The 144179-nt window shown below is 40.6% G+C and overlaps 1 protein-coding gene across 1 annotated transcript; it reads right to left on the reverse strand.

The window, feature by feature from the left end:
- Positions 1-21588: 21588 nt before the first annotated feature.
- LOC126469759 (protein ERGIC-53) lies at positions 21589-113370 on the reverse strand. Its single transcript, XM_050096985.1, has 11 exons — positions 113166-113370; positions 110570-110626; positions 110398-110495; positions 110055-110227; positions 109478-109577; positions 107689-107812; positions 78603-78759; positions 59855-60060; positions 59517-59631; positions 38986-39246; positions 21589-24406 (listed from the first exon to the last, which is right to left on the reverse strand). Exons 1-11 carry the CDS (start codon positions 113329-113331, stop codon positions 24370-24372), a joined length of 1494 nt encoding a protein of 497 aa, XP_049952942.1. The 5' UTR covers positions 113332-113370; the 3' UTR covers positions 21589-24369.
- Between the last annotated feature and the right edge of the window lie 30809 nt (positions 113371-144179).

Genomic DNA, 144179 nt, shown 5'->3' on the forward strand with positions numbered 1-144179 from the left:
GCTATCTGTGTAACCAGTCATTTATCAGTGGAATATTTCCTGAATGGTTGAAATATGCTGAAGTTAAGCCACTGTTTAAGAAGGTAGATAAAGAAATAGCATCAAATTTCCGTCCAATTTCACTGTTGCCAGCATTCTCAAAAAATTTAGAAAAAGTAATGTGCAATCGGCTTTATAACCATCTTATATCAGAAAACATACTGTCAAAGTCACAGTTTGGATTTCTAAAGGGTTCTGATATTGAGAAGGCTATCTACACTTACAGCGAAATTGTGCTTAATCCATTAGACAAAAAATTGCAGGCAACTGGTATATTTTGTGATCTGTCAAAGGCATTTGACTGTGTAAATCACAATATCCTTTTAAATAAATTAGAATATTATAGTGTAACAGGAAATGCTGCAAGATGGTTCAAATCTTATATCTCTGGCAGGAAACAAAGGGTGTTATTAGGAAAGAGACATGTTTCATGCTATCCGGCATCATCCAACTGGGAACTAATTACATGTGGGGTCCCACAACGTTCCGTTTTGGGGCCCTTACTTTTTCTAGTGTATATATAAATTGTGCTTAATTCATTAGACAAAAAATTGCAGGCAACTGGTATATTTTGTGATCTGTCAAAGGCATTTGACTGTGTAAATCACAATATCCTTTTAAATAAATTAGAATATTATAGTGTAACAGGAAATGCTGCAAGATGGTTCAAATCTTATATCTCTGGCAGGAAACAAAGGGTGTTATTAGGAAAGAGACATGTATCATGCTATCAGGCATCATCCAACTGGGAACTAATTACATGTGGGGTCCCACAACGTTCCGTTTTGGGGCCCTTACTTTTTCTAGTGCATATAAATGACCTTTCATCAGTAAGAGAAGGCTATCTACACTTACAGCGAAATTGTGCTTAATTCATTAGACAAAAAATTGCAGGCAACTGGTATATTTTGTGATCTGTCAAAGGCATTTGACTGTGTAAATCACAATATCCTTTTAAATAAATTAGAATATTATAGTGTAACAGGAAATGCTGCAAGATGGTTCAAATCTTATATCTCTGGCAGGAAACAAAGGGTGTTATTAGGAAAGGGACATGTATCATGCTATCAGGCATCATCCAACTGGGAACTAATTACATGTGGGGTCCCACAACGTTCCGTTTTGGGGCCCTTACTTTTTCTAGTGTATATAAATGACCTTTCATCAGTAACATTAACAAATGCCAAGTTCGTTTTCTTGCCGATAATACAAACATTGCAATAAATAGCAAATCAAGTGTAGTCTTAGAAAGATCAGCTAAAAAAATATTTGTGGACATAAATACTGGTCACTAAACTTTGAAAAAACACACTACATGCAGTTCAGAACTTGCAAGGGGTGTCCCACGAGTATATGCCTAACATACGGTGACAAACAGATAGAAGAAGTGGACAGTGTTAAGTTCTTGGGATTACAGCTTGATAATAAATTCAACTGGGAGGAGCACACCACAGAACTGCTGAAGCGTCTTAACAAATCTCTATTTGCAATGCGAATTGTGTCAGACATAGGGGATATAAAAATGAAAAAGCTGGCATACTATGCTTACTTTCATTCCATAATGTCATATGGGATTATTTTTTGGGGTAATTCATCAAGCCAAGCTGAAGTTTTCCGGGCACAAAAACGTGCAGTAAAAGTTATATGTGGTGTGAACTCAAGAACATCCTGCAGAAGCCTGTTTAGGGAACTAGGGATACTAACTACTGCTTCCCAATATATTTATTCCTTAATGAAAGTTGTCATTAAAACGTATCACTTTTTCAAACCAACAGCTCAATTCATGGAATCAATACTAGAAATAAGAATAATCTTCACAAGGATTTAAAGTCACTTAGTCTTGTACAAAAAGGTGTGCATTATGCAGGAACACACATTTTCAATAACTTGCCATATATATCAAAAATGCTGTAACTTACCAAATGAAAGCATTGGTATGTTGATAGATACAACAAACACACACACAAATTTCAAGCTTTCGCAACCCAAGGTTGCTTCTCAGGAAAGAGGGAAGGAGAGGGAAAGATGAAAGGATGTGGGTTTTAAGGGAGAGGGTGGTGGTGGTGGTGGTGGTGTGGTGGTGGTGGTGGTGGTGGTTAGTGTTTAACTTCTCGTCGAGAATGAGGTCATTAGAGACGGAGAGCAAGCTCGGGTTAGGGAACGATTGGGAAGGAAATCGGCCGTGCCCTTTCAAAGGAACCATCCCGGCATTTGCCTGAAACGATTTAGGGAAATCACGGAAAACCTAAATCAGGATGGCCGGAGACGGGATTGAACCATCGTCCTCCCGAATGTGAGTCCAGTGTGCTAACCACTGCGCCACCTCGCTCGGTTAAGGGAGAGGGTGTGTTCATTGTAAAAAAGTATTATAGTAGTTGTATTACACATTTATTACCTCATAAATAAATAAAAAAACTTTTTTATTTTAAATTCAGTGCATTAGTACTTGTAAAATGACTCTTTCATATAATATTCATCAAAAAATAACGATCATTCCATTTGGAACCTGTGAAATGGTACATTAACTTATTTGTTTTAGTTGTAAATATTTGTCATGTATTGTTGTTTTTCTGACATGTTCTACATCCTGGAGTACCTCCTCACTATGGATCAATTGGAATGAAAGTAAATCTAATCTAATCTAATCTGACAACAGGTTTTTGAATGGTCAATAGCACTCACATAAAAACATTGACAGTTGCTCAGAGGGACAACAGTTAAATTGACAAAGAAGCACTTGCCATTATTTTTGCTGTTAAGAAAGTTCGTGAACATATTTATGGCCATAGATTCATCCTGCTTGTGAAACACAAGCCTTTGGTGGCTGTCTTTGGACCAAATAATACTGATCCTTCCAGGACAGCTCAACAATTGCGACACTTGATGCTGCTCTTGTCCGATTATGACTATGAAAAAATTTTCAGTTCCACAGCAAAACATATGAACCCAGATTTGTTTTCACGACTGCCAACAGGGTACAATAAATATTTTGAGTCTTCAGCAGATAGATGTTTTTCTTCAATGATGACACTGTGGAAAATTTCTCACTGAACTGTAATTTAACTTCAAAGCATGTGCCAAAGGAACCAGTTTTATCTAAGATTAAACACTACATTCAGATGGAGTAGTCTAGAGATAAGAAGTTAATTCAGCAACCAGAAATTAGTTCTTGCCATTCTGGTACATTCAACATCAGGAAAGACGTGAGCAGTTATTCCCAGGGTACTTCAAGCCAAAGTACTTCCAGCGCTAGATCAATGCCGCTGAGGCATAGTGAGTACCAAAGCCACTGCCAGAAAACATTGCTACTAGAAAAATTTAGATAAAGACATAGAAGTGATGCTGGCCAAATGCCAATTATGTCAAAAATACACAGGAATCACAATCTTGGTCACATTTGCACATCAACTTTGCTGGACCATTTTTTGGAAGCTACTGGTTCATTGTCATCAATGCATTTTTAATATTTCCTTTTGCGATCCAAATGTCATCAATTACCTTTGTGAAAACAAATAGGTTTTGCCAAGGATCTTCTCCAATGAAGAACTGCCAAAAACAATAGTTACTGACAACAATTCTCAATTTTCTTCTCACGAATTCAAACTTCTTTGTGAAAGGAATGGCATTTCACACTTTAAAACTGCACATTACATCCAGAAGCCTGTGGATTTGCAGAGCAATATATGTGGCTGTTCAAGTCACATAGCGATGCAGCCAGCAGCAGTCTCTGACTTTGGTCCCACCAGTGGGGTCCAGCTGCAGCCAACCAGCAGTAATCAGATGGATATGAATGTTCCACATCATCCTACAGATGAGCCTTTGAACCTGGACTTGGCCAACTTTTAACCAAAAACTCCCCCACTGTGGTTCTAACTGTGGTCTTCCATGGTGTCATGTGCAAATGCCAGATGGAGCAACATGTGTGCACCCATGACATTCACACATTGGCAAGTTGCTTGGTTGGTTTAAAGATGGGGGAAGGGACCAAACTGCTAGGTCATCAGTCCCTTCCCCCTATTAAAATAATTCCACAAGAGAAAGAATAATAATAATAAAAAAATAAAAAAAATGACACTCACAGCACAAAACTGGGAGACAGGAAAAAACCACAAGAATGACAGAAGGGCAACAAACACTACAGTGAACAAAATAGGGCAGGAAAAACAGAGAGAGGTGTAAGAAACAGGTATAAGGAATTAAAACAAGAGAGCAGATGACCACGGCTGGCTGATAATGAGAACAAGTGAGGCAAGTGAGGAAGCATGCAGCTAATAAAGCCAACTTCATTGGCTTCCCTCCCCCCCCCCCCCCCCCTGCCTTCCAACCACAGGGAGAAATGGTGGCTGAGGAGAGATGTGTGTCTCCATCAACCATGGCACACAGTGGTAGAATCTGGGGCGACACATTAAAGGCAGTCTCAGCTTGGTGACATAGTACAGTCACCTCCTAGACGGTGCGCAGACCAGAAAATGCGATCCTGCTCAAGACATTCAGATAGGCCATTCATCCACCAAGATTTACAACTGCTACCAAAAAGAGTGGTGAAACCAGGAACTATTTGATGAATCCAGAATGAGATTTTCACTCTGCAGCAGAGTGTGCACTGATATGAAACTTCCTGGTAGATTAAAACTGTGTGCCGAACCGAGACTCAAACTCTGGACCTTTGCCTTTCGCGGGCAAGTGCTTGACCATCTTAGCTACCCAAGCACGACTCACGCCCCGTCCTCACAGCTTCACTTCTGCCAGTACCTCACCTCCCACCTTCCAAACTTTACAGAAGCTGTGAGGACAGGGTGTGAGTCGTGCTTGGGTAGCTCAGATGGTAGAGCACTTGTCCGCGAAAGGCAAAGGTCCAGAGTTTGAGTCTCGGTTGGGCACACAGTTTTAATCTGCCAGGAAGCTTCTTATTTGATGAATCCACCAAATAGTCACTGGATAACATTCGTAAGCTGAGAGCATGATTTAGGTGACCGCATGCTGATACTTAGTCAGTTCCACAGCAGTTACTGGTCAGTTCCAGCATTAATCACCCAGCTCCAGCTGTTCTTCAGTTTTACATTTCCCTACAGTGCCAACCAGTGTAGTCATTGTGGGCTGTTTACACTAAGTGTATAACATTATTCAAAGGGTAGTGAAGGTGTTTGCCTATTGAGAGACTTAACTTAAGCTCAATCCATATTGAACTTCAATTAGATTAAATAGTTATAGTGTTAGGTTATCTTACTTGCAGAACTTTCAACTGATTTTGTTATAGAAATATTGCTCTGTAAAGAGACTGTAGCTAGTGTACAGGAAGGCCACTTTCATTTAGCTATGGATATCTGCGGCATGGGGGTTCACTTCGTGATACCTTTATGATGGGCACCTACCTGTGGTGAACATAACAGAAGTTAAAAGCTGTGAATGAATGTTTAGTTTTTTGTTGACAAACAACTAACAGCTTATTGCAACAACATGAGCTCACACCAACTGTTCAGTGGGTACAACACAAACTATAGGAAGCTTGGTAATGCAGTTTTGTGCAGAGTAACCCAGTGACAGAAATGAACTTACGGTTCAAAATCATTTCACCCCGTAGATTGCACACATTGTTTGTGATAATGGTGTAATTGCAGCTCTGCCAGAACTCTCCAAAAGTGTATTCATCAAAGTATTCATTTTGTGCTCTTATAGATAAATCTTCTCCCACATGATCCAACAACACCACCTCAAATTCCACAATGTGAACAATTCTTTGTCAAGGACTTTGGTCAGCTCCCCGTTGCTTGAATGGCCCACTTTCTTGCAAGTAACCACACTCAGCATGAAATTTCTTCCATCACATGTGATTTTGTATCTTTTGTAAAGAGAGCAGCAGCAACATCAATATGGCAAGTGGTGTTTGTTATGAAGCATATGCATTGTACAAATACACGTCTCACATGCATTGCTAATTCAAGACCTTGCACTGCACAAAACATTCATTTCAGACCACTGGTTCTTATCTCAAAATACTCTATTTAGGATCACCTATCATCAGTAAAATTTCAACACCAAAGTTTTGGGACAACCTATATCTCTGTAAGGCCAAGTGTAGCTGGACAATGATCAAGGAAGGATACCATATCACTGGATTCTTCGTGGAATGTTCTGCCAAAGCCACATAATTTGCTAATGCTGTTTCAGACTTGGGGAGATACGTAATCTCTGTTCCCAATAGGTGGTGATTGATTCACACTCAACAAATGATGGCAGCTCCTAGTCGCAGTGTGACTGTCTGCAAACTTATTCAAATAAACAAGAAATAAAAATGAAGTTATCTGTGCACTCCCAGTAACAGACCATACTGAGTTTTGTTATTTTACTGTTGAGGGAGAGTACGAATGGACTGAGATTCAGTACAAAGTTCTCTTCATTTTCTGTACAGTTCTTTATAGGTGATATTTACATTTTTAGAAAAAGTTCAAGTTTTTTTAAAAATCCAGATTATTTGATGTTATCCTTTAAAGAAAGGAAGTTATGCCTACTGCCTCCTTGAAAAATATGTATTTGGGACAAAGCGTAAATCATACTGCATATACTTGCTTGCATCTGTAAGTTAACTGTAATCGAGAAGGAGACCACATTTTTGAAATGGATGTCTGAAGGGTTACAGAAGGACAACCAGCATACAACAGCATCCAAAATATGAAATTGTGAAAATACTGGAACAGAAAACACACAATTAGAAAAAGTAACGAAACTGTATATTCTCCTCCAGAATGAAATATTCAATGGTGTATATGGTTACGGATTGAAGTGGGAATTAGTGAAGTCTGGTGGCAGAAGGAACAGGACTTCTAATCATGCAAACACAGGGTTATAAATATGAAGTCAAATAAGGGTAATGCAAGAATGGTTTTAATAATGAATAAGAATATAGGAATGTGGGTAAGCTACTACGAACAGCACAGTGAATGCATTATCATAGCCAAGATAGACACACCACAGTAGCAGACGTTTATAAGCCAACTAGCTCTGCAGTTGATGAAGAGACTAAAGGAATGTATGATGAGCTGAAAGAAATTATTCAGATAGTTAAGGGAGATGAAAATATAATTGTGATGGAGGACTGGAATTCAATAGCAGGAAAAGAAAGAGAAGGAAAAGTAGTAGATGAACATGCATTGCAGGAAAAGAATGAAAGACGAAGCCACCTGGTAGTATTTTGCACAGAGCATAATTTAATCATCAATAACACTTTTTGTAAGAGTCATGAAAGAAGGGAAAATACCTGGAGGCACCATAAGGTTTCAAACTGATTACATAAAATTTTAAACTGTAAGACATTTCCAGAGGCAGATGTGGACACTGACCACAATTTATTGGCTATGAACTGAAGGTTAAAGCTAAAGAAATTGCAAAAAGATACGAAATTAAGAAGATGAGACCTGGATAAGTTGAAAGAAGCAGACATTGCTGAGAGTTTCAGAGGGAGCGTTAGGCACTGGATGACTAGCACAGGGGAAAGGAATGCAATATAAGATGAATGAACAGTTTTAACAGATGAAATAATGATGGCAGGAGAGGATCAAATAGATAAACAAGACAAGGCCTAATTGAAATCCTTGGGTAACACAGGAGATACTTAATTTAACTGATGAAAGGAGAAAATATAAGAATGCAACAAATGAAGCAGGCAAAAGGGAATATAAAGACCAAAAAAATGAGACTGACAGAAAGAGCAAAATGGCTAAGCAGGAATGGCTAGAGGAAAAATGTAAGGATTTAGAGGCATAGTTCACTAGGGGAAAGATAGATACTGCCTACAGGAAAACTAAAAAGGCCTTAGCAGAAAAGGGAAGCAGCTTTATGAATATCAAGAGTTCAGATTGAAAACCAGCCCTAAGCAAAGAAGGGAAAGCTGAAAGGTAGAAGGAGTATATAGAGAGTCTATACAAGAGAGATGAACTTGAATGCAATTTTATAGAAATGGAAGAGGACATAGATGAACATGAGATTCTGTGAGACGAATGTGATAGAGCACTGAGAGACCTAAGTTGAAACAAGATCCTGGGAGCAGAAGACATTCTGTAAGAACTGCAGATAGCCTTGTGAGAGCCAGCGAAGACAAAACTCTTCCATCTGATGTGCAAGATTTATGAGACAAGCAAAATGCCCTCAGACTTCAAGAAGAATGTAGTAATTTCAACCTGAAAGAGAGCAGTTGCTGACAGAAGTGAAAATTAATGAACTATCAGTTTAAAAGTCATGGTTGCAAAATATTAACACAAATTCTTTACATAAGAATGAAGAAACTGACAGAAGCTGACCTTGGGGAAGATCAGTTTGGATTCCAGAGAAATTTAGGAACTTGCAAGGCAATACTGACACTGTGATTTGTCTTAGAAGATAAGTTAAGGAAAGGCAAACATATGTTTATGGCATTTTTAAACTTAGAGAAAGCTTTTGACAATGCTGAATGGAACACTCTCTTTGAAATTCTGAAGATAGTAGGGGTAAAAACAGGGAGCAAAAAACAATTTACAACTTGTACAGAAACCAGACAGTGGATATAAGAATCAAGGGGCATGAAATGGAAGCCGTGGTTGAGAAGGGATAAGAGACGGGGTTGTAGCCTATCCCCGATGTTACTCAGTCTCTATACTGAGCAAGCAGTAAAGGAAACCAAACAAAAATCTGTAGTATAATTCTCTCTGAGACAGCAAAGGACGTGGAAGAGCAGTTGAATGGAATGGACAGCTACTTGAAAGGAGGATATAGGATGAACATTAACAGAAGCAAAACAAGGATAATGGAATGTAGTCAAATGAAATAAGGTGATGCTGAGGGAACTAGATTAGGAAACAAGACATTTGCAGTAGCAGATGAGTTATCACCTCAGTGTAAATGTATGTATAAGCAGAATAATATTCACTGCTAACCAATCAGTTGTTATATTGGAAAATAATTGGCTTCTGTCAATTAGGCATGTCAGCCATTTTGTGACATTTCGACTTGTGATGGCTATAAAGCTGAAATCAAGACTGTGTAAAATAAATGAATAGTAATTTAGAGTTTAATGATAGAAATTTCTATCAAAATGCTTGCATATGTAGCACGAATGCTGCAAGTCTGTTGTCATACTTGTGAATTTGTGTGCTCGCTCCCCTTTCAAGTCCACTTGTACCCAGCAACATGGTGACAAGTGGGCTTTGGCAAAAACTCACGAGATGAGTCTGCAGGTACATTGAGATGCTGAGATTCGAGACGACATCACAGGGGTCACTGGTGAGTTTAAAGTGAGTATACAGAGGTCATTTCTCATCTCTAGTATATGGTATCTCAGTGCCCTTCACAGTGCTCACTCAACATCTGACACTGTTCGCATCCCTCATACAACCCATCAAGCCAAGTAACAGCACTAAACATAAGCAATACTAATGCACTCTGGTGGCCACTCTGCTTGTCACAGAGGATTGCTGCTGATACAGTGTATGTGCAGAAAATTACATTGACATCTGATCATGTCTACTGGCCACTTCACGTTTTTTTTGTCAGGTCACGTATGTAGATTATGTATTTATTGAGACTTTCTTCGATACAAACATCTCTCTGCAGTACGTTGATCTTGCATCTTCTGCCAAACCATCATCTTGTCATCTGCAGATTTTGGAGCCAAGTCGTCGTTGTCATCATCATCATCATCATCTTCTTCTTCTTCTTCCCTCAATGTCCTTTCTCCCCCAGTACCAGTTTTGGTAATTTTGTTCCCACTGTTTTTCTTACATGTCTGTATCACTGTAATTTTCTTCAATCCATCAACATCACATATTCCTCCTTCCACTTCCATTATCCTTGTCACTTCAGTGTTCCTTAGGTTGCCTTTCCTTTGTATTCTTGCTGATCTAGAAATCCATCTCTAATACTTTCAGCTTGTTTATATGTCTTATCCAGATTTCTGCTCCATACAGGACTGTACGTTCTAATATTGACTATAATAGGTGTCTTTTTCTTCTATCCATCATTCTACTGTTCCATAAGATTGAACTGAAAATCAAAATGACCTTGCTGCAACCACTAAAAATTCTTTTATTAATTTCCAAATTTGTATTTCCCCCTTTGTTGACTTTTTGATCTCACCCTCATGTGCAGTTCAATAGTAAGATATTCTGCTTTTTGATAATTAATCTGCAAACTTCAGTTTTTATATTCCATTGCTAGCATATATAATTTGAATCCCCCCATCTTGCACTGTGATAACTTTTTCATCAGCTAATAGTAAATGGTGCAGATATATTCAATCTTCAATCTCTAACCCCATTCTCTTACATTTACAAGCCCATTTCCCAAGACTAATATCAATACACATTTTGAATGGCGCTGGTGACGTGACTGTCTTATAACAGACCCCTGCTTGCTCTAAACTTTTGTAAAAGTATATTACCAGTTTTAATTTGGCATAAATTATCTTTACACATTTCTTGTGTTATTTTAAGAGATCCTATGTCTGCCATACATAACACTTTTCAAACCAATTTCCTTGGAATGGTTATAATATGCTATTTTGAAATCTATGAAAATTAATCCCACAATTTTGATTTTTCTTTATGTTTTTTCAAAAACATAATCTAGACATGATCTACCAGATGTGAAACTGCATTGTTCTTCTCGGGTCCTAAAATTAGTTTCCACTCTGTTTTTTATTACTTTCCTTAAAATTCTTATTAATGAGTTTGTAACACAAATTTCTCAATCGTTTGAACAAATTTTGTGGTCTAGTAATATAACAAAGCTTCATTTCCTAGTGTACGTAGATGTAGATTTATTTTCTGAAAGTATTTTCTGCACACAGCATGTTCAATTGCTTTCAAATAATAGAAGTGCTTCAATTGTAATCTTTCTCTTATATCCGAGATATTCTGCAATGCTGTAAAGGCATCTTGTGATAAAAACTGCTCAAAAAATGTTTTGCACTGCAATTATGACTTATACAGTTTTCCAATCTATTTCTCAGTACTCTTCTGACCACAGCAAGTTATTACATTTGGCACATCTAATAATCACTACCTAAAAATTATGGCTGAGCTGTCTGTCTGGATGCAACTACAAGGGCCAAGTTGACCGTGGTATTAAAAAAATATGTCCATGTGGTCAATTTAACCTATACAAATCCATTAAGATTAAAAACAGTAGTACACATTCTCCAGCAGTGTGGTATGGAAAGAAGGCAAGCGAGTGAACACCTGGAATTAAATTTGGAGTTATGGGATCATACTTTCTTCACTGACGAGTGCAGGATTTTTCTGATGCCTGATCACAGGAGAATGTGGAGATAGCCAGACACCAATGCATGTCTCCGGCACACAGTCTCACAAGTTTAGCAGTGATGTGTGTCACTCGCATTTTGGGCCAGTATCACTTACATTCGTCAAAAGCCTCTCTTCACTACCAATGGTAATTTGAGGGTTGTAGAGTACTTAGGCAGAATCTTCCAACTTACTGTCTAGTCCTACAGTCAACAATTTGATTATGGGTCCATCTTTCAAGACAATAATGTACACGTACATTGAATTTACCTCATAAACACCAACCTCCAGGAGGAAAGAGTCAACCGAATGGAATGGCCTGTGGTGTCTGATGTTATGAACATGGCTGAGCATGTATGAGACCAGTTGAAAATTATAGGGGATCAGCACAAGAAACCTGCTCACACATTGAATGATCTCTGGAGTGAAACAGTCAAAGAGTGACAGGCTTGAGCAGCAAAATCTTGACACACTTGTGGACAGCATTCCTAGGAGGATATAATCATGTTGCAGTACACGAGACTGAGTAATGCAGAACTCATATGTTACCCAACAGCAGATTTTGCTTTCACAGATGAGCACTTTTTAACAAACTACCTTTAATTTGGAAGTTGTTTGTTTTTATTTCACATAAATCACTTTCGTAATTTCACAAGGCTTCTTTTCTCTTTTCCTGTTCACCTTGTGGCGTTCAGTTTTTTTACTCACTCTCGGCTTACAACAACATTCACTGCAAGCCAGAGTACAGTATATGTTGGAGGGTACACTGTGTTTATAATCTACTTTGTCCTATTCCACTAACATATCAAACATGGGAAAATCTAACATCCTTCATGCTTCTGTATGTACCTTGAAGCATAGCAAGTTGAAACTATTCCAAGTGCTATTGTTCTACTCCCTTTATCAACATTTTTTTCCTTGTCTTTCAGCTTTATAAGTAGGATACATGCTAAATATATACTCAAACTGATTGGTTTTTTATTTATGTAGCATTTTCGTAATTTGTTTCAGGATGTACTAACTAACTTAATTTCATTGGCAACCTTGTTAATTAAGAGAAATTACTAATCAAAGTCATTACAACAACTTGCTATATGAATATCACTGGGAATGGATCAGTAGTTCTAAGAGAATTGACACCAGTCATTAGAAAGTCCTCATGTCATTCTTTCCAGTAATCTGTTTTTTTTCCATGAAATTAATTAACTTAAAAGGTATTTGTAATTAAATATTGGTCACACACAAATTAACTTTTGCTAATTGAGCCATTATGCTTCCAGGATTTGACTTTATATTTTTGTTGCCCTGTAACATCATTATCGATTGTGAGTAATTGGTACGGTGTAATTTTATTATGATGTGTTTATTCTGTATGAGTTAAGATCTTTGAATTGTTGGAGGAAAGTGGAAATTTGTGATGTATACTTTGTAAATATTTAATGGTGCATTTAAATAATGAAATTTGATAAAAATATGGCTGTTTGTAAAACCAAAATTGTATGTAGAAAACTGGTTCATACTTAGGGATCTTGTATTGTGAAATAGAAAAGACATAGGGAGCCCCCTCCACTATGGAAGGGGCTTGGCACACAAGAAAAGGTGAAAGTGGCAGTCAATCTGGGCAGCAAGAGAGAGAGCACGTTAGGCAGTCAGTGGCCAGCAGTCACATAGTCAACACCGCAGGTGCCAAGTGAGGCATTCTGAAACCAAATCTATGATGGAATGACCTCGGATGTGGTTCTGGTTGTAAAATGATGCTCTCAAATTTGGAAAGGCTCTAAAGATGATGAGTACTTTGCCAAAAGGAATTACATAGAGCTTGAAACTGCCAGGAGGAGACCTGATAGCCACCACGAGCTTGCCACCGCTATTGCACCACTGCTTCACCTAATTTGGAAAACAGATATTTATGCCAGTATGAACCATTGCTCTTGTGTGTGCTTCTGCAATAATAAATCAAGCGTTGAAAAATTTGTGTTTGAACTTTGAAACTGTCCTCTTCATGATACCAAGCAGGGTCCTATCCTAAAAGTGCTAAAGACCGAGTATCCTGTTTATGAAGAAATGCAAATTTGTTTCTATTTAAATGTGCCTAAGTTTCAGTTTTAAAGAATATAAAAGTTGCTAGTTAAATCATTTGTTTTATAGATAAAGAGAGAGGCACATTATTTTAAACTTGTTAAAAAGATTTTTTTTCTTGAATTGCCACTACTTTGATTGTGTCAAAGGTTAGTGCTAAAGGGTATAATGTTGTTAGTTAAAACTACTTGCTTAACAAGTAGTAAAAGAGGCACATAATCTTGAACCTACTGAAAACTTAACTTGAACTTGAATTTATTTCCGAAACTAAATGAGAATATTGCTAGCGTAAATTGTTCTGCAGAATTGTGGGCTAAATAATCTTAAGTGGGGTTGTAGTTCAGCATTTATGTGATACAATTTGTTTCTGAAATGCGTGCATAGTTGCTTATAAAGGAAGGGACAGTTTAAGGGCCACCACTTATCTCTTGGGGCCTTTGAGAACATTTGGTGCTGATTTAATTAATGGTTGAGGTAGTAATTACAGTTAACAGGAGTAAAGTCTCTTTTTACATTTCTGTGATTGTTAATCTATGCTATTAATAGCTACTGTTATTCAGTGTGCATTTAACCTGGTGTGTGTTCATTGTGCTTCACTAAGACAGAATTTATTGAAGTCCCTATTGCAAAAGTACATTTAAATCCACTAAAAGTAATGTTTTCACATTATTATGCCTAATTAGGCTTGCAACCGTTTATTGCTTCATTTAAGAGAACTTTAATTTTGTAAGCAAATAAAGCAATAAAGTCCTTCAGCTTTCTACTAATTGCCATAGTACGAAATTCAGGTTCGATTCCCTCTGTCCATTACATTAATACATGGTCAATTTCAAAACTGCTCCCAGAGGGTAACACTATACTGTAGGTTTATGTCATATTTGGCATTTAACAGTCCGTGATTATGTTACAGCCCTAATTTTTCTGAACTGGATAACACTCTTAATTATTCAACATAGTCTTTAATTCATAATTTATGTAAATTAACAAAATTTCAAACATGGCAACTTTACTTTTAAGTAGATAATAAACAATGTAGGCATACAGTATGGCAGTCAAATAGAACTGTGAACTTTTATAGTTTTCTAACAAGCTAAATTTTAGTTAAACCAAATCATTCCTGGAACCTATAGATCACCTACTCTATTTAATTTCCCCCTTGCAGTTTCAGAAACTATAATGTGGTTATTAAGGTTACAAAATATCATTATATCAGTCTTTATATCCTACCACACCCCAAAAAAATTCATTCCACAGCCCAAGGGCAGATGAGTCAACACCTTTGTCAAAGTTCAGTTCACATTATGCCATAAAATGTAGTGAAGTCTGCCACCAGGAGTCATACAATCAACATATGTGAGTTAAAAAGGCCGCACCTAGCTACTACCGTCACCATCTTTCTGTGAAATCACTTGTAGAAGTCGAGCTTAGTGAACATCTTCATAAACTCTCCTTTGGCACTACTCATGTATGTGAACTGTATCTGCCAATCTGCACCTTATATTTGTGTTTTTACAGTTGCCATATGGAAAGTCTGATAGCTTATTCTAAGAACTATGCATTATTACGTATTGTCTGATGAACTGTAATCTGTCAGATTGATGTTGACAAAATTTTTTGCCACTGAAATTATGAAGAAAACTGCAAGTGTGGTGTTAACAGAATATAAACAGAAGTGAAGATAAACTGGTCATCACTCATACGAAAAGGTCTAATTTGAATAACTCTGGCATCAAGAAAAATTTCAGTCAAATATGTTTTGTTCATCACTGAGCTGTATGACTATCAACAAAACGAATTTCTGATGATGAGACTTCAAATCAGGGTGCACTGCTGAGGAAATTTAATCTACAACCAGGTTAATACACTTACAATTTGTACCTGTTATTTTATTATAATGATCTCTAGATGAGAAGTAGAATGGAGAGACCAAAACTATTAAACTGCATAGCTCAGACACTAGGTGTTTAAATTTAGAATTATGTGTGAGAATGCCACATTTCTTCCAGAGATCCCCATTTCAGTTCCCTGAGAATCTCCACGAAGCTTTAGTACTCTTTGTCTATTGCTAATTTCACACATCTGTACCGTTTCATATTGCTTATTATCATTAAAATTACATATTTAGACAACATTACAGGCTACAAAAGTTGAGCACTAACATTCTAGTCAGGTACCAATTGGTTATTTCTGTATACTATAAACATTATCTTCCATTTATCCAAATAAGTGAGCTGCATTCAGTCACACTCATTCTGCATGTCCTAATCATCTCTCAGTACTGCCCTGAATACATTGTGATTACAAAAAAGTCCTCTTCCCCACGGGGATTCCCGTTCAAGTTCACATAAATTTTCTATAATACTTGCATGTTAGCTGAATCTACCATTAAAAAAATCTAACAAAACACCTCTGGATTGCTTTTATGTCTTCTTTTAATTTGAGCTGTCGGGGATACCAAGTACTTGAGCACAAGAATGGATCGACAAGTGTCCTGTACATTGTGTTCCATATAGATGAGCTGCACTTTGCTAAAATTCTCTCAATAAAATGAAGTTAATCATTTGTCTTTCCTGTAACTGATCTCATATGCTTGTTCCCATTCGATTTACAACGTTATCCCTATATATTTAATTGATGTGACTGTGTCAAGTAGCAAACCACTAATATTGTATTTGAACTTCATAGGATTATTTTTCCTACTGTTCTGGATTAATTTAAATTTTCCCCACATTTAGAGCACTTTGCCATTCATCATGATGCATAGAAATTCTGTCCAAATCACCCTGTATACTCTCACAGTCACTTAAAGATGACAGAATTCTGTATGTTACAGCATCATCCGTTAATATGTGTATATTCCTGCGCATCCTATCCATCAGACCATTCATGAAAGCAGGGACCAAGGGTGGTCCTAGAACACTTCCCTGGGGCACTCCTGATTATCCCTTTGTCTCTAATAAACATTCGTCAGTGACAATGGTGTGCTGGGTTTGATTACATAAAAAGTCTTCGAGTTACATATCTGAGAACCTATTCCATATGCCTGGACTTTTCTTAACAGTCTGCAGTGTGGCACAGTGTTAAACACTTCCCAGAAATCGAGGAATGTGGAATTTGTCTGTTGCCCTCCATCCATGGTTCACAGGGTATTGTTCAATGAACAGGCAAGTCGAGTTTTGCACAAGTGATTTTTTTTTTCCTTCCTATATCTGCATTGATTTGTGGATAGAAAACTTTCTCCACCGCAGAAACTTATAAAAATTACATACTCAAGAATTCTGCAGCAAACTGACATTAAGGATACTGGTCTGTAATTGTATTAATTGAATCATATTATTAAACTACACTGTATCTTTTCCAATCCCAATCTCCTTACTTGGCACACACTTCTCCAGAGGGCAATTTATTCAGTTTATACTTTGCCCGTAATTAGTCTACATCCATCTCACTGAAACTAAATTATGTCCATTCATTGTCTATGTAGAATACTAACAACCGCTTATCTGTTCTTTCATCTACATCTACGTGATTACTCTGCCTGGCAGAGGGTTCAATGAACCACCTACATGCTGTCTCTCTACCGTTCCTCTCTCTAATGGCACGCGGGAAAAACGAGCATTTAAATTTTTCTGTGCGAGCCCTGATTTTTCTTATTTTATCGTGATGATCATTTCTCCCTAAGTAGGTGGGTGACAAAAGAAGGTTTTCGCAATCAGAGGAGAAAACTGGTGATTGAAATTTCATGAGAAGATCCCAGCGCGATGAAAAATGCCTTTGCTTTAATGATTGCCACTCCAATTCACGTATCATGTCTGTGACACTCTCCCCCCTATTTTTCGTTAATACAAAACGAGCTGCCCTTCTTTGTACTTTTTCGATGTCATCTGTCAGTCCCACCTGATGCGGATCCCACACCGCACAACAATATTCCAGAATAGGGCAGACGAGCGTGGTGTAAGCAGTCTCTTTGGTAGACCTGTTGCACCTTCTAAGTGTTCTGCCAATGAAACACAGTCTTTAGCTTGCTCTACCCACAATATTATCTACGTGATCGCTTCAATTTAGGTTATTTGTAATTGTAATCCCTAAGTATTTAGTTGAAGTTACAGCCCTCAGATTTGTGCGACTTATCGTGTAATCAAAATTTATCTGATTTCTTTTAGTACTCATGTGAATAACTTCACACTTTTCTTTATTCAGGGTCAGTTGCCACTTTTTGCAGCATACAGATATTGTATCTAAATCATTTTGCAAGTCATTTGGATCATCTGATGACTTTACAAGACAGTAAATGACAGCATCATCTGCAAACAATCTAAGACGGCTACTCAGATTGTTTGCTATGTCACTAATATAGATCAGGAACAATAGAGGGCCTATAACACTTCCTTGGGGAACACAGGATATTACTTCGATGACTTTCCATCTATTACTACGAACTGTGACCTATCTGACAGGAAATCACGAATCCCGTCGTACAACTGAGGCAATACTCAGTAGGCACGCAGTCTGGTTAGAAGACGCTTGTGAGGAACGGTGTCGAAAGCCTTCTGGAAATCTAAAAACATGGAATCAATTTGACATCTCCTGTCGATAGCACTTATTACTTCATGAGTATAAAGAGCTGTGCTGACTGTATGTCAATAAATCATTTTCTTCGAGGTACTTCATAATGTTCAAATACAGTATATGTTCTAAAACCCTACTGCAAATCGACGTTAGTGATATAGGCCTGTAATTCAGTGGATTACTCCTACTTCCCTTTTTGGGTATTGGTGTGAATTGAGCAATTTTCCAGTCTTTAGGTGCGGATCTTTCTGTAAGCGAGCAGTTGTATATAATTGCTAAATATGGAGCTATTTTATCAGCATACTGTACAATCTGGACTGGAGGCCTTGCTCTTACTAAGTGATTTAAGCTGCTTTGATACACCGAGGATATCTACTTCTATGTTTCTCATCTTGGCAGTTGCTCTTGATTGGAATTCAGGAATATTTACTTCATCTTTGGTGAAGGAGTTTCAGAAAACCGTGTTTAATAACTCTGCTTTAGTGGCACTGTCATCAGTGTCTTCACCGTTGTTCCAGTACGAAATCACTCTTAACCATCTTGAAAGATTTATTAACGTTCATAACCATTGCAGCTACGGTAACATCATGATCGCTGATTCCTGTCTCCATACTGACATTGTTAATAAGGTCAGGCCTGTCTGTAGCTTTGAGGTCTAAAATATTTCCATCACATGTTGGTTGTCCCACTAGTTGTTGAAGACAGGTTTCAGATAAAGTGTTCAGAATTTCTTTGCAAGACTGTCCACAACCTCTGCAGCAAATTGACAGACATCCCAGTCTATACTGGATAGGTTAAAAGTCATGTCCAACTGATAGTGTATGATCTGGGTACTTCTACTCGACAAAGTGTAGGCTGTTTCAATGATTCCTCAATTGATACAGTGGAATTGGCTGGATGATAAAAACATTTGTTGTTTAATTTAAGTTTACTTATACTAGTTATATGTATCAGGTTAGTTTACATTCAGATTAAATTTTGGCCTTGATGGACATAATACTTTTGTAGATTGCAATTTTGACCTGTCTCTGTGATATACATTTCATGCCTTCTTAAATATTCTGGAGCTTTCTAATTGGGGTTCAACCACCTCTCAGCTCAGAGTATAATTTAAGGTATCCACTTTCCTGTAGGGCAGTAAATTAGATGAGTTTGTTACAAACGCTTTGGCAATTTACCATTAAAATCATGATGACTTGAGTGCCTCTACTTCCTACATGATCAGATTTTACTCTCTGCTGACTGGTGAGCGTTTATCAAATAATCAGTATTACGTCGTATCACCTAAAAATTCTCCGAGAGAATCGCGTCTTTATGAAGATACTTCACATAACAAAAGTCTTCCAGAAATACAAGAATACTGAATCTGCATGTTCATCCAGGTACTTTTTGCAATATGTTGGGTGTGAGGAAAATCATGTGTGTTTCACACAGTTTGTTTTTCCTGAACCTGTACTGCTCCACGGCCTGTAGCTTGACAATATTAAACACCTCTGTGATACTGTATAGGAAAACCAAAGTAAAATGCTGAAACACTGTACGAACCCAAAGTGAGAAAAAGAGTGTGTCAGGACTTAAGCATACAGCAAGTTTAATATGGCGCAAGGCTTTTTTTTAACCTCTAGATTTGATTCATCTTTTGTAATTGTGCACTCCTTTTCAAGCTCATTTAGCACAATCTGAGCTTTTTTCAAGAGTACCACAACCAGCACACTTCAAATATTATTTATGTTTACAATGTTCAATTAAGTGGCATCACCATCTTCCTTCTCTCTCATGGTCCGTTTAGAGAGATGAATTCATATGTAGTCTCTAAAAATCATTGAAGTATAAGCCTGATTTACTCAACTTTCAAGAGGAAGGGCAGAGGAAACCTCTCTCTATATGCCAACAATAGTTTTGTTTAATGAAGCAACCACAGCCAGCAACATTACCTGAATTTCGTAAATGTGTTCACAAGTAGGGATATCACTGGCACATTGGTACAGAACAGTGAAATGAGTTGGCAACAGACTACGATGGAGAGGTGCTCAATAGAATTAGTACCAGATGGTCAGCCACAGGACGTCCATTGAACATGCTATGAAGATTAAGTGAAACATGAGTGTGGAAAGTGTTATGGCAACAAAATCGATAGGGGACATCACCTCCATAATGTGCTAGTACTGTGGTTCAAAATCTTTTTACTTAATATTACGCAATCAGACTCAGAGTGTACAGGCTGACTGAATCTCTACACTAATTTAAGCTACCATGTTCAGTGTTTTGACCCCTAAAACTGCGGGTACAAGTATGTGTGCTACAAGCTGTACAAACTGTAACCCACACATTACTTGCCAAATAGTCTGAGAAAAGTATTCCTGCCTTATAAGTTGGCTATTACTGGCAATATTTCATAAACCTGAAGTGTGAATATCTGTGTTTACACACAGTGAATATAGGTCTCAGGAAGATTTGAAGTTACAAGAAAACAGATGCTACATATTGCAGTCTGAATGACTATCCAACTACAAAAGCTACTGTGTGGTGCTTCATGTTGGAGTATTTATAAATATTCTATATTCTTTACTATTCCAGTATGTGTGACAGTGGTGGCTACACAAAGATTACGACACTCAGGTTTACTGTGAGGAGCAATAGAAATAAAGAGAAAAAGAAAGAATGGATAGCAAGAATGAGAAATCTGTCCCAAGGATGAAACATCCAAGAGTTGATGTGAAGCAAAACTGATCAGAAGTGGAAAGATGTTAACTGCTCATCATCTAAATTTGACTGTGGGAATGTGGACATCCAAAAACTATTAAATTCCACAGTAGAAACATTCCAAAGATGTTTCAATGGCACACTCTTAGCACCAAATGTATGCAAGAACAATGGATCATCATCCTGCTCAACACTTCACTTCATAACAAAAAGGATGTCGTTACAGATTATTACATAACTCCAAGACGTTTAACAATTCAGACTGTTTGAATTAAGAGAGAGAGAGAGAGAGAGAGAGAGAGAGAGAGAGAGAGAGAGAGAGAGAGAGAGAGAGAGAGGGGGGGGGGGGGGTGTTGCAGAATCTGGTGTCCCAAAGAATTGATCCATCCTGGACAACAAGACATTCATAAAGCTTATTTTGCATTGGGAAGGAAGCATCTGAAACTTGGTGATTTGTGTATACTCCTTGAAAGGTATCAAATAGAGGAAACTATTTTTCTAAGCAGTATATTACATTTACATGTGTGTTTCCCAACATGTGGACTGCTGCCTAAGTGAGTAAATTTAAGACTACGAACCTGAAGCTTTGAATTAAAAATTGTCGTCAACAACATTTGTTTTGTCATTTATCACTTCTTTCACCTCTTGTAATGGTTTGTTATGCGAAGGATACCAAGTTCCACCAATGTTAAGAATTCCTGTTAAATGGTACATTTTTCTATAACTAGCTGGGTAAATCACTTCAATGGTCACATCAAAGCAAGAGCATACCACCCTTAATAGGACAATACCTAGTCAAGTACTGTGGTGTTCAAATTTATCTTCTGGTTGAAGGCAGCTTTATCTTTAGCAGAAATTTATTAATTGGGAAGTATCTACATGCACAAGTCTTGGAATGGAAGAAGGTGAGCATAAATAAAAAAAGTCCTTTAACAAATATTGCACGCCAATTTTATTTGACTGTTCACTTCTGTTTACAACAGTCTACCTGAGACTCAATGAACAAATGGTGAGGTTCCAATGCCTACAGCACGGTTTACATAACATCACTTAATTTTTACTTTCATCTGTCTGATAGAAAAACTGCATTTACTGGAAATTTCTCTTTGTGGAAAGTAGCTACCTGCGATGTATTTTGCCGTAAGTAAAAGAGACACAATAAATGAGATATAAAATGAATACCACAAAATGAATTTTGTTAGACATGGTACTACTAAAAAAATTAAGATGTAATAACCCACAACACATTCATTTACAAACCACATTTGCTAATTTTGTGCAATACACAGCAGTCTTCATCAAACAATAATAAATACACATTTTTGACTATGTGGCAGTGTATGAATGGGTATGCCAGATGCTACCATCTTAATTTTTCTTTGGGTTAAAATAGTGTTCAGAAAATATAGTAATTCTGAATAAGTACAAAAATTTTAGATCCTTACACACCAAAGGTCATCATTTACCCCATAACTTTGTGACAACTATTCTAACACCCTTTGAAAACAAATTCACACTGTAGTAGTAACTCTGAACAAGGGCTACATTATAGATACACAACAAGTTTCTAGAATTGCCATGCATGTTAATGTGTGTAAATTTCATGTTTTATTCATTTTTAGCTGCAGGATGAATAAATGGTCTTCAATGTGACAAGTAAATTATAACTAACAAAAAATTAGTATGAAATAATTTTCTAGCAGGAACAATCTGGTCCATACGAGAGTAACACCCAAAGCATTGCACTTTATCTCTCACTGTACAATAACCTAATTAACAGTGTTTATATATAACTCCTTACAAGAAAATAAGAAGGAACAGAGACAGCATTTTAAAGATTGCCAAACAGAAAAAAATTCATGCACAACATAACAGGGTAGGAGAGGATAACAGGTTGGAAATTGTTTAAGACAAAAGCTTCACTAAGATTGCTGTGTATGTCACAAATTTGAAACACAAATTTCTTTACATGTATTGCTGCTTTCACATTTTCACATAACTTGCTGTGGAAAAAATGTTCAAAAACAAACTGCCACAAATCACAATCATCAATTAAACTCAGAAAACATTAAAGTTTTGGAAAATTATCATAGGACTTACATACAAGACAACTAAATATCAGAAACATGAAGAGACAACCACAAGAAAAATGCAAAGAAAATTGTCACAACAAACAAATTCTACAACAGAAAAAACTAAGAACAAACAGAAAACGCAAAATGGATGGAAACAAATTCAAATGCATGTAATGGCACAGGAAGCAAACAATTTTGGTCAGAGGAAAAGACACTTTTGAACCACAGAACACAAACTTACAGTAATGACAAAAGTAAGTTTCAAAAATAAATTACTGACCATACAGTTGCTGCTACCACTAATACCAAGACAATGTTCAAATGGTAACACACTGTTACCTTAAATTCGTTTAGCCCTAATTAAGTGAAAAACAGACCAACTGTGCTCCAGTGCTTCCTCACCAAATAATGAGAAAAACCAACAAATTACTTTATGAACACACACACACACACACACACACACACACACACACACACACAAATTTTTTTCAAACTGGAGAACAATATCCACTAACATACAATTCTGTTACACCTTTTAATACTTAAATTTATGTACACCAGGCCCTATGAAATGCATCCGTTAAAATATAATCACTCAGTACTACAACAGCATTACAAAATTTGCCACAGCTCAGAAAAATGCAAAAATATATGCATTTATTTATGTTGGAATGTCTGCAAAAACTTAAGGACTGCCCAAAGCAATGAAAGAATCTTATGATTACTCCCACTGATTACCTCTTTCCAATTCCAAAGCTTCTCTCAGTGGGCTATTACATGTCAATCATAAACACACACTGGTTCTTGAATTAAAAGTTCACACTCATTTATAATTCTTTTCCAGAACAACTATGTCAGAAGAGCACAAGTTTTCTTTGAAACACTAGAGCATCACAACCACATAACTTAAGAGAGGTATGTCTTCCTGAATGTGAAGACCATGCACAAATCTGCGTATACTGCCTGAAAATTGGCACCTTTTCTTGAATGTCCACATACTTAAAACTAAAAACTGTGATAATTGTGTCTTTTTCAGAAGCTTCCTCTGAGTGAGAAACATGGCCTTGGATTCTGTACTGTAACACACTTATGTTTTACAGCTCAAAACATCTCTTTACAATGTGAACTTCGAAGAGTGCGCGCGCGCACATACACGATTATCTATGATGACTACAGTCAGCCAATAATGTAAGTTTAATTTTGTCATGTAGAAGGCCTAAAGTAAATTTTACACACATTTACAGGGCTCATTCCATATTGCTCTGAGCAGTCTCAGTAACAGGTACAGTGTTCAGAGAACAAAGAATTCTTTATTACCAATGGTGTTTGAAATATTGATCTTATTTTGTCTCTTACGATATGGGAATTAAGATGAATATGGGTATAAAAAAACACAGCGGAAACAGAACTGTCTATTGTCTGTCATGGGATGAATTACAATCATTTAAAAAAAAGCTTCTGTCAATAATGGAACAAATGTAATACCCTAGATACTATTTAGTGTTCAAACTTAACAGCCTTTTACTCTTTATTATCACAGGTCCCATCCTCAGTTACTTCATGAACACAACATTGCCATTACTACAGTTTCTCCACTTCTTTGGAAGCCTTCTGTCGAGCACAAATCACAGAAGTTAAAAGAACTTCTTTGCCTGTGCTTCTTTGTTGTCCCTGAAAATAAATTTACAGAATCAAAGCAGGGAAATACATCAATTTAAACAATAAAGTCGTAACAGCTCTGATCATATGGACATCGTCATTTAACAGAAATAATTAGTTACCACAAGAAACAAGATGTAGGGCAATTTAACTGACACGAGAAAGGGGCAGATAACACATGGCAGTGTGGGAAATAAAAATATTCTAGCTGAGTACCTAGTGTTGCCCACGAATGTATTTATTCCAATCTTCTATTAGTCTGTCCTCTATGACCTCTTCCTCCTTCCTTTGTCCATCCCCTCCTCCCCCTGCTCCTCTCTGCCCATCTCCTCCTCTTTCCTTTCTCTGTATTTTCTCCTCTCCCCATTTCCTCCTCACCCTCTCTCTGTTTACCTCTCCCCTACACCCACGTCCTCCTCCACACTCCCTGTCTGTCCATCTCCTCCTCCCCTCTTCTTTCTCCATGTTATCACATTTACCCCAATAGGAGGTTTTACAAAGGTTTAGAATGGGTGTTTTACCTGAGGCTTCACCTGTGTATGCACATGACAAGTACATTTCACATATATCTATCAAATTTCACCTGTACTTGTAGGAAAGTTCGCCCTTCAGTTTTCATTTTCATGCTGTTCAATATTTATGACTTATCTCCTGAACTGTGTGCTGTAGAGTGATTCAACTTTTCTAGTACATTCAATGGTATTTGTGAATACTGTCTGCAATGTGTATCATGAATACATTTAGTAGTAAAGAAGTAATAACAAATTAAAACGTTGTGCTTTACACGGCAGTTTTACTGCATGAACAGTGGAAATGCAGTATGTAATAACCTTTCTTCCTTCCATCATTTTGTTGGGGCTGACAGTGAGAAAAAGTTTCACAAAGGTTTGAAATTATGTGTAAAATTTGTTGCAAGTCACTAAGTGCTCTGATTCTCAAATACTGGGTGACTAAATTATGGATATTTGCACGTTGTGGGCTACACTGCTCTATCACCTCCTCCCTTTTGATACATAGGTGTTTCTTAACCCTACAGCGATCCTTTCCAAAAAGTAAATGATAGGTGAACTAAGTTCGGCTGAAATCGGTAAAGTGGTTTAGGAGGAGATGTAGAACATACATACATATTTACATGTACATCAATTTTTGTAAGATGTATGGATTCTTCTGAGAAATTGTTTACCAAGACACTTTATGCATGTTTGCTAAATATTACTGATGAACACCACAACCACATGGAAACAGGAAAAACGTTTATTCGCACGACAGTATCAGTTCATCTGTCACCAAAATAAAGTTAACTGTTGCACGAAATGATTCTTTCTTAGGAAAGTAAAGAAAGCAGGAAACATTAAGATAAAAGTTGTAATGAAATGCCAACAGCAGATGAGAACTGCAGAAGCCGCAAATTACAGGTAGCAGAATGGACAATCAACAAATGGCTACCACATTCAATAAATAAAAGACAGGAATTATTGAACATATACAATGACACTGCCTTTAAGTCATAATTAAGATGGAACGTGGGAAGTTTTACTTCACAAGACAGTAATAATCAAACAGCACTTGCAATTACAGCACCACAAGCGAACCCAGCAATGCTTTGCAACTGTTAAAAATATATGGGAACTGAATATATGTCCTAAACTACACTTCCCTCCCAATGTCTATTCACCACCTCCTCCCCCCATCTCTGTCCACACAACCCCCACCCCCCAATCTGTACGCGAGAGTTCCACACTCCTCAACATCCCTAGGTCCACTGTTTCCGGTGTGATCGTGAAGTGGAAGAGTGAAGGGACACGTACAGTACAAAAGCCTACAGGCCGACCTCGTCTGTTGACTGACAGTCTGCAGACAGTTGAAGAGGGTCGTAATGTGTAATAGCCAGGCATCTATCCAGACCATCACACAGGAACTCCAAACTGCATCAGGATCCATTGCCAGTACTATGACAGTTAGGCGAGAGGTGAAAAAACTTTGATTTCATGGTCGAGCGACTGCTCATAAGCCACACATCACGCCAGTAAATGCCAAATGACGCCTCACTTGGTGTCAGGAGTGTAAACATTGGATGATTGAACAGTGGGAAAATGTTCTGTGGAGTGACGAATCATGGTACGCAATGTGGCGATCCGTTGGCAGGGTGTGGGTATGGCAAATGCGTAGTGAAAGTCATCTGCCAGCATGTGTAGTGCCAACAGTAAAATTCGGAGGCGGTGATGTTATGGTGTGGTTATGTTTTTCATGGAGTGGGCTTGCATCCCTTGTTCTTTTGCATGGCACTGTCACAGCACAGGCCTACATTGATGTTTTAAGCACCTTCTTGCTTCCCACTGTTTAAGAGCGATTCGGGGATGGTGACTGCATCTCTCAACACGATCGATCACCAGTTCATAAAGCACGGGCTTCGTCGGAGTGGTTACACAACAATAACATCCCTGTAATGGACTGGCCTGCAGAATCTTAACCTGAATCCTACAGAACACCTCTGGGGTGTTTTCGAACACAGACTTCGTGCCAGGCCTCACGGACCGACATCAATACCTCTCCTCAGTGCAGCACTCCATGAAGAAAGGGCTGACATTCCCCAAGAAACCTTCCAGCACCTGACTGAACGTATGCCAGTGAGAGAGGAAGCTGTCATCAATGCTAAGGGTGGGCCAACACCATACTGAATTCCAGCATTACCAATGGAGGGCGCCACAAACTTTGTCATTTTCAGCCAGGTGTCCAGATACTTTTTATCACATAGTGTAGTTGGAGACATTTGAAAGCGGAAACGCTGAGATGCATTTGATGGGCTTGTGCCACAATTTAGCGAACCATACTCATTTTCATTAATCACAGTTTTCTAACTGGTAGGATGATACTGTGAAGCCGTACACTAACTCTGAAGTTTGTCAAGGTTAATTTGATTGACTACTACAGCCCACATATGGAGACTTATCAAGCGTATTCTGGAACTAACACTAATAAATATCCAAAAGAATATATCTTCTGGTAAACCTTCCGGGATGTAAGGTCGTGGTCCATGAAACTCTTCAGCTCCTAACGTTTCGTCCAGAGCTGCGCTGGACATCTTCAGAGGGGTGTTTCTCCTCCGGTGAGTCTTGCCGACTGACGGGTCGGACGTCTGAGAGCGACTTATGTATCGTAGAAAGTGGGCGTGACCAGAGTTACACGTGATATGCAGAGATAACCTTTGTCAGAGATAAAACTTAACTATCGATCGTAATCTCATCACGGATAAAACTGTCTAGCAATTCTGTAGTGCTACTGTCCAAATATCACTAAGTTTCATGGTCTCTTCTTTCCGATTAAAATTATCCCTATGTTTATATATTTCAATTGCTTCTCTACAAAGCCGTGGGTAATAGTTCGTCGTTGTAGATAAAATTTTTGTTTCGGAAAACTTCACTTGATGATTTCCTGGCTGAAAAGCGTGTTCTGCTACTGCCGATTTTATCTATGACGACGAACTATTTCCCACGGCTTTGTAGAGAAGCAATTGAAATATATAAACGTAGGGATAATTTTAATCGGAAAGAAGAGACCATGAAACTTAGTGATATTTGGACAGTAGCACTACAGAATTGCTAGACAGTTTTATCCATGACGAGATTACGATCGATAGTTAAGTTTTATCTCTGACAAAGGTTATCTCTGCATATCACGTGTAACTCTGGTCACGCCCACTTTCTACGATACATAAGTCGCTCTCAGACGTCCAACCCGTCAGTCGGCAAGACTCACCGGAGGAGAAACACCCCTCTGAAGATGTCCAGCGCAGCTCTGGACGAAACGTTAGGAGCTGAAGAGTTTCATGGACCACGACCTTACATCCCGGAAGGTTTACCAGAAGATATGTCATCCGGTCGTGAAAGCCTTCATACTATGATCCAAAAGAATAGCTGATAATTGTCGTAAAAATCAATATAAGGTACTTAAAAATGGTTTCGATTTGGTGAAATAAACAATGTTCTGCAATGATAAAAAGGAAACACAGGAGTATGTCTATAAATTGCTATGTGCTAAAGAGAGAAGCCTGTAGATGACGCAGAATGGACTCTCAAGACCCTACTAACGCTCTCCTGAAACAGGTCCCACTACAGAAGAAACAGGGCCTCGTTTACACAAACACAGTACTTGTGATTTCTGAACCATGAGGGACTTCAAAATGATCAACTGAGAAATATAAGGAAGGGAAAGCTATACTTAAACAATGGATTGTTCACATGCGAAAGGGTCATGGTAGAATGTGTGTATTAAATACTTGTGCAGAATTTAGAATGGAGGTGATGATCGTGTTACTCACTCATGGAGTTAATGTTATGGACTCTGGTGTCACAGTATACTTTCTGACAACTGGCAAGTGTAAAAAGTTAACTGTATTCATTGCAGAAGCATTTGAATAGAGTAGTGTAGCGAAGGCAACTAGTGACGGATATTGTAAGAACAATTACAGGCCATTAATGAAAAAAACCTCACATATTGTATGAAGGTTGTGAAAGTGGGAGTTTAAGGCAAAGAGCTGTTCAGCAAAGCAGTTCCTTTTCCTTGTTACTGTTCATTACACTGATGGACACAGTCGAGAAAGACATCAAGGAAGTAGAAATTTTAGATCTCAATGCTTTTGCTTTTGCGGATGACATCACCATTTGGGGAGAGACAGAAATGGAGGTTCAGAGAGACTGGATTATGTTGTAGCGCCATACAGCGAGACCTTCAGAGATGGTGGTCCAGGTTGCTGTACACACCGGTACCTCTAATACCTAGTAACACATCCTCTTGCATTGATGCATGCCTGTATTCGTAATGGCATACTATCCTCAAGTTCATCAAGGTACTGCTGGTCCAGATTGTCCCACTCCTCAACAGCCATTCGGTGTATATCCCTCAGAGTGGTCGGGTCACGTCGTTCATGAACAGCCATTTTCAATCTCTCCCAGGCATGTTCGATAGGGTTCATGTCTGAAAACATGCTGGCCACTAGTCGAGCGATGTCATTATCCTGAAGGAAGTCATTCACAAGAAGTGCACGATGGGGCCTTGAATTGTCGTCCATGAAGACGAATGCCTCACCAATATGCTGCCAATATGGTTGCACTATCGGTCGGAGGATGGCATTCACGTATCTACAGCCTTTACGACGCCTTCTATGACCGCCAGTAGCATACGTGGGCCCCACATAATGCCATCCCGAAACAGCAGGGAACCCCCACCTTGCTACACTCGCTGGACAGTGCGTCTAAGATGTTCAGCCTGACCGGGTTGCCTCCAAACAAGTCTCTGACGATTGTCTGGTTGAAGGCATATGCAACACTCATCAGTGAAGAGAACGTGATGTCGACCCTGAACGGTCCATTTGGCATGTTGTTGCACCCATCTGTACCACGCTGCGTGGTGTGGTTGCAAAGATGGACCTCGCCATAGAAGTTTGGAGTGAAGTTGTGCATCATGCAGCCTATTGCGCACAGTTTGTGTCACAACACGACCTCCTGTGGCTGCACGCAAAGCATTATTCAACATGGTGAGGTGGTTGTCAGGGTTCCTCCGAGCCATAATCCACAGGTAGCAGTCATTCACTGCAGTAGTAGCCCTTCGGCAGCCTGAGCGAGACATGTCATCGACAGTTGCTGTCTCTCTGTATCTCCTCCATGTTCAAACAACATCGCTTTGGTTCACTCTGAGACACCAGGACACTTCCCTTGTTGAGAACCCTTCCTGGCACAAAGTAACAACACAGACATGATCAAACCATGGTACTGACCGTCTAGGTATGGTTGAACATACACGAGCCGTGTACCTCCTTCCTAGTGGAATGACGAACTGGTCGGTTGTCTGACCTGCTCCGTCTAACAGGTGCTGCTCATGCATAATTGTTTATATCTTTGTGTGGGTTTAGTGACATTTCTGAACAGTCAAAGGGACTGTGTCTGTGGTATAATATCCATAGTCAACGTCTATCTTCAGGAGTTCTGGGAACTGGGGTGATGCAAAACTTTTTTTATGTAAGGAGATATCTATAGGTAACCTTAATCATGGAGGAAAGAATAAGTGCTGCAAGATTGAAGTGGTTAGGTCATGTGAAGCACATGCACCTGCCTAACTCCATGGCAGTATTTGGTGATGGAAGTACCAGGAGGAAGACTGACTGGGTGGCCCAGGAAGGGATGGGCAGATGAGGTTAATGAAGATTTCAGTAGGAGAGGAGTAACATGGAATGCAGCTGAGAGAAAAATCAATGACGACGACGACGACTACACCACGGAGTTGTTAGCCATGTTGTAGAAGAACTGTAAAACTAACTATAGAGAAAAATATGTTTCATGGCTTGTCACGTCACCCACTTCCACTTTCTGTTTCTCTTTATTCCTCCCTCTGGCACTGTCTTCTTCACTATTTTCCGTGCGCTGTTCTGTCACTGTCCAATAAGCTCCACTGCCAGTGTGTCCCTCTCTTAATCTCTACCACTGTGTTCCTCTCTTTCTCTCACATTGCCACTGTCTTCTTCATTCTTTCTATAACACAACCACTGTCTACCATCTTCCAGTACTTGCTGCTTTTTCATCTCTTTTCCACTGCCACAGTGTCTTCTCTCTCTGCATAAAAAAGTGTCAATATGTTGGCATGCCAAAATTATTGGGAGAATTTTTGAAAGTGCTGAGGAAGGTAGAATGTGGTAGCTGGTACCCCACTGTTCACTCAGAGTATTTTAAATAAACAGGAACACATTCGCATTTCTTCGGCATGTAACTCATACACAAAGAAATGTATTTGTCAGTAAAATTTATATAGTTTACTGAAGTGAAACTGAAATAATACAAAATTAATTTCGCAGCTCAAACCAGATTTTATGTTCAAAGCAATATTGCATGTGCTTCAGTACTACAACATGGGAGGCCCAGGACTCCTCTTATGATAACAGTTACACTTAACAGCACATTTCTCTGTGCTATGTCACTTTATAAACTACATTTCTGCCTCACACTGGGTTTTATGTGCGTATTTTACAAATACAAGTGGGGTAATTTTGAACCTCTGTATCCCGAAAAGGGATAAAGAAATCTTACAAGATAGTTCGAGATTGGGGTCTTTGGAACACACAATAAAACTTACAGCCATTTGCTATGCATAGCCATCTCAGAATCCAGGCTGGGTTTTGACCTGCTGGTGATGGTGAAAATATAGTAAAAAAGTAATGTGTGGGGTTTTCCAAGGAACTTTCAATGAACTAATGGTGCCTCTGTAAGTCCCACCAAGTCCACCATAGACCATACCAAATGCAAAAAGAACCATCCGCTTTGCTCCACTTGCCTAAGGAGGAGGAAGTGTGTAATATTCATACTTTGACCAAATATGTAGGATACTGAAACTACAATGATCATTCTGTTGGTTATATGAATGATCCCTCGTCGAAGGGCTACCCAGAACACTTGACCCCTTCCTTTGTATCACAACGAACCTGTGGTATAACCACCAGGCAATCCTGTTTTTACACATGGTGTTTTGGAACATTAAGTATGTAAGCTGTCGCAAGTATGCCAATTTTTACACCAGGATACCATCACATTCATTTCAGTTACCAGCATTTCGATACTGCTGTGTGTGTGATATTGTCAGTAAACATAAAGCTGTATGTCTGACTCTTTGAACTCTCCATAAGAGACATTTAGCCACCACTTTGACAAGGTATTTGAATGGTTTATGGCAGGGATATTACGCAGCATAATTCCACTGCCTCCTGAAACAACATGTATACTTGAAGAAAGAAGACACTTTTTTCAATTGTTTGTGTACTTAAAACACAACAATACAGGTGTCAATAATTACTGCCAGTTTCCCTTTACAAATCACATTCAAAATTACAGTAAGACTTTTTAGTGTGTTTCCTTCGAAAGGAACCATTTTGGCATCACCTTACAAAATTTAGGGAAACCTTGGAAAACCTAAAGCTGGATGGCCAAATGGGAATTTGAACCCTCATCCTCCTCCTCCTCAACAGGAGTTTAGTGTGTTGCCACTGCCCATCACAATAAGTGTAGGCCTACAGAATGTACCCCACTGCATATTAAGTTTTTCTTAAACTATTCACTGAACAGTATGCACCTGCCAAAAGAATGTTCTTCACTTCGTTCACTTCTCACTGGCCCCACCCTTCTCACTTAGCATGTCCATTGGGAAGAGCCACAGTATCAAAACTCCTGAAAACAATGTTCCAAAGGGTATTTTTCACATGGGGAAACTTAAGCAGTACTTCTGAACCTTAAATTGAATGTATCATACCTGTGTATAAGACAGGTAGGTGAGCAAGAGCCCTGACACTCAGTCATTTGCCTACTTGGAAGTGAGCGCCTGCTGTAAAACGGGGTTGGCAGATGTCATTACGTAGCTGTGGGGATGTGCAAACAATACGCTGAACATAACTGTGGTCATTCTTACACAGGAGAGCCTTAGACACAAGTGTATACACATATGTTGCAGCTCTTTTAAAACTGATACAAAGTACAATGATGGCCAGGTTAAGAATTTTAAAGCAAAGGTCATATGCACCAACATCATTCTACAATATGTCAGTGCACAATGCCTGTGTGTTTATGGTACGTGTAGTGTCTTGGTATGCTTAGTGTAGGCCTATTTCAAAGTTCTGAAAACAACAACAAAAATTCAGTTTGTAAAATATCTTTCATGCAAAAGATTATGGACACTTGGAAGGCAAAGAGTGAGAATTGGGGGTGCAAAAATAAAAGGAACTGTTAAAGTGATTTGACTGAAAAAGTATTCATCATATGGGAGCAGAGAAATAAATGCCTGAATAATTTTCCCCAGAACATTTTCAATATGAAAGTAAGTTTTTTGATTTCAGGAGGAAAACTCAGCAAATGCATCCACAATTTCTTACAAGTTACTATATTGTTTTTCAGACTGCCAAAGCATTATGCTGTTTCATTGAAGGAGAGTTTATGAAGCCATGTTTAATACCTGCAGCTGAGTATATAGCTCCTGAGAGAATAAGTGTTTCAAGCAGTCTGCCTCATTCTACAGTTCAGCACACAATAAAAAAGCTAACAACATTTTAGATGAGCTAATGGTTCTTGCAAAACATGTTACTGCATTTTTTTTGGCACTTGTGAGTGTACAGATGTTTCCGACATTGCTCAGATGGTGATTTACATTAGATAGTAGGTCTGATGTTCATAGGAGGACTTGGTTCCATTGAACGACACTGCAACAGGAACACAGATTCTGTGTATGTGCACGAAAGTGTTGACAGTATGGTTCTGCAATGAGGTGTGTCACTTCTTTGGCTACAGGTAGTGCAGTGGCTATGGCTGGTCAAAATCTCAGTTTTATGGCACTTTTATGAGAAATGCGAAAATCATTGCCTGCTCCACATGAGATTTTTTCAACACACTGTATTCTCACTGCATTCTCCACCACAAGAACTTATGTTCTAAGGAACTTGAATGTGAAGGAAGTGCTGAATGAGGTGACTCTTACAACTAATTTCATCTGCCATCGTGCTCTCAGACATCACTAGTTCAAAGCCTTTTTGGAAAACTTGGAAAGCAGTTATGAGGAATCATATGTGACAGCAAAATATGGTGGTTGAGTCAAGGTAAAGTCCTTGAGAAATTTTTGAACTTCACAATGAAATACATATATTGTTGGAAACCAGTCTTAAGCCTGTTGCAGAACTGAAAAATTAATGGCAGATAGCAGATTTAGCATTCCTCTGTGATATTACGCACCATATAAATACAGTACTGTGCGGTAAAAACATGTTAATTCCAGAGATGTGTGACTGCATCGAGGGCTTTAAGATAAAACACACTGTGGTAGAGACAGCTGGGAAATGGGAACACAGCTCATTTCTCCAAGTTGTTATCTTTAAGTATGGGAGCACAGCCGAATTTTGAACACTATCAAAATATACTCATTGATCTCCTCCACATATCTGAGATTTGTTACCAGGATTTTGAAAAGTCTGGTACTTAGCTGCCATACGTTATTTGTTTCATAGATAGATGTAAATTTCATTTCACTGGCGTTTTCATTAATGTAATAGTCTTAGAAAATACTGTTTGTCACAAAATGCGTAAATGAGCCACTGTGAAGAGATACCTTTATGTATGTAACACATCATAATCTACTATGGAGAAACTATTATGTTCTGATTCCTCACACCTACCCCCACCCCCTTTCCCCACAATTTGTCACCATGAGCCAGCTGGTAGCTCACTGCTGTAGCACGAGCGTGAGCCAGCCGAAATAAGAAGGCCTTGTTATACAAACATAGACACATATTGTGACAGCGAACTCTGTGTTTAAAATACTTCTTATATTCCAGTGCAACATAAGTGCATGAAGGAGGTAAAGTCCATAGTCCCACCCTCCATGCATATACTGTGCTTACCAAATTATGAAGTTTTTTCCCAAAGTCTAAAAATAAGGGGTCATCTTGTATTCACTGATTAAATTAATATAGGGGTTGTCTTACATCTACAAAAGAAGCTTTGGCTATTGAGGTTCCGTATAAATTTACCTTTTAGAATTCTGAAGGGTAGGGATTAGCAGACAGTAACTTTCGTTAGAATAGGCAGGAGATTTCCCAATGCACTAAAGCGCTCAATACAGTATCAATCTTGCTTGAACAATCATGTGGTATTTGACTTGCGGCACTAACGCAATGGATACGCGAGAAACTATGAACTAGCTGCTACAACATCCTAATGCTCTGCTAAAAAAGACTGACAATTTTGTGAAACACAAGAGGGAGCAGCATCATATTTGATCAACTTACAGACATCTGTTGTCTTTGAACAGGTTTGCAATAAAAGTTCTCATACATGTATGGATACTGCATACATAGAGTTTATGCTGCTTTTTAAGTAAAGGTAACATTCAAAGGTTAAAATCTTGTCCTTCAAAAACCATTAATTGATTTTGAACCCAAGACATCATTTTATTTGGTTATGAGAAACTAAAGATTTGTGAAGTGGGTTGCAGCTGAGAAATTTTGTCACTGTTCACATATTAGAATACCGGAGAAAGACTTTACCATCTCTTAATCAGCTTTAAAATCTGATGGTGACATTCAGATGAAACGAGAAAGAAAATAGATCCAGAATTAAATGTCTAACGAATGAAACAAATCACATTAAACTGACTGCAATTTTTGTTGCAAAAATAAATTACAGCAGAAGGACGGCTGTGGAGATAGTACCAGCAGACGTCACTAGATCATGGGACAAGCTAAAGTTCGAGAATTGGACCGATTGGTCAGTGTGATCATTTATTTCTGTATTAGTCGCTGTTGTTACATATGACCTCCACTTTAGAAGATATTGCAGTCCATGTTTCACAGTTGCTCCAGCACAGCATTAAAGAAGGCTTAGTGGGGACCTATGACAACAGCTTGGCTGAGAACTATATTGTGCGTGGGGTGGGGAGTGGTGAGCGGGCAGCAAATTAAGTCTTGCTGCCAACCATGAGACTATATACTGCATACTCTGGCCTTTTACAAACAACTATGATGTTTTAACTGCAGTTTTTCTCAATCCATTTGTACTCTGAATCAAACTTACTATAAAATTGGGCAAATACTCAACATTACATGTTTCTGCTGGAGATGCTGAAAGTCTACACTGGGGCCAGTAGCATACTTACATGTTTCATGCAGCAATGTTGCCGATGGAGGGTGAAGTCTCAACTTTTCAGATGAAAAAGAAAAATATTTGTGGCAACTAATATATTAGTTTCACAGCTGTCCTGTTAGGATGATGGTGATGATTAAAAATAGTGGTAACACAGATGACAGGCTAAACAAAGAAGGCAGTGAAGATAAATATTAATGTAGACAATTTCTTATTGTTTACACTATTTCTTGTTGTATTATCAACGCAGGCAATCAATAAATGGTGTAAGTTGAGAATAGGTGTAGTGTTAACTTTTTAGGCAGATACCTTACATCAACAAAAGTTTGTAACTTTGATCAGTCAGCATATATGAAGTGGATATTACACGATGATCAGCCGTGAACGGTACTGGTCTAGTGCGATAGCCATCTAGCAGTAGAACGAGCGAAACTACAAAAATTAGCAGACACATTATCCGCGCGACAGAATAGACAGCAGTTCTTTAACTCCCATCAATCCCCGCATGCACACCAGGTACCAATAACTTGCGCATGCGCAGAAGGGGGTACCTCAGTGCTTTCTGCTTGTTATTTGCTTATTGTTCAGTGGCTAGTAGCTAATTTCAGTTTTCGCATTGGGGATTCTCCACGTTTTTCTCAGTACATAGGTTTTTGTAAATGTAGAAAAAAAAAGTTTTTCTGCCAACTGACTTTCTTTTATACTAGGTGTTTGTGAAAGCATTTTTTCTTTTGATTATTTCATATTACAGAAATAGAATGGAGCAGAGAGGCGTTAACTGTGTTAATTCAGGCATACAGTGACGAAAGGTGTCTATATGACCCGCTGTATCATTATATGGTATGTCAGCAATCGTTTCTTTCTGAGTAATATGTGTATAACATTACATGGCGACTTTTGATTTGTATCTTAATGCCTCAGCTTACGAAAGTTAATGTTTGATTTGACTGCATCTCTTGCTTTATTTCATCATGTCAGAAAAGACAAACTGGCAGTGATGAGAGTCCGCGCAGTTTCGCCTTGTGTGACAGACGATGACTGCAAAAGACTGAGTAGCACATAGCATTCCATTTTCCAAACTTGGAGAAACAACGCAAGTACACCTTTAAGTATTGGTCCTTTAAAGTGTTGCAAATTGCAGTGCATACACGCACAACAACTTTTGAAATGGTGGGCTGTGCTGTTCTGTGGCTAAAAACCAGGCTCTTAAAAGATTCCCCAGTTGTCAGGAAACGTAATGTTACAACCAGCCTGCAACATAACAGGGCATGTACTGGTATTTTATCAGTGATCCAGGTTGGTACGATTACAAAACATATGTATATACGATTTAATTCTTATTTTTGAGATGGTGAGATAGTGTCCCCTCCAGGATATGTCCACCCTCACAAAGTTCCTAAACTCTTGCAGATCTTCGGGCCTCAGTTCTTTCATAAGCAACATAATGCCCTGCCTTTGTTCCTTCTTTCCAGCCAGGGTCGAACTCAACAATGTCTGGCTTTCCATTTTCATCGTCATTCTGCCCTAATCCAAAGATTTACTGTCAGTGCCAGGGCAATAGCTCCAAAGACAAGTGGGTCCCCCCATGTGCAAAATTTAAATTTAAATATACATGTACCTGTGTAACCAAGTGTCATAATATAAAACTAACTGTTGAGTTTGTAATTCAGGCGAGTAGTAACCTACATGATAGAATAACAATTACTTGATACATGACAATAAAAAACAATTTCTTATTAAATAGAAACCTTGAGCTGACATAAATAATTTGAACGAATAACATTCCAATATGTTAGAATGAACTGTTAGGATGAACGACTTTACAAGAGATCAGATGGTTCTATCTGCATTTCGCGTGTTATAACAGTCTATTGCACATATGCACTGGGTATATGCCGCATGGATGGTGTAATAGGTCTATGTGAACCAGCCTGTAGTTACAGATATGCATGCTCGGGGCGCTGATGCATAGGTGTACGGTTTAAGCACATCGTGTAATAGGGGCTTTAAAAATAAATTTTTCTCCAACAGCTTCTTAAAAAAAATAGGGGTCGTCTTATACTGCGCTAAATATAGTATCCGTGGCAGTCTGATTCCAAGTTGAGAGGATTTGGGACCATCCTACAGGGAATGGAATGAGGAAAATTCCCTGCTGCTCTGACCTGGGACTGAACCCAGGAACTCCAGGGCCGGGGTCCAGCACTTTACCCACCAGTCCACCACAAAAATGAACTGCAGGAAGTTTAATATTATGTGTAACATAGAGGTTTAACAGTGTTGTAGCAGATGTTAAGAATTTAATTTCTATTTTCAATACACACGCTATTTAAACAAATAAAATAATTACTTTCAATAATATGAATAGTAAACAATACTTTTGTGTGCAGGAAACTGTGTACTCACTGTTAATAAAAAAATGTCTATCAACACAGGTTTGATATATCTGTAATGAAAGTCAATTTCTGAGAATAGATTAAGGAATAAGTGATTACTGATTAAACTGTTATTAGGTGTCTGTGGATGTAGCAGTAACAAATTTAACATTTTGATTATAGGGTAAAAATTACCATTATTTTGTTAGCTTTAATTAACTGTTTGTGGACAGATTAATATTTAAGTGATGACAGCAGATAATGATGTAAGGAATACATAGTAGGACTTGTGACTTGTGTAATTCAAATTCCCAGTTTCATTGATAACGAAAAGTACTACTCCAATTCATCTAATGGGAGCACAAATGATTAGTAGAAATCAATACATGCACTTTGCCCCAAAAGAATAGGCAAGAAAATATGACTTTTTGCAGTTGACTCATCCCGCTAAATTAAGAAGCATTACCAAACATCTTAAAAAAAGTTGAGTTAATACTTATACACAATAAATTATGACTACCCATATGATCAAATGTATGAAAGTATTTACACTGCTTACCTGTAGTAAACATACAGGAGTAGGACAAGCATCTGCCCAGCAACAATGACCAGCACCATGGTCAATGAAACACATGATACACTTGGACAAGATGGCACAACTTTCTGTGCCATTTCACGCTTGAGTGAATTAAGTGCATCACGCACTTCATTTCCTAAGCCAACAGCCTCATAGCTGACAGATGCAACTTGTCCAGTTGACTGCTTTGATTGAGTTTGCAAAATAGTGTCTGCTCGTGAATGGACCTCGTGTAAAGTAGATCTGAAAAAAATTGTTGCATCAAACACCTAGCAAAAATTATACTACAGCTTTAAGAATACGAACACAAAACTTGTCTGAAAAATAATATTTAAAAGTGGTGCAGCAGCCTCACACTTTTATCTGTATCAAAGCAATACTAAAAGTACACTCATGGTTCGTTGCTGAAAATCAGAAGTATGTTCCCGTACATTAAGTCTTTCCTTCCAGGAAAGCTACGACAAACAGAATACTAACAGAACTGCAAGTATTACATCAGCCAATAAAGATAGAACTGCACTTAACATTTGTTGATTCAAATGATATCTGTAGACAGATGAGAGCAATAAAGTCACTAATCCTACAACTCACATGAAGTGGAAATAAGCTACAAGCATTAAAAAAGGTTTTCTATTAATACATGCTGAACTTGACAGTATAACTATGATTCAGATCCTAGGCCCACAATCTGAAGTGTTATAAATAACCATGCATTAAATTGATGAGTTACACCAGCTCACAACGTGTGCTTATCATCCACATATCTCATACAGTATTCAATTCTAAAGCTGAGGAGCTCGTTATGTATGAATAACTGTTCAATGTTGTTTGTGACAATTACACAGAGTAAGGGACTGAGAGCAAGTACTTCTTATGAGCCACATATGGCAGTATTTTCTGTAACTGATCCTGTGAGCCAGTCATGCTAAACGCTCAGTTAACAGAGGGGGACTGATAACACTAGCCATTTTTCAATTGAGATGTATCAAATGTTTTTGTGAAATGTCATCTCTTAGTTTGAAACACATTGGACATGAAGCAGTACCAGCATACAACTGACAATAATGGCAATAGCTCCTAATCTTTCTGGACATTATATTTCCTCAAGAAGTATTACTGGATGAACAAAAGAAATTGAAAGTTCCATATTCTACATCAGTCATGACCAAACAAAGTAAGTCATTTCTAAACTATTAGATTACTCATGATTAAGATGAGTATAAACACAGAAAAGATTGGTTATCTTCTGCTCAAAAGGAAGACCTGTACTCAGTCTGTTTACAGAAACAAGGTGAAGATTTTGCCCTAAGGATTTGAGTTCAATATACATCTGCATAATCAGTGATGTCAATGAGATTCTGCAACCACAAAACATATTTGCATACATTGCCTTAGACAAAAATGAAAGAAAAAATGACACAGAGAGAACGACATAATTGATAAAGCTGCATACATATCATACAATAGGCAGTTTCAACTTGCACTTCATACAGTGAAACCTATTTGCACATGGGAACACCTGAATTCCTGTCAAACAAACAACTGCTATTAATGCCATTTACAAACTGTGCTCCGAACAATAACATCCCCTGTCGCAAATAAATTCAAGTCATTCAACATGCTACAAATCAATGCTGGTGTTTTTACTGTGGAGGATTTTCTTGTACTATTCTACAATTGAGTTACCACAGGTAGATTTACCGAACGGAATAAAGATCCCTGTGCGCTAGATCAACATACTTCCGGAAGAGTTTTGGTCAACAAGGGTAAAAAAAAATATATTTTCCAATCATTCATAATTTCTGGAAGCACAGTGAATTAAAGCAGCCCACTTCTGATTTGTTTTTATGTCTTCCTTTAATCTGACTTGGTGGGGATCCTTAACACTCAAGAAGTACTCAGAAATAGATTGCACTAGTATTCTATAGGCAGTCTCTTTTACAGATGAACTACGCTTCCCCAAAATTCTCCTAATTAAACCAGGTCAATCATTTGCCTTCCCTACCACAATCCTCACACGCTAGTTCCATTTCATATTGCTTTACAGTATTATGACCAGATATTTAAATGATAACACTGTGTCAAGCAGGACACAACTAATGCTGTATCTGAACATTACAGGTTTGTTTTTCCTACTCATGTGCATTAGCTTACATTTTTCTACATGTACAGCTACCTTCCATTCATCACACCAACTAGAAATTTTGTCGGAATGATCTCTTATCCTTCTAGTCACTCAATGATGACACCTTCCCATACACAACAGCATAATCATCAAACACCACAGATTGCTGCTGACCCTGGTTGCCAAGTAATTTATGTACACGGAAAATAATAGTGCCTATCACACTTCCCTGGGGCACTCCTGATGTACCCCTGTCTCTGATGAACACTTGCCATGGAAGACAATGTAATGAGATCTATTACTTAAGAAGTCTTCAAGCCACTAACATATCTGGGAATCTATTCTTATGTGCTTGTACCTTTGTTAAGGGTCTGCAGTGGGTCACTGTATCAAATGCTTTTCAGAAATCTAGAAATATGGAATCTGCCTATTGTATTTCATCTATAGTTTGCAGTGTATCATGTGAGAAAACAGCACGCCGAGTTTCACATGAGAGATGCTTTCTATAACTGTGGTGATTTGTAGATGCAAGCTTCTCGGTCTCAAGAAAATTTATTATATTCGGACTGAGAATATGTTCCAGAACTCAGCAGCAAACTGATGTTAAGGATATTAGACTGTAATCTTGCAGATCCATTCCTTCACTCTTATACACAGGAGTCACCTGCACTTTTTTTCCCACTTGATTGGGATTTTGCACTGCGCAAGAGATTCATGATAAATGCAAGCTAAGTAAGGGGGCCAATGCCATAGAGTACTCTTTAGAAAACTGAATTGGGATTCCATCTAGACCTGGCAACTTATTTGTTTTCAACTCTTCCAGTTGTTCCTCTACACCAAGGATGTTTGTTACTATGACATCCTTATGGGAGTCAGTTCAATGGACAAATGATGGAATACTACTGTGATTCTCCTGCATGATCATCATCTTAACTGCAAAATTTAAAATTTCAGCTTTCATTCTGCTGTCACACTGGATGGGTCCACGAGTGACTGTATTAGCAATTTCACATAGGACCTGAATTTCCTCGGGTTCTTGGCCAGATCTTTTGCTGTAATATGACTGGTAACTGGTGTATGCTTTGCGCATCTTTTTTACACACGCACAAATCTCTACTGATGTTTGCCTGCCGCCATTTGCATGTTCTCTTATGAACCGAGAGTGCAACAGCCTCTGCTTCCTCAGAATTTTCCCAATTTTGTTGTTTAACCATGGTTGCTATTTTCCGACCTTAATCCACTTACTAGGCACGTACTTCTCCAGACCACGATTTAAACTTTCCCCATAATTCTTCTACGTCAATCTTACTAAAACTATATGTCAATTTACTATATGTTAGATGCTAACAACTATATTTGTTCTTCCTAGTTTTCTTGATCAATTTGTTAACTTTCATTATAGTACTCGCTGTGATGATATCTGATATCATAATCACTAATCCCTGGATCTATACTGTCATTGTCTACAAACCTGGCCTGCTTGTACGTACAAGGCCTACGACATTCCCATTGCATATGGGCTGCCGAACAAGATGCTGAAGACAGTTTTTGGGTATCTGTGTTAAGAAGTACTTTACAAGACTATCTATACTCGACAGGTTAAAGTCATCTCCAACTAATCCAGCATGATCTGGATATTTACGGGCTACTGACCGTATACTTTCTTTGAATGACACTAGGACTGTCACAGCAGAATCAGGCAGCTGGTAAAATCATCCAAAAATTAAGAGGACCAGGAATCAAAAATCTGTTGAAATAATCATTTCTTTTTATTTTGTTAAGTTACATGCCGGTCCTTCCTGAATCATAATATGTACAATTCATGTATTAGATTAGATTAGTACTTGTTCCATAGATCATGAATACAACACTTCGTAATGATGTGGAACGTGTCAGGTTAATAAAAGGTGTCTATACAAGATATTACATTACACAAAATCTCTACCTCTTTAAATAAGTGTCTGCAGGATGATCTTGGATGAGCTCCAGCAATTATTCTGATTACACACTTTTGTGCAATGAACACTCTTTTACTCAATGATGAGTTACCCCAGAATATGATGCCATACGAAAGCAGAGAATGAAAATAGGCATGGTAAGCTAATTTACTGAGATGCGTATCGCCAAAATTTGCAATGACCCTAATAGCATAAGTAGCTGAACTCAAACATTTCAACAGATCTTCAGTGTGTTTTTTCCAGTTCAACCCCTCATCAATGCATACATCTAGAAATTTTGAATATTCTACCTTAGCTACCAATTTCTGATCGAAGTCCATATTTATTAATGGTGTCATTCCCTTTACTGTGTGGGACTGTATATACTGTGTTTTGTCAAAGTTTAACGAGAGCTCATTTGCAGAGAACCACTTAATGATTTTCTGAAAAATGTCATCTACAATTTCACCCATTAAGTCTTGTCTGCTGGGTGTGATAGCTATACTTGTACGTTTGGCGCATTTTAATTGTGGGGAAAAAAAGCATTTTCTATACAATGACGCACACTCCCTCCTGTCTGCTGTCAAATGAGCCGTTTATTTAGCTGCAAGAGACTTTTTGTCTTGATTCTATTTATTCTTTGACCATTACTTTGCAAGTTTGTCAGCTTGGTGGTGAGTGAATGGAGTGTTGGTAATAGTTTAACATTAGTTTAAGTGTTCTGTTTTGATTTTACTCATAGTGATTTGAAACAATACTTAATTTTAGGAAGTAATTTTGTTGTGTTGATAGTTATATTCTATCCATGCAAATTGTAAATAATGGCAGGATAAGCAATTTCAACAGTAGGAATAAGTTTGACGGTAATCGTGGACCCCTGTCATTCTCCCTGTCCAAAGGGTCCTGACTCGACATGGTGTAAGTATCAGAGAGCTAGTGTAACTGGTGATGAGCATAGACCTAACCATCCCTATACAATGTCAACAACATATGTTAAAAACCCATTTGTAGGTAATTCCCAATGAAAGTTTCAGTAACTGTGTGCGGAAATGCCTTCCTAAAACAATATTTTCAGGCATCAAAATTCTAAAAACTTGTGTTGTGAACGCAGTATTATGTTTCAATTATGGGTCAATCAGCAGGCTGAAAGTTTTCAGTGCAATGAGCAGAGAACCTAGGATGAACATGGAGAATGTGCTTCTGTCAACTGACCAGCTGAGCGTGCGAGAGGCTGAGAAATATGCCCTACAAATGGCAAGAGAGGCCAGAACTGAAAAGAGGGTCTCCAAACACAAGGTGGGGATACAGGAACCCTCAATTATGACAACTACAGGGCTGGTGAGTTTCAGCTTCGAATGCAGGTTGAATAGGTTGCATCAAAAACTTCAAATGCATTTTCCTGAAAGTATGAGAGTTTTAGCTTTAGGTATAATTCTCTCTGAAACTTATAAATCTATATCAATGAAACTTGGAACATAGATCAATTATTTCACTTTCATTACAATGTACTAGAATTATGGCAATTAAATAAAAGGTTTGACAAACATCTAGTTTTCTTTTTTCAAATGCCAATCTTTTAGGTCATATCTCTTCTAGAATTTTTACAGTGATAACAATGCTACTGTTGTAAGTAACACACTTTCAAGAAAATATAACAAATTATACATGTTACAAATTTGGTTTGATATGAGCAAATAATTTTTGAGGGAAGTGTACCAACATTAGCTGGATCAACAATAGGAAATTCGCTCACAACTGGTTTCCCTTAACTTCGTTTCACCTAGATCCCTTATATATGACCAGATAACTTCACTGTCACACTCAACTTTGACCTCAATAGTGAGAATATTTTTGTCATCTTTAATAAACACTCCCCCCTACTATGGTATCTAATCTGTATTTCTGATATATGCTCCATGACTTGCTAAATATCTCAGCACTTTCTACTTCAGGTTTCAGATAGCTCTTGGTCCCAAGAATAATTTGAGTGTGAGAACTTTCCTGAAGGGCAGCAAATTCAGGAATTTTGTTACAAATACTTGGACAATTTACTGATAAAATTCTGAAAGTCAAAGTGCCTTTACTTTGAATGTGGTCTAATTTCGCTATCTGCGTATCAAGTGACGAGTCTTCATTAGAGTACTTCAAACTAATAATAATAATAATAATAATAATAATAATAATGAGCGTACGGCATTGGTGGTCGGGAGACCCCTCGCAGGGTGGTTCGGCCACCACTCCACAAGTTCTTTAACGCCACTTTGGCGACTTGCGAGTGAATGAGGATGAAATGATGATGAAAGACACACAACACAGTCATCTCCAGGCAGAGAAAATCCCTGACCCCGCCGGGAATCGAATCCGGGACCCTGTGCGTGGGAAGCGAGAACACTACTGCAAGACCACAAGCCGCAGACTACTTCATACTGTTGCCTTTAAAAAAATATATATAAAAAAGTGCACTTCATATGTACTCCACTACCCTAGTAGCTGCTTCCTTTATGTACTGCACACGTGGCCTATCAAGGGCAGTCCTCCACTTCATAATGTAGCTCCAGAAATCTGCTACCAAGACCCCCAAAGATTTGATGAAGCCATTGGTTGAGACATCTCCACTTGGCTCCATATCACAGGACCCATATCAACTCCGGGAACAATGCTGCAAATTCCAATCCCTACTTGCGTCCCACATGCGAGGCCAGATGTCTTCGTCGCCTCCGTCAGCCACTTGTATGAACTGAGGGCGACCTCAGAACCCATGTGACAGGGGTCGTCTGTGATGACTTGAGCCCAACTTGCAGATGACCGCACTCTGCACACTTGATACCCACAAGCAAGGCTGCCTCCATATCTCAGATGAGGCTACCAGGCAGGCACACCAAGTGCACATTGGCTTTCTTTTCAGCCCTGAATGCTATCTCCCTAAGGCGCTCCATAACACACCTAACTCTGGAGCTCTCAATAACTAACAAACCTTTGGCCACATGTGCCTGCTCGGACCCTGCTGCTCACTCACAGGGTGCATAGGCAAAGCCAGACAGCCAGTCTCCACATTGCCCCTCTGCTTCAAGTGACACAAACACATTACCACCCACCATTCCCCTGGTATAAGGACGGATCCACCGCTTTGATTACACTTTGACGTGGCTCTGAAGCAGAGCCAATGAGTGAAACAAACAGCACCCGAGATGTCCCATGCACTGCACGAGATTCTCTGCTGCACCCTGAGGCAGCAGGCTGAAGGTGGCCGACTGTAGCCAAAAGCACCTTCAGCTGTTTGCGAATGCATTCCTTTATTTTTTAACTTCATTTCGGCCGTTTTCTAAAAGTGTCAGTCTGATTGGAACACCAAAGATAATTTTCTTCACTTTCTAACCCACCAATAATAGCAAAACCTTCTGTGGAAGAGCTCATGGATGTGTCAGGATCAGAACAATACATGCTCGAGTGTTTCCTCACCCTGCAGCAACCACGGACAAACGGCTAGCCACCACAGGCCCTCATACAACCAGGTGAACGTGACGCATGTTGGGCTTGTTTCTGCTCTCACTCTGGTAAGCTTAAAATTATTTCTTATTGTAGTTTTATATTCCACATGAAATAACTTCAATAAACAAAGTGAACACTGTAGTTATTCAACATGTGTAGGTTACTATGAGTATATATTAGTTATACTCTTATTCCACGTCTTAAGATTTGCCTTGCAGTTACAAACTGGATTTTGTATACTTGAATCCTGTGAACATTGTTTAAGGATTATACAATAGAGTTGCAAGTGGGATAGATCTAACATTTGTGACACTGATCATTTTCAGTTTGATCGAGTGGTAAATGCAGTGGAGGCAACTTGAAACATATGTATCGTGCATGCTATCAATAAGTCATACTAGAAAAGTAACTATATTATGAAAAGGATAGTTGCTACTCACCATATAGCAAAGATGCTGAGTTGCAGATAAGCACAACAAAAGGCTCTCCCAAAATACGCTTTCGGCCAACAAGGCCTCTGTCAAATCAAAAATAGATCTCACACACACACACACACACACACACACACACACACACACACACACACACACGCACGAATGGTGCGTACAAAGAAAGATTGTTGGTAAGACACTGTGTTGGCTCTGGTTTCTCAAATTTTCTTGTCATGGGCATCATATGAAATATATGTGGGAGGAAGTAATCTGTTGTCAAACTCTGCCCAGAAAGTGATCTCTCATAATTTCAACAGTAAATCTCTCTGTAGTGCACAACTCCTCTCATGTAATGTCTGCCAATAGAGTGTTTAGCACCTCAGTAACACTTTTGCACTGATTAAATGATCCTGTGATGAAATGTATCACTCTTCATTGGATCTTCCGCATTTCTTCTATCGTTCTTACCTAGTAAGGATCCCATATTGATGAACAATACTCCAGATTCAGTCCACTCCTTTATGGATGAGTTACATTTCCTCAAGACTCTTCCTCTGGATCTGTTTGGCATCTGCTTTTCCTACTATTTATTTTATGTGGTCTTCCCACTTACGATTGCTCTGGATAGCTACTCTCCGATATTTTACAGTAGGTACTGTTTCCTGCAGCTTCTCGTCAACACTGTACTTTTACAGTAGTGGCTTTCTTTTCTTGTGTATGGGCAATATGTTACCTTTATTTACATCCAGGGTGTAAGGGTACAGTACCCTTACATGGTATCGATCATGCACTATGCAGCGATCATAAAATAAAGCAGTCAACAATGTGCAAGTGGGTGAGCGAGAGTCTAGTAGTGTTGGAGTCCGTGAGTGGAAGTCGGGTGTGCGAGAAGCTAGAGACAGTTGCTCGGTAACGAGGCTGGAGATTAGTGGCAAAATGTAGGTGTAATGGCACACATCCTTTGATTTCTGTTGAGTGCTTATGAATTTTGGTTTATGAAAGGGTGTTTTAATTAATAAAATCCAGTATTTGTGAAAGGAGATGTTATCATTTAGTAGTTCCTCTTAGATTTCACAAGAACAGAAGGGCACGACAATGAGTTTCATGAAAAGGAGCTATTACCTAATTATGCTAAATTAGTTAAATACAAGTTCATCTTCAGAGTATGCGAATAATAAAGTTCGGTGCAAAACTGGGGGGAGGTTATAACGGCCAACTGCCAGAGCCTGCAGATCATTCTGCAATTTTTGATACTGTCTTCCGACATTGCTACTTTATTATAGACAACCGTGTCATCAGTGAACAGTCTTCAAAAGCATCTGACACTTTCTAGTAGATAATTTATATACATTGCGAACAGTAATGATAGTGTCCCATTTCCTTGGGGTACTCCAGTAATTACCTTCACACCTGTCGATTTTGTTCTGGTAAGAGCAAAGTGTTGAGTTCTATCTGCAAGGGAGTATTGAATCCAGTTGCAAATCTAGTCCAATACTCAATGATCTCCTTTTTCCACCACACAACAATGTCAAATGGTGTCAAATGCCTTCCTGAAGTCAAGGAACATGGCATCAACTTTAGCACCATTAACTACAGCACTATGGATCTCACGGAGGAACAGAGTGAGCCGAGTTTTGCACAATTTTTACTCTCCAAAAAGTCCTAATTCTTGAGCATAAAACATGTTCCATAATTCTGCAACAGACTGACATAAAAAATATAGGTTTACAATTGTATGCATGTGTCTTAACACCCCTTCTTGAAACCAGAAATGATGTGCACTGTTTTCCCCAGTCACTAGATACCCTTCATTGCTCCAGCAACCTACGACGAACTGCTGCTAGAAGGGGAGCAAGTTCTTTCACACAATCTCTGTAGAATCTTACAGGTATTTCATCTGGTGCCAATGCCTTCCACTACTAAGTGATTGTATTTGTTTTTCTACTTCACAATTGGCTACCTCACTATCTACCATTTTGAAATTCATATGATGATTGAAAGGAGGGACTGTGTTATGATCTTTCATGGTGAAACAAATTTCTGAAGACAAAATCCAGTATTTCGGTCTTTTATCGATTATCTTCCATTTTGGTGCCAGTACGGTCTCCAAGTGAATGAATAGACGATTTCTAACTGCTTACCGATTTTACAGAAGCTACCAAGTTTTTACTAAGATTGGTTGACCAAGTTTTACTTTCTAAGTCATCTAAGTCATCTAAGTCATTGAACACTTCTCTCATTGTTATCCTTATGCTCATTTTCGTGCTGTCCAGCTTTTGTTTGTCAGCAAGGTTTTGACTTCTCTTTAATATGAGATGAAGCTATCTGTGTTTACAAAGTAGTTTCCTAACACGGCTATTAAACCTTGGTGGGTTTTTCCCATACCACAAGACCTTGCTTGGAACATACTTGTCAAAGGCATATTGGACAGCACTTTTGAATTTTTTCCATTTGTGCTCCACATTGTCATCCTTATCAATGAATGTTTGATGCTGACTACTCAGATACTCTGCAACTTCTAGCTTGTCATGCTTGCTCAGCAAAAATATCTTCCTACCATTCTTTAATGTTCCTTGCAAAACCTGTAGTCATAATTGCTGTCAGAGTCTTGTCATCACCTATCCCTTCCTCTACATTAACTGATTTGGTAAGTTCATGTCTGTTTGTTGCTATGAGGTCTTAAGTGTTACCTTCCTGAGTTGGTTCTTTAACTATCTGCCAAGTTATTTTTGAACAAGTCATTCAGAATAATGTCACACGAATCCCTGTCTCTGGCATCAGTTTTGATAGCACGACTCACTCAATCTATACCTGGCAAGTTGAATACACCTCCCATTACAACAGAGTAATCAAGAAAATAATTAACGATATTCTGGAAGTTCTCTCTGATCTGTTCTATTACTACAGCCCCTGACCCACACCATCTATGGACACATCCAATTACCATTTTTGACTGACCTTTGATGCTCAACTTCAGCCAGATTAATTCACATTTGGGATCCCTGATAATCTCACTAGATATTGAGTTCTTAACTGGAATAAATATGCTGCCACCACTGGCCACTAATCTATCCTTACAATAAATATTCCAATCTAAATTTAGAATTTCATTGCTATACGCTTCCTGTTACAACCAATTTCCTGTTCCTAATAATATCTGGGCATTATAACTTTCAAAGAGAGATTCTGGGACCTTCCCTTGGATGCTCCTGCAGTTTACTATGTCATACTAAACTTTTATCTACCCAATATATGAGGACAAGCATTCTCTGAGAACCTTGTGGTTGACGCAACTTTTGATTTTGGCAGGCCATTTGTCTCTGATCCCAAGGGAGGGGGGTTCTGTAACTTAAAGACACCCATGTGCACACCACATGTGCTCTGCTACCCTAGTAGCTGGTTCTTGCATGTAGTGCATGCCTCATCCAGTAAGGGGAACCCTACAATTCTCCACCCAGCTTGTGTGCAATGTTAGTTGGCCTTCACCAAGTCAGTCATCTGTCAAAGGAGCCAAGGATGGCCTCAAAACCCACGCGGCAGGTATCACTGATGCCAGTAAGTGCTATTACTTGCAGCCGGTTGAACCTAGTACACTTGATAGCCACTGACAGGACCTTCTCCATGTCACAGACAAGACCCTTCCAGCAAACACACCAAGTGCACACTGCCATTCTTTCATGCACTGCAAGCTATTTCCCTGGGGGCTCTATTACCTGTTTAATGTTGGAGCTCCCAATGACTAGCATACCCACCCTCTGCAATTGTCCAGACTGGGCAGGAAAATCTGCTGCTGTCACAACAGGAGAGCCGTACCATGATGGTTCACAAGTATTATTAAGACTGGCTAGCACCTTGTACTGGTTACTAGTGTGTAATGAGCCAGCAGTATGTTCCCCTTTCACCTTCACCCTAGTGACACAGGAACCCACCACCCACTCTCCAGTGAAAACGGACTGGTCAAATGTTGCACATCAGATGACACAGTAACACCTATGTCACTAAAGGATCCCAATGGCACCAAAGGCGTTGCAGGTCTCTTCACCAGCACACCGATGTCACAACAGCTTTGAGCATTAGCCAGAAGCCTGTTGATCAGGGCCAACGGAGCTTCCAGTTGTTTACAGACAGCAGCCAATTCTCATTGCCTCCACTCATAACAAGTTAAAAAAAGGGGGGGGGGGGACAAAGCAGGCAAGATTAACTTAGAAAGTACTATCACACCCTGCAGCCAAGAAAATAAATGGCAATACGGAGATTTGGACATATGCAAAGAAAGATAGTTTTGGCATGGGGTTTTTTTAACTTTCAGAAGTCTTGATAATTGACATATGTGATGAACGGTGACAATTTAACCTTCGTGCTACTTTTGCATTCTATAGGCATGGTTGAGAAGTTGGGTGTTTGAGTACTGCACACTATAATTCCAAAAAGGGGGAAGGAGGTTGACTATCATTGCATTTTTCTATGAATGTCATCATTTTGCTCATCTAACAGCTCTCCGAGTCCTATGCAATATTGTTACTTGTGACGAGTTGTGATTCCTCTCCATTAACTTCTTAAGGAGAAATTAATAGCTGGGCCCTAACAAAAGGCATATCCTTGAGCAAAGGGTAGTGTGAACAGATTATATTTTGCATATGGTGGCACAACAAGGGTCTTGTGCACAACATACTGCTTCCCGAGAGAGTGTCCATCACAGCTGGCATTTGTTGTCCACAACTAAGAAACCTTTTGGATGCAATATAAGAAAACGACCAACAAAAGTGCATGAAATGTTGCTTGTTAAACGGCCATCAAGAAAATTCCTTTCTGGACGAAAATGCACTTCCAACCTGGCCTGATGATATCTTTAACTCTGAAGAGTAGGTTCCTATAGACTTGATATCGGTAAACTACCCGAGCACTGTCAGATTGTTTTAGTCAATGTTAGAGAATATACTATAGAGACCTACTTGTTCAGAGTTAAAGGTGTCATCAGGCCAGGTTTGAAGTACATTTCATCTGGAAAGAAATTTTCATAATGGGTGTTCAAGAAGGAGTGAAAAAAAGAACACCTGAGGGCACAGCATCAAAAGAATAAGTGTGCAAGTGAATGACTTCCCTGAATAATTTAGTTTGTGAGATCAGCAGAATGTGTTGCAATGTAGGAGCAATACGTGACAGTTTTGTGGGCTGTTTTTCTTACACTGGAACTGAAAGGGGTCTCAGATGTTGGCAACAAATGCTAGCTGCGATGAACACACACCTGGGGAGGAGTTTGTAGAGCATAACACTTTTTATACCACCAGATGCAAAATATTATCTTTTCACACTGCCCTTTGGTCAAGATGTCTTGTTATTAACATTACTGGACTGGAAGTAGATAGAAACATGCAGTTTGTTTTAAAATACATTTGCACTTGTGAATGCGTAATATAAATGGTAGCAATGTGCGGGACACTGAACTCTAGCGGCAGCAGTGAGAGAAACTTTTTGATACTTAAAATGGTGACATTTTCATTACAAAAACAGCAAGTAATCTTTTGTTGTCTACATTTGCGTGGTGTGACATCAATCTAAATTCATCGTCTGTTGAATCACACAGGTGACGACTGTCACGGACCTGTCTAATGTGCGTTCATGGGTGCGATAGTTGAAAGAAGGTAGAACACCATGTGACAAACTATGGCCATTTTGGTCTCGCAAAAGGCAGTCTGATGACACAATCAAGAGAGTGGGGAAAGTTGCTTTGGAGGATCGCCGAATGAGTGTGGAACACATCACCTCAAAAGTTGGTATTTCCATGGGATCTGTGCACAAATGCTCATGGACAACCACAAGGCTACACTTGTGGCATGTTGCCTGGCAATGCTGACATGCGATGACAGCATGAATGTGACTTTTCATTAACTGACAATGCACGAGTCATAGATGTCATCTTTCAATCCTGAAACAGAATGCCAGTAACCTAAACGGAAGCACACCTACTCAGCGCCACCAAAAAATTTCTGGTAAGTACCACTGCTGGAAAAATAATGGCGTAATGGTGGGCATGTCGTACGACAGAGATAGTGTAATACTCCAATTATTGAAACTTCCTGCTTTGAAGTTGGTTTCCTTCAATCACAGTGCTTATCATCATGCCCAAAATGTTCACCATTGCCTAACTGTCACAACAATTAGTTACTTCCAGTTCCTTGTCTGACTTTCTTCCTTGATATGTTTGTATCCCAAATTCTGGTTCTGGGCCTTTTATTTCATATTTCATCATAAACGATAACTGCACGCCCACACGTTTCATACATAGTGCCAACTGAATATTACTGGATCCTGCAACAAGATATGTGATTCAGCACCTTTTATACAGTTTTGTAACTGCAGATACTGGTTTACATTACATAAGCTTTGCACGACATTATGTGAAGCTAAGTTTTTGAAGGCTGTCCATTATTACAGCTGGGACACCAGTATCATAGATATTCAAATGCAATGGCATAGCTTAGTGGTTAGTGGACAAGGGCTGTTCAAAAAGTAAGGTGACTTTTCAAATGACGCGGGCAACATACATTCGATTATAGATTCTTTTCTTTTTGACAGACAGAAACATTAGACATGTTTTCATATGCTCAGCGATTTTTGATTATAAAAAAATTGAGCAAAGAACTTGCATCAAATTTTGTGTGAAAAATAGAACCAAGTGCTATAAAACACTTGAAATTTTGACAGTGGCATACAGCGAGTCTGCTCTAAAAAAAAACGTACAAGCTCTTCCAAGATGGCTGAGAAGATGCCAACGACAAACCTCCCTCTGGACGCCCCAGCACAACAACAGATGATAATATTTAAGCTGTGAAGAAAATTGTTTTGGAAAATTGTCGAATTAGCATACGGGAAGTTGCTGAGGTTATCGGTTGGCTTGTGTCATGTTTTGGGCACGAGACGTGTGTCAATGAAGTTTGTTCTGAAACTTCTCAATTTTGATCAGAAGAACTGTTGCACGAGTATCACTCAGGAGCTCTTGAATGATGTCAATGATGATCCTGATTTGCTCAAAAGGGTCATAACTGGTGACGAAACATGGGTTTACAGTTATGATGTCGAAATCAAAGCCCAATCGTCCCAATGGAAGCATCGCGAAGAGCCAAGACCGAAATAAAGCACGCCAAGTTTGATCGAATGTCAAAAGTTTTGCTCACTTTTTTCCCCCCTCCAGTTACTGTGGCATAGTGGATCATGAATTTTTGTCTTAAGGTTGTACGGCCAATAAAGAGTATTAACTTTACATTACAAACTATTTGCAAGAAGTAACAGGCAAAAAAGTCTGGAATTGTGGAAAAACAGTTCTTGGCTTTTGCATCATGACAATGCACCTGCTGATTCATCATTGCTTGTGAGAGACTTTTTGGTCAAAAACAACACAACAATCATGCCTCGGCAACCATATTCACCAGATTTGTCCCCCTACGATTTTTTCTTGTTCCCAAAACTGAAGAGACCTGCGAAAGGACAAAGATTTTCAACAACTGAGGAAATAAAACCTGCATTGCTGGAAGTACTCAAGGCTGTATCAAAAATTGCTTATGAGATGTGCTTCCAGGGTTGGAAGAAGAGTTGTCATAAGCATATTTTATCTGAGGGGGATTACATTTAAGGGGACAGCATGAATATTGATGAATAAATAAATATTTTTTTGTAAAAATATGGAGTTACCTTACCTTTTGAACACACTTTGTATAAACTTGACATGTAGAAGATTGAAGGTTTGAATCTCGTCACATGCAGTGAACTTTATTTTACTTAATGTAAACAGTCTTTGAGCATTGTTTTTATTTAATAAATTGGTTGAAAAGTATTTTTTTATTTCTAATATTTTCATTATCATATTGATTTTTTTTATTTGCTCTCATTTTTCTTCCTATGATTCTTCTTTCATTTGGAATTTGCTTGTGTTGCCTGTAATCTGCAACCAAGTGTCAACCAAGACTGCTAATAGGTTGGTAACACAGCATCCTGTGTAGCCAATGAGAATTATACCTCTAAAACAAAATTTTTCTGCAGAAGAAGGCTATGAAAACAAACATAATGCGAAATTTTTGTCTTGGTTTGCTTGTACAGGTTAGCCTTAAATGCTGTGGACAAAATGATTGTGATTTTAGTTCTGCAATAGACTGTTGATCACTGTCATCTCAGATGCAGTGCACATCACGAGAGTGTGGTTAGGTTAGGATATGAGTTTAAATTCTGGACAACAAATTCGTGTGTTACAGTTCAGTCATTGGTCACTTAAAATTAGCTGTCTACAGATCAACTTCCATTTCTTTCATACCTTAAAGGGGGCCCTTCCAACATTGCTCCACATTATACATTAACAGCATTTGTTAGGAGACCTGCCATATTCATGTATGTCTATAACCGAGTGGTAGCAGGCAGCGGATGTGGTAACACTGTAGTGGCAAATGACAGATGTCAACTATCAAGTAATTTTTATCAGACTATACTCATATTGTTCTGAAGGGCACTATGGTGGCAAGATGTTTTGAAGAACAAGCGCCTTACAGCATTGCATGAAGAACAGCCAGGAAAGGCTGCATGTGTCTTCTTTCACCAGAACGATGCATCAAAGCATTGGGCGAACATGACACTGCAGTTTCTTTGTAACAACTTTGAAATTATTTCTCATCCACCCTATGCACCTCACCTGGCTTTAAGCACTTTTGGCGATTTCCAATGATGAAAGACGCATTCAGCTACCCAGGAGGTATAGGCGGATAAGGCAAAAAAATTCCCAGATTTTTCCCGCAGTTCCTGCTTAAAAATACACTTTTTCCCTGGTGACATTCCATTTTTCCCAAGAGAAAGTACATTTTTTCCAAGTTTTAAGTGACAACATATTTTCCTTCAGAGCTGTAAAAGATTTCAATTCTTTGAATATTCAAGGTTTTATTCACCGAGATAGAAGTTCCAGACACTTTAGGGAAAAAAAAAAAAAAAAAAAACACGTTTTGAACAGGTCTTTGATGCATGACAACATTTACACTGCATGTTTTTGTACTATGAAATTGTAAATACAAATTGCACCAAACACAGCACAGCAACATGCGAAGCACTTAAATAGGGACTGCAACACGCTTTTGTCAGCCAATTACAGCTCATGTCATGTGATCTCACCAGCCACTGACAGCAGATACTCAGAGCACAAGTCATGTGATGTAGTTAGGTGTTAGAAACATCAGTGTTAAGTAGCACTAACATACACACAAGAAAAGTTAATGGTTTAAAGTAATATACATACTGTATAGCTGTAACAAAAGCTACGCTTTCACATACAGGTCAAAAAGTTATTGCAGTTTTTTCCAGCAATGTGGTTAGGCAGAATCCTAAGAGCACAGCTTAAATGCTGAATATTTCCGACAAGCAAGATTATAAATTTCACTGCTGTGTATCGAACTGGCTGAATACATGTTCCGTCAAGCACTTACTTTTCCGTGAAATTGCTCAAGAACTCACTCAGCCTTTTTTTTTAAGGATAATTATACTTTTGCCATTATTAGTGTATAATTTGTAATCTGTTGAAGAATTAAAATAAATATGAAGCACTAACCTTGAAACTTGATCTTTTTGGCATGTTTTATCCTTTAAAATATATCAAACACAAACGTGCCAGTAAATTTTACATAATGGCATAAATGGCTGGTCTTTTGGCACAAAAATTTTTCTAACAAGGGAACCTCCCCATCGCACCCCCCTCAGATTTAGTTATAACTTGGCACAGTTTGTATATTTTGCTTATTTTTTCACAGTTCCACACACCTTCTTCCTGTTTTCTCAATTGATCTGTGTTCAGTTTTTCAAGGCCTATCCACTGTGCCAACTTATAACTAAATCTGAGGGGGGATGCGATGGGGAGGTTCCCTTGTAAGAAACTGGTCCTCAGTGTTAAGTTTTGAATGAGAGTCTAAGGATGTGCGATTTGAGAAATTCATCACACATGCTCACAAGTAACATAATTCATCTTGAGTAAAAAGAAATTTAGCTTTAAGTAACACTTCCCAAACCACCACCATCTGCAATATATTCCCATGACCTGTTAGAAATGTAAACACCTGTGATGTCACGCTCATTGAGAACAGTTTATTGTATTGCATAGTCTTCATCACAGTCATCGAAACAAGGCTCAGAAAAAGAAGCATCGAAAGCAGTTCTTTGCAATTGAAGTTTTATTTTGGTGTTATTCTCTCGTTTATGTTTTATTGCTGCAGTATTATTCTGAAGTAGTGGGCTAAAGCAAAATTCTTTGTTAGATTATCAGTTCTAATCACACACAATTTGAAAAATAACTGAAAACTAAAACAATGAAAAATTCCAGGAATTCTAAAAAATTCCCACATTTTACCTGGGTTTCTCACGGGTGAAAAAATCCCTAGGTTTTTCCCGGATTTCCTGGGGCGTATACATCCTGGTTACCATACATTCTGTAGTTGTGAAACTACTGCATCAGTGATTTTCCAGTGGCCAAATTAGACTCCTAAAGAAGCATTTGCAACAGCCATGGAATCATGCTGTCAACATTGCGAAAAATAATTTAATGGCTGTGGGAAGATTATGTTGAGAAGTGACCAGTTGAACAGGTTGGGCGTGATTAATTTGCAAGGGCAAAAAATTGGAGCTGTTCTAGCGTGAATGCACCTCGTATGTCACAAATGTTGGGCCTTTTCCACTTGCGACTACTTTATAACACTTTAAGATTGTTGACAGGATTATTAGAAAACTACAACTGATAAAACATATTCACAGTAACTTACCATTTTATATAACTTCAAAGCGATCACTTCACCTATCGAAGTGATTTTATGCAGAAAATCTAACTACAATAACAAACAATTTTATGCATGCCAGTGTGAGAACATAAACGTGGCCAAGATGCACCGTGACACATTCATGGGGTCAGATGGTGACATATGTCAAGTGGCTGGTGACAGCTAGTCAGTCAGCAGCTGCCGATAGCCGCTGTAGGGCGAGGAAACACTAGCATAAACTGTTCTGAACTTGGCACGACCATGAGCTCTTTCACAAAGTTTTACTATTACCGGTGGGTTAGAAAGTGAAGCAGATTATCTCTGAGGTTCCATCATACTGATGCCTTTAGCAGACAGTCAAAATGAAGTTAAAAAATAAAGGAATGAGTGGACTGGAACTCATGAAGTTGTGTGTACAATGTTTACCCCTAGATGATGAGCAGATGCAGCGTTGCAATAGAGCGAGTGGAGCACAACACTTCCCCCAGACACATCTGCACAGTGTTGCCATATCATGCAGATAATGGACTTTAATTCTAATGTGTGGCCAATTTTTGTGCTATCGAGTGCACCAGTGTCACACAGTGTGGAGTTTTAACTTGGCAGTCCTTGCCAGAGACTCATTTTGTCACATTTATCCCCTCATCATGCCCAACATCCCCAGGTAACTAGGACACATTAACTCAAATTATCCAGCCACCGCTGAGGATACCATAAATTGAAGTTTTAAAAGACATGCAACTCGCAGAACCCATCTACTGTTAAGGCACTTAGGATGTTTAGTCATGAACAATAATCCGCTCCTCAAGTAGAAATGTGCCAATGTGATTGGGGCGTGGGTACAACTAGGTCTCTGAAATGTTCTTGAGGGACAGTTACCATTTTGAGAACTCTCCCACTAACAAATAATAGAGTTAGTTTGTGTATAGGCACAATTGTGAACTTTATGGGTCGCATACCATGCACCTCTGTACATAGAAGTCACCTCCAATGAAATTAGTGTGGAAACATCAGGTCAATATTCCACATCCTGTTACATTAGCAAGGCTTGCTGCAACCCAGATTAATTCTGTTATCTATGCTGGTGGTCCAAAAACAAAAAGTGAGAAATGTCCTTCATTGCAGTTGTTTGTGGATGATGTTCTTATCTTTGAATACATGCCATTCTTCGAAGGCCACCCTGTAACCTTGAGAAGAACTGCAATACTTTGGTGTCATATATTGCTTTGCACTGAGACTTTGTAGACCCCCATGGGAGTCCTGAGGACTGCCTCTCTCTCATGTTTTGCCTACTTAAGTGACCCTTACCGGAACTTTTTCTTGCACATCCTTCCAGTACAATATACTCCAGTTCAGTCACTGGTCCAACACAGAATCAATTAGCAGGGAACCATGAGAATATGCAGGTGATCTACTGGATAACAAAATATGGAGTTCCTAAGATATTTGGAATAGTGGGTACCACACTATTCTCTTACTGCAATTTAGCCATGCCCCTCAAGCGACTTTTTTTTATTGGGAAAGCTACAAGCAAGTAAAATATTCATGAAAATTGACCACCTCAAATCACAGATTCTATAACTCTGATACTGGAGCATAAGTGTTTTAGGATATATCAAATCGTCTGTTACTAATAAATTTCTTACATCAAATATCTTTTTATAAAACTTTTCAATGCTGCCTATATCGTAGGTCAAAAAATACCATATTATGCTCATATCCTTTCTTTTTCTACAGATCCATATTTCACACTTACCTTATTTCCCGAGCAGCATTGATGATAGTATTCTGATTGGACAGGACAGCATCCACCTCATGGCGGCGGATAGTGTCAGTTATTTGTAGTGGTTGTCCCCCTGCCACCTGTCCTCCTATGAATAAACATTTAAAAATTTAATATAACTAAGACACTGGAGTGTGCTTAAGTTACAATGTATTCTCCAATTTTACAACATGATCATCAGCATCAACATGAAGTTAGAATGTTCCAGATAAGTGGAATGTTCACCCTAATTTGCTCACAAATGTAAAATGTAAGTATCAATTGTAGTGTTAATATCTAGTATTACAGGGAATGGTATCAGTGTTACTTGCCTGTTGATATACCAGAGAGAAGGCTCATAACTCTTTCCTGTCTGCCAACCACCTCATCCAGTTTTCGGCTCAGCTCATGAATCATTTCAGACATTTTGCTCTGTCCTGCAAATATCTGTCTCAATTCCCGTTGGCTATCAGATTCAAACCACTCATCAGAGAATTGATCACGGTCCTTGACTGCATCAGGGTGCTCACGGCGATACCTGGAAAACATTAATTTTAAAGTATACAGAGTAACGAAAGATTTATTGAAAAATTATTTCATTATTAATCTGGAACCAACAAATGCTTGTGTCCTTAATTCTTAAATCATCTTATGGGTAATAACGAGGAAGTGTTATTACTAGTACATTTCCTTTATGAGAACTGTTTGTCTATGAAGTACGTTAAGGAAAAAGGATGAAAATGTAGAGTAGCTTATAGACTTCACACAGAGTGGTGATAGTTGACTTTTGCCATTCAGTAGCAGTAATCCTACATTGTTGACTGCTGTTCATTGTTTGCATGTTCTGTGGATTAGTTTGCATGATAAATCATAATGATGTGGAATGAGTCATCTTACATTAACAGTGCAAATTAATTTGTGTGCATGGTTCCATGCAGAATATTTCTAAAGGTATTTTTAATGAAATGCAAATATACAGATGTGAGTCAGTAATTCCTATCCAGCAGAACAGAATGATAGAAATTCTTCTGCAGACTAGAGGGAGTTGCCATTACTTTACTGTGTCAGACATGTCACTGAGTAATTGATGAAAAATTTTTGTTGCAGCACTGTACACCCCTTTTTGTGCTACAGACAACCTTAATGTTGAGCAATGAATCTCATTTTTCCTTCTGATATTGTACGAGGGTCACTCCAAAAGAAATGCACACCATTATTTTTTTTTTAAATTCATCTTTTATTCTACATGTTTGAAAGTTTTACAGTGTGTAGATGCATCATTTAGGAACAATATTTTCATTTCTCCACATAATTTCCATCCCTCTCAACTGCCTTACACCATCTTGGAACCAGCACCTGTATACCTGCACGGTAAAATTCTGGACCAACCTGTTGGAGCCACTGTTTGGCAGCGTACACAAGGAAGTTATCATCTCCAAACCTTGTTCCATGAAGAGAGTCTTTCAGTTTCCCAAAGAGATGATAAGTCACATGGAGCCAGGTCATGACTGTAAGGTGGGTATTTCAGCGTTGTCCATCTGAGTTTTGTCATCACTTCCATGGTTTTTTGACTGACATGTGGCCGTACATTGTTGTGCAACAGCAAAACATCCTGCTTTTAGAGATGTGGTCAAACACAACTCAGTCGAGCTTGAAGTTTCTTCAGTGTCGTCACATATGCATCAGAATTTATGGTGGTTCCACTTGGCATCATGTCCACATGCAAAAGTCCTTCAGAATTGAAAAACACCATAGACATAACTTTTCCTGTAGAAGGTGTGGTTTTGAATTTTTTTTTTCCTTGGGTGAATTTGCATGCTGCCACTACACTGATTGCCTCTTCGTCTCTGGTGAAAAATGCTGGAGCCATGTTTCATCACCTGTCACAATTCTTCCAAGAAATTCATTTCCACCATTCTCATACCATTCCAAAAGTTCGCTGTCTACCGTTTTTCTTGTTTCTTTGTGAGCCACTGTCAACATCCTGGAAACCCACCTGGCACAAACCTTTTTTAACACCAACACTTCCAGTATTCTGCAAACACTTCCTTCCCCTATCAAAACGTAGCATGACAATTCGTTCACTGTGATGCGTCTGTCAGCAGTCACCAATTCGTTAACTCTCTGCACATTGTCTGGAGTGTATGCAGTACAAGGTCTGCCGCTGCGAGGACAATCCTCAATATTGCCGTGCCCGCTTTCATCACGTAACCCTCTTGCCCACTGACTAAATGTACTGTGATCGACAGCAGTATCTCCATACACCTTTTTCAACCTCTTGTGGATGTTTACCACTGTCTCTTTTTCACAGCACAGGAATTCTATGACAACATGTTGGTTCTGACAAACGTCAAGTGTAGCAGCCATCTTTAAGGCATGCTGTGACAGAGCCACTAATGGGAACAGGTTGAACTAAGTTTGAAAACAAGCGGGAAGGATGGATCTACACACTGTAAAACTTTCACACATGCAGAACGAAAACTGTATTTTTACAAAAATAGTAAGCATTTCTTTTGGAGTGATCCTCGTAATTATGTAAATCGGTGTTCCTTTTGAACTGCAGTGGATTATTTACAACAAACTTAATGATTGACTAAGTAACTCTGAAGCAGTAGTCACAATGCCCAGCTCCTCGAACAGATAGCACAAGATAATCATGTGTGGGCACTACATATTATTCTTACAGTATTTTGTGAGCAATGAAGACTTTTTAAAGCTGAGGAACTCCAAAACATTATTCCATATGACATTAATGAATAAAAATAAGCAACCTATATCAAGTTGCTGATTTGTCTCTGACCAAGATTTGGAACATTCCTACATAAAAAATGGCTGAGCTAAGTGGTTTTCAGAATTATAAAATGTGTGTTTTCCAGTTTAAATTTTCGTTAATATGTACACCTAAGAATTTTGAAGTTTCTATATTATTTATTATTTCCTGACCCTGTGTTGGACTTAATGGTGTAGTACCCCTAGGTGGGCAGACCTGGGTATGTTGTTCCTTTAAAATTGAGGGTGAGACCATTCAATGATACTTTTACGAATATTGTTTACCATTTCTTGTGTTTCTGTACATATGGTCTGATTACACTACTAGTGTCCTTTGCAAAAAAGAAATAAAGCTGCTTGTTGTATATTAGAAGATCGTTTACACATATGAGGAACTATAGTGGACGTAAGATTGAGCCTTGGGGAACCTCATATGTGATTTCTCCCCAGTCATACTTACGTCATCAGACTATATTGTTTGAATTACGAAGCACAACTTTTTGCATTCTTTTGGTCAGATATGACATTATCCAATGGTTGGCTATACCACCAATCCCATAGAACTTCAATTTCCTTAGGAAAATTCTGTGACACAATCAAATGCCTCAGATGAGTCACAGAAAATGCTTGTAAAATTTGGTGAGTGAACATGTAAATGGCATTCTTAATATAGCACCTTTTTCTGAAATCCCAACTATGATTCAATATTGTTGCTAAGGTGAAATACTAATCTAAAATACATCTCTATCTTAAAAATTTTGGGAAATGATGTCAGCAGTGAAACAGGTCTGCAGTTATTGACATATCTCCTATCACCTTTCTTCTAGAGGGCTTTATCAATGGCATATTTCAGTCTCTAGAAAAATGCCTTGAGTTAGTTATGTATTACATATTTCAGATACGACTGGTCTTATAAGGTAACAGATCTTTAGTATTTTCTTGAAAACACCCATCAAAACCAAATGAACTTTTATTTTTGAGAGAATGTATAACGTTCTAAATTTCAGAAGGAGAAGTTGACGATACATTCATGAGATTGAATTTTATGGGAGTTACATCGACAACATTCTGCTCTGATTTTTGTCTTTGAGTGTTTGTCCTTTTGTTTTCTACTACATTTATGAAATAATTATTAAATATGTTTGCTATCTGTGACTCATCATTTATAGCCCTTCCATTTAATCCAATTGTGATGTTACCCTGCTGTTCTGTGGCTGGTTGTCCTGTCGTTTCACTCCATTCCATATGGCCTAAAGTATGTTGTCAGAATTACTGATTTCTGACGTGCATCTTCCTTGATTTTTAATAATCTTGAGTAGTTTTTTATAGTGTGCAACTACTGCAGTATCTCTACTTGTTCTTGCCAAAAGATACATTTCCCTTTTCCTTTCACAAGATAGTTTAATCCCTCTAGTGGTCCATCTTTTTTACATGGCTAATTAATGTCCTTTTGATTAACTTATGCAGACAGCTATTTCCACATAATGATGTGTGTTTATCAGAGAATAGATTAATCCTTCGGCGGGAGCACCTGCGGCAGTTAGCCCGAGATTTAGTTTTCTGTTAGTATCACATATAGCGTTACAGTTGTATCCAAATCCGGATACTTATTTGTTATTCTCAACAGATGTCACCACTTACTATATTTGCACGATTCATGCTTTCAGCAGTTTGGTTGCTATTGTTGCTTGAAACGCAAGTGTTGCGTTTGCAGTGTGTTTGCCACTACGTGCCTTGTGATGTAAGTATTTTTTATACATGTGTTTTCTTTCGTCTCAAGGTAATCTTTCTTTTATATTAGTATATAATGTACATTCGAATCGACTCAAAGTTCCCATATGCAATTTTCGTTACTTTTTACAATCTTTGATATTGGTTTGCAAGAATATATTACTTTTATAAAAACATGTGTCTCATTAGGTCTTATAAAAGTGTGGAAATGGAGAAAAAGAAGGCATCTGACAGGCACCGTCTAATTGTACGGCCTGAAGACTATGAGAAAGTATTGCGAGAATTGTCAGAAGACTAATTACGAGATTGTCAGATTCGTGTGAATCTGAGTGGGAAGAGGAAGTTATTGAAGAAAACCACAGCTGTGAATGAACAATCAACAGGGGAAACAGATGACTATCTAGTTGAAGAGAGGAGAAAACAAACAGGTGATTATCGATTTTATGTAGGAAAAGATAAAGAAACTATCTGGATAAGTGAACTGCTTCCTTCTTCTTCTTCTAAAACCAAGGCCGAGAGCAGGCCAGGTCCAAAAGCAAGTGCTGAAATTACAGAAAAAGAAATTGATGCATTTTACCTATTTATTACTGATGGGATGATTCACAACATTGTGGAAGATACAAATCAATACATCCAGAATAGTAAAAGAGCTTAAGTTCAATATTCAAGAGAATCAGACTGCAGAGACAATACAAAACCAGAGATAAAGGCTCTTTTAGGTGCATTATATCTAATAGGTATAAAGAAAGGACACACAAATTGCTGTGAACTGTGGGATGCAGATGGTACAGGAATAATTATTTTACAAGCTGCACTTTTGCTTTCTGCTTCAAACTCTTAGGTTTGAGGACCTGGGTACCCGGAATGAGAGGAAAAAAAAAAAAAAAAAGTTACAAACTAACACCTATTCGAGACTTTCATCATGAGTTTGTCAAGAACTGCCTTGCTCACTACAATGCCAGCGAGTTTGTCACTATTGACAAGATGTTGCATCCCTACAGAGGATGCTGCGGATATGTACAATATATCCCTAATAAGCCTGCAAAATATGGGCTCAAGATTTATGCCTTGTGTGATTTTACACCCTGAACTTTGAAATTTACTGTGGTAAGCAGATTCCAGGACCCTACCTGAAGTCTAACAAGCCTGATGACATTGTGCAAACATTAGTGACGCCAATTGAGAAAACAAACAGAAATCTTACGACTGATAATTACTACAGTAGCTACCTTCTGGCTGAAAATCTCAGAAAAGGTTTGACTTTCTTGGAAACCATGGAAAAAAAGAAGGAAATACCTCAAATATTCCAAGCAAATAAAACCCGAGAAGTCCAGTCATGTCTCTTCAGTTTTCAAGACTGATTTCTGTATGGTCTCTACTGTTCCTAAAAAGAACAAAGCTGTGACTCTTAATCGACAATGTACAGCACAAATTAAATAGGTCAAGAGTCTAAGAAATTGAGAGTGAATTTGGATTACAATGCTACCAAAGGTGGAGTAGACACTGTAGATCAGATGTGCTCATCCTACAGTACTTCCAGAATAACACGACGATGGCTACTTGCACTTTTCTACAAACAACTAGACATTGCTGGGATAAATGCAGACATTATTTTCAAATTCAACAATCCTGATAATAAAGAGAGAACACGAACTTTTTTTAAACATCATACTCTGGACTTAATGGAAGAACATTTGAATCAACCAGCATTACTTGAGACACTTCTCAACTATATTCACACTTTCTTGATCAAGTATAGACAAGAAGAAGAGAAGACCAAGAAGCCAACAAAACCTGGAATTTGTTTCATGTGTGGGAGGCATAAAAACAACAGAACCAAAACAGTATGTATGAAATGCAAGAAAAATGTATGCAATAAACATAGTGTCATAGATACAAAATGTGTGCAATGTGAAAGTGAGCTGCAGATGGAAGTTGACTAATTTATTCACAATCATAAACAGGAGTGGGAGTTTATGAATGCTCCATTTCATAATGTGTTCCCTTGTTACTTTCTTTTCACGTGAATCAGTGCAATTAAGTGATATATACAACTGGCGATTATATAAAATATTATTTTTTCCTAGGTTAAAAATGTAATACTATTTGCGGTGTAAAAAGGCGCAATGCGATCACTTATGGAAGTATGAAAGGCGCGCCCACCAAAGGGTTCAATTTTATGTTAGCATTTCATTCATTATAAATTTCGTCCCAGATGATCTTTTAATTATTCTGAACACATATGTTCTGGTGTCAATTATTCTAACTGGTTTCCACTGATGAGTATCCACATTGTAAGGCACTATGCTTTTATCCTAGCTAACTACGCATCACAATCAGAAACAGCACTTGTTAATGAGCAAACAGTCATTTTCTTGCTTTGAGCTTCATCACTGAGAACATTACCAATTAGATATCCACTGTCTATTCACCTATACTGGAAAGTAATTACCGAGATCAAATTGCAGGATCCAAATAAGGTTTCCACAGCATTTTTCCTATCACAATCCTTTAGAAAATCTACACTGAAGTCAACATAGACAACTGCTTGCTGCTGTCTGACAGGTAGCACAGTAAGGATTCCAGATTCCTCAAACGAATTATTTTTCAGTATTAATTCACAAGCACACACTTCTATGTGCTCATCACAACAAAATCTACTTGTCTCAATGTTTTGTAGCTTTTGTTCCGTCTAAATATAAGTAATTCCTCCTTTTCCCATATATTTTCTGCATGAGTAAGCTGCTGGAGTGTAATATTTCTTATGTAGCTTACCTAACTCTGCAGTTATGTGGTGCTCAGGCAGTCACACCTTGTATACCTTTTACAGAGCTCTCTCAATTTTCCAAAAAGGCAAAAAGCTATTCTACTTTATTACTCAATCCTCTAATATTTTGATGAAATAAGCAAATGTTACTTTTCTCTCAATTCCTAAACATTTTGATGAACTACAGTAATCTTACTTTTCTGTGCATTCTCAAGCATTTTGTTATCTTGACTTCTTTCAAAACAGAGTGCCTGACTCCTGATTCTAAGCTAAAAAAGGTGCCCCTCTGACACCAGTAACCATAGCAATCTTTTTTGTGATGGTCAGAAAGTGGGTGAGTGTACTCTGCAGCTCTGCATGCAATTGGGGCCATCCCTCTCACAGCTACCCCAGTCCCAATCCATTGTAATAAAAACTGTTAAAGAAGGGAACAGCACCCATTATTCATCCGAGCGCTACCCATAAAACAGAATGAGGAGCAGCGGAAAAGAGCTATCCAAATCTAACAGGAATCAGAGCAGAGTAAATGAAGGATGACCAAGGCAGCTAGAAAAGGAGGTAGGGTCAAGAATCCCCCAGACCCAACATGGGGTGGGAGATGCACCAATCCCAACCATCCTGCACCCCTTTCCGAAACTAGTTGAGAACGTTATATCTGAGAACAAAAACCACTATCATCTAGAAAATGAAGAACCAGTCCAACTACCTCTGAGTCATTTGCCAATATTAGAGGTAAAGAATCCACAATACCATGCTTAGTAGTATGGAGAACCAGGAGGGGGCATTCCACCAGGATGCAAGCTACAGTCTGTAAGGCTCCACAACCACAGCCATGGGGTGGTTCATTACACAATATAAAACTAGTTTAATCTGATATGACAATGCGGAGGTGATACAAGAGGAATGCGCACCTGGCATTGTCAAAGCCAGGGTGTATACGTGGACAAGGAAAATAAATTCCCGGATTTCCTGGTTAAAAATACACTTTCTCCCGGGTGAAAACATACTTTTCCCTGTTAACTGACAGTATATTTTCTCTCAAAACTGTGTAAGTCCTTTGAATGATTATGGTTTTATACGCGGGAGTAGAATTTTCCGGCACTTTATAAAACTAAACACACAGAAAAAAACGCGTTTTGGAAAGATCTTTGATGTGCAGCAACATGTACGCTGCATATTTTCTTATTATGAAAGTATAAATTCGAATTCCACCAAACACCACATGTTACTTTCTGAAGCAATGAAATCGAGATTGCGATGCGCTTTTGTAGGCCAGTCATAGCTCTTGTCACATGATCTCTGTAGTGGACGGACCCAACAGCCAATCCACTATGACTTGTAGCCGAATAGCACGCGTTTAAACTCACGCAGGCTGGCGTGAGGTCTGAAACAGAATACGTAATGAATGCTATAAAGAAAAGTACGTAGCTGCTGGAATACTTAACTTTAATCCATAATTGGTGTACATCGCTCTTGTTGATACAGTATTATCATCTCAATATAACTTGGTGATGGCGCCTTGCTAGGTCGTAGCAATCGACTTAGCTGAAGGCTATGCTAACTATCGTCTCAGCAAATGAGAGCGTATTTGTCAGTGATCCCCTTCTGGCAAAGTCGTCTGTACAACTGGGGCGAGTGCCAGGACGTCTCTCTAGACCTGCCGTGTGGTGGCGCTCGGTCTGCGATCACTGACAGTGGCGACACGCGGGTCCGATGTATACTACTGGACCGCGGCCGATTTAAAAGCTACCACCTAGCAAGTGTGGTGTCTGGCGGTGACACCACAATCTCGCCAGCCGATGACAGCGGGTATTCAGAGCTTAGGACACGTGATGATGTCAGCCAATAGCAACATCACTGTTAAGTAGCGCGAACGCACAAACAGAAAAAGTTAATGGTTTAAATTAATATGCATTGTGTTTCTACACGAAACGCAAAGCTTTCACATATAATATTGGTCTGTAAAATTAATACGCTGCAAGAGAAGCTAAGCTTTCACGTACAATGTTGGTCTTTTATGCGCGTATTACAATTTAAGATATATCACACAAATGTGATCGTACAATTTTTAATAATGACTTAAATGTCTGATCTTCTGGGCTTGAAATTCATCTAAATGGCTCATTATCAAAGAGATGATTTTTAAATGACAGTCAAACGCTCTGTGATTTAAGAAATTCATCGTACAATATCGCACATAGCTCTGCTGTAACTGCCAGAATGGTACTTTGATGGTAACGCTTTTCAAACCACCATTCGGAATATTTTCCCGTGACCTGTTAGAAATAGGTTCGTTTCCGCAGCTGCCAGAGAGCGCCAGATGACAGGCGTCACCATGCTTGCGCAGCTACGATGTCGTAGGGAGCCCGTATGTTCGCACATGTAAAACATTAAATGGTTCAAATGGCTCTGAGCACTATGGGACTTAACTTCTAAGGTCGTAAGTTCCCTAGAACTTAGAACTACTTAAACCTAACTAACCTAATGACATCACACACATGCCAGAGGCAGGATTCGAACCTGCGACCATAGCAGTCGCGCAGTTCCAGACTGAAGCACCCAGAACCGCTCGGCCACTGCGGCCGGCTGTAAAACATTAAAATATCATACATTATGTCATACCATAAACAAGACATCAGAGGATACTCCAAGAGCATCGGAATTTTGAGACCCATACTAAAATGTGCACATTTAAAGTTCACATTTGTATGTCCATATTCCCAGTTAAGTAGGCCGACGATCTGTTTTGTAACAACAGAATATAATTTACAAAGTACCAGTATCAAATGCCTATTAGGCCTACTACAAGCTAAAAGCCTTGCGTTAGGAAATAGTTTCACACTTCATTCATACGCTCCAGTTTCTCAAGTACGAGATCAGAAAGTAGTAGTACAAAATTTTTCTACAAATTTGGAATCATCATATTGTTCCATAATTTATGTGATGTCCCCATTTCTTCTCCTTCCTCGTTCTAACAGACAGTCTTGTTATCACTAATTCTGTAACTATTCCTGCCAATGTCAAAGCTTATTCGCTGGTTAACTCCACTAACTCTGCCAGAATCACCGATTTAGTTATCCTGCGATTATTCTCCAGTTAGGCGTTGCTACATATTCGTACAACGCGTTTTCCGCACTTCTTCCAGAATAGAATTTAAAGCGGCTGCTAGCTGGGGACTGTACAACTGGCCCTTACCAGTATAGCGATCTGGCCAAAAATTTTCTGTCAAAATTTCATTTTCTTAGACACACCGAGAAGGTAATACGTAATCTTTCTTACCTGTTATTCGTTTATTTCCACTCCTGTAGCCTGAATCTATGGATTTAGCTAGTAATTATAACAACGCTCATCATTCGCAAACCCAATCAACCACACAATCAGACAGCGGTTGGCAATCATCCGTTCGGCCTTACTCCACTCAGCTCATATAGCCCCTTTTGTCTATAGGAAAGTTTGTTTCTACATGTGACGAGGATTCCCCTGACAGAGACATCATGTACACTATGCACGCATTCACAAATCAACTTACGATTCATTCATGTGTTCAAAAACCGACAGGGGTGCGTTTCAAAGTCATACGAATAATCAATAGACTAACATGCGCTGGATGCTAGTCGCTTTGTGAAACAAGGTTTTTTCCCCTCAGTAACATGAATTTGCCCCCACCCCCACCCCCCCTCCTAGAACTGGGCCTGCTGTGCATGCAATAATATGGCAGCTTGGGCGCTCCAGTAAAATTTTTCCCGGTAGCATCTAGCTGCGACTGCTTGGCAGCCAACAGACACATTTCTGTAGCCAGAAGCGGAAGAAGGTACTACTCAACTGCGCATGTGCATGATCCCGCTCGTAACTACTAAAACGAATCTAATGTAAACAGTTGTGACATCACACTCATCAAAGGCAATTTGTTGTTACGGAACATTGCATAGTCTTCCTAAAGCCTTTGACACATATCTCTGTTTGCAGATACTTGTATGAGCACTGTGTTTTGTTGCTGTATATAGAGCATTTCCTTTGAAATTCAAGTTTTATTTTCGTTTTTTCTCTCGTTCATGATTTATTGTTGCAGTATTATTCTGAAATAGTGGTATACAGTAATATCTTTTGTTAGAGTATCAGTTCTTGCCAGTCAAAATTACAAAAATTTAACTGAGAACAAAAACAATGAAAACTTCCCGGAATTCTAAAAAATTCCAGGGTTTTTCCCAGTTTTCTCCCGAATGAAAAAATTCCTGGGTTTTTCCCGGATCTCCTGGTTGTCCCGGGTCGTATACACCCTGAAAGCAAATGTAGGGTGAGTAACTGCTTCTCCATTCAAATGGTTGGCCAGTTCCCTCCATGTGATACTCTAAGATTTGGAACCCAAGGAAAGACAACTGAACAGGCAGTGTGACTAAAGTCAGAGAGAAAGTTACGAATAGCAAATATCACATGGTTACAAGGAGACTGTTCATTAAGTCACTACGAAGTAAAAATGTGTCCAAGGAAGTGTGCTTAATAAAATGTAGGGCTCTTTTAATGACTATTAGTGCCACACAACACATTCCATCACCAAATGGTGTTCTGAAAAGTGAGAGATGTAAAAGTATATCTCACTCCATCCATAGTTCTAAATCAGTCAGTGTAAATTATGAAAACATGTTGGTAAGTTCTGAAGAACTGAGAGGAGCAAACACTGGAAGGTCATGCACGCAACGGTAACTTTTTGTCCTTGAACTAAATCAGTCCTAAATCATGGTTCGGGTACTAACCAAAGGGGGGCGGAGGCGGGATGTTCTACAGGAATTACCAGCAGCACATTTAAAATGTGGTTAGGCAGACGCCCCGGCAGGGGCTTTGAAGTCGTTCCTATTGGTAATCCTACTTGAGAGTGGGTGTCAGGGGGCCGATGCCCCTTGCATGCAAAAAGAATTTCATAAATTGGATGATTTGGATATTGCTGGCTGATGACTGCATAGGTGAGCAAGAATTGGTACCATTGGAACTGAAGGAGAATTCCCGCTTCAGCAAGGAGCCTGTCTATGGGGCTAGTCTAGAAGGCACCATTATGATGGACAGGGTCCCACAATTTCAAAGCTGAAAGTGCCACTGAGCCATAAATCTGGTAACCAAAGCCCAACTGAGGCGAGACCAGTGCACGGTAAATATGGAGGAGAGTAGCGAGATTCACACTACAAGTGTAGGCAAGGAAGCTTTAAGCTTTTGCATGCAACTAGTCTTTAGCTGACGAATATGGGGGAGCCCTGTCACTATTTTATCCAAGAGAACTCCCAACAATTGGGACTCTGCAACAACGTCCAAGTGCTGGGCACCCAATTACAGTTTTGGGTAAGGATGGGCCATGGTACAATGACAGAAATGCAAGACTCACATTTTCATGGGAAAGAATTGGAAACCCTGAGAAAGGGCCCAAGCAGAGACCCTTTGGATAGCACCTTGGAGCTGCCATTCAGTCAATGCTACAGATTAGGAGCTATACTGAATGTAAAAGTTGCTGACACACAGTGCAGGGGTGGCCAGTGGTCCGACAAGAGGTCACTACATAATTGACAGCAATGAGGAAGAGTAACACTCAGTATGGACCTCTGCAGAATGCCATTCTCTTGGAGTCATGGAAAGCTATGTGATGTACCAGCTCTAACCCGAAATGACTGGTGAGATAAAAGCAATGAAGAAAAATCGATATGTTGCCTCTGAAGTCCCAGTCATGAAAGGCAAGTTAAATGTGATGGCATTAAGTGGTGATGTATGCCATATGTAGGTCAAGAACGATTGCAGTGAGTTGTTGGCATTTAAAAAGAAGCATGTCAGACTTTGGTTTTCAACCTAACCAGGTGGTCAGTTGAGGATCATCCCTCTTGTAAGGCATGCTGATGGGGGCATACAAGGCTATGCAATTCGAGGTCCCAGCACAATCTTTGGGCTACTATCCTTTCAAGAAGTTTGCTGAGCATGTTAGCGAGATTAATCTGTCAGCAAACATATGGGAATTGGATTTTTGCCTGGTTTAAGGATTGGGATAACGATACTATCCTCATCTAGCTTCTAGTCAAATACAGCTAAAGACTGAGGTGATGGAGTCCGAGTAACATTAAGATATTGGATCACATGATTATGAATTCAATCAGGGCCTGGGGCCATACCATGTGATGAGTCAGGAGCCTAAAACATTTCCCAGTCACTGAAAGTTTCATTACATAAGTCAGCATGACAGGGGTAGAGGATAGATGTCTTCAACTAGTCATTTGTGCATTCAAAACATAGCCAAGTAAGATGACGACGCTGACGCAGTTGCAGAGTGGATTGCAAGGTGGCCAGCAAGAACAGACTCATCAGTAGAAATACTACTATGAAGGAGACACAGGAGAGTTACTGATGTTTGGTGACCCAAACCTGGAATAAAGAAGCATGTGTTTCGAAGGAAGGGATGCAGTGCATCCAGCATTCCTTCATGTTGTGTTTAATTAGACAGCAAGCCTCAGCATGAAACCAATTGAAGCTTACGAGTGTGATCTGTGAAGATGTTGCAGGGCCCTTCAACAATTCTGAATAGCTGTTGCAATGTCTTTGGTCCACCATAACACCAGCTGACAACAGAATGGTCCTGTGGAAAGGGAATAGCAGTTCCAGTGGCATGGTTGACTGCGATAGACACATCCCCCACAACTAATCAAAGCAATCTACAGCAGGCAAAGGTGACAGCAGATGTATGCTACAGCCAGTAAGTCCTTTTCTTACAGCATAAAGTCAAGCGCACGCACACCAGTCAGGAACAAGAGAGAAGAGATGGCAGTAAGAAGAGGTCTGCCAACAGCACGCTAACCGACTCTTCTCCAGGACAACAATGTGACGGCAGTGACCCCTATGTGGAGAGGACGTAAGTGCCGCGCCTGACTGTTCGTGGGCAGTTGAACAGCAGCATCAAGATTAGACACTTGTATAGCAGTGACTTAGGAATTGTATATACTGAAGAAGCTTGTTTATTTTGCATGTCGGCCTTTGCTTGTGACACACCTATGTAACACAAAGTTAAAGTATTGTAATTACTCATTTTGTAATAAAACTCATTAATACGATTTGCTTAAATTGTTGTCTAGTGATCCGAGAAAGTAGGTTCCTAGACACCCCATATTCGACGACTAGGCAGGATTTAACATTTGGTGACAAGAAGTTGGACTGTTCCCATAGCAACAATATGTTAATGCTTCAGAGCCACCGCAGCATTTTCGGTTTGTCATGGGCTTGTGTGTTTTGCTGGCGCCTTAGTTCTACCTTGACTTTTCTTAGCAGGGGTGTGTCTACATATTTTAACAGTGTCTTTTCTATTTAGTGTTTTCAGGTGGGAATTGCAGAAATGTTCTTTGCTTGTGTGCTTACTTTTATTGCTTGCCTTGTCCGTTTATCGCATTTGTCTCTTCCAAAATGAACAACCCACCTCTCTCACACCATGCTCAGGTGCCTCAGCTGGAGGCAATAGATGCAACGTAGCTAACATAAATGTTTCAGTTCCAGACAACAAATTGCATCTCTGCTCAATACTGAACAGCAGCTATTGGTGAACTGATACTAATGCTGTGCGAACTACAACAACTGTAGCTTCAAGTGCCGTACCGACTTTTCGCCAGTTTAACGAAAAAGATGAGGACTGACTCGAGTGGTTGTAACAGTATGAAGCACACATAATTGCTCACAACGTAACAAGTACTGTGAAACTACATTCCTTTTTGTCAACAGTAGACAGTGCACTGTTTCGCCTCATTCAGAAATTATTTCCTAACACCACTCCGAGTGAACATTCCTAAGATCAGGTTGCAGGTTCGCTAAGTATTATGACCAGAAAGATAATGTGGTGGCAGCTAGGTACCAATTCCTTCGTTGCAAGAAAAGGTCAGAGCTAACGTATTGCAAGTGGGTAACAGATTTGCAGGGTATGTAGAGGAAATGCAAATTTAAATGTGCACATGTGCTTTATTTTCAGATGTTCTGCTGTGTGATGCAATCGAGTACAATTTAACTCAGACAATTTAACTTAGAGAACAGATTTAGAAACAGTCAGATCCATAATTTCAGCTTGTAGTGCAAATACTAGATCTGTACAATTCAGGATGCTGTAGCAGCCGATAAATACAAGCAGCCACCAATTTCTCAGGTTGAGAAAGAATTCACCCTTCACAACCGTCTCCTGTGATAGGGAGAGGTGGTGTGCTGGGAGATAAATTTAATCTCCCACCTACCACCAGTTTCTTTTGTGGGGTGACATTAAAGCACATTACAGTTTATTGGGCAGCTCTAACATAACTGTTGTAACAGAGTAGATGGTATACTGAATAATGGTTTCCCCACTCTCTTTAGTACAGCACGTGGATCTTCAGCTATTGACAGTGTCGTCTGTAGCCTCAGTTTTTTTACTATTTTATTCAGTGGAAGATACACAGTGAACAATGTGATCACTAACCAGTCAAGGGTCAGCCACATGAAAAAGAGGCAAATGGAAAAATGAGCAACAGTTCCGTCTCGTGTGTGTGTGTGTGTGTGTGTGTGTGTGTGTGTGTGTGTGTGTGTGTGGGCACGCGCACGTGTTCCACCTTCAGTTTTAAATACATTTAGTCTAACAATGAAAATAATTATTGATAATATTATGTAAATGGACGCAGATGGGATGAGAAGCAAAAACTTTCCTTCTCATTCCATTCAGTAAGTCTCCTCTGACCCGAGGTTCTGGGTGACTTCTAAACTGTAACCCTTTCCCTAACCTCTCCAGTGTTTTTCCTTCACCCCTTTTCCTTCCCCTTCAACGCTTCTGCTAGAAGAAGTGGCCACTGTTTGTAAAAGTTAAATCCTGTGTGTGTTTTCCCTCGCCGCCACCTGGCGCGTAAATTTTTTACCTGTCTGACGCAGCTTACTAAGTATGATGGATAACTGAAAGAATATCAGTTCTTTATTAGGTAAAGAAATCAGACTGTAGAATGGGCAAAAAATTATTTTTCTCAGCTAATAGTTTTTGAAAAACTGGATGATAAGCATTTCATACTGGCCAGAATTCTGTATATCAGCACAGACACCGGCACTTGCCAATCAGTACAGCCATAACAAAAGTCACTTCAGAATGAATGCAAAGATAACATCTGTAGCAGTGACAGGGTTAATCCAAAAGTATTTACAATCTATCAAAAGTTTCCACCACATTTAAGGAAACACTATTATTTCAAATGTAACTGTCATAATTGTTAATACGTTTCTACTGTGAGACATGACAGTCAATGCCTTTACAGAAAAATGTTAGTGGCTGCCTACGGGACCATGACTGTACCCAGGCACACAACTCTTCATGTGAAGCAACTTCATGGCCATGAATGTCTTCTCAGGGCTCCAAATTATGGAATTTTCATGGGAAGAGATCGGGACTGGGTGGAGCATGTGTAAGGGCTTACCAGAGAAACTTCTGCACTGTACTCTAAGCAACCATGGTAACATACAAGCAGGCACTGTTTCTTCTTTTTTTTTTTAATGCAATTTCCATAATTTTGGAGCCCTGAGGAAAGACATTTGTGGCCACTAATTTGTTTCAGATGAAAACAGTATCTGTCTTGTACCTAAGTGGGATAAACATCACAGTTATGGTAATTACTGTTGAAATAATAAAAAGTTATCTTACTTTTTTATCTTACTCATTCTCATGTGACTGCCCTTTATATATTGTACTGCCACAGCTCCCATCATGGTATTTGGTCACTATAAATGGCTCAAAGACCAGTCCACACACCCCATCATGGGCTGAGCGATTTTTCCATTCAACAGGGTGGCAACAATAACAATCAAATTTCCATTAGATTGTGTTTGCATGTGTGTCAAATACCAATTTTTAATAATGACTCAGTTTGGGATAGTACCACCTGCCACCTGATATCTACTTCCACAATTTTGATACTACAGAAGGAAGGATCCAGGGCAATTGAGGCTGCTGGACCCACAATCACCTATGGTTTCATGCCCTCCTCATAGTACTTGGTTTCGGTAGGAGTATCGAGGTAAGAGTCATGAACAGATGTAGACCAACCTGTCATGTGGCCCAATATCTGCACCATTTGAAGTCCCTGTCATTAGGGTATGAGGTTGCAGCAATTAAGGCAGCAGGACAAGGAAGGAGTAAACATCTGTTAATGTTGGGATGGGCAGGGGGAGTAGATTGCCCTTTATCATATGGGTTGAGGGGAACCTCAGTAAAGGAAAGGGGGAGAGTCCCCTCCCTCACATGAATGGATGAATTAAGATAGTCAAACAATCAAAGATCTTTAATTCTTTGACTTTACGTTCCCCTCCAGTGACAGGGCAGGTTGGTGATTGGTGGGAGTGATCCTCCCTGCAACTGATGCAATGAGATGGTTTTACATACAGGGTACCCTCATGTTGTGGTTGTCCGACATTCTGTCCACACTGGTTTATTCAATGAACATGTGGCCCAATTTCAAACACTTTAAGCACCACATTGTGGATGGTACAATGGGCGTTACATCACACTGCTAGACCATAATCTTAACTTTTTCCAGTAACAAAGTCACCCTCAAAACCCATGATAAATGCTTCATTGTCAACATTGTTATCTTCAGGCCCTTATCAGAGCAAACTGATAGAATGGACACTGACTTTCCGAATCTGCACATAATTTCTCATTAGTTTGAAATACAAGGTCCCTGGGAATATTATACCCTTAACCATTCAGTATTTTTGTTCTTGGGGGGGGGGGGGGGGGGGGGGGGGATAACTGAAAGTAATTTCGTGAAGTTTGTTGCAGAGTAACAATGCCCGTGACTGGAAAGGAGAAGGGTGCTTTAATCAGCATGGATCCCTTCCACATTGAAGTGACCTCACCATATTTGACATCAATTTTTTCTACAAAAAATAAGGGTTTGGTATCTGAAGGACTGCCCACCAGTCTTGGGAGTTTAAGCACATGTGTCTTTGCTTGTTTATCTGGTCGATTTTCATCTCGATTCATAGCTAATGAGGGTAAACTTATCTGATGAAACTGCTGGTGCCATATGACCACTAGCATGGTTCAGCTTTATTCTCTTAATTATGATTATTCTGTCATGGTGCCAACCACTACCTCACTTGGGGAGGGAAGGGAAGGGAAGGGAAGGGAAGGGAAGGTCTGTCTTCCACTAGATGTCATCCCTCTAAAGCTATAGCATGGGGGTTGTCGAGAGTTGGTCCCATGTTCCATTTAAAATATACCCCTGGGCATTCATGGTGAAGGATGAGTAGATACACCAGCAGCACATTCCCTGTAATCAGGTGGCTACCATCATAGGGATAACCTGACAACCCCCAACCCCCATCAACCATCTACTGTGTACTGGGTGACTTACAGAGAAATTTTAAAATTAATGTGGTGGTCAAGCTTGATAACAGGACATTTGTTAAATGAACCAAAATGGGTGTGTCATTAGCAAAAGGCAAAACAGAGTTACGAAAGCAGAGACTGGGGGGCAAGGCTGAGTCAACATCAACTAGAGTATCCATTGGACGTTTAAGTCGAAGTGATAAATATAGGATAGTGCTGCAGCACAGGAAGAGAAGAAAGGCTGCAATGCTCTGGGACTTACCATGTATGGACACTCAAAAGAATGGGGAGAGCTAGTACAATTCTTTCAGCTTCTTCAGATATGGCAATTTCCACAACTGTCAAATGCTTTTATAATTTAACAAGAATCATGTGAAATAATGAGAGTAATAAACATTGCTCTTATAACTACAACAGGAAATGCTGTAATGGACTTAAAACACTACTAGTCATTTGTTTAGACACTTACTCTTCTTTCTGCTGTTCCAGCTTCTTCTGATAATCTGCATATTCCTGACTGAGTTTCTTCTGCTCCTCGTCAGTGACCCGTGCTGGAGAGGGCGGTGGAGGTGCTTGCCCAGGAGGATGCAAGCTTGTGGTCAGGAAGTGGAGAACATCGTGATCATCTATGTAAACAAATTTCAGTGTTATTAGCAAACATTATAACATAATGTGTACAATTTGTACTACTCAAATGCATCCAAGATCATTAACAAACTGCAAATGAAGTTCATATATTTCCACAATATTAAACTTTTAGGCACAGCACAATATGCACGATCTGTATATCAAAGGACATTAGATGAGCAAGTTACTTGCATATAAACCACCGCATGATGAAAATGAATTCATGGCAGCCCTTTCAACTAGCCACTTTACGATCAGAATGACACAGGCAGAGTGACTTTCTAAACCCATATGGAATGGTTGTAATAAAATAGCAAGATGTTTTGATCTCAGAATCAAGCCTGGAATGCTTCATCCTCTCCTGTCTTTCGCATTCAGGTAGTAAGAACAAAATTATGGTAACACCTCTATGGCTGCAAGTCACTGCCAATAGGCTAATAGTGAGAGAACCTTCCAGAATGAGTTCGGATTGTTATAAATCAAATGTTAAGTTCATCCTACTGAGGGTAGATGTTAAAATCCCATGGAAAGCATATAGGGACGACCTCCTTCCAGAAGCTACCTTGTCCACAGTTGCTTCCAATGATACATGGAAAAGACCAGCACCTGCAGTTTCAGTTTGTGAATACTTTTGTAGATCATTATCTCTGAATGAATTATGGGATATCAAGAATGAAACTATTTGGAGATGATTAAGATGTTGAAATTAATTAGAAACAGATACAGAATTGCAGGTGTGATTAAAGTTGCTATTTGAACATTTTTGACAAGTTCTTTTACATAATTTAGAATATAATTGTACTGTGCTGTATGGACAGTATGAATTCATTGTTTTTGGACATCAAAATAAAGGTAGGAAAAATACAGAACTCACACTGAGCGTAAGTTGGGGTGTATCTTCTTACTGTTGTCAGCACGTGGAACATGCCGCCATGTTAGAATTTTTACACGCTGCTCTCCAGTGACTGACTATGCAATCAGTGTTCTATTTAAAATTCTTTAGTTTATTAGTGGAAAATTTTAGGCTTTGAAGTTGAAACATCCAGTATCATAGAAGTTTGTGTTTTGTAGGAGGCTCACTCTGTATCTTGAGTATCTTTGAATGAAGTGCTTAATTTTCACCTCGTTACTGCAAACAATGGGTGTAAAATGATATCCCAAATGGATTAATAGATGTCACTATGGATGAGTAGAGTTAATACCATGTTTTCTCCCAACTGTTTCATACTGGAGGTGAGGGTATTAAATTCAGAACTTTGTCATTTGGCAGCAGTCTTTTTGAAAGTTGAACATATATTTTTGGCTGCCTGTTTACAAAAACAACAGAATAGTGTCTAATGAGGTTGCAGCATAATTAGTGATGACTATACATTTTGCTTTTGGGTAGAAAGTGCTCATCATATGAATTCAAGCTCTGTAGTACACGAAGATTTCTATACATCAGGTTCCTGGAAACGACTACGAACCCAACAATAAAACCTTTCAAGAACAGTTGTAAGCTCATGTAACTATTAATCAAATATGAAAAAGTAAAAGCATTTATCTGTCTAAGACATCTGTTCAGGACCAATTGTGTACAGTCAGTGACCAGAAAGCTTTGGTATCATTTCTGTCTTCAGTGTGATGAATCAATATTCTTACCTCCCAGTCTGTCACTTGAAATGATTAAAAAGCTGAAACAGGTCTGAAGTGAGTGTGAAGTTATTAATTTTCACAAAAAAGGTAACAGCCTTGGTGGAGTACTGGTTTTAACTTTCAACACAAGCACAAAAGGATGAAGAATTGATCAAATAATACACTTTCCTACATGACAGAGAAACAACTATAAAGTTTTGCGATATGTAGGCTTAATATTTCAAGACAAGTTTTATCAGGGCAATGGATAAGAACCTGGAGAATAGTGTTGAGACTGACATGCATCATATGCAATTCTGAAAATTATTCAAAGACTGACAATAAAAAGCAAATACCTTGAGATTAAAGGAGACCACTCACTGAAAAACAAAAGCGTTAGTTGTCCATAGACACACACAAAAGATGGAAAACTTGCTAGCTTTTAGTTATCCTTTAACGAGCTAGTGTAAGGACGGACGGACGGACGGATGGACGCGCACGCGCGCGCACACACACACACACACACACACACACACACACACACACACACACAAACCTATGCCCTGACAGCTCTGTGGGAGGCATCTGGATTGCCAGCTAGGGGTGTGTGTGTGTGTGTGTGTGTGTGTGTGTGTGTGTGTGTGTGTGTGTGTGTGTGTGGAGGAGGAGGGGAGGGGGGAGGAGACTGGGTGGAAGACTGGGTGGAGGGTGCAGGGGCAATGGGTTACTTAAGATTGAGGCCAGGACAATCATAGGAACAGAGGTTGTGTTTTAAGGATAACTCCCCATCTGCATATTCTGAGAAGCTGGTGGAGGACGGAAGGATCCAGATGGCTCGTGTTGTGAAGCAGCCACTGAAACTGAGCATGTTCATCAACATTGTTCTTGGCAACAGTTTGGCAGTGGCCATTCCTAGTTGGTAGCCATAGCAACATAAAAAGGTTGAGCAGTGTCTACAGCAGAGTTGGTATATGACATGACTGCTTTCACAAGTGGCATGGCATCTCATGGCGTAGGACAAGCCTGTGACAGGACTGGAGTACGAGGTGTTGAGTGAGTAGATTGGGCAGGTCTTGCACATTAGTCTGCTTCAGGGAGTGGGAGGGGTACAGGGATGAACTAGGAGACAGGTGGGCCACCTCTCGTCTGTGGGCCAGATCCAGCCCGCGATTGGTTTCAGTGTCGCCCACAGATGAAACACATGGAAGAGAGACAAAAATGCTTACACTGTACTCCGCCCAGAACACAGAAATGTCACAAGGAAGTCAACAGGGCTTCACACATTCAGTATTACTGTCAATATGTTAATATGACAGTCTCAGGGCTCGTATTCTCATATGTCAATAGTGGAAACACTGACAAACAATATTGATGCCAACCAAAATAGTCTCACTATTACAAATAGGTACTAAGTGCATGAGGGCAAGCATTATCGGTCTGACAATCCATCCTTATGTTGATCACATTTTCTTAGTTTCACTTCTGTGTAATACAGGTGGTATGTGCTACGTTCAAACAATTTGAAATTTTAAACTTTTTAAAATTAACAAAAATGATACCTTATTTTTTAAGAGTTACAGAAATAACCCATGCCTATGTTATCAGTGGGGACTTGAAAATGTAGCATCTATTTTTGTTAAAATTCGTATCTATTTCTTGCAAAATTTGTGTCCATTTTCATCAAAATTGGCATTATTTTCTTTGTTTGTAAATGATTAGAAACACAAATTTAAAAGATTGTCACACTGCACGAGTGGAGACAAACAAATTATTAGTTCTTTGAAAATGACTGTTAAAGTGCTGGTTTTTGACTGGAATGTTTGCTTTTGCAAAAATTTCAGTACCTTCTTCTTCCAAAATTGCCTTTACTTCCTTCGTTTGGCTGCATTTAAGCTTTCAAAAATGATTGTTCTGTTGAAAAGCAGCAGCATTTTCCCACAAGTTGAGTGAATGTGTCTCCGATATGAGGTGTTTCTGGACATTGTCTTTTTCCACCCAATCTGAAGATTAAAAAGTCTGCAGACTATTAATTTTGACTTTTTGTGGGCATTCATAGCCTTACGACCCATGCTTCATAACGCTACAGGTAGAACTGACAAGGCACTTAGCACAGAAATAGAACCAAACGCACAGCAACTCAATTTTAACGTTAGAGGAAGAATTTTGGTCCATTGAAAAATGTTACAGATTTGGTTTTCCAATCACTATAGAGCAGATGGAGGGCACTACAGGCTACCACTGCAGATGGTCGCAAGCTTAAACAGACTACAATTTTAACCGCCACAGAGGAAGGAGGGGTGCAGGGAAACAAACCCAACCCTGCCTCCATTTCACTGGGCAGCAGCCTACATCAGAACTAACACATTATCACCAGAATTAACACATTGTCACAGGGATCACTGAACTCTTCTGATGTTGTAAGGGTCATAATCGAAATCTGTGATGGACCAGGATTAGTAGCTTCACTTATTTCAAAAAAGAAAGAAGAGAAGGGCAATGCACAACACAAAGCATTATTCAGGGACAGCTAACACCCAATTGCTTGTTTAAGTTAGAAGATTATCGTTAACAACTTAGTTCAGGCTCGGCGTCTAACGCTATTCGATACAACTACAGTTCAAAACATCCATCACCTAATTTTCCATGTTAAAACTGTCTGCTATATAACATCTTTTGAACTTTAGCTAACAAACAAAGGCATTTCTTTCTTATAAAATGCTAGGTCCCATGGCTGAGTAGTACATTGCATTGTGTGACATGTACCTTAAACAGACCATTCAACCATCTATACTGCAATGGCACCAGATCATCGAGCACAATGGTACATCGTTGCTTTCATACACTGTATTTTGCAAGTAAGTTCTTGCACACATTATCTTTCCAAATTGGGCTTTGCCAGATGATGTACAATGCCAGTAACTGTTTACATTTTCGATACTGTATGCAGAAAATACAGCTATTTCAAACTATCCCTGATAAATAGATCATCTGGATCAATTCACTATGAAACAGCGTCTATTAAGTAATTTCGCGTTTTCAGGCAAAATTCGTATCTATTTCGTGTTTATCGTAAAATGTGAATTTGCCTGGTCCCAAGTGATCAGTTATCAAAACTATTCTTCAGATGTTTATAATATTTATTTACAGGTCGTGAACATTGTTTCTTTACTAACGGCATTACAGAATTCTGGAAAAGAAATTTGTAAGACTACTACTGTAAAACAACCTAAGTTAAGAAATGATGTTCTTGATGCATAAATAAAGGTAAACATCTGAAGATGGACTAAACATAAAATGGAAATACCTTCAAAAGTGCATAATTTGTTGCTGTGTCGGGAAATGGGTGCCATTCATTCATATCAGTGCATTGCTCCATAAACATTAACTTCACTGTCACTGCAGTTTTGACTTTGTGCACTAGCAGTGCATTTGTCATGTCATGTGATGAGGTGGCCCACAAACTTAGGTGAGCATGTCAATCAGGCCCACAGGTCACCAAAGGTTGCCCATCCCTGGACTAAGATGACATTACGTTCATTGGGTGGGTAACAGAACACCACCGTAGGGGACGTATTAAGGATCTTGGGTAGACTGTCCCTCATTTCAGGGCAGGACGAGACATAATCATTGTAGCTGATTATTGGGGGAGGTGAGAGGATTGGTGGTGTGAGATGATACGGCATGCGAAATCTGTTGTGGACTAGGTTGGGATGGTATTGGCTGTCTAAAGGCCTTTGTGAAGCCTTCAGCATACTGGACAAGGGAGATCTTGTCACTGTAGATATGTCGCCCATGGGTGGCTAGGTTGTACTAAAGGGATTTTTTGGTGTGGAATGGATGGCAGCTGTCGAAATGCAGGTACTGTTGGTAGTTAGTGGGTTTGATGTAAAGAGGTGTGGACTGAGTCATCAGAGAAGTGGAGGTCAGTGTTCAGGGAGGTGGCACGTTCAATAGAGGAGAACCTTGCAAAACAGATGGGAGAAAAAGTGTTGATGTTGTGAAGCAATGTAGATAGAGTGCCTTGGCCCTGAGTCCATATCACGAAGGTATCATCAATGAACTTTAATCACACAAGAGGTTGGGACTATTGGAAGACTAGGTTAAATTTGAGGGTAGGGCTGAAGGTTACACCTTTGGATAGGACTGAAACTTCCGTGGGACTGAAGTTTTTGGTGGAGATGTTAGCAACAATGTTTTGGGTTTCTTGGGTTCTGGGTTTTTAGGAGGGAGTTTTGGGAGATGTGGTTAATCTGAACGAGTCTGCCATGCAGGGTCTGGGTGCTTTGAAGGGCTAAAAAGGGAGCTCACAGCGAGACGGATGGGTGTTTATGGATAGTGATACCCTATAACAGGAGGAGGATGTCAATGCATTGGACAATTTATGGAGTTGGTATCTGGAATGCTCCTCCAGGTTTCTGAGTGCAAGGGTTTCTATTTCAGAGCTGAGGTGTACGTAGTGAGGACTGTACAATAAAATTATCTTGTGGAGCAAACAGAGGTGGTTCTAGGGTATCTGTGCCAAGGAGAGATATTTTTGCAGTACCAGTTCCACGAGGGATAGCGACTGGTAGAACCTGAAAAGGCGAAGTTCATTACGAAAGGAGGGATTGCATCCAGAGTAGGGGATTTTTATGGTTAGGTCACTCGGGGATTGAAACGCGTGTTGGACTGGGTTTTAGCCAGAGAAAAAGATATTTTTCAGAAGTGGTGCAGGAAGACGGAGCAGGAAGACGGAGCAGGGATCCATTGGGGTATGGATGATACAAAATGAGAAATGACATGCGAAATGGGCAAGTGAAAGTGTAAGGTGGTTATAATGAGAACTGGATAATACAGCAAGAGTTCATCAAGTGGAAAGGACAGAAGAAGTAGTGCTGGGAGCAATAAGACTGTTTTGTGGCGTGACAGTGGTTGAAAGTGTGTAAGATACCATCACACGCGAGAATGAAGAAGGAAAGAAAGTTCTGACAGGAGGAACTGGTGAGGAGGGATGAATGAATTCAGAGTTTAAATGTACTGGTTGGTTGCTGGATGGCGGTGTAACTGTGATCTTGTGGACAGATGTTACATAGAACATGGTGCACCGCAGCCGTAATGGTTGCAACTGGAGCTCCAGGGTGTCACAGAAGCCATGCATGACCATGTCACCTGTATTTGAAAAACTGCCATCCCTTCCTCCCACACAGCCCCAATCCTCCCACCACACAAGAATCAGCTACAAAGGAGCACCCCCCCCCCCTCATCTCCCAATATCCCCCTGGGCTAGAACAACTCCTCCACAAAGACTTTGACTATCTCTCATCCTGGCCTGAGATGAGGGACATTCTACCCAAGATCCTTCCCACCGCTCCTAAAGTGGTGTTCTGCCATCCACGAACATCCTAGTCCATCCCAATGAAACTAGTTCCCAACTCCTCCTCACAAGGACCATATTCCTGTGGCACACCAAGGTGCAAGACATGCCCAAACCACTCACCCAGCACCACCTGTCGCAGGCTCGTCCTACACCAGCAGAGCCCCGGTCACTTACGAAAGCAGCCACGTCATATACCAACTCTGCTGAAACACTGCACACATGCACGGTGTGTGTGTGTGTGTGTGTGTGTGTGTGTGTGTGTGTGTGTGTGTGTGTGTGTGTGTGGCAACTCTGAAAGATAGGAAGTTTTCCATCTTTTCCATGTACCTTTCAACAACTCACCACTTCTGCTTTTCGGTGAGTGGTCCCCTTTAATCCTCAAGTACTTATATTCTACAAGAATTTTCATAAAACAGTAAAAAGTAAGGAATTTTAGAAACTGAGGAATGAGAAACGGTCAGTGTTGCCATATGTACTTCACGTAAACCATTGATGTTAGTAAAAAACTAAAAAGCAATCTTTCCCAATTACTTTCCCAATTCCTTTTCTGCTTTGATGGATTCCGAATAATTTATACTGTTGGTCAAAAGATGCTTCCTAACTGTTCCCGTTCTTCAGCAATATTCTACAGTTTCCCCTATCATAACAAATATGTATATACATGAAGCTGAGTCTTAAGAAACGTTAACAGAATGAAGATAGTGAAATACTGAATGACACAAGAAAGCCAATAACTATCAAGTTTGGTTTGGATATGAACAGTGAAGGGAATCGGTCATGTTCTTTTCAACGGAGTCATCCTATCATTTGCCTTAAGGAATCAGAAAACCACAGATAACTTAAATCTTAAATGGCTGGGTGGAGGTTTGAATCCCAATTTGTAAAATGGTTTTCTTGTGATTTAACCACTGTGCCACTTCATTTGGTATAAAGCCTGATACAAAACTGAAGATAACTACGATTATTCTACACATAAAGCTAATTAACTACTGCATCTGTACTGTTGGCTTGGCTCAGGATGTCAGTCTTGTTAATGTGTTGTGTGCTCTTATATAAGTACTATAAATTTAAATCTCCATTGCACTTTTCTGTCTTTATGTGAAGGCTAATCTTAGGAACTACTGCACTGATTTTGACATGGTTTTCACTAATGGAGTGATTCAGGAGGAAGGTCTGTCTATCTAATTTATTACTACTAAGCCAGACCTGAGCCAGGGCAGGTCACTAGTCTTGTAATAAAAGTGGCAGAATGCACTTCTGCAGAAATAAAATTAATTAATATGAGAGTAAGAGATGTGTTACTGACTTGCATTAATTTTCCAAGTGTATATGTGGTTTTAAAAATGATAAAGACTGCAAGGCATTGTCGAAGGTTACTGGAGGATCAAACTGAGGTTAGGACTATGTTTAATACCTCCTCAATTGTTATCACAGGGCACTGTAAAATATGGGGACAAGTTACCTAGTTAGTTACATGTTCCACTGATCAATCTCACAGTAACCATTATGATGTGGAATGTGTCAAGTGCATAAGAAATGCACACACGAATCAAGAGTGTAATTTTTTTTTTTTTTTTTTTTTTTTGTGGTTTTAGGGCGCACAACTTCAATGGTCATTAGCGCCCTGACTACTCTAAGAATGCACCGCGAGGCACAAGTTGACCACAACAACTAAAAGGGAAAACACGATAAAAGACAGACTGACAGGCATAGGATTAAAAAACAGCATCATCAAATGTCCTTAGCGAGGTTTGTCAAATTGATAAAACGAAGAACACGAGCAGCTGCTCGTGGGTCATCCGCTAAAATGCCATCGAAAGCATTTGGCAGGTTAAGATCGAGGCGCAGTGTGTTAAGATCTGGACAGGACATTAAAATGTGTCTAACCGTCAGCAAGTGCCCACATGGGCAGAACGGCGCCGGCGCAGCCGTCAGCAGATGGCGATGGCTGAACCGGCAGTGTCCAATTCTTAACCGGGCTAAAACGACCTCCTCCCGCCGAGAAGGGCGTGAGGAGGACGTCCAAGCCACGGGAAGAGGTTTTAAGGCCCGAAGCTTGTTGTCGGTAAGTGCAGCCCAATCGGCATGCCACAGAGATAAGATGCGCCGACAAATCACCCTGCTAAAATCGGACGAAGGGACACCACAAGAAGCTGTCCGAGGCTGGAGGACCGCAGCCTTGGCCGCGGCATCTGCAGCTTCGTTCCCAGGGATACCGACATGGCCAGGAACCCACATAAAGCTAACTGGAGAACCGACGTCCACCAGCTGCTGAAGAGAGCGTTGGATCCGGTGTACGAAAGGGTGAACCGGGTACGGATCACTGAGGCTCTGGATGGCGCTCAGGGAATCTGAGCAGATGACATAAGCAGAATGTCGGTGGCGGCAGATGTAAAGAACAGCCTGGTAGAGGGCAAAGAGCTCAGCTGTGAAGACCGAACAATGGCCATGGAGCCGGTATTTGAAACTTTGTGCCTCGACAATAAAGGAACACCCGACCCCGTCATTGGTCTTAGAGCCATCTGTATAAATGAAAGTCATGTCGATGAACTTCGAACGAAGTTCCAAAAAACGGGAGTGGTAGACCGAACTGGGAGTGACCTCTTTTGGGAGCGAGCTGAGGTCAAGGTGAACGCGGACCTGAGCCTGGAGCCAAGGTGGCGTGCGGCTCTCGCCCACTCGAAAGGTTGCAGGGAGGGAAAAAGTAAGGTGTTGAAGGAGGCGACGAAAGCGAACGCCAGGGGGTAGCAGGGCAGAGACATACAACCCGTATTGACGGTCAAGAGAGTCGTCAAAAAAGGAACGATAAGACGGATGGTCGGGCATTGACAGTAGCCGACAGGCATACCGACAAAGCAGTATATCGCGCCGGTAGGTGAGTGGCAATTCGCCAGCGTCAGCATGAAGACTCTCTACGGGACTGGTATAAAATGCTCCGATCGCAAGTCGTAAACCCCAATGTTGTATGGAGTTGAGGCGGCGTAAGATGGATGGCCGTGCAGAGGAGTATACGAAGCTCCCATAATCCAGCTTGGAGCGGACGATCGACCGATATAGACGAAGTAGGACGGTTCGATCCGCTCCCCACGACAGACCACTGAGAACACTGAGGACATTTAAAGAACGGGTACAACGGGCGGCCAAATATGACACATGTGGAGACCAGCTAAGTTTCCTGTCAAATGTAAGGCCTAAAAATTTGGTTGTCTCCACGATTGGGAGAGCAACGGGACCGAGTCTTAAGGACGGTGGGAGAAACTCTTTGTATCGCCAGAAGTTAATACAGACCGTCTTCTCGGCAGAAAAACGGAAGCCATTGGCGACACTCCAGGATCCAAGAGTGTAAGAGTGAGTGAGTGTGTGTGTGTGTGTTTTTAAGCTTAAAATTTTTATTATCTACACCATTCACTTATAATTCCTATTCAAGAATTTATCTATGGTATATAAGGAGTTGTCAAGGAGATACGATTTCAATTTATTTTTTAAACTATTACTGCTGTCTGTCAGACATTTTATTTCATCTGGTAATTTATCGAAAAGTTTTACAGCAGCATATTTTACCCCTTTCAGTGCCAAAGATAGGTTATGCAGAGGATAATGTTAAGTCATCATGAATGCCATTGTTGCTTTTAAATTGGTCCATGTTGTTGAGACTATATTTCATTACTGAGTAAATGCACTGTCAGGCTGTTGTAAGAATTCCTAACCTTTTAAACAGATGCCTACAAGATGTGCGACATTGAGCCCCACACATTATTCTAACCACTTTCTTTTGAGCAGTGGATACCTTTTGCCTAAGAGTTGAGTTACCCCAAAATAATATTCTGTATGACATAAGAGAGTGAAAGTACGCAGAGTATGCTAGCTTGCTAATTTCTATATCCTCAACACTAGCAATTATTCGGATTGCAAAAGTTGCTGAACCTAGTCACTTTAGAAGATCCAAAATACGAATTTACCACTTACGATTCTCATCTACATACACACACCCAAAAACATAATATGCTCTATCCTGGCTACTGACTTCTGTTGATGTGTTACATTTATTGAAGGAACTGTATTCCTTTCAGTAGAAAATTGGATGTATTGTGTGTTTTCAAAGCTCAGAGCAAACTCATAAGCAGAAAACCAATCAATAACTTTTCCAAAGACATTATTTCTACAATTTTCTATTGGAGCTTCTTGTACTGGATTAATAATGATCCTTGTATCATCAGCAAACAGTATCAGTTCAGCTTCTTGTTTCAGATAAGAAAGAAGGTCATTAATATACATCAAGAACACAAGCGGACCCATGATCAACCCCTGTGGAACACCTAATGTAATTTCACCCCAGTTAGATAAAGTGGGAAACTTCCTTGCTTAAATCTTACTGAAACTTAAATCAACTTAAACCATATAAAGAAATTTTTTACTTCGTGTTCTGTAGATGTGACTTAAACCACTCATATGCTGTTCCATTTATACTGTAGAATTGTAATTTCTGTACCATAATGTCATGGTTCACACGGTCAAATATTTTGGACAAGTCACAGAAAATTGGTGACATTTTACTATTTAGATACTATTATGTGGGCAGCATAATTTTATATTGCTGTTTCAGTAGAACAGGATTTTTGAAATCCAAACTGTGATTTACTAAGTATCCCACTACTGTTGAGATAGCTAACCACTCTTTAGTAGATTGCTTTCTCGGTGATTTTTGAAAATGCTGTAAGCAAAGAAACTGGCTAGTAATTATTGACATCTGTGGTGTCCCCTTTTTTGTAGAGAGGTTTGGCAATGGCATATTTTAACTTGTCTGGGAAAATACCTTGAGTTAGTGATGCGTTACAGATGTGACTCAGAACATCAGCTGTAACTGCTCCACATTATTTTCATATCTTGTCAGAGATGTCATGTACCCCAACATAACATTTATTTTTCAAAGATTTAATGATTTACCTTATTTCACAACAGGTTGTTAGATGTAAATCTGACAAGGAATTTTCAGAACTGACTTTTCCATGTATTGCTTGGCTTTTTCTTTTGAACTATTCTCACAAATTTTTTTCACCTACACTTCAGAAATGGTTGTTAAATACATTAGCTATTTGCATATTATTGGTTAAGTTGGTCTCATCTTTAGTAGTAATACTACCTAACCCAGTGGTTACTTTTCCTGTCTTTCTTCTAACAACATTCCACATTAATTTGATTTTATTCCCCGAGTTGTTAATTTCACTTATTATTATACATTTTTCATTTTTTTAAAATTTTCTGACAACTTTTCACAGGATGTTCAATAATTTTTATAGTGTAAAATTACTTCTGGGTCTTTACTAATCTTTGCTGTCTCATACAATTTTCTTTTTCTTTCTGAAGACATTTTAAAACCTATAGTAACCCAATGTTCTTCGAAAACTGTTTGGTGTTGCATTTAGTAATTTTTTGGGACAACAATGTTCAAAAAGAGATAAATTTATCAAGAAATGCATTGCATTTATCATTAGCATTTGGCTCATTATATACATCTCCCCAATTAACATTCTCTCTCTCTCTCTCTCTCTCTCTCTCTCTCTCTCTGAAGTGCACTGATACCGGGTTGACCAGCCTTACACCCTTACACTTTTACTTGATGTTTTCTGAACTGCACACTGTGGCTACAGCCAAGCGGTGCTTATTGCCATCTTCACTGCCTGAGTATTTCAGTAATTAGTTGAGGATCACAGATAACTAATGTAAAAGAACGCGAAAGGAACAAAGGATATGAGGACTGCTACATAGAAGAAGCATAGACAGGCAGACAAATAAAATTTAGTAAAACCCTGAATTAATGAATCCACTTTTAAGGAAATTCTGCTTTTAAAGAATATTTCCATTGGTCCTGGTAAAACTCCCATAAGAACAATGCTATTTCTCCCCACTTTCAGTGAACCCCACTTTCAGAAAATGTTCAATTTTGAAGAATAAACATGAAATCTTTTGCAAATTCAAATTCAGTTTATGTGCAATTCCCAACACGTTCAAGTGAGTTTCTGATTACCTTCCATTTCATTTCACACAAGTCATTTCTTGTCATGTGGCACAGTAAATGGTAATAAATTCAATCAGCCAACATGCATGCATATCATCATCTATAACTCTACTTGCCTTGTAGCTATACCGGCACATGTGCTTAATGAGCCTGTAATCATGGCCTTTGTCGAAAAACACACACACACACACACACACACACACACACACACACACACACACACACACACACACACACACGACTGCAGCCTCTAGCAGCTGAAGCCACACTGCAAGCAACAGCAGCAGGCATGAGGGCGGGGAGGGGTAGTTTATTTGTTTACTCAAGTGCCAAAGTTTTCAATTTTACTTTTGTGGAGTTATAGACTGCAAATGTTGAAAGCTTACATTTCAGCAGAAGATGACTATCATTCGCAATGTCAATGACAATCTTTAAGACAAATATCTGCATTATGCTGAAGAAATGTTGTGTTCCTCCTCCAAACTGTACAAGTCATCTGCAGCCTCTGGACCTGGGCATAATACATGCTAATAAAGCCAAATACAGAGTAGCAGTTGTTCAGAAGTCAATTAAATTCTTTGAGAGGAAGGAAGCCATGAGGCTCAGCCTTGTACAGACTGTGTGTAAGTTTGTCTCTGTAACAAAACAAACTATGTTAAACTGTTTCACAAAGGCTGGCTATTGTACATCAATTGCTGCAAGACGACATTGTTTCAGAAGGAAGTAAAAACAAACTGCTATTTTTGAAAATGCAATATTTCAGAACATTGTTGTTGGTTGGTTGGTTGGTTGGTTGGTTGAGGTTTAAGGGACCAAACAGCAAGGTCAGCAGTCCCTTGTTTCAAATATGCGCCATTCCGCTAATGGGACAACTCAGTAAAGTCAGAACAATAAAACGGAAAAAGGAAAAAAACGTAAAAAGGCAGTCATGTTGTCATTGGTAAAAAACCAAAATGAGGGAAGTCGGCAAGAGAACGAACCCAACACTATGCTGAAGCAGCATAGGCAAGACCACCTGTGACTTAAAAGGTACAACTGCTATAATGTAGAAAGTACGTATGGGAATAGAAAGACTAAAAAAGGGTAAAAACAGAGTAAAAGGGGAAGAAAAGAGGAATTCGGTCAGGGAGGTGAATCAGGAATCTCCAAACACTGCTTACAGTGGGCGACACCCAAACACTCACCGCCCCGCCCCAACACCAGAGAGAGATTAAAAACCTTAAAACTGAGAATAAAAACCACTTTCCCGGAGGAAACCGAGAACCAGAGAGACCATCCGGGAATCGTCAGCCAACATCAAAGGTAAAGTGTGGGGGGAGCCTGTACTTAGCACACAGAGCCAAAAGAAGGGGGCATTCAACCAAAATGTGGGCTACTGACTGGAAGGCTCCACAACCACATAGTGGGGGTGGCTCATCACGCAAAAGAAAACCATGGGTCAACCGAGTATGGCCAATGCGGAGACGACACAGTGTGGTCGAGTCCTTTCGGGAGATGCGAAAGGAAGAATGCCACGGGCCTGGTGTCACCTTACTTGCACGAAGTTTATTAGACAGGGGAGTAGCCTCCCAAGAATTGGCCCATGACTGTGCGAAGTGGGATTTGATGTGAAGCCGTAAATCTGCTGCAGGAGGGGCTACAGAAAACGGGGGGTAAGTAACTGCTCCCCCAGCCAAACAATCAGCGAGCTCATTACCCGGGATACCCACATGGCCAGGGACCCAAAGGAAGTCAATAGAACAAGCAGCACGGTGAATATCAGCGAGATGGTCATGGATGGCAGAGACCAAGGGATGGCGCGAAAAACACCCATCAATAGCAAGAAGGCCACTCATCGAGTCCGTGCATAACAAAACGCGGTTGTGTTGGGACTGTTTAATAAAGGTAAGGGCCTGGGAAATTGCCATCAATTCCGCAGTAAACACCCCACATGTAGGTGGCAGCAGATGACTTTCCGTTCCAACAGATTACGTGAAGTCATACCCAACACGATCAGCAGATTTAGAGCCATCAGTGTAAAATACAACAGCATCCCGAAACTCCCACAAAATTTGGCGGAAAAAGGAATGGAACACCACCGGGGGGGATGGAATCTTTCGGACCGCGGAGGAGATCCATCCGAAGTCGAGGCCGAGGAACTAACCAAGGAGGGGTGGAGGGGAGGGAGCGAGGAAGACAGGACAAAGAAGGAAGCTGAAAATCACGGCAAAGAGACGCAAGGCGCAGCCCAACCAGTAAACCCGCCCGAGGGCGGGAGTCGGGTGGGCGACATCCATGGTCTGGGAACAGGATAGAATAGGAAGGATGAGTGGGAGAGGAATGGATAGTGAGTGCATAAGACACCAGAAGCTGGGACCGCCGAACAGAAAGGGGGGGGGGGGATCCCAGCTTCAACCAGGAGACTATCAACAGGGCTAGTAGGGAAGGCACCGGTGGCCAAACGGATACCACGATGGTGGACTGGATCCAGCACGTGCAGTGTGGAAGGAGCAGCTGAACCATAAACTTGACAACCATAGTCCAAGCGAGACAGAACTAGAGCATGATAAAGACGGAGGAGGAGGGAACAGTCCGCACCCCAAGAGGAGTGGGCAAGGAAGCGAAGGACATTGAGTTTACGGAAACATCCTACCTTCAGGAGTCTGATATGGGGCAGCCAAGTGAGCTTGTTGTCGAAAAGAAGGCCCAGGAAACGAAACTGTGGGACCACAGGCAATCGTTGTGCAGCGAGATAGAGCTCTGGATCAGGGTGGATCGTAGTATGGCGACGGAAGTGGACCACTCGCGATTTTAAAGGAGAGAATTGAAACCCATGTGAGAGGGTCCATGCAGAGGCACGCCGTATAGCTACCTGGAGCTGCCGCTCTGCAGATGCTATCGAGGAGGAACTAACCCAAATGCAGAAATCATCCACATACAGGGCAGGGGCGACCAAGGGACCGACAGAGGCCACAAGTCCATCGATAGCAATGAGGAAAAGAAGGACACTCAAGACAGAACCCTGTGGGATGCCCGTCTCCTGGGTCCGTGGAGAACTAAAAGCAGTACCAACTCGAACTCTGAATGACTGATGGATCAGGAACTGGCGGATAAAAATCGGGAGTGGGCCCCGAAGACCCCACTGATGAAGGGTAAGTAAGATGTGATGGCGCCAGGCCGTGTCATAGGCCTTGCGAAGGTCAAAAAACACTGCAACCAAATGGCGGCGCTGAGAAAAAGCCTGCCGAACTGCGGATTCCAAGCGAAGTAAATGATGGATTGAAGACCGTCCCTCTCGAAAGCCACACTGGTAAGGCGACAATAGATCCCGAGATTCGAGGACCCAATTGAGCCGACGGGCTACCATCTGTTCAAGTAACTTACAAACAACATTGGTCAAACTAATTGGCCGATAGCTGTCAACAGATAGGGGGTTCTTACCAGGCTTAAGGACAGGAACCACAATGCTATCCTTCCACTGAGAAGGGAAGTCACCCTGGAGCCAGATACGGTTAAACACCCGAAGAAGATGTTGCCGTTGTGGAGCACTGAGATGTTGAAGCAGTTTGTTATGAATGGAATCTGGGCCAGGGGCTGTATCATGAGAAGAAGATAGAGCAGAAAGAAATTCCCATTCAGTAAAAGGTTCGTTGTAACTTTCTGACTCACAAGGGGTGAAACGTAAGGTGGAAGCTTCAGCCCGCTGTTTTTGATGAAGGAAAGCAGCTGGATAGGAGGCTGACGCTGACGCCACTGCAAAATGGGTCGCAAGATGTTCTGCAAGAACTAATGGGTCCGTACAAATGCCATCTGGGAGGTGAAGGCCTGGGAGGGTGGACTGCCGATGGCAACCTTGGAGAGAACGAAGTGTAGCCCATACCTGTGACAGAGGGACAGTAGAACCAAGGGAAGAAACGAATCGTTTCCAACATATCCGCTTACCCTGTTTGATTAAATAACGGGCTTTAGCACGGATGCGTTTAAAGGTAGTAAGGCTGGCTACGGATGGGTGCCTCTTAAAGTGTTGCAAAGCTCGACGGCGATCACAGATGGCAATGGCAATGGCCGTACTCCACCACGGGACTTGCCGGCGACGAAATGGTCCAGATGAGCGCGGGACAGCAAGGCTAGCAGCGCGAACAATCGCGTCAGACACGTCATGTAGGACGTCATAAATACAACCCGACAAAGAGGGAGAAAACTCGACCTGTGCAGTGTATCGAGGCCAATCGGCGCGGTGGAAAGACCAATGAGGTAACCTGTCCATCGGGGAGCGGGAAGGGAGCATGATAATCAACGGGAAATGGTCACTATCACAAAGGTCGTCGTGTGGCGACCAGTGTAATGAAGGGAGGAGAGAGGGAGAAGAAAGAGACACTGAAATGAGTAGGGGAGCCATCATTAAGAAGGCACAGGTCGTGGTCTGCAATAAATTGGTCTATAAGAAGACCTCGTCTAGATGGAAAGGCACTGCCCCACAAAGGATGATGAGCATTAAAATCCCCAAGGAGGAGGAAGGGAGGAGGAAGTTGCTGAAGAAGGGTAGTTAAGGCAGCAGGTGTAAGAGTCGTGTCAGGAGGGAGATAAAGATTGCAAACTGTGACTGCAGAGTCTAAGTGGACCCTAACAGCAACCGCTTCCAATGTAGTTTGGAGAGGAATCCACGTGCTAGCAATGTCTGTACGGACCAACATACAAACGCCACCAGAAGCCCGCAAGGGTCCGACCCGATTTCGACAGAAAACACAGAACCGACGGAGGGTCGGTGAGTGAGCATCAGTAAAATGAGATTCCTGGAGAACCACACAAGCTGCAGAGTATGACGAAAGAAGGGATTTCAATTCCGGAAGGTGATGATAGTATCCATTACAATTCCATTGGAGAACCACAGAACGATGGTTTAAATGAGGGCTGAACATGCTAAATCCAGTCATACCGCCGGGTCCCCACCCGTCACCGACAAGGAGGAGGCGACATCCATGAACGACAGGTCAGAATCCGGTTGTGAAGTCGGGGAAGGGACCTCCGGTGACACCAGAGGCTCTTTGTCCCGGGACTTATGTTTCTTCTTCTTTCCAGGCTGAGATCGAGGAGGGCTGTGTGGCATAAAGGAGCCAGCTGCAGCAAGATCAGGAACAGAAAGAGACCGGGCGACCTGGGGGCCGACAGACCGCGGCTCTCGCGGTCGCCGCGCGGCAGCAGACCTCTGACCTGGAAGGTGCCGGGAAGGGGCATCCCGGGAGAGGCACCCTTGACCGGCAGACGCCGAAGGAGTGGGACACTTCTCCGGCTGGGGATGGGGAGCAGCGCCCATAGGAGAAGGTGTGGGAGCCGCAGGGGAGGGGGGGAGGAGAGGGGTCCGGGATGGGGGTAAGGAAGGGGGAGGAAGGGGTGAAGATGTAACGAAGGCGTAACTAGATGTCACGGACACAGGGTGCAGTCGTGCATATTTCTTACGGGCCTCTGTGTAGGTTAAACGATCGAGGGACTTATGCTCCTGTATCTTTTTTTCTTTCTTATATACTGGGCAATCTGGTGAATGTGGAGAATGACTACCATGACAATTTACACATACAGGAGGGGGAACACAGGGACTCCCCTCATGGAGTGGACGTCCACAGTCACCACAGAGAGGGGCCTGGGAACAGCGAGAAGACATGTGGCCAAAACGCAAGCACTTAAAACACCTCATAGGAGGTGGGATGTACGGCTTCACATCACAGCGATAGACCATAATCTTAACTTCCTCAGGAAGGGTATCCCCTTCAAAGGCCAGGATAAAGGCACCAGTATCAATACGATTATCTTTAGGACCCTTCTGAACACGCCGAACAAAGTGAACACCCCGCCGTCCGAGATTGTCCCGAAGTTCCTCATCAGTTTGAAGGATGACGTCCCTGTGAAAAATCACACCTTGTACCATATTTAGAGACTGGTGAGGAGTAATGGACACAGGAATTGTGCCAAGATGGGTACAGGGACGAAGGGCCGCAGATTGGGCAGCTGAAGCAGTTTTTATCAGCAACGAACCCGACCGCATCTTGCTTAGGGAGTCCACTTCGCCAAACTTGTCTTCAATGTGTTCCACAAAGAATAAAGGTTTGACACTGGTGAAAGTATCTCCATCAGTCCTGGTGCAAACTAGATAACGGGGGAAAGGTTTTGCCCCTAGACGATGGGCCTGACCCTCTTCCCAGGGGGTAGCCATGGAAGGGAAGGCCGAAGGGGCAAGAGAGAAGCAGCACTTGAGGAATCAGTTCCACGCAGAGAGACGGCCGCAGAAGAACGGCCGGAGTTTTAGACCCGTATGCGTTTCATCTGCATAGCGTCCGCCCTGATACCACCCACTCCGATCAGGGGCTCTCCTCACGGGCGCCACCCAGCCACAGCAAGGGCCGTCTGGCACGGAGGCCATTGCCGGGAGTTCCGATGCTCCAGGATGACGAGCAACCACTCCAAGGCATGCATGAGGAGGTCACAGCTCAGGTATCAGAAGTGTGATCCCTGTGTGTTCAGGGGGCTCAACCAAAAGGGTACATAGCAACCCCACCACACAGGCTGGCTACCGTGCTGGCTATGCACCCTAGCATCAGACAACGACGTGAAAGAAAAGGTGGAATGTACTAGGAGGGCGCACGTCTGAGACACTAGGTAAGGTGCTCTTCCCCAAATGGCTCACACTACGGAGGAGAAATTTCATAATGGAGGTCAAACCCCAGAGGGGGACCAAGGAATGCCAAAAGGAGGAGATGATTACGCAACAAAGCCTGAGTGTAAAACCAACAGAACCAAGAGGATAGCGGGGGCCAACATAAGCAAGGACACCAATAGAGGGAGAGGAGAGGGCGAGGGGAAAGGAGCATGGAGGGGAAAGGAGGGGAAGGGAAAGGAAATGCAGCCCTGGAGAGAAAGAAGGCTGCAATGGCTCGGGGCCCCGTGCTCGCCACGCACGTATCCACAAAAGAGTTGTGGACCCCCTGGGGGGGGAACATTGTTGTAGTGGTGGTGGTGGTGGTGGTGGTGGTGTTCTGACTCGTGTACCCTAGACTGCTGCAAATGAAATGCTTATGATGGAACACGAGTAGCACCTGGAAATGAGGAGGAGGAGGAGGAGGAAGAGGAGGAGGAGGAGGAGGAGGAGGCAAATGAGAGCACTGCGTCAAGTTTCACTCTTGCTGTGCAAGGAACTGATTTTTATCAGCAACGAACCCGACCGCATCTTGCTCAGGGAGTCCACTTCGCCAAACTTGTCTTCAATGTGTTCCCGGGCTGCATTTCCTTTCCCTTCCCCTCCTTTCCCCTCCATGCTCCTTTCCCCTCGCCCTCTCCTCTCCCTCTATTGGTGTCCTTGCTTATGTTGGCCCCCGCTATCCTCTTGGTTCTGTTGGTTTTACACTCAGGCTTTGTTGCATAATCATATTTTCCTCTTTCAATGTAAATTAATCGATTCTAACTTATCAACACACTGGAGCAACAACTTCTGTTACTACAGAGTGCTGGAATGACAAAACAAGGCTTCCTGCTTTTTTTAAATTGAAAGTCCACCCCCGGTAGCTGAGTGGTCAGCACAACAGACTGTCAATCCTAAATGCCCGGGTTCGATTCCCGGCTGGGTCAGAGATTTCCTCCGTTCAGGGACTGGGTGTTGCGTTGTCCTAATCATCATCATTTCATCCCCATCGACGCACAAGTAGCCGAAGTGGCATCAAATAGATACACTTGCAGCAGGCGAGCAGTCTACCCGATGGGAGGCCCTCGTCACACGCCATATATTTAAAATGAAAAATGTGCTCTGTGAAAACTGTAATAATTGTGTATTTACTGCATTTAAATTAGTATCACATAATATTAGTAATTTTGTAATTAAATAGCACTTAATCACTTAAACATGCTTGAATTATGACTGTCACTCTTTCTATGTACTCTCACAAAACCTCCAGTTAAGGAAAATCCCTATTTAGGGGAAAAATTTTTGGATCCTCAGATATTCATTAAAAAGGGATTTAACTGTACTGCTACATATTTAGCTATCAGGCTATACTGCTTGCATTACATTACTCAGTATACATTGTTTTCTTTCTCTGCTTTCCCATGTTTCCTTGTCACCTTCTGAATCGGACATGCTTCCAGCTGGTTGGTTTGTGGTATTGAAGGGACCAGACTACTAGGGTCATCAGTCCCTTTTTCCATGAACTTTAAACACCCACAAGGAATAAAAACAATGGAGATGACAAGAGACAATACAGGACAAGAAAGACACAGACAGAGACCAGACAAAAGGAATTAAAAATCACACGGAGTGTGACAGTGGTTGGCTGACCATAGGAGAAAAATAAATAAAACTCTAAATCTGCCATCGCAACGTCATCTGATAAAAGTGCAGGAAGCGTATCAGGCAGCGCAAATGTCTGCCTGGGCAGAGTTAAAAGCGGGCAGCCCAACAAGATGTGGACCACTATCAAAGCCGACTCACAGCGACTTAAAGGTGGGTTCTCGAGGCGCTGTGTGTCATCCAGGTGTGGCCAATGCACAGCAGGCAAAGGACAACAGAGTCCTTGCGAGAGACCCGCAAGGAGGAGCGCCACACACCGTTAGCCTCCTTGATGGCCTGAAGTTTGTTGGATGAAGGAAGGGCGCGCCATTCTTCACCCCAGGTGCGAAGTACCCTCTGCCGCAAAACTGACCTCAGGTCACTCTCCGAAAGGCCAACCTCCAAGGCTGGTGCACCAACAGCCTATTTGGCCAGCGTATCAACACGTTCATTTCCCGGGATGCCTACATGACCCGGGATCCACACAAAGATCACAGAGCAGCCACAACGGGCAAGAGTATGGAGGGACTCCTTGATAGCCATCACCACAAGAGAGCGAGGTAAACACTGGTCAATAGCTCGTAAACCACTCACAGAGTCACTACAGATAACCGAGGACTCACCTGAGCAGGAGCGGATATACTCTAAGGCGCAAGAGATGGCGACCAGCTCGGCAGTGAAAACACTACCAGCCAGCAATGAGTGTTGTTCATAATTATCCCCTAGAGTAAGAGCATAACCAACATGGCCAGCAACCATCGAATCGTCAATATAGACAACGTCAGAGCCTTGAAATGAGGCAAGGATTGAAAGAAAGTGGCGGCGGAGGGCCTCAGGAGGGACTGAGTCCTTCGGGCCCTGTGCCAAATCGAGCCGAAGGCAAGAGCCGGCCACACACCACGGGGATATACGCAGAGGCGCCTGGAAAAAGAGGTGGAAGATGAAAAACCTCAAACCCAGAGAGAAGAGCCCAGACACGAACTGAGATCGTACACCCTGATCGGGGCCGCTGCTCTGGCAGATGGACGACCAAGTTGGGGAACAGCAGACGGTAATTGGGATGCTCAGGCGAGCTACAAACATGAGCAGCGTAAGCGGCCAGTAATCGTTGGCACCGGATCCGCAATGGAGGGACACAAGCCTCCACAAGTATGCTAGTGACAGGGCTTGTGTGGAAAGCTCCAGTGGCGAGTCTGATTCCGCTGTGAACAATGGGGTCAAGCAACTGCAAAGCAGAAGGGGATGCCAAACCATAAGCCAGGCCCCATAATCTAGACGGGACTGGATTAACACCTGGTACAGCCGTAGAAGGGTAGACCGATCAGCACCTCAGCTGGTGTGACTCAAGCAACGAAGAGCGTTAAGATGCCGCCAGCACGTTTGTTTAAGCTGCCGAATATGAGGCAGCCAAGTCAACTGGGTATCGAAAACCAATCCCAAAAACCGATGCGTCTCCACCACAGCAAGAGGTTCGCCGCCAAGATAAAGCTATGGCTCAGGGTGAACAGTGCGTCGCCGGCAGAAATGCATAACGCAGGTCTTGGCAGCCAGAAACTGGAAGCCATGCGCTACAGCCCAAGATTGCGCCTTTCAGATAGCACCTTGCAGCTGCCGTTCAGCAGCTGCAATGACAGTGGAGCTATAGTATAGGCAGAAGTCGTCAGCATACAAGGAAGCTGAGACAGACGTTCTCATTGCCGCAGCGAGCCCATTAATTGCAATCAAAAAGAGGCAGACACTTAAGACAGATCCTTGTGGTACCCCATTCTACTGAACTTGGGAGGAGCTATTGGAGGCAGCAACTTGCACACGGAAGAATCGAAGCGACAGAAAATTTTGTATGAAAATCGGGAGCAGGCCCTGAAGACCCCAACCATGAAGCGTAGAGAGGATGTGATGTCGCTATGTCGTATTGTATGCCTTCAGCATGTAAAAAAAGACGGCGACCAGATGCTGACAATGGGCAAAGGCTGTACGGATGGCAGACTCCAGGCACAGCAGATAATCGGTGACAGAGCGGCCCTTACGGAACCCACCCTGAGACAGAACCAGAAGGCCCTGAGACTCAAGTAGTCATTAGAAAGAGGCTCAATAGTGGCAATGGAGGTGAACAAGTCCCAGTCAGTCTTATTCATAGCCCATCTGCAGGGGCACCCAGAAGAGTGACGTTGTGGCAGTGACAGAAAGATCGGAAAGTGGTCACTACCGTACAAATCATCATGCACACTCCATTGGACAGATGGTAATAGGCTAGGCCTGCAGATCAAAAGGCTGATGGCTGAGTACGTGCCATGCGCCACACTGAAATGTGGGAAGGCACCATTATTTAAAAGAGAAAGGTTGAGCTGTGCCAATACTTGCTCAACGATGCTACCTCAGCCTGTTGCCATCAATCCACCCCACAGAGGGTTATAGGCGTTGAAGTCGCCCAATAACAGAAAAGGTGGTGGCAATTGGGCTATCAGCGCAGCCAGGACATGTTGCAGGACATCACCACCCAGTGGAAAATAGAGACTGCAGACAGTAACAGCCTGAGGCGTCCACACCCGAACAGCGACAGCCTCTAAAGGTGTTTGTAGAGGGACAGACTCGCTGTGAAGGGAGTGAAGGACGTAGATGCAGACACCACCAGATACCCTCTTATAAGCTGCCCGGTTCTTATAATAACCCCGATAGCCACCGAGGGCGGGGGTTCGCGTCGCCGGGAACCAAGTTTCCTGAAGAGCAATTCAGAGGATAAGGTGAAGGCTGAGAAGTTGTTGGAGCTCAGCAAGATGGTGCAAAAAACCGCTGCAGTTCCACTGGAGGATGACACTGTCCATGGATGAGAAAGGCGTGAAGGCACCGAGGTGCCAGATTACGCCACTGGGACACCTGCTGCTACCGATTGAGTACCTGTTCGAGTGACATCCATTGTGTCTGAGAGTCCGGCAATATCTAGGTCCTCAGCGGACGCCAGAATCTCTACCTCGCCCTCAGACACAGAGCTTGTAGGTTGCAGTGGGGTGGGTGCCACTGCAAGTTTCTTCGTCTTAGAGGTCTACTTCTTGGACTTTTCTTGCTGCTCCTTGGGTTTCACTGATTCAGAGTCCAGGACGGAGGAGGATCACGAAGCCCTACGACCAGCTGCTTGTGGGCACTTATGCCACTGCTGGACGTAATCCTTCCCACTTGCGGAAACCTGGGAAGGGAGGGACCCAAGGGACCCCTTGCGAGGGAGAGGAGCTGAAGAAGTTGGACGCTTCTCCGGCTTAGAAGCTGGGATGGACACCCACGATGGGATTGGTGGGGTGGGGTGGGGTGGTGTGTGTGTGTGTGTGTGTGTGTGTGTGTGTGTGTGTGTGTGTGTGTGTGTGTGTGTGTGTGTGTGTGGGGGGGGGGGGGGGGGGGGGGGGGGGGGTTGCTCCCGAGGTATGTGGCGCAGGAGCAACAGGGTGGGTAGTGCCCCCCATGGCCAAAGGGGCATGTGGAGTTGTACGGCTCGGTGAGACGACTGGAATTCACTTAACTTATGGGGCTCTCACGATGGTTGTAGCGGCAGCATATGAGGAAGTCATTTGCACAGGATGGAGTCATTCATATTTCCTCTTAGCCTCAGTATAGGTCAGTCGGTCCAGGGTCTTATATTCCAGGATTTTCTGCTGTTTCTGTAAGATCCTGCAGTCTGGCGAGCAAGGTGAATGATGCTCTCCACAGTTGACACAGACGGGAGGCGGGGCACATGGAGTACTGGGATGTGATGGGCGTCCACAATCTCTGCATGTGAGGCTGGAAGTACAATGGGAAGACATACGTCCGAACTTCCAGCACTTAAAGCACTGCATCTGGGGAGGGATACAGGGCTTGACATCACAGTATTAGACCATCACCTTGACCTTCCCCGGTAATTTATCACCCTCAGAGGCCAAGATGAAGGCACCGGTAGCAATCTGATTATCCTTCGGACCCCAATGAACAGGCTGGCTCTAAATTGGCACGCAGCTCATCATCAGACTGCAAAAGAAGGTCCCTATGGAAAATAATACCCTGGACCATATTTAAACTCTTCGGGGTGTGATGGTAACTGAAACAACCCCCAACTTGTCACAAGCAAGTAACCTGGGTAGAGGATGCCATCTTCATCAATACTGCCCCAGAGTGCATTTTGGACAAGCCCTCCACCTCCCCAAACTTGTCCTCTAAATACTCTACGAAGAATTGAGGCTTTGTTGACGTGAAAGAATCCCCATCAGCTCTCGTACAAACTAGGAACCACTGCCATCCTGAGCCTTACGTTCCTCCCACAGTGTGGCCAAGGAGGGGAACAATTTGGGATCGTATTTCTGAGCATTGAATTGAGCCCGAGAATGCTTAGAGACTGCTGGTGGCTAGCCACCAGCAAGAGATGATATACCACACTTCATTGAGAGTCATCCACCCTGATGCCACCCACCCTGACCAAGGGCCCTCCCCACGAGCACCACCCAGCCTCAGCACGGGCCACCTCGCAGGATGGCCATTGCCGGGAGTCCTGATGCCCCAGGGAGATAGGCATCTACTCCTTGGCATACATGGGGAGTTAATGGCACAAGCATCAGCAGAGCGATCCCTGTGTTGTCAGGGGGCTACAACAAACAGGGTACATGGCAGCCCCACCACAACGGACTGGCTACCGTTCTGGATATTGGGTGCAAGGAAGTCCATGGTTGTCATCTCCGCAAAAAGCAACACTGCACAGTGCACGGTGGAAATCACACCCAGGAATGTATCCTCATCCAAGAGATGGAGAATGAGCAGGACGGCAATGCGACGACGAGAAAGCTGGCTAAAGGTCTATGCACAATGAACACGAAGCACCATGTAAGGCGCCCTTCCCCAATTGGCTCACTCTTCGGAAGAATTTGGAAATATGGAGGTCAAACCTGAGAGGGGACCATCACATATAGGCTGAAACGTTTGAGACTCCTTTTAGTCGCCTCTTATGACAGGAAGGAATACCGCCATGCTTCCAGTCCAACAGTTAATAACAGCCTCTATGGCAAGGGGCAATCTATTCTTCTCCCATTGTTGTTATTCCATCCTATACCTTAGCTTGCATGAAAGTGAAAAAAAGCAGCACAAAAGGAACAAATGAGAAGAGGCAAGAAAGAAACCATCTGGAGTTTGTAGCTACATAACATGCTGAGAGCAAAGTAGTGGTGGTTGTTGTTGTTTTGTATTAGGCCAACTACCTATGTGACCGTACCTACGTGATCAACACCATATGCAACATTCTCTACGTTGAGCTATATGATAAAATCACAAAGCATGATATGCAAGAAGGTATCAAATAATACATCAGACAAGTGTTTTTGGATAATTGATTACTACAAAATAACTGTGTTAGTACCCATTAATAGTTTAGGGAGAAGTCTGCATACTATGCAAATTCTACAAATCCATGACCCATACTTCTTTTAAGCACCCAAATGGATGTAAAGTGAAGAACGAATGCAAGGAAACTTCATACTGTGCAATCGTTTGTTCCATACAGACAGCTTTCCCAGCTCAAACAATTCATTTATTTCCTTAGAGTCCCAAAACATTTTGGTGGCTAACAAAGAATTCTCCACATCTTCACAGGAGAACTAGAATTTCCTTTATGTTCTCACAAGCTCCATCTTTTCTGGATACACCTAATCAACAGCCAATAGCAAACGAGCCACCCCCCTCCACTTTTTCTGGATACACGTAATCAACAGCCACATTAACAAACTCAAGGCCATAGACTGAAAAAGCAAGAAGACAATACCCGAGATAACTACTAAGCAGGTGACAGATTCTTTCTTCTTGCTTTGACTAAGTGGAGTCTACTAATGTCAAATAACAGTGCTCAGTAAAAATATTGTGAAACCTGATCTTTGAAGGTATTTTAGTGGATCGGTGTTTCTGAAGTCCAAAAAGTATAAAAATAGACTGGATCAATTCAGTTCCTATGGTGATCTACAGCTCCAGCCCCCCCCCCCCTCCCCACCCTAGTAATGATACTTTGCTCCATACACACTTCAGATGGATGCAAAGTAGCACCTCTTCGGCAAATAGTGAGAATGGAAATTATTTAATTGGGCATATGACTTTCCACGTCATACACACATGATAACACTTGAGTAGGAGTTGCTTGCTGCTCTATGCACAAGGCATGTTGCGTCTGATACCCAAGGTATTTTTCCCCATCTTAGGCACTTCACTTCAAAAGAGTAAGTTACTTCATGCACCCAGTCAAGCGCAGATTCTTAAGCTGAATATTCTCCTGCTACACCCAGTGTCCTACACAATTATAATACGCAATACACGTCAAACCAATGACAACTCTCATATAAAAGTGTGAGGGTATATTGAGGTCAATCTGTATGACAGTTGTCGTAAGTTTCACATGTACTGCGTATTAGAACAGTGTGACATTAGGTATACCAAGACAAATTCAACTTATGGAAATAAACCTGATCTGGAATCTTATGACTGCTGAAACCAAATCTGATTTTTTTAGTGTACTTACAATAAAAATTTTAGTTTTGTTAAGACATGTTTTGATAATACATTCGGCGAATGAAAATTTACTGCCATTGTAGGAAAGATTGCAATCTGGAGGAGGACTACCTCCACAAGGATGAAAAACTATTGTTTCTGTACTAGCATTGTGATACATCACTGTCAAGAAAGATTGGAAAATTGCAGTAAGGGACTATGGGGCACTGCTGAGGTCATCAGTCCCTAGCCTTACACACTACTTAATCCAACTTAAACTAACATGCTAAGCATCTCACACACACACACACACACACACACACACACACACACACACACACACAAGGGAGGACTCTAACCTCCGACAGGGGAGAGCTGCGCGAGCCAGATTCACGCATTATACATATACCTAATCAGCAGCATTGTTGCCTTGCGAGAGGATTTTCTCTAAAGCAAGCTACGTAGTGAATGATTGTCATGCTGTTGCCTGAGGCTTTCCCTACAGACTAGTTGCTAATATGTTTCTCCGATGAGACGCCTCATGTCATCGTGAAAACTCCACAATATTTCATCAGTGCAACTGACATACATCTTCAGGTGTGGTTCAGGTTCACCGCACATGAAGATGTCAGCCAGTTGCACCGACAAAATATTGTGGCATGTTCACAATGACATCCGATGTCTCGTTTGAGAATCATACTTGCTCCAGTGTAAAGCACATTGAAAACATTCTGTTTTAAATGGGAATATACTGTTTCAAATGTTAAATAAATGTAAATTCAGTGTGATTTCCTTGAACACACAAAATACTTATGAAACGCTGCTATGGCAATATTGCCTATGTCACTGCTTTCTATGTGGTTCACAGCCTATGTGGAACCTATTACCTGGATGGAAACTGCAGCATTTTAATTTATTACAAGCAATAATAGTTTGGCTGATCCACAGTTTTAAACCAACTCCACAATGAAGTTTACTTTTAGTTATGATTGACAGTGACTGGCAACACTTACTGTATTTCGCATCACCTTGCAAACTAACTTCCACACTTATTAGGTAAATCTTCAAGTCACTACACTTTAATAAATCATTTATTGCAAAGATTCAAGACTACATTTGTATTTAGTATTAAGTGCCACACCCGACAATAAAATAATGAACTAATGTACCTGCTAACCCTCCTGTTGCAGCAGAGAGACCAAAGTAACCATTTTTGGGAAGGACTACATTATCGGCTCTGAAACAGATTTCCATTTCCTGTTCATTGTTTGTCATACCACTATGGATCAGGACCTGCAAAGAACATAACAGAATTTAAATATATAGAAAAGAAGTAAAAAAACCATGCTTGTGGAACTGTTATATATATTCACAGAATTGTAATGTCATGCATACTGAAATCATAACTGTAAAAAATATATACATATAAAACTATGCACTATCCACAATAATAGTTTCCACAGAGCAGTAGTGTTTCAGCATAGAAATTCTATCTCTACCCACTTGCATTTTTTGTTTACAACACTGTTTAATCATTACTTCAACAGTTTTCTGGTTTAAAGACTGCTCAATCGTCTCAGCACAATGAAGATGAGCAGAGCAGGCTAGGATTCCACTATCTGCTACATTATGACAATCTGTCTATACAAAACCTTCAGGGCCTCCCAACTGACATCACATGTTTGCATTTATTTATTCATGACATGTTGTAAATGAAATTCAGACAAAACTCATTGGAGACTGATTAAATATATATAACTACTGTACTGAACACAGTTAAGAATTTACACTTATAATGTAATCTAAGATAGTTAACACTTATCTGGCATCTTCACAATATTTAGTCTCTGGAGCCTTTCATAGAATTAATTCAGGTACTGCTAACAGAGAGTGAAATCCTACAGAACAATTGTGAACTTCTGCATAGTAGCACTGGTTCTCATACATGAACTTCCGAACAAAATGTTTTAGCCTTAGGTACAAATAGACCACTTTGTTACTTAATCCCACGGATTATAACAACATTAATGACATTATACAGCAACACACTAGCAAGTAAGGGTAATTCAGCCACAGTGTAGAACTGAAGTTTATGTTAACAACTTCTGCAGAGATCTCCTTTGTGCATTACATTCTAGATAAATTTCTGAACTGACCCAATACAACTTTACATCTTTTGTGAATTCTCCAAGTAGAAATTTACTTAAGAAATTGTCGCCACCTTTTCAAGTGTGAATGTAATGCTATTACCTTCATTTCACAACTCTGAAATGTTATCTCCATTTCACAGATGGGTTTAAATTTTAAACCACAGCTTGTAAGTGTAGGAAAAAAGGCATACATTCCAGAACATACACTAACTACTTCATACCATCACTTCCATAAAAAATTCAAGCAACTAAGAGTAAACCTTGCGTTGGCATACAGTAGAAGTAAATAGACCAATATTTCATGAGAAGAGGGGTATGTGCCTGTTCAAATAATTGCAATGTACAGGCTACAACCCTGGCTTCTGGAACCAAGCAGATTACTTCCACAAAGCGTAAGGAAGATAAAATACACTCCAGCAAATGTCAAATGAAGTGCAAAGCAATATCTTTAGTTATAATTAAGCATATAGTTTGGCTGTAAAATTGAACAAAACAAAACTACTGTTACCACATGTACAGAGGTCCCCAATAGCAGCAGTGCAGCCAAATAAATTCAAAATCCAAAATAGATTGACAGTATAAGAATGTCAAAGTTATAAGTCGGTGTCAAATCTGAACCCTCAATAATAGCTTTGGAGAGTTCCAGCTTTTTATGTATATTTCTGTCTCTTACACCAGTTTTAACTGCAGAAATTCCATAAATTTACAAAATTTGTCTTTGAAGTATGTGCAATATTCTTCACAAAATACGACAACTCTTGTTACCTGAAATGAAACAGCTTCTCTGTTTTCTGCATTAGAAACTTACAGTGAGTGAGTTGAGGTAATACTCTATTCGAGCTCTTGTCGGGTAAGGCTTGTTGCGGAAATCTCTCATACATCCATTCAACATCTGAGTTGCTCCATCACTGCAAATGAGGAAAAAATAAATGAACACTGCTATACATATACCTGTGCTTTCTTGTTATCTGGATGCTCACTATTCTTGAAAGAGTTTTTAGCCAATCTGACTTCCAGTATATCTTGTACGAAGTGACCTTAATACCTATAATGCTCTGTTTAAATGTTGAAGCCCTACAGCTATATGTAACACAAAATTCAAGTTAAGTTTCCATTTCTCAAACAAAGCAATTAACACATTCACTCATATAATTTCTTATTTTAGTCCAACTTATCTGGTAATTTATATTGTGCACACATTAACTAACAAAAGTTAAAGTAACTTCTTATCAGTGGTGAGGCAGGGGTGCTCCAAGTAGAAAAACCAACTGTTTGCATTATCATACTATTCTGGAGGTACTACACAAATTGTTTCTTGTCACATTTGTTATATAAATCAATTTTATGAACCAGCATGTTTACAACAGCTGAAGTATAAAACTTACTGAGGATGATCAAATTCCTTTGTACCATCATTGAGTACACCCATAATGAAGGGGTTATTGTGTTTATTATCATTGTCAAATGAATCAAAGAACACACCAAGTCCAACCCATTTATCAGAACTGCCAAAAACTGGTCCATCATAGGCACCTTTTGACTCTGTGAACCAGAAAGCCTGCAAGGAAAGAAAAGAAAATGCATTATCTGTTTTATAAAAATAACCACACCATCAGTTTACGTATTTAATATGGTTTACAGTAAATGGAATTGCAGATTTTTCACTTCATTAAAGGTAACTTAACAAGTACTAAACAGCACGAGTATAAAAACAGTACAGCATCCTACCAGCCCATCAGCACCCAGTCTACCTCTTCCTGTGATGCGGAAAACAATATCTACTTCCCACCAATCAAAATTTGTTTTTGATTTAGTCCATATTGCTCCTGTGAAAACAAGGAAAAAATTAATGTGTGTCTGACACTTTAATTATTAACAGATGTGCCTCAAATGGACTTACCTTTTTGACTTTTCATTGATGGAGCTATTCGGACATTTTCTGAACTGGCAATGGCATCTGCAAGAAATTTGTTTAGAAAATCAATAAGAATGTAGTATTAGGTCATAGACTCCTTAACATAAAACCCCGACTTATCTAGTTGTTATTACTTCGGCAAACTTAAAGTCCCTGGTATACCAGGGAAACTTAAGAATAGGCCTTCAAAAATGTAAAATCTCACCTATATACATTTCGGCACAGATAGTTAAGTGTTTGGCCACTAGAGACCACCTGGGATTACATTTGTAGCCTGACTGCCATGTTTTGGTTGAGAGGGTTCCACCAGATACCATCTTTACTGTGTGCAACTTTGGATACAAGATGCGTACTTTCAGCCCCTCTCTTGTATTACTGTTTATGCAATGCTTTTTTAAAAAAATGGTATAGTGACTGGGTATGACACTTGATGTTATTTCAGTAGAGATTGAAAAGGATGAAAGGAGTGAAAATTGCTTGTCAGCGATACAAGATAAATACATCTACTGTGTTCCAGCCAGCTCCTTCAAGATTTATATTCACGGGAAACTTATGAAATACACGGTTGGACTTCATAGCTGCATAGAAACTAAAAAATGACTTCCAGTTTCAAGATATTTTAGTCACAGACCAGTGCAATATATACTCAGGATTTGATTATTAGTGATTTTCAAAATTTTAAACTCATTATTTTGAGCTTTAAAAGCTAGCTTTATATGTCTATATGTAATGTCATTCTGTATGGGATGCTTTCCATACACACATTTTTTGGAACATAAATCGATGTGTTAAGGGGTTAAAATAGCTTAAAAGTCTAAAAATATTAACAAATAAGTTTTTGTTCACTCTTCTCTTTAATTTATTTGCTGCACAAATTGTGCTTTGTCAAACACCACATATCAACCGAGGTATAAATAGTGTAACCATCAGAGAGAAAGATACTAGTAAACAATACTAAGGAACTGTTAAATGAAATCAAATGGACTGTCCAAGCATTTTCATCAATAGCAAGCAAAGAAAAGACGAAACCAATGAGAAAACAATCTTGAGAAATAATGTTGACAAACAACATAAGGTGCAATAACGAAATATCCCAATGAAGTCCAACAACTGCTTTCTTCAATTATTATCTAGACAGTCTGAATATGATGCTGGCATATCAATAGCATCATGATTACCATGCCCCTAGTATTTTTAAAAATACTGTTTATAGAACAGCACATGCACACCCCAGCAGAAATTTAACGTGCAAAATCAGTTACCCCACAAATTTCACAACTGATGGTATCAAGCACCAAATGAATAAATGAAAACATTGTGGTTCTAAAAGAAGGATGGATGATTAATGTTTCATATCCCATTAACAACAAGGTTATCTGATAAGGAGGACAAAACCTGATGGGTCAAGGTTGGGGAAGGAAATTGGTCTGCCCACTGTTTTCATCCTAGTCCATAGGATAAACTTTCCCTTAAGAGCAATGGGCAGTTCGTATGGTGATGTTTAAATACCAGAAGACCAGAAACAGCACTTTTCAAAATTAAAGAATGAGAATTTCACACTTCCATATGTACTACTCAAGTGTCAAAAACATACACTTGCTCTGACTTTGCTCACAGGTAAAAGATATGACCGTAATGTAACAGAACTAGAAAATTATATCGATGTATGAAGCAAATAGTAGAAAATGTATTGTCGAATAGGTAATACAAACGCTATCATGTTCATGTATATTGACAATATTTTATAACACAAGTAATAAATCAGAGTATCAACATAGACAAGGAAAGATCCTTGTATCCACACAAGAAAAAAATTATGAACTTTCGTCATTTACGGTAAACTAGAATGTTACCAAAACAATGTAACTGTAGACTTAATAGCATGTTGATAATGACAACTCTTTGCATAAGGTCTCACGAGAACACGGATATCAACGTCTGTTATGCCTATCTAAGTTCAGAAACTTAATACACCTTGTGCCCACAATTATTGGCAAAAACACTTTTTCCCAATGTTTTAATGAAACCTTTTTAATTGTAACTACATAAACGCACATTAACACGTAGGTACTATGGTCACGTGCATGTCACTTAATTCCGGCGTTGACACTCAAAATTTGTCATCTGTCAGTTAGTTCTTAACCTTAATTCCATGTTTAAAAATAACTACGTAACAATACGATGAAAAGCCATTTTGAATACAATTCAAATTAGTGAAATGACGTACAATGTTTACCCAACCGGTATAATATTATACAACTCCGAAAATTGTTACAAAGTAACGGAATAGAACAAAAATCAAAACAGGTAAATTCATACTAAAATAGTTAAAATGAAACCTGCCAAAATTAGAAAGCAACTAACTACAAAAACAATATACAACAATCGGCAACATCCCAGCTGTCATATGTTTTTCAACTACAGCAGAAAGACATTTCCATGGAAACCGGTTCTTTTACGTAGTAATGCAATCGCTGCACTGCACACAAGTATTATTTACGGCAAAATGAATTATCCATCGAAAGTTTAAAAAAAACCGAAGACACCGCACATTACAACCGAATTTAACCGATTGACTTACTTCCGCCGTACTCCCAAAACGGGACAGATCCATCCTTCTGAGCCAAATATGGAGGCTTGAAACTATATTTATATTCAAACCTCCTGAACCGATTATTCCCAAAAGTCTCAGACGTCAACAATAGGACAAACACCACGCACAGCCACCTCAACCCTGCCGCCACCATGTTTCACGACGGTCAGACTGTCTTTTCTTTCCTCTTCGGCTACGTGAACAACAACACAACCTGGTCGAATTTGATTGGACGTGGAAACCAGTCGCTTTCTTCAAAGATATAATCGCACAAGTAAACTACCAGCAGGCCAGGGAGCAAGGAGTTTCGATACTAGCAAGGAGGTTAGAGTCGAACCTTCTTGGACCAAGTAGGTATTTTTACTCTTATCTGCTTGGAGGAGGTTATAATCTACAGTCTCTTTCTGTAGGCAGCTTATTGGTACTGACATAGGTTGAATACTGACAAGATTTTTCGCTAAGAAACTACGTTGAATTGCAAATAGAAGCATTAATTACGTAGGTCTTGAGCTCACTATTAGCATAATCGTAACTCATAAAACACAGGAAATTCATTTTTAGGATCGTTGTAGCCCATAATATACAATGATGTAGGATTTACAACACATGGTAATACTTAGAGAATAGTACATGAAGAAGTTTTAGAATTAAGGCCAATTCATACTGGCCGTCACGTCAAGTTAAGTCACGTCAAAACATTCTACAGAGAATTTCAAATGACAGAATTCAGAATACAGTCAACGGACCGTCAGATGTCAGTGTTTCTGGGGACAGAAATTTTTTACATACGCGTCTTCTGCTAACATTGGAAGTTAACCAACTTTAGCGAGACGTAAGCATGTTATAGTAGTGGACTTCGGGCTTTTGTATCTTCTTAATGCCGGAAGGCAATGCAGCGACATTTCAGTGTCTGCTAAAACGCAATTTCATAACAACTAAGCGTGTAAGAAATGCAAAAAAGTGTTATAAAAGGCATCCTTTGTGTGAAATATAAGTTTTGGCTACATGAAAATAGCTAGAATGTGAATCTAAATCGTAAATGACGATATTAGGTGGTCATGTAACTGTGTTAGTGATGAACGCGAAGATCTTCTGAATATGATAAATTCGAAAGACGAAATTATCGAGTTTCTGAGTAGTGACATTGAGACTCCCAGAAAATAAATAGTAATCTTGAAACAAGAAAACACGAAACTATTAAATGAAAAAGTTTATGGATTCGTGAAAACAGTGAATCAGTGACGGAAAATGGCCAAAAAACAGTCAAATTCGAAGTGTAAAAGAGATACGCAAACCGAAAAAGTGTTAATAATGACGAAGATCGTGGAGAAAGAAATACAAAATATGTCAGACCTAGAAATAAACGGAAGTGGGTTGCAGTAACGTACAAAAAGAAAGGAAGAAAGCATCAAGGAAGTGACAAACAAAGCGCAGGAAATGACTTCTTAATAATTGGTGTCTCACTAACTAAAGACGTTGCAGTACTGAATAATAAGACTGATGTTCGCCCAGGGATGAATAAACACTTCAAGAACAAGTAGACAATGAAACATAATGCATTCTCGCAGATAAATTGGAATGAAAACTTTAAAGGTGTTTTCATCCACCTGGGACGAACTCGCTACGAAGGAGCAGTGAAGAAGAGATCGTAAACGAAGCACTAAATCTAATCCAGACGGCGAAAAACGTGTACCCAGCATCAAAGCTAATATTAAGTAGTATCCTACACAGAAAATCGGTTAGTGATAAATACATAGGCAGGATAAACAATCGAATCGGAGAGCAGTGCCACCGACTTGGTGCAGTTTTCATGATTTCGAATAAATTTACTAGTGATAAATTTTTAGGACAATATGGGCTGCATCTAAACAGGATAAGATAGGATACATTCAGCAATACGTACTGCAATATTCGTAAGTCCATACTTAGTTCGGGAAACTAGTATGCAGAGATGTAGATGTCAAAATTGATACCGAAGTTGAAACGAAAATACACAAATAGCGTTTCAAAACAGACCCTGTTAAGAATATTCAGAGAAGTAACAATATGTTCTTAATGCACTTGAACATAAATGGGTTAAATTCAAACTATAAGAATGGCAGAGAAATAAAACTTAACTATTTGCTAATCATTTTGTCAGAGATATCAAATGTCAAGATCATATAAATGAATGAACACTGCCTTACAAAGGATAGTATCAAAATCTTAAATAACCTTGGTAATTCTCTTGTTGTCCGCAGATTTTGTAAGAGTAATTTAACTCAATGAGGATCATGCAAACTTGTGGAAAGATCAGTGAGATATAAAGCAAGATTCGATTTCGATTCCCTTAATGAAGAATGTATATTTGAAAGCTGCTGCATAGAATTAGGCCAAAATATTGAAATTTTATCTGTGCATATAACTCCAGGTGCAGAGATAACTAAATAATTTTTGTCGAAATTCCGGTACCTATTACATAAATTTCAAAAATAATCCAAGAAAAGAGTCACAATAACTGCTGATTTCATCATAGATTTAGCCAGTGAAGCCAGAAACTCAACAAAATTCAATGATATGATTGAAATACCGGGTTTCCGCGCTAATTTCACTGATTTTACTCAAGTAAACGAAATGTCAGCAACATGTGTAGATACTACTTTAACCAATTAAACTTATAATGAGGCAAATGAGTTTCGTTTACATTTAGGACTTTCTGACCATTGTGCTCTATTTATGGAATTACCAAAAACAATATAACCTTGTCCAAAAGGAACCTATACCAAACGAGAGTTCAGCACAGATAATATGAACTTATTCAATCATAGGTTAAATAAGGCAGAGTCGTTTGGTTTAAATGGGTTAAAATGAAACATGGAAAAGACTCAGTTAAGGTAGTTTATAGCAAAACAAGTAAAATTGAATGATATTCAGATCAGGCACAGAAACCAGGATTTCCAGGGAGCTAGCTGGGTGAAATTCCTAGAAATGCAACTAGATAAAAATGGGCTCACATATACAGTACTTTGAAAAAAATTAGTTAGCCTAATATTTGCAATTAGGATATCACACAATGTTACCAAGATGGACATAGAAAAGCAGTATATCACAGCTACTTTGAGTCACTAATAAGGTATGGAATTGTATTCTGGGGTAACTCAACAATACGTGTCGAACATTTAAACTTCATAAAACCATCATTAGAAATATGCACATGGTAGGACAAAGAAAATCATGTCACCTACTCCTAAAAAATCTAAGTCCATTAAGTGTTCCCCCAATATACATCTATGAGCTAATCATCTTTTTGTACATTCTTGACCTATTTGTAGCAACTCATTATCAGCATGATTACAATACCAGAAATCAAAATAATTTTATGCTGCCCAAACACCACTTAAAACTTTATGTTCAAACTCCACAGTATATGGGTCTGAAAATTTATAGTGAATTGAAAGGAAGAGAATTGCTCCTCATAAGTTTAGAAACACTGGAAAAACCTAATATGAGAAACTAGTGCAGAAATGTTATTCAGCAGAAAAATTCAAGAAAGACAACCTGAAAATTTGAGCAGGAGAGAGCAAGTACTTGTTGTTGTTGTTGTTGTTGTGGTCTACGGTCCTGAGACTGGTTTAATGCAGCTCTCCATGCTACTATATCCCATGCAAGTTTCTTTCATCTCCCAGTACTTACTGCAACCTACATTCTTCTGAATCTGCTTGCTGTATTCATCTCTTGGTCTCCCTCTACAATTTTTACCCCCACGCTGCCTTCCAATGCCAAATTTGTGATCCCTCGATGTCTCAGAACATGTCCTACCAACCGATCCCTTCTTCTAGTCACGTTGTGCCACAAACTCCTCTTCTCCCCAATTCTATTCAATACCTTCTCATTAGTTATGTGATCTACACATCTAATCTTCAGCATTCTTCTATAGCACCACATTTCGAATGCTTCTATTCTCTTCTTGTTCAAACTATTTATCGTCCATGTTTCACTTCCATGCATGGCTACACTCCATACAAATACTTTCAGAAACGACTTCCTGACACTTAAATCTATACTCGATGTTAACAAAAACCTCTTCTTCAAAAACACTTTCCTTGCCATCGCCAGTCTACATTTTATATCCTCTCTACTTCGACCATCATTAGTTATTTTGCTCCCGAAATAGCAAAACTCCTTTACTACTTTAAGTGTCTCATTTCCTAATCTAATTCCCTCAGCATCACGTGACTTAATTCGACTACATTCCATTATCCTCGTTTTACTTTTGGTGATGTTCATCTTATATGCTACTTTCAAGACACTATACATTCTGTTCAACTGCTCTTCCAAGTCCTTTGCTGTCTCTGACAGAATTACAATGTCATCGGCAAACCTCAAAGTTTTATTTCTTCTCTGTGGATTTTAATTCCTGCTCCGAATTTTTCTTTTGTTTCGTTCACTGCTTGCTCAATATACAGATTGAAAAACATCGGGGATAGGCTACAACCCTATCTCACTCCCTTCCCAACCACTGCTTCCCTTTCATGCCCCTCGACTCTTATAACTGCCATCTGGTTTCTGTACACATTGTAAATAGCCATTCGCTCCCTGTATTTTAACCCTGCCACCTTTAGAATTTGAAAGAGAGTATTCCAGTCAACATTGTCAAAAGCTTTCTCTAAGTCTACAAATGCTAGAAACTTAGGTTTGCCTTTCCTTAATCTAGCTTCTAAGATAAGTCGTAAGGTCAGTATTGCCTCACGTGTTCCAATATTTCTACAGAATCCAAATCTATCTTACACCTAGTGAGATACGCCTCATCAATTAAATTCAATATTTCTTCTGTTACCCAAGGATTTCTACTAGCCCTCGTCTTTTTACCTACTTGATCCTCTGCTGCCTTCACTACTTCATCCCTCAGAGCTACCCATTCTTCTTATACTGTATTTCTTCCCCCCATTCCTGTCAATTGTTCCCTTATACTCTCCCTGTAACTCTGTACAACCTCTGGTTTAGTCAGTTTATCCAGGTCCCATCTCCTTAAATTCCCACCTTTTTGCAGTTTCTTCAGTTTTAATCTACAGTTCATTATCAATAGATTGTGGTCAGAGTCCCCATCTGCCCCTGGAAATGTCTTACAATTTAAAACCTGGTTCCTAAATCTCTGTCTTACCATTATATAATCTATCTGATACCTTTTAGTATCTCCAGGATTCTTCCATGTATACAACCTTCTTTTATGATTCTTGAACCAAGTGTTAGCTATGATTATGTTATGCTCTGCACAAAATTCTACCAAACGGCTTCCTCTTTCATTTCTTACCCCCAATCCATATTCACCTACTATGTTTCCTTCTCTCCCTTTTCCTACGCTCGAATTCCAGTCACCCATGACTATTAAATTTTCGTCTCCCTTCACTACCTGAACAATTTCTTTTATCTCATCATACATTTCTTCAATTTCTTCGTCATCTGCAGAGCTAGTTGGCATATAAACTTGTACTACTGTAGTAGGCATGGGTTTCGTGCCTATCTTGGCCACAATAATACGTTCACTATGCTGTTTGTGGTAGCTTACCCGCACCCCTATTTTTTTATTCATATAATCTATCTGATACCCTCTTGTAGCAAGTAGTTAGGACTATTAATGTTTAGAAGTTTGGTATTTTCTAAGAACAATTACTAATTGCTTAATTAATTAATTATAGTTTACAGCAAACTATACACTGAAGAGCCAAAGAAACTGGTACAGGTGCCTAATATCGTATAGTGCTCCCACGAGCATCCAGAAGTGCCACAACACAATGTGGCATGGATTTGAATAATGTCTGAAGTAGTGTTGGAGGGAACTGACACCATGAATCTTGCAATGCTGTCCATAAATCTGTAAGAGTACGAGGGGCAGGAGATCTCTTATCAACAGCACGCCACGCATATCCTCAATAATTTTCATGTTGGGGAATTTGGTGGTCAGCGGAAGTGTTTAAACTCAGAAGTGTGTTCTGAAGCCACTCTGTAGCAATTCTGCACGTGTGGGGTGTTGCATTGTCCTGCTGGAAGTGCTCATGTCTGTCGGAATGCACAATGGACATGAATGGATGCAGATGATTGGACAGGATACTTACATACGTGTCAACTGTCAGAGTCGTATCTAGACGTATAAAAGGTCCCATATCACTCCAATTGCACATGCCCCACACCATTACAGAGCCTCCAGTAGCTTGAACAGTCTTCTGTTGACATGCAGGGTCCATGGGTTCATGAGATGGTCTCCAAACCCGTACATGTCCATCTGCTTGATGCAATTTTAAATGAGACTGTTCTGAACAGGCAACATGTTTCCAGTCATCAATCGTCCAATGTTGGTGTTGACAGGCCCAGGCAGGGTGTTAAGCTTTGTGTCATGCAGTCATCAATAGTACACAATTGGGCTTTCAGCTCCGAAAGGCCATATCTATGATGTTTTGTTGAATGGTTTGCACACTGACACTTGTTGATGGCCCAGCAATGAATTTACAGCAGTTTGTGGACGGGTTGCACTTCTGTCATGTTGAATGATTCTCTTCAGTCGTCGTTGGGCCTGTTCTTGCAGGATCTTTTTCTGGCAGCAGCGATGTCGGAGATTTGATGTTTCATCGGATTCCTGATATTTGTGCTACACTCGTGAAATGGTTGTACAGGAAAATTCCCACTTCATTGCTACCTCGGAGATGCTTTCTCCCATCACTCATGCGCCGACTGTAACACCTTGTTCAAACTCACTTAAATCTTTATAACCTGCCATTGTAGCAGCAGTAACGAACCTATAACTGCACCAGACGCTTGTTGTCTTATATAAGCGTAGCTGACTGCAGCACAGCATTCTGGCTGTTTACATATCTTGTAAGGTGGCTATAATTTCGCACCTTACAAGCACTCATCTACATACTTTGTCATGATTTACAAGCGTAATTAGTTTTCATTTGATAGGTTGTACGTCGTATACATGAATATTTTAAGAAGACTGATGTTGTCATGTACACCTTGTAAATAGTTGTTAATGCTGATTGCATGAAAGGTGATGGAATGTCTTTAGTATCAAAACGTCATAATGAACGATTGTCTATACTAAAAGAGGTTGGAACGCCAGTGGAAATGAAATGGCAGGAATAACTCAAGTGGGACTGGAAGGATAACTAGATAATACTTCAGAAACTCTGAAAATCTTGGATGCAGCAGAGAGGAACAAGGAAGCGTTACCTCGGAAATCACGCAGGCTTGGTTATTTCCGAGGACTTTTACTCTGAGAAGCGTACCATTGTACATATTCCTAATTAATGAGGATAGGTGTTTCTTCGCAAACTTTCCGCATTGGATGACAGTAGACTGAAATATGATTGGTCGGCTTTTGGAAGAATCTGTAGAGAGGGAGAATATTCTGTGATTTCGAGAATACGATTCGCCTTCTGCATTTACGAGGGAGGGGAGCCAAGCTTTGCTGGGAAGCCAGTGGTGAAGAGAAAGAGGTCTTCTGTTTTCATCACCCGCTCAGAATCAGCATTTGTTGGTACAGACGGACTTGCTCTCTTTGCTCTCAGGAGATTTAATAGTTAGAACGGTTAGGCATTGTACTGTTGCTAACTTATAAGATTCTGGACTTCGCCTCCAGGTAGGGAGTCGTCATTGAGTATGCAGTGTTCACTGATTGAGAGCACTTCTTCTGCCTATACTCAAGTTGAGATGTTATCTGAGGGAGTGGCTGGGAGTCAGCGTTTCTCCTCTGTAGAACACAGAGAGGAGAAGATAGTATTATATTATACTAGTAAGAGGACCACCTACTGCCATCCTGGTGTTTGAATGAGTTTTTACTTTGTGGCTGGAGTTTTTTCATTGTCCCAGACATGTATGAGAACCATCACTCTGACGCACCAGAGACAGTACATACGGTGATACTGCCAATTGCTTCGGTTTATTAGGGCTATAAAGCTAAATAGCTGTGAACACACAAGTTTTATTTCCACTCAGGTTGCACACCACTGTAGATCATCTGTGAAGGTATTGTTTTCTAGTGTTTGGTACATAGAAGATGTCAGTCATCTCGTGTTATTTATACTAGATCGCGTAGCCATAAAAAGGGGCAGATCTGGGCAATCGATCAGTAAGAATAGTTAGGAAATTCATTAATAACTCTTTATGCCCATTGGACATTGATATATAAACATTTGTAATATATAAAGCTGTTTTAAACTACCATGAAAGTACAAGCAGAAACAACATTTATCATTATTACTAGTTCCCTTAATCATTCATTTATGTTTGTGTTGTAATTTATATGTTAAAGAGCAAGAAGGAAGAAATAATATCACCACTAAGAGAGCCTAAGATCTGCTTCAGGGGGTAGTCAGACAGGGCCAAATCTTCATTTTTGCATTCAGTATTTTCCGTTATGCACATTCATTTTACACCCACCTGGTGAAGCATCTTGGAATCTCTGTATTTGAATACGCATGCCTATACCAGTTTCTTTCATGCTTCAGTGTATTAACGATAGTATAAGAAAAATTGTAAACTAGTTTTTGTGTTTTGATGAGTCTCCTTTACATTAAGTCAATAACCCTCTAACCTATTCATTTTATTATTGTGCTTTGCTTTTGTGGTAAACTGCAAATGTTCCATGAGGATGTGGATATTTTTTCCATTGAGTGTTGTTTCACAAATGGGATCAGGTACAGAAAAGAGAAAAATTTTGTTTTACAATAACAGAACAGAGCTGATGCCTACACTATATATTAATAACAACACATGTTGTTGAAACAATTTTCATTAAATAACATTTTGAAGAAAAAAGTCAGCTCTAATGAAGGAGAAAAATACAGTTACTTATAACACTATTAGTTATCTATGAAAACGCAATGAATAAGTTAAACAGGGTTTTTATTTCCTTATAAATATTGTTTGATGTATTTGCGTTTACATATTTTCGCTAGTAAATAAACATAGATGTTTTGAAATGTTGTGTCCCTTCCCATCATTTTACTGTACGAAACTGATCAAGGACATACGTCACGAAGTTTGCTTTGGATATCAATAAATTTTGTCCTTGTTAGCTCCTTAATGCTGGTACTATCCCCAGACCTTTTGTATCATGGATGGTAATTCATACCGTCACTTTCACCTGTACTTGATATTCATACTGTCACTTTCACCTATACCTGATAACAGTGCAGTCAACACCGTATTTATGACAAGAAGAGGTGTATCTATGTCTACTCAGGACCGTGACTATTGCAGAAGCCACTGTGAGCCTGCAGACAGTCCTGGGAATAATATTCAAACTTCAGCTGTGTAACACATCCACATAAATGTGCCCATCAGTCATGGAGAAGTACCCTCTCATTGGCTCCAAGTAAGTGCTCGGAAAATCATATCCTGACAGAGAGGAGGGGGGAATTCCCGAGAAGTAACGATCCAGAGTTCTTTTCCAACAGCTTTCGACTGATAACTAGCGCCATCTTGGTCGCAGTTTGGCAGGTGAGAAATTATAGCCGAGAATAGCTCATGTGCTGCCATAATCTCCAGAGGTGTTCTTGATAAAGCTATCCACCTACTGTTTGCCGAACACAAAACAGACAGTAGTGACTGTCAAAATAAAAATATTCTGAAATTAATTTATATTACCCATCTGTGAGCTGCTGTATACTGTCTTATAAACAAAAGATCACTATTTAGTAGCAAAAACAACTCGTACTGGTTACAATAATATCAGCAGATGTTGGACATTAAGATTATACCATGAATCTGCCTCGTACATATCGTTAGAGCTCCAACAGCACAACAGCGTTGATGACGAAGCATGAATCAGGTAATATTGGAGCCTAACATTTTTGAGAGGAATGTCAGTAGGCTCTAATAGCACAGCAAGACTTTATTAGGTCGACTAGCAAAATACGTTCTCAGACAAATATGGTGTAACTTTTGTCATGTTTGCCATCATGATGGGGACAATTAAAAATGCTTTCTGGCAACATATGTAGTGGTAAATTACGATCGCTGTACCACAAGATAGGTGCACACACTGTTTCCTATGACGAAGAAAAAAGAGCTGTGATCAACCAATATGTTTTATATGGTTGCTAACCAACATTGTAGCAGTGGCTTTCTTGTCACTGTAACAAACTCCTTACTAAGAGGATGACTTCTCCTATTTCTAATATTTCTTCGAAATTATAAATATGTAAGCACTGGACTCTCATAAAAAATAAACTTCTATGGAAGGAGCTCTTGCAGTGACTGTAGCTTACAGCCCTTAAACCAACCTGGTAAGAGTTTAAGTCTACTGATGAAATGTAGTATTTTGTCATAACACACAACAGTAATCTTAAACCTGATAAATAATTATTCTTTCGAAGACCGATCGTAGCTACCGCTATATTGACATCAGCCCTGTATGGAAGAACTGTGATATGTCTGGAAAGACGATGTTTCTATCAGCTGTAGCTGTGAGAGCATAAGAAAGCTAATTCCCCAGTCTTGATTCTATAGAAGGTAATGGATCAGAGGAAATGATTTTCAGTCATCTGGCAGAGTAACTCTGAATTAAACCATTAGTTCAGCTGCCAGTATAGCGGTTTTGTATAATCGATGTCCACATTAAAATTATAGGTATACAAAACTTTTTTATAAACAATTGTAGGTCCTGGTTGTCTTTTTTTAAAAGTAGAGTATCAATGTATTGCTTCCTATCATTAACAAATACTCAGTTAAACTACAGTCTTCCACAACATGTACACATCCAGCTAATAACGTCATCTGTGAGTGGTTATTGTAAAAAATGGCTCTGAGCACTATGGGACTCAACTGCTGTGGTCATAAGTCCCCTAGAACTTAGAACTACTTAAACCTAACTAACCTAAGGACAGCACACAACACCCAGCCATCACGAGGCAGAGAAAATCCCTGACCCCGCCGGGAATCGAACCCGGGAACCCGGACGTGGGAAGCGAGAACGCTACCGCACGACCACGAGATGCGGGCTGTGGTTATTGTATGTTGACGTCGAACATAGGAGGTGGTCACATTACTGAGTTAATCTCTCAGTAGAAATGGATAAAAATGTGGGAGCATATTGCCACAGGTCTTCCAGATGTCCACAGAAAGCAGGAAGTCATATGTGGGTCACAGTGACTATAGTACCAAATGGAGCTGGCAACATGAGGCAGTAGAAGGAATGGTACAAGACAGTGTGTGTCAATCAGCGAGTGGTTATGGTGCACTCCAGTGGTATTTTCCATTACAACGTGACCTAAGAAACCTCTGAAAGACTTCACATGGGGAAGAATCATATGGAAACTGGAAGGAGGACGAAGTGTGATGAATCTCAGGAGTTTGCTACTGCTCATAGCATTATTTCACGTTCCTGGTGAGTGTTCTGAACCACAGCATTGCTGTCTGAAAGAGATGAGGTAGCTGACCATGATAAACCACACAGCAGACGACCTCTACATCGTGCAACACACACGAAGAGACCTATGTCAAACAATGCGTACATTTGGTGGGCCTAAAAGGTACGCAATTTTGCCCTCGACAGTAACAGACCGGCTGCATAATGACATATTGAGGATGGGCTCTTCACCTGATAACTAGTGCATTGTACTCTGTTGGCACTAGTACATTGGAGGCATCGTTTGTGATGGTGTCAAAAGCATAGGGACTGGACCAACGAGCAGAGGGGGCCACATGAGTAGTGATTCTGAATGTATCCTCAGATGGCGAGAGGTGGGAATATTTAATGTTCCCAGCAATAGTATCGAAAATGATCGTTTCATGGTCCAAATGTTATGCTGTGGTGAAGCATAATGTTGCATGGGCATCCTGGCATCCAAATCTTTGAACACGATACACTCACCAGTCAAAATTATCGCGACACAGTACCTCTTTCCCAGTGAGTGACTTTTAAGGGGTGCAGACTGACGTGACTTCATTTCTATGATTTACAATGTGCGACTGCATCGAACAGAGCAAGGGGAGGAGCTCACGGAATAAGATAATATTCAGGGAATGGACGGGATTTCCCGCCCCCCCCCTTCCAGACTTAAATCCCATCGAGCACATGTAGTATGAGCTGGGGAGACATGCTTCAGCACGCCCACATACACCAAATACCATACATCAGTTGTCAACGGTGCTGGTGGAGGAATGGATTTCTTACTAAACTGGTGTCCAACGTGGGAGCACATTGCAAAGCATTTATTCCCCTGTCAGTCTATGTTAGTATCTGTAAATGTGTAGGACGAACACTGGATTGCGTTATAGCATGTCAATATGACCACCAACAGCAAATGCTTTTTAATAACGATGTTTATTCACTGTAGCAGCAAAACACCATCAAGTATTGGTCATGGGGACACTTCCAGTTAAGCGACCATCTAAAATGTGGACTGAACTCACACTATATTGTGTATGTAACTGAGCTCACACTATATTGTGTGTGCCATGATGTACTTACCAAAGAGTCATGGGGTGGGAGCATGGAGTCCTACAACGCTGATCAACATGCGTAGTGTTACACTGCACATAAAAAACGCATACTTAGCGGTGTCTATTTTTTAAAGCATTAGCCTAGATGTTTATAAAAAATGGGGCATACAACTCCCAAACCTGACAACAATGTAGAAGAATGTGATAATACTATCCTGGAGGGGGCTGTCGTGATACATGGATGATTTTGATATAGTTTTAAGTAGAACTAAGGTGTGTATTTTGATAAAATTGTACACATAATCTATACTTAGCGCTCAGTCACGCTTATGCAAAATCTGTAGTAGTAGTAGTAGTAAATTACTCAGAACACATTTTATTTCATAGGAGCACACGCCAGCAACGCAATTTTGAGTAATCGATTTCCACTTGAAATAATTAAATACTATAGACAGATGATGTTTTGCACATATCAAACACAACCGGTAGATTATTCACATAAAACATTTGGGTAAAGGCTTCAAACCCTTTGGTCATACCTTCTAAATATTGTTGTGGTTACACTTATTTACGAGTATTCCCGATGGCTGGTGGGTAGGGTGGATGCGACTTTATTTTATGTATTTATAAAGGCATATTGATGGAGGAAATTCACTTTAAAGACAGCCAGGCCACTTTATACCAAGAGAGTAATTGTTTATTTAAACTATAAAACCATGTGATGGTATAATGCATAACAACAAACTGCTGTAGAAGAACGCAGGCAGAAAAGCAGTCTGATATAGCTATCTAGTCACCATTGTTGATTCAGCTGCGTGAGAGACATGACCTACTACACAGATTGTAGTCAGGGGAGGCACGCAATCGGGACTGGCAAGTTCCCAGGAGCCCTCTCTCCCTCCAGTGATCATCAGTTCTCCTCAAAACACGCCATTGTATATGCATTGAAAGCAGTAAATCCCCCACAACTAATGCAACCAGAGAGAACAATCGAGAAAAGGTTAAATGTATGATAAATAGGTGTAAAAATCAGACAAACTTCAGACAAAAGCATAACTGCTTCCTCACACAGAATAAGTGGGAGTATATCAATTTCATCATGTCTCTCTCTAGAATGTGCCATCGTTCCACTAGCAATGCCAATGTGCTGTCAATCCCTTTCCTATATCTACTCATTACAGCTTTTCTCAACAGTGGTGTCAAGGGATTTCTGCCCTACTCTGCATTGTTTCCAAATTTATTTGTGGTGGTGGACCCTCCCCCATCCTTCCTCTCTGTCCCTTTGTGTAGATGTGGCAATGTCATGCTGTTGACATCATGGGTTTTCCCTTCATCCCTCCCCATTCCTCTTCCCCACTTCCCCTCACCACTCCACTTCCCTCCTCTCCCTCACTTGGAAAATGGCGGGAAAAATCTCTCAATCTGGGCTGAGCTGTAGGAATGGAAGGATCTCATGACACGAAATTGAAATCAACCTCAATTACATTGCAGAGGATACATCGTTTATTTATAAATATCAATTTGCATATTCTTTATTTATTCAGTTCGCAGGAGTGAGGGCTGTGGATCTCTTTATTTGGTGAGAAAAGTTTATCATTTTCTGCTGTTTATTTAATTTTGAAAGGTGCAAGTGTTGTAAAATACTTCGGAAAAATTATCGTCCTGTCAAAAACTAATTAAATACGCAAATAGATCGGTTATTTCAAATTACGCGTGCAGTACCGTCACGAAATTGGCGTCAGCATCAATATAAAACACTCACCGCACGTAACTGTATTGCTACAGATCGTACTAAATATTTCTGACAAAGCATACGTCTTTTTGATGGTAAATCATGCATACCGTAAAAAACGGTAGTTAAAAGCATCGTCACAAGTACACAAAATACCCACCACACATAATCACACTACCACAGATGACAATCGTGTCGTGTTCTAATTACAAATCACAAAAAACTTCATCTATGAAGATCCATAAACATCGCTAGTAGAGATCAAAACATATCACAAAGATCACGAAAAATCCCGCAAATAGAGTCTGTAATATATCCACCCTCCGCTAGAAAACTCGGCGCCTGCTAACAGGTCCTCGCCAGCGGCCAGCGAATGTGTGTCTGCTGGAATCAGGTGCGCTAATGACGTAGTCCCGTTTGCTACCGTCAGAGGGCAGCCCACCAGTGCTGAGTATCTGCCTGATATAACGGTACTTTGCGGGCAGGCGTGTCAATTAGCATCATATTAATTAAAATGGGAGATAAATAGACTTTATTTTGGAAGAATTAAAAAGGGGAAAGTAATACGAAACTTCAACAACTGCATAGTATTACTAAGAAGCAATATAATGAAATGTAATAAAAAGCAAAGTAGCAAAGACCAAGCGGGACAGAAAGATATAGGGGCGCGTTTGTTTTTTAATACATATAAAAGAACATGTAACACATTATTGAGCTCTCTACCTTCAGTTATCGCGATCGGACTAGTCGATGAAAAAGTGGTACGCGACTGCGAAATTCGTTAGGGAGATCATTTAAAGACTCTTCAAGCACGTTTAAAATACATTACGTGTGACGAAGTGATCAGAGACGTTTATTGTCGGGTGAAGTGAAAATGATTCCGCCAACATAATTCGAACTTTGTGTTAGCTGGGAATAATACTCTTGGGAAAATATTGTGGTTGTGGAACCCACGAAAGTTGTACGCAACGGAAAGCTATAGTTTACGTAATTCTGCATTTTATAAAATTGTGAAACGCGTGTGCGCGGAACATTAAGAGAATCTTATCGTTGCGGGGGTAACCGATACAAACAACGCGCTAGCATAAAAATAGTTCGCTGATTAAATACCAGATATTAATTAATGGGGACCTAAAATACTAAGGCCGGCCGGAGTGGCCGAGCGGTTAAAGGCGCTACAGTCTGGAACCGCACGACCGCTACGGTCGCAGGTTCGAATCCTGCCTCGGGCATGGATGTGTGTGATGTCCTTAGGTTAGTTAGGTTTAAGTAGTTCTAAGTTCTAGGGGACTTATGACCACAGCCGTTGAGTCCCATAGTGCTCAGAGCCATTTGAACCATTTGAACCTAAAATACTAAAAACAGTGCATACACCGTTAAATTGAACCCTGCGTGTGAAAGACAATCACATCGAACATTTCGAGAGCGAAGAATAGACATTTAAGTGCGGAATTGAGAGCCTGGGTCGTGTCGATATGTGGACATTATATGACACGCGTTATTCAGAACACGACATCGACCATTTTAATACTGAAAAGAAGAATAGGATCATCACCTCCAATCCCGATTCATATTTCATATTTAGTTAGTGAAATGGAAAGTGTTAATAAACAAACTACACTTCAATTTCATCCACGATTTTGGCTTCATTTCGTAGTCTTGACTACATGATAAACAATATCCGTGGAAGTTGTATACAACGTATCGTCATAATATTTAGCCAACCAACATTGTGGGACACCAAAAAATGTAAATGCATGAAATTGTTCTTACAGCGGATGTGTAATGTGTGAGTGCGACGAACTATATTGAGAACCCGAACATCCATTACGTACTTGCATGTTTATCTGCGAAAATGGTCCTTGTCGGTACATCAGCATAGAGTTCGAATAGAATCGCTGGAACATTGCAAACCATTCAGATTAATCGAACGCCTAAATACGCATAATGCTGGTATCACCAGGATGTGTTCTTTCTCCTCACCCCCGTGGCAGTAATTGAACTAAGAGTCAGCCGGGAAAAACATTTAAATCAATTGACGACCATTGAGCTAGCGTCACGAATTTTCAAACATCCACTGTCATGTATGAAGGCGAGTGACACCACGAGTGCTAACGTCGATCGAGGGGTGTCGTCGTGATCGTATTGAATGACATTGAGCGGTCACACTGCAACACCCGGTAATCCCAATAAGTCACGGCGCCCTTTTTCCCGCGCCAATCGAACGAATTAACCCTGGCGGCTTCTTTGAAGTTTTAACTGGGGGGGGGGGGGGGGGGGGGAGAACCGTGTGATCAATACTGGTCCCAGTCATTATGCACCAGCTTTGGTATACACTATGTGATCAAAAGATCCCGGACACCCACAAAAACATACGTTTTTCACATTAGGCGCATTGTGCTTCCACTTACTGCCAGGTACTCCATATCAGCGACCTCAGTAGTCATTAGAGATCGTGAGAGAGCAGAATGGGGAGCTCTGTGGAATTCACAGTCTTCTAATGTTGTCAGGTGATTGGGTGTCACTTGTGTCATACGTCTGTACGCGAGATTTTCACACTCCTAAACATCCCTAAGTCCACTGTTTCCGATGTGATAGTGAAGTGGAAAAGTGAAGGGACACGTACAGCAGAAAAGTGTACAGGCCAACCTCATCTATTGACTGACAGAGTCTGCTGACGGTTGAAGAGGGTTGTAATGTGTAATAGGCAGACATCTATCCAGACCATCACACAGGAATTCCAAACTGCATCAGGGCCCACTGCAAGTACTATGATAATTAGGCGAGGTGAGAAAACTTGGATTTCATGGTCGAGCGGCTGCTCATAAGCTACACATCACGCTGGTAGATGCCAAACGACGCCTTGCTTGGTGTAAGGAGCTTAAACATGTCACGATTGAACCGTGGAAAGACGTTGCGTTGAGTGACAGATCACTGTACGCAAGAATGATATTTTCACTCAGCAGCGGAGTGTGCGCTGATATGAAACTTCCTGGCAGATTAAAACTGTGTGCCCGACCGAGACTCGAACTCGGGACCTTTGCCTTTCGCGGGCAAGTGCTCTACCATCTGAGCTACCGAAGCACGACTCACGTCCGGTACTCACAGCTTTACTTCTGCCAGTATCTCGTCTCCTACCTTCCAAACTTTACAGAAGCTCTTCTGCGAACCTTGCAGAGGAGCACTTGCCCGCGAAAGGCAAAGGTCCCGAGTTCGAGTCTCGGTCGGGCACACAGTTTTAATCTGCCAGGAAGTTTCACTGTACGCAATGTTGCGATCCGATGGCAGGGTGTGGGTATGGCAAATGCCCAGTGAGAGTCATCTGCCAGCGTGTGTACTGCCAACAGTTTAATTCCTAGTCGGTGGTGTTAAGGTGTGGTCGTGTCATTCATGGAGGGGGCTTGCACCCGTTGTCGTTTTGCGTGGCACTATCACAGCACAGGCCTACAATGATCTTTTAAGCGGCTCCTTGCTTCCCACTGTTGAAGAGCAATTCGGGGATGGCGATTGCATCTTTCAACGCGATAGAGCACCTGTTCATAATGCACGGCCTGTGGCGGAGTGGTTGCACGACAGTAACATCCCTGTAATGGACTGGCCTGCACAGAGTCCTGACCTCAATCCTATAGAACACCTTTGGGATGTTTTGGAACGCTGACTTCGTGCCAGGCCCCACCGACCGACGTCGATACCTCTCCTCAGTGCAGCTCTCCGTGAAGAATGGGCTGCCATTCCCTCAAGAAACCTTCGAGCACCTGATTGAACGTATGCCTGCGATAGTGGAGGCTGTCATCAAGGGTAAGGATGGGCCAACACCATATTGAATTCCAGCATTACCGATAGAGGGCGCCACGAGCTCGTAAGTTATTTTCAGCCAGGTGTCCGGATACTTTTGATCAGATAGTGTAGGAGTAACTGCCCGGTACATTCTAATATGGAATGGCCACATAAAACTAGACGTAGGAAACCAGCTACTAGGATAAGATTCATTGGAAGAGTTTAAAGGAAATGTAATTAATTTACGAAAATGAAAGAAACATCCTACAAAACACTCGTTTGAACTATTCATGAGTATTGGCTATCAATCTGGAGCCCTGATAGATCGTATTGGAAGAGATAGGAAGGTTCCAACAAAGAGCCGCCGTTGTAGGTTGGACTAATTGGAGAGGTAGAGGAGATCTGACAAAGAGCGGTACACCTCCTGACGGCATTATCGAGCGACGTCGAGAGCTTAAAAGGCCGATTCAGACGCCAACGGCATAGAAAGAAATCGCATGTTGTAACGTTGACACGATGTCACTTTGCTTTGTCCAGCACCGAACGACGGACGTGATATTACGAGATACCGCCGGTGACACAAAAAGTCGGAAAATGGTGTCAAGATTTAGGGACTAGCAATGATAAAATTTGCGTCGGAGGTGGAAGCAGTTTGGCTTACTATTCGTGGCGTACATTAGATATCTCTGTACTAATCAGATCCTACGCATAAGAAGAGAATTTTCAGAGCTTGTTACACGGCAAGAGTTATGGGTACTTTTGTGGCCTTTTTGAGTAGCCACAGGAAATCGTCACAGCCACCACCTTCGTCTCAAATTATCAGTTGAGTATTGTATAACTGCATGGATCAGTTATTTGGTTCTTATTCCAAAAAATGCTAATTTGTTTAAACTTTGTGTCGAAGACCTATATTTAGTTCCTAGTCATTTACCGAGGCAGGATTCTTTTCCAAGTGCTGCAATGTTCCCAAGCTGAAAAGAAATTACTTTTTTATAACAAGATTTAATACTCGCAACTTTTTGGAGTAGTAAATTTCATGATCATTTAGTGAGCCTTGTTTATGAAGTACTCCACGTGTTTTTTCATAAAAGGATGGTCAAAGTTTCACCAAAGTGTAAATGCAAAGAGATGATCTAAAGAATTTTGCTTAAAAGTAGTTATTATTGAAATCCCAGTACACTGTTAAAGTTACACGAATACAACTGGGATTATTCGTGATAATTACTGGCTAGTAAAACTAAATGATGGAGTGAGCATTAGCATGATTAAGAACGTTGTAGACACTATTATTCCAGTTATCACACACATCTTCAACCTGTCTCTTGTCAGTAGTACATATCTTACTGAGTGGAAGCAAAGTTTAATTCAACTTATAGCCAAGGCTGGCAACCCAAAGTCTCCAGGTGACTACAGGCTGATCAGCATACTACCTGCAATATCTAAAGCCCTTGAATACATCGTCCATGAACAGCTGACGGATTACCTCAAAACCCATAACACCCACGATAAATATCAGCCAGGCTTCCGAAAGCACCATAGTACAGCAACTGCATTAATCAAAGTAACTGATGACATTAAACGTGCTTTGGACAGAAGTGAAGCTACCATCATAACACTGCTTGCCTTTAGCAAGGCTTTTGATATAGCTGACTTTGATATATTACTAATTTAAATGAAACAGCTGAATTTCTCAATCAGCGCAATACACTGGTTCGACAGCTATCTCAAAAACAGAAGTCAACTAGTCATTTGTGGATTGGAGAAGTCATCATGGAAAAACGTGCGCTCTGGAGTTCCCCAAGGCTGCGTCCTTGGTCCATTACTCTTCTCACTGTACATTAATGATATTTCTTCAGTGATTCACTCCTTCAACTACCATCTATATGCCGACGACATCCAACTGTACATAAGTGCGAGCCCCAAGAACATTGCTGACGCGGTAACGAGTATGAACGCAGATCTTTGCTCTGTTTCTCGATGGGCACAGAACCTAGGTCTGAAACTAAACCCCAAGAAATCCCAGGTCATTCTTATGTCTCATCCAAAGTTAATCAGCCGGTACTTTCTCGAAACAGTCCCTCAAATACTCCTCAATGGTACCCAACTACCATAACAAAAAACAGTAAAAGACCTTGGAATAATCTTGGATGAACACCTAAACTGGGAAGAACAGTCACAGCTTGCCGGAAATCGCTCTCCTCCCCACATGCAATCCAAAAATTTAGAAAAATATTTCCAACCCATGTTAAACAAAAATTAGTCCAAACACTAGTCTTGCCTAATCTTGCTGCTGTGATGTAGTTCGACACGGTACAAATAGTGAAAATTCGAGATGCCTCGAGCTAGTGATGAATGCTTGCGTTAGATACGTGTGCAATATACGGTTGTATGATAATATCAGTCCTTCATACTCCCAGCTAGGTTGGATACGCCCACATAAGGTACGCGATCTCCACACGGTGTGCTTACTTCATCGATTTCTTAGTCACTGGTGCCCCCAATACTTGTCTTCTCACATTAAACACCTATCATCATTCCACAACCGCAATACCAGATCAGATACGTCTAGCATCCTAACTGTACCTTTACATAACACAAAATCTTTCCCCCTGTCATTCTCCATCTCAGCCATACGACTATGGAACGCGCTGTCCTGTGATCTGCGTCTTATCCAGAACCATTCAACATTCAAGAGGGAACTCAAAACTTACATATTAGGTACGGTATAGCCACTGTTGTGCCCCTCTCATCTCTTTCTTTCGCCTCTCCATCATAGCTTCGAATTTTTACCATTCTATTTCTCTAACCTGGCTACCTCTTCTATATCTCTTTCACCCCATTCTATCGTCTTATGTCTCTGCTCGATGTGAATAACTCACAAGCTGCAAGAACATAACGAGAAAATTCCCAACTAGCAATAGGACTGACATTCATAAAAGAAAAATATGTTTACTTTCATATACATAGTCACTACTATTATTATTATTATCATTGATTGTTATAATTATTTTTTGATTGTTATAATTATCCTTGTGCTACTGTTGTAATCTCTATTTTTTTTCTTTAACATTAATACCGTATAACACGTGGTATGTCCACAATATTCTGTACAAACTGAAATTCGTTCAATCTGAGTATGCCTGGTTAGGTGTAAGAGAGGGCCTGAAGGCCCTAATCTTGCCAGGTAAAATAAATGCATAAATAAATAAATAAATAAATAAATAAAGGGCCAGAATTACCAATATTTACTATACCAGTTTGCAATAGTGTTTATATTTTAATATGTATGTAGTTAAAATATGTTTGTGACAATATTACGAAAAGATCAGATTGATACTCACCGTATAGTGGAAATGTTGAGTCACAGACGTGTACACGTGTACCACAAAACGACCAGACTCTTTACCACATTGTGGTGTTTCTTTTACAGCGTATTAACTAAAATGTTCAGCTCTGATCTGAGTCAGCTTACAGAATGATTTCTGGGTCCCTACGCCAGTTGTTGATCCATTTTGCTGCATATATTTCAATAACGGCGCTAAAGAAGTGCAACTTTCATTCTTATAACTTGCCCTTGCTATAATAAGTAACTGGCTACCACTGTTCAGACTGTAACAGTTCTAGGTACCACCTGTTCCATTTGAGTTATATAGGATAAAGAAGTCAGTGTTCTTCGAGGAAACAAATAGTAATCAGAATAGAGAATATAATTACCTGAAAACCATTTCAGTGACAGTATTTTCCAATCTGGCTCCGAGCACTATGGGACTTAACATCTGAGGTCATCAGTCCCCTAGAACTTAGAACTACTTAAACCTAACTAACCTAAGGACATCACAAACATCCATGCCCGAGGCAGGATTCGAACCTGCGACCGTAGCAGTCGCGCGGTTCTGGACTGAAGCGCCTAGAACCACTCGGCTACCGCGGCCGGCAGTATTTTCCAATAATTAAGATGATAAAAGAATCTCTTGTCCAGGATGGTAGGGTTCCACTGTTAGTAGTCATTTACTTGTAATGGTCATGAGTTTTTTCCTTGAATATACAGATAGTAAGTGTTACAGATAACCAGATGTTGCCAAAACACTTTAATAAAAAAAATGGCTCTGAGCACTATGGGACTTAACGTCGGAGGTCATCAGTCCCCTACAACTTAGAACTAATTAAACCTAACTAACCTAAGGACATCACACACATCCATGCCCGAGGCAGGATTCGAACCTGCGGCCGTAGCAGTCACGCGGTTCCGGACTGAAGTGCCTAGAACCGCTTGGCCACCGCGGCCGGCAAAACACTTTAATACTCCTTCTGTGTTGTTCATGCCAAACCACTTGTACACATCTAGCTAACGTGTGCCGCTGTCTCGTATCTTATTTGCAAAACAGAATTTCAGTATCAAGTAAAGTAACCCCCAATAGTTAACTTTCTTTATGATCAGTGCTAGTGCTTGGTTCAAATTTCGCTAACTATGCTGGCGACCGTTTCCTTTTCGATAATTGCAGTTTTTTTTTTGTTTCTAATAGAGCCTTGGTTTCAGTATCGTTTGTTGTGCTGTTGCTTCCTTTCAGTAAAAATCTTTCGAGAAACGGAAAAGTCTGATACCCTTCCGGTACACACGTTCACGGTCATTTCAAATCCTTTCTGAGGAGTGACATTATCGGCGAATTGCTAATTTAGTAGTAGACGGAAGTGTTATACTTGGCTTTTCCCATGACAGGACTAACAGTATTGTTAGCGGGAGAAGTGTTATACGGTTAGTGCTCCTTAACATACGCTGAGGTGACGAAAGCCACCGGACAGCGATATGCACATGTACCAATGGCTCTAGTATCGCCTACCCAAGACATTAGCGGAGCTGTCATTTGTACTCAGGTGATTCATGTGAAAAGGTTACCGACGTCATTATGGCAGCACGGTGGGAATTAACACACTTCTGTCGCGGAAAGGTAGTTGGAGATAGATGCATGGGATGTTCTGTTTCGAAAATCGTTAGGGGATTCAGTATTCTGAGGGTGTCTCAACAATACCAAATTTCAAGCATTACCTCCTACCACCGACAACGCAGTGGCCGACGGTCTTCATTTAACGACCGAGAGCAACGGCGTTTGCGTAGTTTTGTCATTACTAACAGACAAGCAACACAGGAGGAAATAACGTCAAAAATCGTGGTGGGACGTACGACGAACGTATCCGTTAGGGCATTGCGGCGAAATCTGGCGTTAATAGGCTATGGGAGCAGACGACCGACGCGAGTAAATAGGAATAAAAAAAAGGTAGGAAGGTTTATCTGTTTAGCAAGAGTAATAGGAAGCAGATTTCAGACTACCTAACAGATCAAAACGAAAATTTCTGTTCCGACACTGACAATGTTGAGTGTTTATGGAAAAAATTCAAGGCAATCGTAAAATGCGTTTTAGAGAGGTACGTGCTGAGTAAAACTGTGAGGGACGGGAAAAGCCCACCGTGGTTCAACAACAAAGTTAGGAAACTACTGCGAGAGCAAAGAGAGCTTCACTGCAAGTTTAAACGCAGCCAAAACATCTCAGACAAACAGAAGCTAAACGATGTCAAAGTTAGCGTAAGGAGGGCTATGCGTGAAGCGTTTTAGTGAATCCGAAAGTAAAGTTCTATGTAGCGACTTGACAGAAAATCCTAGGAAGTTGTGGTCTTACGTTAAATCAGTAAGTGGATCGAAACAGCATATCCAGACACTCTGGGATGATAATAGCATTGAAACAGAGGATGACACGCGTAAAGCTGAAATACTAAACACCTTTTTCCAAAGCTGTTTGACAGAGGAAGACCGCACTGTAGTTCCTTCTCTAAATCCTCGCACTAACGAAAAAATGGCTGGCATCGAAATAAGTGTCCAAGGAATAGAAAAGCAACTGAAATCACTCAACAGAGGAAAGTCCACTGGACCTGACGGGATACCAGTTCGATTCTACACAGAGTACGCGGAAGAACTTGCACAGCCGTGTACCGTAAGTCTCTAGAGGAACGGAAGGTTCCAAATGACTGTAAAAGAGCACAGGTAGTTCGAGTTTTCAAGGTGATGCGCAAAACTATAGGCCTATATCTCTGACATCGATCTGTTGTAGAATTTTAGAACATGTTTTTTGCTCGCGTATCATGTCATTTCTGGAAACCCAGAATCTACTCTGTAGGAATCAACATGGATTCCGGAAACAGCGATCGTGTGAGACCCAATTCGCTTTATTTGTTCATGAGACCCAGAAAATATTAGATACAGGCTCCCAGGTAGATGCTATTTTCCTTGACTTCCGGAAGGCGTTCGATACAGTTCCGCACTGTCGCCTGATAAAGTAAGAGCCTACGGAATATCATACCAGCTGTGTGGATGGATTGGAGAGTTTTTAGCAAACAGAACACAGCATGTTGTTATCAGTGGAGAGACGTCTACAGACGTTAAAGCAACCTCTGGCGTGCCACAGGGGAGTGTTATGGGACCATTGCTTTTCGCAATATATATAAATGACCTAGTAGATAGTGTCGGAAGTTCCATGCGGCTTTTCGCGGATGATGCTATAGTATACAGAGAAGTTGCAGCATTAGAAAATTGCAGTGAAATGCAGGAAGATCTGCAGCGGATAGGCACTTGGTGCAGGGAGTGGCAACTGACCCTTAACATAGATTAATGTAATGTATTGCGGATACGTAGAAAGAAGGACCCTTTATTATATGATTATATGATAGCGGAACAGACACTGGTAGCAGTTACTTCTGTAAAATATCTGGGTGTATGCGTACGGAACGATTATAAAATTAATTGTTGGTAAGGTGGGTGCCAGGTTGAGATTCATTTGGAGAGTCCTTAGAAAATGTAGTCCATCAACAAAGGAGGTGGCTTACAAAACACTCGTTCGACCTATACCTGAGTATTGCTCATCAGTGTGGGATCCGTGCCAGGTCGGGTTGACAGAGGAGATAGAGAAGGTCCAAAGAAGAGCGGCGCGTTTCGTCACAGGGTTATTTGGTAAGCCTGATAGCGTTACGGAGACTTTGCAAGAGAGGCGCTCTGCATCGCGGTGTAGCTTTCTGTCCAGGTTTCGAGAGGGTGCGTTTCTGGATGAGGTATCGAATATATTGCTTCCCCCTACTTATCTCCCGAGGAGATCACGAATGTAAAATTAGAGAGATTCGAGTGCGCACGGAGGCTTTCCGGCAGTCGTTCTTCCCGCGAACCATACGCGACTGGAACAGGAAAGGGAGATAATGACAGTGGCACGTAAAGTGCCCACCACCCACACCGTTGGGTGGCTTGCGGAGTATAAATGTAGATGTAGATGTAGAGTACCCATGCTAACAGCAATGCATCACCTGTAGCACCTTTCCTGGGCTCGTGTCCATAATGATTGATGCCTAGATGACTGGAAAATCGTGGCCTGGTCAGATCAATTACGATTTCAGTTGATAAGAGCTAATGGTAGGGTTCGAGTGGGCGCAGATCTCGCTGAGCCAAGGGCCCAAGTTGTCAACAAGGCACTGTGCAAGCTGGTGGTTGCTCCCTAACGGCGAGGGCTATGTTTACATGGCATGGACTGGGTCCTCTGGTCCAGCTGCTACTTGGAGACCATTTGCAGCCATTCATGGACTTCATGTTCCCAAACAATGATGGAACTTTCATGGATGACAATGCGTCAAGTCACCGGACCACTAGTGTTTGCGATTGGCTTGATGGACAGTCAGGACAATTCGATCAAGTGATTTGGCCACCCAGATCGCTTGACAAGATTCCTTTCGGAGATTTATGGTACATTGCCGAAGGTCAGTTCATGTACGACATCTTGCACTGGCAACATTTCCGCAATTATGGGCGGCAATAGAGGCAGCACAGCTCGGCACTTCCAATGACTCGTTAAGCCCACTCCCCGTCGAGTTTCTGCACTAAACCGGGCATAAGAAGATCTGACACGATATTAGGAGGTATCCTACGACTTTTTTCTACCTCAGTGTAACATCACAGGTGTATTGTATTCATTATTGCGATGCGATGTTGTCAGAAATACGTTATTCATCAATTTGGAATTTCAGGTGACCCAATAAAAGGAAGCCATTTGTTCAAGGTCTGGAGATCAGCTGGTTATGGTACTGGACCCCTACGACTAATTAATTTGGAAGGAAAGAAGTGTTCACTTGACCTCGTATTGTGGAGCGGGATTGAGTGGAATCTATTTCATACCCATACTACACGTTCACCCAATGGGCCAGACTACTTTCTTCCAGTGAAGTGGGTGAAGAAGCGTCCATAAACGTAAATATCCTTCTGTTGTCAGTTTTTTTGGTAGCAGAAGTGCCCCAGTGCGATGGAAATTGATAATTCCACACAGTATGTTCATATCGTTTTTAGTTGGTGCTCTTGTACGGCCTTATTGTGACGGTTATCATCTGACTACTCGTGCATATTATGGGAATCCACTACACCCTCCGTCTTTGAATAAGCTTAACCAGTGAGAAGGACTGTTCTTGAAAAACGCTGGTGTTGAATCCAACGACTTCTAAGGAAGTTAAGAATTCGAGCATTTGTAAGTAGCGACAATTGCACTTTCTGAATGTGGAAGAGATGGAAATGTTTTCTGAGCAGTATAACGGAGCTTTGGCACATTTCTAATGCAGTGCTACACGGCCTAGAATGTATTCTTACTTTCTTCACAACAGTTCACTACAAAGTCTGCAGGTCATGCTCTCAAAAGTCGGTGATTATCTCCAGTAATCCTAGAAAAGGTAAATTAGGAATTAACGTCCCACCAACGACAAGGTGGTTAGCGACAAAAAACCTCGGATTGAGGAAATATGGGGAAGGAAATCGGTCTTGCCTTTCAAAGTAACCATCCTGGCATTTACTTTAAGCATCTTAGGGAAATGGAGGAAAACCTAAATCTGGATAGCTGGTCATCAGACGTGCACTACACAACTTTAGATATCCATCCACTGAATAATTGTTCTGCTGATGGACGGCGTCTGTTTGGAATTTTTCTTCATAGAATTATCTTGTAATTTCTGCTCTATCAGCTGCAAACTCACAGATGAAATGCGTATTACACAATTCGATGTATAGTAAAGTTACCATGCAGAATGAGTGTCGTGTGTTTGCTTGTAGGTGTTGGTGGTGTGTGAACCGGTGAACAGGGCAGTTCTGTTATACACAGGACAAGCCAGACGTATTTTTCCATGAGCTACTAGTCGCTCTTTACATTTGCAGCTCAGAGTTCACGTGACGTGTGTCTGTTGGCAACCTGCGGTTCAGAAGCTGTTATATGGTCTCTGATACACTAGTATGAGATGATTTATTTCTACAAATCTGCTAAGGGCGGACCAATGGAAGTCAGAACATAAGTTTGTCATATACTGCATCTGTGGATGTATGGCATGTATAATCAGGACGTTCTTCAGTGTACATTTAAATGGCAAGATTTTTCTTTCTTTTGTGATTAATTAGTTCAGAATAAAAAAGTAAATGGAAATAAGATTGGGTTTAAAGTCCCGTCCCGTCAGAGATGGAGCACAAGTTAAGACCGGCAAGGAGGAAGAGGAAATCGGCCGTGTGCTTTACGGAGGAATCTCCCCAGCATTCACCTTACACGATATTAGGAAACCCCAGCAAATCTAAACACTGATTTAAAAAAAAGGATTAACAGTTTTAAGGACGTTGTGCAAAATAGTATTCAGTTCTCGGAAAACGTTTCCGTATTTTCTACGTCTAATTCCTTCTAAATACTTAGCGAATGTTTTCAGTGTCGAAACTGGACAAAATAGTCTAATACGGCGTTCTACATCTTATGGATTCCCTACAAGTGCCAGAATAATTCTTTCACCCAGCAGCAGTGATTGAAACTTTACACTGGGCAGGGACTGTTCCCTGAGCCTGGACTTTCAAGAGCAGTGTTTGGAGGGAGATATCTGCAGAACTTAAACTGGACAGGTGGTTCCTGAATCGTCTCTAGCTAGCTCAGTCTGAAAGGGCACTGTGTCCAAAAACATACGTCCGGAATCGAATCCCAATCAGGCGCACAATCAGGATGTTCCCTCAACAAGAGATTTAGAGGCAATGTCGAAGGCGTGCTGTGTCACAAATGGATGAAATTTCGTTTGAAGGAGCCAGTCTTGTAACTGTACTCTGTAAACAGGCTTCCTGTAGTGTCTGATCAGGTGTCTTGTGTTGGTGCAGGTGACACCCCAGATGCGGTCGTATTTGCTTATTAGCAGACTCAAACAACAAACGAGGCCGCGATCTGTACGGCTGTTCTCGACATAATAGGAATATTGTGCTATCCGTTCTTCTACTGCAGAGGGTTATACAGTATATATGCTAGCAAGGCGTGCTAGAAAGTATTGCCTCCGAATTTTTTATTCTGTTCTCAATATCGGTTGAGGTATTACATGTCAGTATTACTCAGTCGACTTTTCCGCTTCGTCCCTCTCCCGGATGCTGCCCTCTCTCCCTCCATTTATCCCTTTTATCAAGTCTGATCCTCACCTCTCCCTCCCTTCCTCTGTACTTTCCCCGGGCTCTCTCTTCCCCCCCCCCTCTCCTACCCCCCCAAAAAATGGATCTGAGCACTATGGGACTTGACATCTGAGGTCATCCGTCCTGTAGAACTTAGAACTACTTAAATCTAACTAACCTAAGGACATCACACACATCCATGCCCAAGGCAGCATTCGAACCTGCGACCGTATCAGTCGCACGGTTCCGGACTGAAGCGCCTAGAACCGCTCGGCCACACCGGCCGGCCTCTCTTCCCCCCCCCCACCCCTTTCCATCCTGTTTCTTCCCCGCCTACCCTCTCTCTACCTCCCTTCTCTCCTCCGAGTCCTTTTTGCTCTCCCCTCCACTGCCTTTCCCACTCCTTCTCGCGTCCGCCTATCCCCCCCTTTTTCTATGTCCCCTCCCTCTGTCGCCTCCCTCCTTTTTTCATTTCCTCTCCTCCCCTCTTTTTTCCCTCTCATCGGTCCCCCCCCCCCACCTGCCGCCATGTCACCTGTATAGTGCTGTTTTAAGTGAGTGTTCAGTGTTGTTCGTCCGCTGTCAGTCTTAAGAACAGCCACCATAATGTCGATAGTTGTGTTTTTTTATCTCGTGCAAACAGAAACCAGACTTTCGCCGTGTTTTTTTAAATTGTGCCTATCTATTTACTATGTGCTTTAATCAGCATCACCAACTGTTTTGTTTTTATATTTTCTTCGTATCTTTTTCTCCATGTTTCAGTTTTTAACAGTCACCATTTTATCGCCTGCTTTTGTTTGTTTTTCGTATCTCCTGCTTCTGTTTTTTAAGTTTTCTGTTGGCTGCAGAGTGGCGTATTGTGCTGTTGCCAGCCCGCCCCCCTCTGGGGGATGGGATCAAAATCCAATAAAGAAAAATAAAATCCGCTTCGCTGACGCAAGTTGCAACCCTCTGCCGCTAGAAGACTCCAAATTGCAGTGTGTAACGTAGCAGTGTGTAGCGTTACCTATGTGCATGGCAGACCCACAGAAAACTAAAAGCACGAATTCGAAGAGTTCATCCACACATTGAGCAACTGATCCTTCAGCAGAACAATGTCAGACCCCACACGAGCGCTGCAACATCTCCAACAATTCGACGCCTTAGGTTCACTGTCCTCCATGCAGTCCAGACTTGGCTCCATCCGATTTTCATCTGGTTCCACAACTTAAAGAAAACCTTCGAGAACTTCGCTTTGATAGTGGTGAAGCGGTGTAGGCAGAGGTGAGGTTGTGGCTCCATCAACAATTAAAAACATTCTACAGTGACATTATCAACAAACTGGTCTCTCTTTGGGAGACAGTTTTCACATCGAAAATTCGGGGGGCATTACTTTTCAGCACACTCGCATACTACGTGTTTCATTGGCTTCCAAACGTGCCTGTGTGCCAATAATTTCACATTAATGACTTTTATCATAACAAAATTTAAAGTATACTTACCTGATTGTAGTGCTTACATAATAATATGTTGTGACAATAGACGAATTTACATACAGATATGGCAATTCGTCTTCAAGCGGTAGATCCATCCAAATACCGACATTGCCGAAGGAGAACAGAGATTTGGCCATTACAGTGGGTAGTCAGACATATCCAGACTGGGGTTCCTCTTCGTCCAGTGGATTGACAGTAGCAGTCCTCTCCGGGGGACACCACCTTGACGAAGCTATGCCGAAGGTAGAGGACCTACTGCTGGGAAGGCCTCAACCGATGGTTTACACTAAGAGTCTTCCACAATGTCCCATCTTACCTATCCACTCCTAGTCCTATCCTATTCCCTGACCCAACCCAAGGTGTGATGCAATCCGTGTTGAGTGGTGCGTGGCACATGGGAAGATGTGTCACAAATGGAGCCTCAGGGACACCGGGCATCCTCCCTGAATAATTAGCCTTACGCTGCGTGGGGTATTTGTGATGTATGCCTTCTAGATCGCCAAATATCGTGGGACCAATATGGACACGATTATAGAAAATAAAGAAAAACAAACTGAGGGGCAAATTGAGACCTCAGATACCCAAACATTGGGGACAGAACCGATGGAAGGCATTCCCACTACTGTATCAGGGTCTAGACCTGAGCCAGAAGTGGCAACTGTAACCGCGAAGCTAGACCAGATTAAGATCAAAGTTTTGTCTGGGGCCCAAAAGAGGAAGCTACTGAGGGAACGGAGGAAAAAGGAAGGGAATGAATGGCTTCTTAAAGACAAGTGGGGGGAATTAAAGAGACTAGAACCTAAGACCCCCAGGAAGAAACTGTCTCAGGTTGAAGGGGACACGCAGACCCCCACAGCGTCAAAGACAGGTAGTAAGCAGATAAGGGAGGAATCAAAGACTCCTCCTCCCTGGATAAGCGATCCAGAAAAAACCGAGGAAAGAAATAGGGAAACACACCTATAATACTGCAGCCTCGGTTTTTAGGATGGCAGTTATCCAGGAAGGTTATCCACTGGTGACCATCACCTCACAGCAGGAGGAACTGGTGCAAATGGTCCTCTTTGAAAAGATTTGGGGGGACGCTGTCCCAGGACCCAACTTCAGGAGGGTCTATATAGATGGTATTG

Source organism: Schistocerca serialis, chromosome 3, assembly GCF_023864345.2.
Source record: "Schistocerca serialis cubense isolate TAMUIC-IGC-003099 chromosome 3, iqSchSeri2.2, whole genome shotgun sequence".
NCBI classification, from domain to species: domain Eukaryota; kingdom Metazoa; phylum Arthropoda; class Insecta; order Orthoptera; family Acrididae; genus Schistocerca; species Schistocerca serialis.

Bases quoted from the DNA above. Each gene is read 5' to 3' on its own strand.
- LOC126469759 (XM_050096985.1), bottom strand. From the start codon at position 113,331: ATGGTGGCGGCAGGGTTGAGGTGGCTGTGCGTGGTGTTTGTCCTATTG. The intron at 78,760-107,688 runs GTACATTAGTTC...TTGTTTACATAG, and splicing joins TGCAACAGGAGGGTTAGCAG to ATGATCACGATGTTCTCCAC. The intron at 59,632-59,854 runs GCAAGTAACACT...GTTTATTCATAG, and splicing joins TCTCTCTGGTATATCAACAG to GAGGACAGGTGGCAGGGGGA.